Below are 114346 nucleotides of genomic sequence, written 5' to 3' on the forward strand. Positions count from 1 at the left end.
GGAACTCTAGCCTGATCCTGATCAGATCTCTAGAAGTTGTTAATTATTCTAAATTTCTACTGGCATCTACTCTACAGGAGTCTGCAATTCTGGAATTCAGGACAGGATGAAAACAAGATCGTATCACTGCTGAGCTGACTATTTTTCAAAGCTGCATTTTGAACCTCAAATGTCTTTTCTGAATAGCATAATGTGTGTTCAAGCGTCTGAGCGCTCTCTCTCTCTCTCTCTCTCACACACACACACACATACACTTTTCTGTTCATTTTTCCACTCTAACTTCCTGCTTACAATTTTTTTTACTGATTTTATTTTTTCACAAAGTCTGGTGTCTGTCACCAGATTTGGTTTGCCATATTAACAAATGTGGCATACAGCACCAGAATATTTAAAATTTTACATCAGGAAATAGTGATGTGCCCTGGTGTTTTGCTTGCACCTTACAACATCTCCTTATCCTCCTTATCCTAGCCTAGAAAAGGCTGCAAAGCAAAGACAGTAATGACTGCTTTACTTGACTGAAATATGCTAATAAGGTATTATTACCTCAGAACCTTCTGGGACAGGGGAGGTTGGTTTAGTTTTCAAACCTTTGTTACTTGTACACTATTTGCTCCTGACCAGGTCAAGGAGGACCTTTTGAGGACAGAGGTCATCGTCCAGTTGATGTCATGAAAGACTAAAAGGAGCTTGGCATTTCTGGGGAGAAACCATGGAATGCCAATGCAGCTTGCCAAATTTACAACTCTAATTTTATCAGCCAACCAATCCTCAGCAATCTTCTGCATTAAGAAAACTAGATTTTTGTTAAGAGTGAAAGCAAGTCCAGCACCCTACACAAGCAACTATACAGGCAAGTGTATTTATTTGGTTATATATTTATCACCTCAATTATGAAATTTTTTGAATATTTTATCTCTAAATACCTGTTGTTTTCAGAACTAAAATTATGAATTTTTAACCTTTCTGATTAATCACTATCTTTGTTATGTAACTATAAATCTAAACTAGTCAACTGATTTTGTGAGCATATTTTGAAAGTTGATCTCTAAAAATACTGAATACAGAAATTTAGTAAGAAAACACAATTTTAACACACATGCATAGCTGAATTAGCTTCACTAACAAACAGGCATGCACTGTCTTGTTTTAGGCAGGTGGGCAGGTTTATCTTGCTATGTCACTTATTTTTTTGAAATCACATGTATGTCACCAGCTCACTCATTTTTTGTTTATTCTTAATCTAGTCTATTATGTCTATATTTCTTGAATAGTTATATTGTTTTAAATTGATGCATACTGCTCTGAAATGTTTTTGCAAAAAATGGCATAGAAATATTTAAATAAAAAATAAATCGCATTCCACCATTATTCCAAGGAGCTCAAGGTGACATACAGGGATCCAATTTATCCTCACAAAAACCCTATAAAATAGGTTAGACTGGTAATTATTGGATCAAGGTCACCAAAATGAACTTTACAAATGAGTGAGGATTTGAGCCACTGAAGCCTTATTACAAAATAGTAGACCTACAAGTTTGCACTAGAATAGCCGCGTGTATTGTAGTTTAGAAGCCTAGATCGTGGTCCATAGATTAAACATCCTATTTCTTTCCCATCACACCCTAACTGTGCCCCTTTCCTAGAACTGTATCTGATAACATAGTATGTTTCTGAAGGGTGTGGTGTCCTCAGTCTACTTATAAAAAATTAACAATACCAAGAATTACAACAGAACCCGCCCCAACCACATATTTGCTAGGGATGATGGGAAAATTTGTTTGGTCCACTTTTTGCAGTAGACAAACCCAATTCAACACTCCTGATCTTGCAGTAAGATTCTTGCTTAAGAATTAGAATGCAATACCAACTGAGATTACACATTTATTTATGATGCTGCAGGATGAAATGGAAAACTCTTTCTCAGCTATACTACTTAAGGCAACAGCTGTGGAGTGCTTATTGTGATGCTCCCACACAAAGAGAATATTCCTTAGACCCAGAAATTAGGATGTCAAGGAAAGGGATTCAAATCCAGCCTTCTCTCTGAAAGCCTTTTTCATGTCTCTTATGTGTACTGATGTTCTATTGTCTTATCTTAGGCCATGCACTATGATGACACTGCTTCAGGGCTCTGTTTTCTATAGATTGCCCCTATTGTGACATGGCATTACCTCACCTCTGGATACCAGCCACTGCCTAGAGAAACTCTATAAAGTAACACATGCTACTTGACTTGGATCAAATGTTGGTGCCACATGTTTCCTTTGGTCTGGCCCTCCATGTAAGACATTACTCTTCTAAAATAAGAGAATAAGATCCAGAAGCTCCTTTAGGGAGACAAAATATTAGACGAAAGTACGTAATATTGGGAATCAGATAAGTAGCACAATTACTGTTTGCAATTAAAGAGATACATCATTGCTTACTGGCCCAACCTATTATTTATTTTTAGTTAAATAATGTTTTAAAAACCCAGTAAGCTAATTGTTTTTATCTGCCTAATCAGACGTATGAGTTTCACTGATTACAATACGAGACCAAAACTACACCTACTGCATGCTTCAGAGACAACATTGTTACTTAGTATTTTCTTATGGTTGAGCTTAAAATTATCAAAGTCAGGTACTTACGAGAACCCAGACCAGCTAAACAGCCCACCTGTCCTTTCTCTTCCACCTTTCCCACTTGCTGAGAGCCAATGTTGCCATTTTGATGCATATTTGGTCTTGCCCTCATCAAAGGGCCATGAACATGCATACTTGAGGTGCATATCCCGCTTATCCCTACGAACTATGTCTCCTCCAACCCCTAGATTACAGTGACCATCTTAGGCGAATATGCCCCAAAGCCCTCAAAACTTGTCACCAGCCCTGTATCTCCCTCCCTTGGTAACACATTTTATGGTTGCCATATGTCCTCTTTTTCCAGGACATGTCCTCTTTTTCATGGGTATGTAAAATGAGAGTTGTCATAGCGATCCATAGTTAAAAGCAGAAGTCTGCAAATGTGTCCTCATTCTTGCTCTAGTTATTCACAGCAACTAGCACAAAGCTAGAAGACACCCCACCCTCTTACAAGCTTGGTTGATCAAGGGAATGCAGTGGATGTAGTGTAACTTGATTTAAGTAAGGTTTTGACAAACACCTCCACAATATTATTGCAGGAAAGCTGGTAAAATGTGAGCTGGATGACATAACTGTTAGGTGGATTTGTAGCTGGTTGACTGACCCAACCCAAAGAGCGTTCCTCATCGTCCTGGAAAAAAGTGACAAGTGGGGTGCCCTGGTTCTGTCCTGGGCTTGGAGTTGTTCAACATCCTTATAAACTACCTGGATGAAGAAATTGAGGGGGATGCTCATCAAATTTGCAGATAACACCAAAGTGTTAGCTAATGCCACAGAATACAAAATCAGTATTCAAGATGACCTTAACAGATTGTAGGACTAACAAATTAAACCCACGCCTCCAGGCTACACCAGGACTGAACCCATGCCAGAACAAATTGAATGACCAGTTGAGATTCCTATATTGAGGGAGCTGGACTAGATGACCCTCAAGTCCCTTCTGACTTTACAATTCTATGATTCTATGTGTAATAGCCTATGGGAAAGGCTCCTGAGAACATATGGTAATTTAGAATAGTCATAACATCACTACATTATGTGCCTGGCAAAGATTTATAAATTTTCTTAGCTCTCTATGCTATTCTGAGTTAGCCTTTTTTCCATGCTGTCTCTTATTAATTTCCAATGTCATTTTGTTCTTGCCTTATGTGTAGGCGTAAAAGCAACTGGAGTTTAAGAAGCCCACTAAACACACCAAATCTGCATTTCACATTCCTATTATGGGAGATCTTAAAAAAATTCTTGAAAGAGGAGAATATATTCCCTTGAGATCTGCTCCTGTGTTTGAAAGCAATTTTGTTCAGGTAACTAATTTTTTTAGAATACTACTGTTTAGACTGGCAACTGAGCAGAGCATGAACGCCTACAAATGCCACAGACTCATCTGTAGAAAACAGAGTCTAGTTTACCGTGCCTGCAACCCTCCAAATTCCTATTCATTAAGCTGTCTCATGAGCGTTTGAGGGGAAATGTGTACACAAATTCAAACACCGGTGGTAGGTGTGCACTGAAGCCAGAGTGAAGTGGTAATGTGTATACAGGCTAAAACTTAGTACCTACAGATACAGATAGACTTCCATGAGCGCAAGGGAACTTTCCTTCCCTCCCCTCTCCCTGTGCACCCCCCCCCCAAATCCGCTCTGGCAGTTCCTCAACTCTCCAGAACATATTTGGGGATACTAGAGGAGTATATGGGTGGAGGAGAGGGAGGGGAAATTCCAATGGATAAATTCCAAAGTGTCTGGATCAATTTCAGTTAAGTTTCAAGGCTAACTGCCCTGGTTGCCTGAAAAGATTACCCCTGGGGCTTGTTTTGGCTTAGAAACTCAGATCTAGTTTTACAGGAATTGTAGAGCTGCACAAAAAAGTGGGTGTGCGGAGACAAGAGCTCCATCAACAGGTGATTTTTCTTATTTTTTATTTACCCAACCTTTCTTTGAAAGCCTCCCCCTAAGATGGCTAACAACACAGGTTTTTTAAAAAATGTAGAACTGCTTAGAATAATAATAATAAAATAATAATAATCCAAAGCAATAGTAACTAAATTATCTCTACCCAGCCTAAGAGCCCTCTCAAATAGCCCCCTGAAGGTATCCACCAGCCATCCAAAGGAGAACAATAATGGAACCAGTAGGAGCTTGATAAAAACTTTCCACAGCTTAGGCACCATGATCAGAAAGAGCCTCTCTCAACTGACAACCTGGCATACTTCAAACACGTATACCCCAGGCCAACTTGAGTGTTCAGGTAGGTTCATACGGGGGGAAGCAGTCTGCTCTATGAATCTGCTCTACGCAGATGGTGTTATATAAATAAAAAATAAGAACCAAATACCAAGCAGGCAATACACCCGATCCCAGACTGGATTTTTCTTTACCAGTGTCAAGTCCATTTGACACCAGTTCAGGACCTGCACATCTAGAACTGGTGTCATCAGTATATTGATGACACTTTACTTTAAATTCAGGTGCCTATTCTGTACAGTTAAGTATCAGTGCAGCTGTTGGAACCCAGTGGGATTGGGAAGAGGTTGCCAGCCCTGAAGTACGTTCAGCACTTGCCTCAAGTCTGAGTTGCACAGACATGCAACTGACTTGTACAATTATTAAAACAAAGATCCCAAGACTTGTGGAGTATTCTGCTCATAAGATTGCACTTTCATTTTTACTGCTTCACACGGAACTTAGCATTTAAGTAGTAAGGGGTTGATTCTGTGTATATAAATTTGCAAAGGAACAATGGGATTAAGTTTTTCCCCTCAACTCTGTATGTTTATTTTATAACATTTTTCCTGTGAAGAAAAGGCATGTTATCTCTGCAGACACAAAATCACACTTTTGATAACTGCAAAAACAAGCATCTGTGATAATATATTCTTGTTAGAAAAACTGCCCCAAATAATCTTACAGAAACCTCTGGAAGAGCATGACATTTTGAATGGATTAATGGAATTCATTTACAAAAAAAATTAAACATTCCATATAAAGCCTCATGCTACATAATTAAAAACAAATCATTTGGACTATAATTTAACTTAAATAGAAAACTATCCTTAGAAAGATTTTTTTCCTCCAAAAGCATTTTATTTTTATAAATCCAATTGAATTTTTTAAAAAATCTGATTGAAATTTTAAAAATCCATTTTTTATTTTTAAAATTATAGATTTTTATCCACCCTGCTTGCAGGATAGCAGTCATTGGGTTTTCCAGCATCACACTTGAAGCTACTTCCAACATTTCCACTATGTTAGTTTTGCAAGCTTTTGACTTAAGTTCTTCTCTTTTCTCACATACACATCTTTCTTGAACCTTCCTTCCCTTTCCAATATCATAATTGCAATACGATGTGTTTTCATATGCTTTTGAAATAATATTTATTTTATATGCCTAAAATAACCTCTTATCTCTTTGCAGGTGAATAGAAGGGGTGAATCAATTTACCTTCACAATCGCCCCAACTATGTGACCATGGGCATTTGTGCCTCCAGCTCAAGCCAGTCATTGCCAAATGTAATGGTGCTTGCACATGCAGCTTCTTCGTCCTCCCAGGAAGCCATTTCAGCACGCCCAGCAAGTAGAAGGCAATCAAATTCTGAAGATGAACTAGTGCTCACCAGGTGAGTTAGTACTGAGGAGGCATGAAGACTGCTGATATTGCATAAATTCAAGTTGACTGTTATAATTTGGTATGGGGAAATGGTAACAGAATCTCCCAATTTTCACAATTTCTACAGAGTATTAAAATAGTAAAGTAGCTATACATAAACCTTTTTCACCAAGAATCCACAATGCGCATCATGAATGAAATTTTCAGCAGCACAATTTGTCCAGCTGGTGGCACTCTTTTATGGCTAGGATGAAAATATGTGATGTTTGCACCCCAACTCTAATGGCAACATTGTTTAAATGCCTGAATTTCTAGTACTACACAAGGGGATGGGGTGAGAAACAATGCCATGTCCTCCATCCATAGTTATAAGACTGGCATAAGGCACTTATGCAGAGCAGAGAGAAAGATCTATCCCTTCTGAATTGAGGGTGACATCACTCAGGGCAAGGGCTTTCTCAGCTGTGCTACCCCAGGTTTGGCTATACCCTCCCCAAATATGTTTTCCTTGTGCTAACACAACCATCTTTTAGGTGCCTTGAAATCTGGTACAATGAAGGGCGGTGTATACATGTTTTAAATAAACAGAAATATAAGCAGTGCTGTTTTTTCAGCCAGAGTGTGCTGGGCCAACACTCCCCACTGCTGTTTCTTGACTTTATGTACTTCTGAGAAGCCCAAAACAAACATTTCAAGTCAAAACAGAATCTGCCCAACAAGTGCAAATCTACCTTTTTTTTAGATCTAGGACTCTATCTAGCCCTTAGCTGCTCCTAGCTGCAATTATTGAAGCTACGGGGTGGAGCCAATTCATATTTCCTTTTCTTCAATCTGTCTCCCATGTAGCAGCAGCAGGCTTTAAGCTTTCCAACCAGGCCTCTATCATTGCAGACACACACGTTTGTGCAAAGGCCCTTCCGAGCTGCCCTAGCCATCCGCCTGTATCTAAGAGAATGAGGGAGCTGGGGCTGTATTTATTTGACCTGCACCAGAACCAGAGGCAACCCACAAACCATCTAGGGAGACAGCTTGCCATAGTTTTTAGCACCTCCGCGTACAAAAACAAAAAATACTAAAACAAGTTAAAATTCACGTCAACCTTCTAAGCACTTGGGTAGGCTTGTCTAAGCAACAATGTTTTTGTAGGCGCCAAAAAGAATACAATCAAGGTGCATGCTTGATATCAGTAGGCAGGGAATTCCAAAGTGTAACTGCTGCCACACTAAACAATCTAAACACTGCGTAACAGGTATTATGTGGCACCTGTGGTAGTGCTATTTCCACTCATCAAAGAGGTCATCTGGGTACATGTGGGGTAAGGCAATCTTCTTGAACTTGACCCAGTAGCAAATCAGCAACCAGTGCAGATATCTGTGAAAAGATATTAAATGTTTACAAGGCCTCACCCGTTAGCAATCATGCTGCAGCATTCTGCACTAACTGTAGCTTCTGGATCAAGCACAAGGGAAGCCCCATATACAAGTGCATTGCTGTAATCCAATCTTGAAGTAACCAGTGAATGAACTACTGTGGCAGGGCCATAGCTGTCAAACCAGTCACAGTTGATAAAGCAAACTTCTAGCCACTGAGGCTACCTGAGCCTCCAGTGGCAGAGCTGGATTCAGAAGCATCCCCAAACTGTGAACCTGCTCCTTCATGGGGAGTGCAACCCCATCCAAGATAGGCAGTTGACCAATATCTCAGACCTGGCTACTCTCCCATAGTGCTTTTGTCTTGCCAGGATTCAAGTTCAGCTTGTTTTTCTTCATCCACTGCACCACTGCATCCAGGCAATGACCCAGGGACTTCGCAGCCTCTTCTGGTTCACATATTATAGCAAAAAGAAGCTGAGCGTCATCAGCATACTGATGGCACCTTAGCCCAAATCTCCTAACAACGGTAGATATTAAATGCCACCGGAGATAAGACTGGAGTCAGTCCTGAAGGCAGGGTTGAAACCATTGTAATGCAGTGCCCACAAATCCCATTCCCTGGAGCCAGTCCAGGAGGAAATCATGGTTGATGGTATCAAAAGCCAACAAGAGATCAAGAAGCAGGGACTATATATTTTTAAGCATTGCTACCCCATTCTTCAAATGAAAAGGATCCCAGAGCAGCTTGCTTAAGAACTGTAAAAGCAAGGTAGTCCCAGGCCATAGAATTTTATTTTGAATAAATCTTCCAGATTTCAAAGAATGCTCCGGCTTCACCACTGTAGAATGAAATACCCGCTATGTCTTACCAATGCAGGCATTATTGTGCATATTTAATTTCTTGGCCATTTTATAGTTAAATAAATTACCTATTTTGAATATTTATGAGTAACTTTTCTGCTAAAGCCTTCAACAAAAGTAACAGGTAACACAAGTAACAGGTAACACATTAAATGGTGGGATTTTCTCCCACAAATGGCAGCTTTAGTAGGTGTATGTATGGAATTCCGTATTCTTAGTTAGCCCATTGCGCAAAAAAGAGGGCTACCTTGAAAAGGTACATAATTGGACAGGTTTTTCTAGTGACATTAGCCGATCCTTCTTTGTGGACTGCACAATTAGGCCAAAGTTCTCTTTACCAGCAGTGCAGGCGGTTGGGAGATCAGGGTGGATTGAAAAAGAATGCCATGTGACTTAGTGCTGTCATATGCACATAAGTAAGTTTTTCTATGATAAAAAAAACACAGTGGATACACTGTGTGCCTTTATTTTCTGTTGCCTACATGTAACCCAAACTGACAGTGCACAGCGGCCTTCTTGAAATATGCCTCCATTTATTTCAGTCAGTTCCCTACTCTCTTGGATCCCATTTTCCTCTCACTTTATGTAGTGATTCAGTGAAGTACAGCTAGCAGGAATTCACACAATCATTTTCTTGTAGGTTCTTACCCTTGAAGTTTGTAGACGTTACTGTTCACAATGCTAAGAAAAGACGCATCAAACTGAAGCTGGTGAGTGGCCGTGCCTACTACCTAGAACTCTGTGAGCCACTACAGAAACAGCCCCAGCTCTTCCGACAGTGGGTGCGGCTCATCAGTCTACTGAAATCTAAATATAAAACTTCTTCAGTCAATACCCTATATAAAGATTTTAAGACTCAGGAGGAAAACAGAGCCACAACAAGCAAGGCACTACAAGTGAGTGCTATTTGGGTATATAGCTTAAGATTGTTGAAAAAAAGGTGGGGAGGACACATAAAATGGTAATTTTTATGTAAAGTGTAGTTTTTAAAAACCTGCATGAGCAAGCTCCTGTTGGTTTGCCCAATGCCAAGAAACCCATCCTGCACAATGGAGTCCTAGATATGTATTTTGTGTTTTCATTTTGTATTTTTATGCTGTAAACCGCCCTGTGATCTTTGGATGAAGGGTGATATATACTGGGTTTCTTTTTCACTTAATTGTTTCAGACTGCTTTGAGTGTGTGTCAGTTAATCACTGTCGTCACTTTGAACACACTTCTCCATGGCAAGCTCAAAGAATGTGAGTGGGACTAATTCTGTACTGAGCTTTTAGAATATGCTATACTCCCTCTTGTCTTTGTTGCTCCCATAGGGATACAAGCAAGCAGAAACTCCCACAAAACCACAAACCAGCGAAGAGCCAATAATAAAACCAGAAATAATCAAGAAAATGCCTTCAAAACGAGTCACCATTTCTGATATAGTAGGTCCTATTGAAGAATTTCCTAAGAGCCATAGCCAGGCCACAGTTTCTTCTGACAGCTGTATGAAAAATCCCAGTGCTGCAAACTCAGAAAAACTGAAGTATAGTCAAGAATTAATGAAGAGGACTATCTCAAGGAGTAAATCTAGGTATGTGGTCCATCATAATCATTATCTATTGTTACACGCCACCCACAATCTCTGCCAAGCGATGGCAAGATTCCAGGGGGTTCCAGGTGCTCACCCAGGGTTGCTGGAAAATTGAGGTGCGGTGGAGACTAGTGTCTTTATTTTACACATATTTACAGCTACAGCCTTCACTGGAGGGGGTACAGAACATTATGCCCCAAGAGTGTCCCTCATTGCTCCTCTGATAGATTCAGTGAGCTTAGGTACAAAGCAGCAGCCAGTCATAACCCCTGGTGTCCTCCAGCCAGCACCACTTGGAGTTCTCCTTACTACCCCATTCTTGTTCTTAGAACACTTTACCAAAAAAAACCTGTATAAAAGGACAAGTTTTTTCTGACTCATATCACACCCACGTTGACCTGGCAACCTCCCCCTCAGTTTCCTGTAGGGTCTTTTGTATTGTAGATGTTTTAATGTCAAGCTCAGCCTGTCAGCTCTGATTAAACCCCAGCACCCAAGAAACTAGAGATGGAAATCTGGCATCCAGGGATCTGGAGGAATCCCTGTTCCCCCACTAACCCATAACACAATCTTCCAGCATCTATTCCAATTTTATTTTGTGTTACATAATGTTTGTCTGCTCAGTAACACAGCCTTTCAAGCTCTTTATTATTTCCTTCTTTATAAAAATATTTATGCAACAATATAAAAACATAAAAACAGACAATAAAATCATTAAAAGGTTAAAAGCAAGTTAAAAGTAAAAAATAAAAACAAGAGACTGCTGTGGGGGATGTACCGTACTTTTAATTGCCTGCATAGGCCTGGTTGAATAGAAAAGTTTTCAGCAGGCATTTTAAAGTTAGCACAGAATACACCCGCTGAACTTCTATTGACAGGGTGTTCCACAGGACTGGACCAATGACACTAAAAGCTCAGTTTGTCATTGCTGTCAAACTAATCTAATCAACTTGAGGATTTATTTAGGAATTAATTATAACATACAAAAAGTTCAGCTTCATAGGAAGCTCCTTTTTCAGCATGTAGGATCTCAGTTTTAGACCCAAGATGGACATAGCCTTGTTTAGAGCAAGATTCCAAAACACAGACAATCAATACCAAGTGTAGCAAGTCTCAAATTATGGTGAGCTTCTGCACAAAAATATTACCAGGGTCACTGATAATTTTTGAGCAGAGAGCTTTTGACATTACAAGTCAGTTATTTCCATAGAACAGAAACCTACAATAATGTACTAGGTCATACAGACTTAATAATCTTTGTGTTCTTTAAAATATTATCTTTAATCACTGTTTGGCAGTGGGTTGAGTGGGGGAGAATCATTAACAAAAGGCACTTGATGGGCACTTGATATGTTGAGAACTGATGTGATCCAATCAATGCTATATAGGAGTTGTAAGACCCAAGTCTAACTCCCAACCTTTTCACAGATTGAATAGTCATTTTCAAAAGTGATGCTAAAATCACCTTTTAGTGTCTAATGTACCACTTCCAAATGTAGCTAATGTAGCTAATGGGGAAAAGCCATTTTAAAAGTGAATGTACTTTCTGGTGATTGTGGCTCCTTTCTTCAATTAATGGGCTCATTTCCCCCTCTGTAAAATAGAAAGATTGCTATTGGCATTTGGGACTAGATGGCTGTGCGGTTGAAGCTATTAACTGAGTCATAAAATGTCCACATGGATTTATCAAAATGGGCCATGGATCTGAAAAGCTGAAGAACTACAGATATGTGATATTTACATTCCCACATATTTTAGCAAAGGCAGCACAACTATATGTAGCTAATTGGGAGTAATTTGCCAGTTTTCACAGTTCAAAAACAAAACTAAAGGTTATGACGGCAAAAAGCAAAGCCCTCCCCTCCCACTCACTGCTTCATCTCTGGAAAAAGTCATGCTTTATTCAGTAAGCATGGAGGTGGGAAACTATTTGCTTAGATGTGTACAGCCCTGAAATAGAAACTCATTTCAATATTATTGCTTTCAATTGAAGTATCATTATTATTATCTTTACTGATTTCAGGGGACAAGATTTTTTTTCTATTACGGGGAAAAGACTGCAGACTGCAGGTATGAATGACATTTGAAATGATTTTTCCCATTCTGCCCTCATAGCTATTATAGTTATATTTTTCCATATGGGAGCCATAAACTGAAAAATTATCCCAATAAGTGGGAGGTGCCACTGGCGAATGGTCTGTCTATTCAGCTTAGTGGTATTTCAACTTTTCTGGGTTATGCAACATGGGAATTCCCCATCTTCAGAGGTGTTTTTTTGGGAGCTGCTGTCACAGCTGCGACAGGTGGTGAATAGAAAAATGACCTTTGTTATTGTGCTCTCCCAACTATAGAACACTCTCACTTGCTGCTTAGTTTAATGTCATTCTGGTGGTTGGCAAATATCTTTTTATTTTCCCAGGCATTTTTGTCTAGTTTATCTCCAGTGCCTGGTTTTTTATGCTGTTCTCTTTTCTGCTTCTTGGTTTTGTTGTTTTATTATTATGCTTTGATCTTTTTGTTTCACTGTATTTTTATATTTCATTACACGCCACCTTGGAACAGGTTTCTGAAAGGTGAGGAACAAAAATTAATAATAAATAAAAATAAAAACAAAGGTAAAAGGTAAAGGTAAAAGACCCCTGGATGGTTAAGTCCAATCAAAGGCAACTAATAAAAACAACACCTATGTTGTCTCTGTGAGTTAAACAGTCATTACCCTTTGGAATTCAGCCACACAAAAATATATTTACACGTCCAACACTCTCTGCTGTGTGTCCAGCATTAGGGCAATGACATGTGGAGACCCATAACCATTTGCAGAAGAGTTTTGTGCAGTAATACCTTCTCTGTATGCAATTTCTCCTTCATTCTCTCCTTCACTTAGACAGATTTACAGCATTCATGTAGTGCTCATACATATACACAAAGATACATCATGCACATAACCCTCTCATCTGCACTCACATGAACAATTTTTTGCTATCTTTCCCGAGATCTGGTGTGCATGTGGGTTACCTTCTGAGCTGTGAGGATGTTTACAAATATTCCATAACACCTCAGCAGCTAAGCCAGTTCAGTCAACTGAAGTCAAAACTTCCAAAATAGCTTCAGAGGTTTGAAAGACTGCATTTACTTCAGTGTTTCTTTTTCTTTTATTGATTTCATCAGGCTTCATCAGCCAAAACTACCATCTGTTTACAAATCTATGGATTCTGTGCTTTACTCTGATACCTGTGACACTGCAATCATAACAAGTGCCCTAAAACATTATACAAAGCTAGCTTTTAATTTCCTGATAGGCATATAGATATCTCAGGCATCTACTTATGTGCTGTTCTGTGCATCTATATCTGAAAGTGTGTAGCATCTATGCATGATGAAGAAATGGAATTGTGCTGACTTTGGAAGCAACTTTTAAATGGGGAATAAAGCATAAAATTCAATGTTCTAAGTCCAGTTTGTGCAATCTAGACCAGCACACATTTGGACAGTACAGTAAATACTTGGTTTATTGGAGGACTATGCATATTGCATTTCAACTCCATGCAATTAATGAGCAGAAGCTGGGCCAGCAGAGCAGGGATTGAGGTGGGCACAGGCATTCTTCCCCCACCAAAGGTTTGCGATATATATTTTCAGAAATACATATATGGCATTTGAGTACAGTGGTACCTCGCAAGACGAATGCCTCGGAAGATGAAAAACTCGCAAGACGAAAGAGTTTTTCGTTTTTTGAGTTGCTTCACAAGACGATTTTCCCTATGGGCTTGCTTCGCAAGACGAAAACATCTTGCGAGTTTGTTTCCTTTTTTCTTAAAGCCGCTTGAAGAGGTGCAGTTGCGACGGACCGTGCTTCGCAAGACGAAAAGAGTCGCGGAACGAATTAATTTCGTCTTGTGAGGCACCACTGTAGTTTATGAAGTCGATATTTATCTGTGAATCATATTTAGTATTCAGTAGATTATATATTTCATTTAATAATCTTTTACTACCTAACTCATATCAGCTTTGATCAGGCAACCTGAAGAACTCTAATTATCTGCCTACCTGTGACACTACTTGCTTCTCATCAACAAAGTATTTTACAGCCTGTCACCTCAATCTAGAGAGGGTGATTTGCCTGCAGAAATAGTCTTCTGCATGTGGATCATGTTACAGTGGTGCCCCGCAAGACGAATGCCTCGCAAGACGGAAAACCCGCTAGACGAAAGGGTTTTCCGTTTTGGAGGTGCTTCGCAAAACGAATTTCCTATGGGCTTGCTTTGCAAGACGAAAATGTCTTGCGAGTTCCTGTGGGGTTTTTTCCTCCCCCCCCCTTTTTCCCAAGCCGCTAAGCCGCTTATCAGCTGATCCGCTAAGCCGCTAAGCCGCTTCACAGCTGATCCGCTAAGCCGCTTAACAGCTGATCGCTAAGCCGCTAAGCCGCTAATCAGCTGATCCGCTAAGCCCGCTAAGCCGCTAATAGCGCTAATCCGCTAATGGGCTTGCTTCGCAAGACGAAAAAACCGCAAGACGAAGAGACTCGCGGAACGGATTCTTTTCGTCTTGCGAGGCACCACTGTATCTCCTATGCATGAAAACCTATGTGTACATACACACTTCCAAAAGGTGATCATAGAATCATCTAGTCCAACCCCTTGCAATGCAGGAATCTTAGCTAAAGCATCCATGACAGATGACCATCCAACATCTGCTTAAAAACCTCCAAGTAAGGAGACTCCACCACCTCTTGTGGGAGTTTGTTCCATTGTCAAACAGCTCTTATTGTCAGAAAGTTTTTTCTGAATGTTTAGCTGAAATCTCCTTTCTAGTAACTTGAAGCCTTTGGTTCGAGTCCTACCCTCCAGAGCAGGAGAAAACAAGCATGCTCCCTCTTCAATGTGACAGTCCTTAAGATATTTGAAGATGGCAATCATATCTCCTCTCAGTCTCTTTTTCCAAGCTAAATATACCCAGCTCCTTCAAGGGCTCCTCGTAAGGCTGTTTCCAGACCCCTGATTGTCTTGGTTTGCCCCACTCTGCACACGTTCCAGCTTGTCAACATCCTTCTTAAATTGTGGAACAATTAGCAACCCCTTCCAGTTTGGTGTCATCTGCAAATTTGATGAGCATCCACTCAATTCAGTGCTCTCAGCTTTGACAGTGTCCATTACTTGTATGTAATGGAGAGACTGAATCCAAGCTTCACTTGTGGGGAAAATTTGATGTGATATGGGTGGTGTATTTTTTGGTTTCTTTGCCATTATTCAGTGTATTGCATCCTTATGAGCACTCACTTATAACTGGAAACAAACCACACAAAAAATCAAAGAGGGTTTGAGAAAAGCTTCAGTTAAAAAGGTAACACAACCAATGGATAGAAATGAAAGTCTGAATGTCAAGCTGTTCACTGTAAGTCATCATGGCCAATATAAACTCAATTAAAAGAGCCAATGAAGAATTGTTGAATCTTATAGCATCTTGTGAATTTCTTTTTGTTCCTTCTTTCCCTGAGCATAGCAATAGCAATCTAAGCCCATAGTCCTGTACTTCAAAGCCCCCTTTCAGACACCTGGAGAACGCTGACTGTACAAAGGGGGGAGCATGCTTTGCTGCTGTAATCTACCCTCACAAATACACAATTCAGTGACTGTGCAGAACCTCTCCAAAATGTTTGAAAGACACTTACAGTATTTCATTACATGCCAATGTAAAGGTCAGAATGTGGAACAATAAACTGATGAAAGTGTGCAGCGTCATATGCCCATTTTCTTAAGCTTAACATAATAAGAGTAGTTTAAATTTCATCATGCAACAGTAACATTTTTGTGCAACATGCTCAGTGTTAAGTTAAAGAATGAGGGCATTACGGCCTTCTAGAAATCAATTCATTTATGGTTGTTGTTTTTTTATTTTTATTGTAAGCCTGTATGCATACAAACTATGCAATTAACTTAAATGGAATTTAAGTTCTACATTACGTAACCATAATTATATGTGCCTCCTGTGGAAATAAAAAGATAGTACAGGCATGTCCCCTAGTGTAAACTATATGTATGGTTCCAGATACCATGATTACTAGAAAAGCCAGGAAATTATGTATCATTTTCTCTCTTGCTCAAAATAGAGAATATATAGTCCCACTATGAGCATTCCAACAAATAATAAATCTAACCACATGTGCAAGAGTATAGAGGGGTGCAGAAAACGTTATTCAATCTCAGATTGGAAGAGGAGGGATTTTCAGTGGCAAACTGAAATGTTACCTTTGCTTGCAGAGTAAGCTATATTATACTAAAATATTGTACCAAAAATATGTGCCAAAGTCATCAGCACCAGAATTGCAATTTAGCCAGTTCACTGTCTGAAAAATAGCACCAGCATCAAAGGCAAAAAATAAGTCAAACTTGAGTTCTTGAGTCGTTACCCTGAATTCACAGTCACTTTCTGGTTACTTGAACAAAGTTTCTGGTACTGAAAGGAAAACAAAATGTTGATGTGTGTTTTGTGCATTTTTTCATAACACATCTATAAACTGTCAAAAACTGACTCTTCCCTCATTTTCTCTCTCTCTTTTCACACTGTTGCTTTTTCTGCACTCTAGCTGTTTCTAGTATAACTGCCCCACTTCTGATTAACCTTTCTTTCCCCCTTCTGTTCTAGGTAATCTTGCCATTTTTTTGTTTCGTCTTACCGCCACACCTTTTCCTCATTTATTTTCCATTTTCCACTATACTATTCCCCAAAAAGGATATTCTGCCGCCGCCACCCTGCATGCACACTCATAAACTGTGTATTTTTCAGCTGTGTTCACACCTTTTCAGTAATAAGATCTAATTTTCATGTGATGCTTCATGTAATTCACATTATTATATTCACATTACTATTTTCATATTATGTCAAGCAGCTAAGACACATGACAGCACTCTGAATCTGACAATGAGATATGACAGCTCTCTGTGTTCCGCTTCCTTCCTCTCTCTCTTTTTCTCACACACTCTATTATCTGCTTTCCTAGGCTGCATTTTCCTCATGTTCCTCCTGTTTCTTTACAGGGATCCTAAAGAATGTCAGTAAGCCAAGGTAGTTTTTTACTACTAGCATTAAAAACGGATCTCTGTACATCTGATATGAAAAGGAAGCAAACAAACTGAAGACACTGAGCAAAAGAAGAGAACAACATGTTCAGATGGGGATTAGAAATCTAGAAACTGTAGAATTGTTCCATTCTAATATAATAAAAATAAACATGGTTAAAACAGTAGTACATATTTCTTCTTTTGTTGAGTATTTCACCAAACATTAGCAACATGACTTGTCAGTGTTTTAACCATCATCTCCACTGACGGTTCAGAATTGTAATTTTCTTTTTAAAACACTTATATTACAGGAAATTTGATGTAGGTATATCAAGTTCTTTTGCTTATCAAATAAACTTTGCAATATGCTGTAGTGATGCAAATAATGTCATAATCTATACCAGTTTGCAATGCACTCAGACCATGTGAAAGAAAGGAAAAGATTGGCAACTAGTTTTGAGAACATGCAATAGTCCCTTCACACTTATGTTGTCACAAGAAGGAGAATCACATTAGAAAGGTAATGTACCTGGACACATCCCAAGTATCCACATTAGGCATTGCTGTTAGGCCTGTACAATCAGGAATCCAGAACTCAGAGAAAGCCTACACATGAAGAGGTCTACATACATAACCTTTCCCTTATTCCATGCTTCACATGTAGACACCAGTGATGAAGCCAGTAATGTTGATACTATATTTTTCTGGGTCATTAATGTGAAAATGAACTGTGAAGAACTAAAAAAAGACCACCCCAAACTGAGTAAATTGGCAGTAAAATGGCACATGCAATTCAGTGTAAAGTGTAAAGTGATACTGTACATGTTGGGGTAAAAATATTGATTTCACATCTATGCTCATGCAGTCTGAACTGGCAGTGGCTGTCCAGGAACAATACTTTGGGGTCATGGTGAATGGTTCAATAACAATGTTGACCCAATGTGCAGCAGCTGATAAAATGTCAAACTCCACGCCAGGGATGAAATTGAAAATAAGGAATTGAAAATAAAACTGCTAATATAATAAAGCTACTATACAAATCTATGGCATGGCTGCATACAGTCCTAGTCACCTCACTTCAAAAAGGATATTGTAGAGTAGGGAAGGTTCAACAAAAGGTAACCAAAATGATCAAGGGGATGGAACAATTCTATGCAGAAAGGTTACAACATCTGGGGCATTTTAGTATAAAGAAAAGGCGAGTAAGAAGTGACATGATAGACATGTATAAAATTATGCATGAATGGAGAAAGTGGATGGAGAAACATTTTTCTCCCTCCATCGTAACACTGGAACTTAGGGACATCCCATGAAGTTACATGTAGGAAGATTCAGGACAAACAAAATAACTTCACACAGTGCATATATAAACTATGGAATTTGCTGGAGGTAGCGATGGCCACCAACTTGGATGACTTTTAAAAAGGATTAGACAAATTAATGGAGGATAAGACTATCAATGGCTACTAGCCACCATGGCAATGTTTAGCCCTCACTGTCAAAGGAGTCAATATGCCTCTGTATACTAGTTGCTGGAAAACACAGAAGGAAAGAGTGTTGTTGCACTCAGGTCCTACTTGCAGGCTTCCCACAGGCATCTGGTTGGCCGTGAGAACAGGATGCTAGACTAGATGAATCACTGGCCTGATCCAGCAGGCTCTCATGTTCTTATGTAGTACTGAAGGGGGACCAGAGGTGTGGTGTCACAACCTCATACTATGTGTGATCCCCCTTCATGTAATGCCCATGTTGAAAGGGGCCAATGAGTCAACACATTTCCACTTTTGGGAGGAAGCCTGTCACTTGGATCAAGCCTGTCACTTAGTTTCTTCTATTAGAGAAGGTTAAGATCAGTTGGTGAATATTGTTCCTACATGGGTGTTTGCTTGTTAATAAAATACCTGTTCTAAACCACTTCACTGATTCTGGAACTGTGTGTTAAAGACAACACACGGTATTAGGAGTGTAACACATTATGTGAACATACTGTGGAAGACTGCAAACTGCAGAGTGATGACAGCTTTACATTTTTATGTATATAGGCAGACATAGAAAGATGTCTATCCACTTGTTATTGACTGGTTGGACACAGATGAATCCCCAGCTGGGGAACCACCAAGAGAAGAAGGCTCAGAGCCCGGGGAGTGGTGGTGGGACAATGATGAGTGGAGAAGAGGGAGAAGACTGGGAAGAGGAAGTGTTGGAAGCCAAAGGGGTAGCAAGACTTAGAGAGTGGGGCGAGCCTGTGGCAGAGAGAAGTCAAGAATCAGGGTCAGAAGCTGAAGTAGGTGAGTGGGAGGGGGGAAGTCGAGAGGCAGAGATGAATCAAGCTAGTGAAGAGTCACAGGTGTCCCCTCTCCTGCTGTGACAAGCTCCTCTCCCCCCTGACTCCCAGAACCAGGAAATGTATCAAACAGGAAGAGCAAAGACAGGCTGCACATGATCTCTGATTGCCTGCAAGAAGCCCTGGAGAGGAGGAGACATAGATGGTTGTGGGGAGGCAGACACTTTTAGTCTTGGTAACTGATTTCATGGAGTAGGACCTACAGGGCATGAGCTGCTATGTTCATCAGGCCTGAAACTCCGCCAAGTTTGTGAAGATCCTGAGCCCCAATGCAGACAATTTCTGAGTAAACATTAACAGGACAGGACTGCAAAAGTGCCAAATAAATTATTAACAATTGGACTGAATATAGGCCCATTAGAAAGAATAGACTCTCTCCACTACTTACTTCATTTGTGAAATACCATGATTGCCATTAGAGAATGCCTGGAAATTGTTTCCTCTTCCCACTTTTCTTCCTGTGGTATCTCATTCCTCCTCTGGAGGGCAACATTATCAAACACTTTGTCCTGTAGTCTATCAACTAAGTTTTTGTGCAGATATTATTCTTATTTTGTCATAATTAAGAGAATTATAAAAAATGTGAGCATTGAACATTGCCTTGTTTATTTAATGATAAATTGAAAAAGTTTGTACAGTAAGTTTTGTTGTACCTTTAACTCCAGAAGATCTATAATGGCATAAGCATTCATGAAATATGGTCCAAAGCTGACAGGCTCCAAAGAAAATCAGCAACTGACCTTAAAGTAGCCAATTGTGAACACAGGAAATTCAAAGTAACTCTCCAATATGTAACTACTGAATTAAAATTTATCATAAGTTAAATTCTATCACCTGTGTCTGGAATCATTATACTGTAATATCATTTCTCTCACTATATGTATTTATTAGCTTACCTGTGCCAAAAAAAATTGTTATCAACACAAGATTTGTGAAAAGTTTTTGTAATTATTTTACATATATTTCAGCTTCACAATAATTGTCAGTTTGCATTTTTTTCCTTTCATATTATGCTAACTTCTGTACTTCATCTTTTCATTTACATCTATTTAAACCAATATCCTTCTATATACATATCCATCCCTTCAACTTAGGATGATGCTTCATGCATCTAAAGAAGTAGACTCTAGCCTATGAAAGCTTGTGCTATGATAAATTTTCCAGTCTTTAAAGTACAATAATCCCTCATCTTACATGGGGGTTTGATTCCAAAAGTTATGCATATGTGTGTAAGTTGCATATATTCCAAATCCTCTGAGTGGCCCCATGGCTAGCAGGTGCGGAGGAGTGAGAGAGAGCATCCCCAGCACTCCCAAAGCCTGTGCACTAAACAGTGCTTTCTCTGCAGGCAAGGCCAAGAACTTAGAAGCTCTTTTGAGGTGGGTCTGGGTTACCCAGCATAAAAAAGCTTTTAAGCTCTCAGCCTTGATTGATGGGGAAGGCCCATTCATAGCACTAGCTTTTGAGAGCTCACAAGAGCTTGGATTATCCCACAAGTCCTCACAAGAACATCCCTGGCTCCCTCTTTTTTGATGGGGAGTGGGTTCTGCAGCACCCTCTGGTGTCACGTTTCAATAACGCATTACAGTAGTACCTCGGTTTACGGACAGTCCTGTTTACGAACTATTCGGTTTACAAACCCCGCAAAACTGGAAGTAGCGTTCCGGTTTGTGAACTTTACCTTGGTCTACGAGCAGAAGCTGAACGGTGGGAGGGCACCGGCGGCGGGAGGCATCATTAGGGAAAGCGCGCCTCAGTTTAAGAACGGATTTGGTTTAAGAACAGACTTCAGGAACAGATTAAGTTCGAAAACTGAGGTACCACTGTATTGACATTTTAGAAGAATGTCATATGGCTATAGGATTATCATAATCGTTTTTAAACTCATTTTTAAAATGTGTAGATGAGTCCCAGGTCAACTTGGGTTACCCTGTACAAAAAGGGGTTTTACGCTCTCAGCCTTGCTTGAGAGGCAAAGCCCACTCACAATGTTGGCTCTAGAGGGCTAGGGATGCTCACACAAGATCTCAAGGGAATTCTGATTGTACCGCAAAATCTGGTGAGAGTATCCCAAAGCCAGTGTTGTGAGCAAGCCTTGCTCGGCAAGCAAAGCAACGACTTAAAGGAGTTTTTCACACTGGGTAATCCCAAGCATACATGGTGTGGAAAAACCTTTAAACTCTCCACCTTGCTTGGGACTTGACTTACTGTACCACATGGCTCTTCACTGTTGTTTTTGCCAATTCTTACCAATAAAAAGGTAACTGAAAATGGAGCTGCGCAAATAATATTATTATAAATTTGTGGGTGCTGGACCCTTTTAATCCCCAGATCCAATATGTGTTGAAATCTAATCAAGCCTACTGAAACCCAAGGTCCAGCAGGTGTTTAAAAAATAAGCCAGGCTAGCTTCCCGATAAGGTAATTGCCTGGGCCATTAGGAGAACAAAGGATTGAGGGCTCAGTGTGAGACAGCAAATGTGTGGGCCCCTCTCCCTCAACAAATAAAGCCAGAGTTTAGAACAGAGATGTTAGGAAGCAATAACTTCACTTAGAAGGAAAGCAGCAAGCTGGAAAGCTGAGGGGAGTATCAGAACACAATGTTTGATTTCTGTTTGAATCCAAGGCTATGACTAAGAAAGAAGCAAGACCCTTTTGGGGTGATGATGTTGTGAACCCCTCCATCGCAGGTACAGGTTGTATATATGTGTAAATAAGCCACATATTATAAATACAAGTCTCCACTGTGCCTCATTTCCAAAAGGAAACAGAAACCCCCATTGAATGCCTAGAACTCCAGTACAGTAATTTGTACTGCTCTGAAATTGAGATGGTGTGCAATAATATGCTTCAGTGGGGCAACGGGTATGCTCAGAACCATATGTTCTGCTGCCTTCATAGCTGTTCCTACTTTCAAAGAGAGAAACTGATTATAAAGCTGAAGAGGGACTTGTTTATTGAACAATGGGACCGGCAACAGTAGCATCAAACAAATATTCAGCTGAGCTCATGGTTCATCCATTTGAATATTGTTACTGATTATGGCCTTGTACAACACCATACTGCATCTTAAAAGGAATTCCACATTAACAGTAAAATTATGTCCACACATCCTAAAGTGTGACATCGTGGCCCAGGGGTTTTGTTTTTTTTACAATTCCACATTCCTATTTATTTATTTGCACATATAAACTTTTGAGTTACATATCTGAAGGATCTTAAAAACCAAATGTTTTCCTTAATTGTGTTTTCCCCCTAGAGGAGGAAACTTTCCAGCCTGATAGTAGAAATTGCTTTAAAATGTAATATAAAACATGCAACTGACACCTGATCTGCTTTTACTAAATACCCTAAGACATCACAGAGTAACATAAATATTCAACAGGTTAGTATCCAAAAATAGCAGCACTAAAAATAGCAATATAAAAGTCACTTTGGATTGCTGAACTATTAACTGGTTGTAAGATAAGACACTTACTATTTGGGTACTTATTTTGCTACCTATCTGTTTCATTTTTATATAATTTTTAATCTAACAAGTTTCCAAATATTTCAGCTCTGCATTGTTTACCCTTTCTATTCAACCTATGATTCTCAAAGAACACCACTACCTGTTAAATATGCAAAGCAAGAGTGCATACTTGGCATCTCTTAAGTTATGTCTTAATTATCTAAGAACTTGCACTGCAGTCTTGCTTAAGAACATAAAAATGCCTTCCTACATTAAAGTCACCTAGTCCAAAGTTATTTGCAAGAATTCCAGCACTCAATACACATTAGGTGGTGTACTAGAATTTTGCCAGTGCTTCTGCTGTGCACAATAATTTACTTTCTAACCACCCCCAGGGTATACTCCAATATGAAATTAGAAATTGCATCAGATCAATCTCATTGTTTTATTGTATTATTTCCAGAAAAAGTCTAAAGTTCAAATATTTCAGTTCAGGTTACTTTTTCTATTGCTTTATTTCAAGAAAGAAATAGAGGTTACTTACCAATAGTTATGTTTTGAGTGTTATCTCCAAGTATTAATAGGTGAGCATTTCACATGGGGATGTTACTTCTGGAAATAAGAATGTAGCTTAGTTTTAAAAGAAATCTGGACTGATGCCTGATGCAATTCCCTGAGAGGAGGTACACCTCAAAGGGACAGCACTCAGGAAGAGGCAGATGTTATTACAGTGGTACCTCGGGTTACATACGCTTCAGGTTACAGACTCAGCTAACCCAGAAATAGTACCTCGGGTTAAGAACTTTGTTTCAGGATGAGAACAGAAATCGTGCTCCGGTGGCGCGGCAGCAGCGGGAGGCCCCATTAGCTAAAGTGGTGCTTCAGGTTAAGAACAGTTTCAGGTTAAGAATGGACCTCCAGAACGAATTAAGTTCTTAACCTGAGGTACCACTGTATTAACTTTGGATCTTTTCATAACAGGCACGATCACTCTGCTTCCCGGCTTAAGCATTCGGAAGGAATACAGGGCCAATTCAGCTCCAAGGGGGTGCAGAATAGTCCTTATAATCAATTTATTTGGGAATATTTACAGGGGACCTTATTTCCAAGTGTAATCAAATGTGCAGCCAAACAGCCCATTCTTCAGGGGGAATCTACTGGTTCCCACTTTCCTTTTAGTTGATTCACAATCCCCTCTTCACTTTCCTGCTGTGTTTTTGTATTGTAAACTACCCTGTGATATTAAAATATACATTTCAGGTGACAAAGGCCAGGTGTATCTGCTTGCCGCCCCCAGCCGACACTCTTATGTTAGTGGGGTGGGTTTATGCAACATAAAGTGAGAAGGAAGTGTTAAGGGCAAATTTTGTTCATGGGCTAGTGAGATGATGGCACAAATGTATTTTAACTGCTGTTTGGCTCTGGTGCATGCTTATTATTGTGAAAGAAATTCTCAAAGGAAAAGCACCAAGACTTTGGAACTCCCTATCGGTATCAGACAGGCACCTTTATTATACTTTTTGATACCTGCTTAAAATATTTTTGTTTAGGCAGGCCTATTCAGACATGTAGAACTTATATGTGTTTTAGTCTGTTTTTAGCATATTGGGGGGGCGGTTCCCCTTGAATAGTCTGAGGGTAGTTTCCCCCCCAAAGATCTTTATTGAAACTTAACATATATACATAATAACCAAAATTCCCAATGATTCCCTCACATAAAATATAGTATCTAAATTACAACAGCTACATAATTATACGCTTAATTATAAAACCCACCACCCACCCTCTACTTCCCTCCACAGCAATTCGACTTCTTTATATTTCTTTCTACCTTTTTTTCTTTGCCTTCTATAATAAATTATTTCTGTTAAATTCTGATTTTTCCTTCTTTCTTTATTGGTTTTGTTATTGCTTACATTTTTTATTCTAAGCCTATTGGCATATCATTTTTAGAATAACATTTTGACATATAATCTTTGAAATACTTCCACCCCATTCTTAAATTTTGATTTGATTGATATCTTAAAATTTTTAGCATATTGTTGATTTTAATTAGCTTTTGAAATGTTTTTAATCATATTTTATTGATAAATGAAACGTTTTATTTAGGGAAGTTTTTAATATTTAATGCTGTATTGTTTTTAACACTTGATTGGGAGCCGCCCAGAGTGGCTGGGGAAGCTCAGCCAGATGGGCGGGGTATAAATAATAAATTATTATTATTATTATTATTATTATTATTATTATTTTGGAGTTGCTTTGTGTAAATTGTTTTATGTACTACCGTCAAGCGGGTTTTGTTAAATAAAAAGGCCAACATGTGGTCTTAGGCTTTTTACAAATGAGCTAACACCTTTTGTTAATTATAAGTTACCTTGCATTTACATTTAACTTAATTAATGAACTAAAGGGCTGCTTATTATTCACAAAATGGTTTATAATCATCTGAACGCGGCCCGCCACGTAAACGCGTGAGAGAAACTTAACCCAGGGTTGAGAAACTTCACCTGCTCCATTTCTACCTACAGAGAGGTTGTTATAAGCGGAGCGGGCAGGGGCAGCGCCAACCCCGCCTTCCTTCCCCTCAAGAGTTCTCACGACCACCCGCCTCACACGGTCAAAGGCATTTTCGACGGTTCTGGCAAACTGCGGTTGGAGGTGATCAGGAGACGCGGAGCTGGGGGGAGGAATTCGCGCGAGGTAGCTGCGCGTGAGGGAGCGCGACAAAAAACTCGCTCGCGCTCAGCTACCGTGACGTCTGGAGAACACTCGGCAGCAGAGGGCAGGCGCACGTTTCAGGAGCTCGCCCCTACCCTCGCGAGGAGGGGCTTGAGGATGGGGCGGGAGAGGGAGAGAGAGAGGCGAGGTGGGGGGGGGAGGAGAGAGAGAGAGAGAAACTGGTGCGCACATGCGCGCAGCGTGGGAAGTCGGTTTCGTTGCTGGGGATCTGGCACAGGAGGCGGGGCGGCGGCGGCGGCTGAAGTTGTGGTGCTCGGCTCTGCCTTCCTCCCTGGGCGGCTGCGCGCGGGGTGAATTGGGAGGGCTGTGTCTCGCTGCCTGTCTCCGGCCCGCGTCTGTTATTCTGAAGGGCCTCAAGTGAAGAAGCGGTGCTGCCGGGCGCGCTCCTCCTCCCTCTCCCGATTTAGGCTGAGCCCCGTCCGGTGCTGCTTTCAGTAGGAACGCGAAGGTGAGACGCCCTTTTTCTGACTTAGCCCTGAAGCCGCTCAACAGGTCTCCGAGAGAGAGAGAGGCGGGCGGGCGGGGGGAGGCGCGTTGGAAGTTGGCCCCCAAAGTTAGTGGCCCAGCCCTTCTCCCGTGTGTGCGTTTGGGCTCTTGTGGGAGCCGAGACCCCTTTCCTGAGGCGCCTGGTTGCGGGGAGTGTGCCGGGGAGAAGGTGGCGCTGCTCCTCTTACATGTTGTCTTCCTCAGCCTCTTCCTCCTTCCCCCTCCCCTGTCCGTGTGTGTGTGTGAACTTTTGTCTCCGTGTCTGGCTGGTTACTTCTCGAGACCTTTCCCACCCCCGCCTTTCCTCTGTGCTTTCTCTTCCTGCCAGTTTATATCTCCTGTCTCTGTGTACGTGCCTGAAGTAGAAACTGAAAAGGCAGTCTTGTTTGTTGACATTTATTCTCTCCCCCCTCCCCCTTTTACGCTCTTTTGCGTTAATCCTCAGGTATTTGCAGTTTGTGTGTAACCCGCGTCTGGGGCTGCTTCCTCAAAGGACCCCTTTTGCCATCCCTGTCTCTTGGGTTTCCTTTAGGTGCAGCTATTTCCATTGTTGGCTCACACACGTTCTATTTCAGTGTGTCCTGTGCTTAATCCGGCCCCCTTTTCGCAACCTGCTGGAAGTCCCATGTTTGGGGAGTTGGCCTTGTAAAGCCATTAGTCTCTGCCGGCATGGAGGGCGTTTGCAGGAAGGATTACCTTGTGTACCGGCAACACGCTATCTATTCCGAATTACGTGCTGGGTGGGTTAATGTTGCGATACCATTTGGAACCTCTGATCGGGAAAGTGGGGTTTTTGAAGTATTTTGCAGATAATGCTGTCTTGTCTCTGTGAATGTATCTCGGGACTGTAATAAGTATTAAAACACCAAGCTCTGAGTCTGCACCCCACCCGTCACAATTTCTTTGTTTTGGTCAATCTTGAAAGAAAGTTGGAACTGTATATAGGACATATGGCAATGTATATTAGCATATTGCCCAGCAAGAGTAGAAAAGAGAAGAGATGTTTTTGCTTTTGCTGAACAGTAAGTGATATATTTTGTGTTTTTTCAGCCAATATTTCAGAAAACTTTTGTAGGATTTTAGAAAAGGGGGAAAATATCTGAAATATGCCATCTCTGTGGTGCTGTATTGATTGCCCCAGTTGGGATGACAACATATGTTGACAATTCAATTTGAAAATGCTAAGTTGAATTAAGTAGTTGAACCTTAGTATAAAAGGAACACGGAAAGAGTTCCACAAATTTTGGAGCCGGTGAGCTTCAGATTTCTCACTTCCTGTTCTACAGAGGAAGTTGTATTCTCAAATGTAAATGCAGGTGAGGATTATATGAGATCACTTTCTTTTTAATTGAAAATAAAAAACCACTTAAAGGCTATAGTATATTCTTAAATAATATGCAGGGTCTGGTTATCAAATGCAAAATAAATAATCTTGTTCAAATACTGTAGTTTGAACTGAAGAAAGCAACAGTAGTGTTGCCCCTAGAAACATTTTCTGCAGTAAACACTGTTAAAAAAGGCTTGCTAGTCAACGTGTTTGTTTGTTTTTAAAAAGATTGCAAACCATTTGTTGAATTTATTTCCTGCCCTTCATCATAAATGATCTGAGTGGGTAACAATGTAAACAACAATAAAGCATAAAAATCCAGTTAAGCATAAATAATACTGTAATCACTTGCACTTAAACAAGAACACTGATAACTGTTTCACTATGCAGGCTGTAGATGTGCATACTCAGAAGGCTTGTGGAAGAGAAAGGTTTTCAACAGGCACTGATCACTTAAGAGTTCTTATTTGAAGCAGGTGACCTGAAAACATGATTCTATCATTGCTAACATATTGCTCGGTTAATGTCACTTAAAGTTACGGGGCAGAGTTCAGCCACAAGCCAACCAAAGGGGAACAGCAGTAGCTTAATGTTAGGGCATGTGTGTTCCATGTAAAGGTCCTAGATTTAGCCGCTGGTGCCTCCAAATAGGGCTGAAACTCTGATGAGTTGTTGCCAGCAAGATAGACCAATAGACTAGCACAATATAAGGCTATTTCCTATATTCCGCTGGTCAAAGTTAAGCACTTCTAAGTTGCATTGTTTGCAGTGGGACAGACATCAGCACATAAATCTAATTGATGTCAGTGACTTAAAATGCTTAATAGGTCATATACATACATGGTTTGTGTTGTATTAGAGTGGTGGTTTTATTGGTGTGTTATTTATATTGTATTTTTAATGTTTATTCGCATTAAGTAGCAATGAGTGGAAAGGCAGCTGTTAAATATTAAAGATACATAAATGCAAAACAGTTGTTTTGCTTATGTCTTTCTGAATTGCTGTTAGACTTCTCTAGGCTGGGTAATAGGATGGTGTAGGTGTGGTTAGCTTGCTTTTAATGGTAAATAAAGATTGTTCATGCTCAAAATATAAGACCTATGGTAGGAATCAACCTTGGAAGAAACTGTTAATTCTGGGGGGAAATAAGTGGTTTTCCTTTTAATCTTTTCCCATAGTGGTGAGATAACTTTTTTGAGGCTAGAAGATGAATTCTAAATTTGGTTTCTTGGTTAGCAACAGTAGAATTAAGTGAGACCTTTAGAGTTAATGAGCTAAGACGTGATCAGCTAGGCTTTTTTCTCCTGCTGGGTGGTCGATAAGTCATTCTTGAGCTAGTAGTATTAAGGATCTGCTTTGGCCATTGAATCAACCTATTCTATCCTGTCATTTAAAGCTTAAAAGGGCACCAGCTAGCAGCAAGTCAATCTGGTTCAAATTTCTAGTATGCTCCATCCTGTGGGCCCAGTGTGTTACAATATTTATAAAAGATTAAAATTAAAACCTACCTATCTTCTGGCTTAGCCCTAGCCAGCCAAAGTGGGCCCAAACAGAAACTTGGCATCATTTTTTGTTTATTTTCAATTAACCTTTGATCGTGTCACAATTTAATTTTTATATTCTTATTCTATTTATATTCCTTTCAGTGGCTGTAGGTATAGATTATCACTAATATGGCATATTTGTATTGCCTGTCCCTCAGAATCTGCTTTCTTTATGCAAATATTTGGGGAAGGTGTACTTCATTGTGTGACTATCTAAACAGGAGGTGGGCATTGGCTAAAGGGATTTTTATTAAGGTGTGTAATTAATCTATCACCATTGTCTCAAAAATTCATACTATAGAAGTATGAATTTAAGCTTCCCTTTAAGACTTTAAAGGCAACAAGAAGAAAGGCAGAATTGTGTTCAATATTTTTTTCATCAAAGTTCACAACAAATTGAATCTACAGGTCAGCCCTGGATGTAAAATAGTTCAAAAAATGTTTGAAATGAAAAACAAGTCTTGGATAATTAAAGAAGCACAGATCATATAGGAAATAAACTTCATCATGAATTTAAGAGTTGGAGCCTTGCAAACGTAATAGTATGCTTAGAAACCAATTCATGTAGATGTGCTATAACAGTTTTAAATAAATTAATGTGAACTTAATACCACTTGCTAGTTATTACAAATACAACATCTGTTTCTGATTATTTTTACTGTGAATCATTGCCTGAATATGCTTAAATTTCTGGATTAGAGCAATTTTATAGTGACTATTAAGTATCTTACCTGGGTGAAACTTCAGAGAGGTAAGCAGATGCTTTTGAAATATGTGGCTTTCCTTTTGATTGCTGAACTTTGTAAACACTAAGAACACACTCCAGCTGAAACTAAGTACTTTGTCCCATTAATTTCAACAGGAGAATTAAATGTGTGCTTAAATCTCTCCCACTAAAATCAGTGAGACTTAAAAGTACTTAACTTTGCTTGGATTGCACACAAGTGAGTTTAAGCTGAGCCACTTATTCCATGTTTTAACACCATTATTACTTTTTTGTATGTATCCATTCCACAGACAACAGTGTAATACTGATAGCAATAGCAGTTATAGTCTGAAATGAATCTACAAGACATGGTGAAATAGTGATGGATTAATTCCTCAGTTTGATTTGGAATTGAAAACTGGCAATATCACTATAATAAATATAAGCACTTATAAGCAAAAAAAGGCTTCTAATACGTCAGTAAAACTATCTGATTATAGAATGAGAAGTAAGGAGCTGGAACAGAGCATTGGTTCAGTCTGAAGCATGCTGCTGTGCCAAGGAAAATATTCCAAACTTGAAGAGGAACAATCACTTACTTTGCTCATTAAAGCCATTGTGATGGTTCATTTAGTACACAAGATGCAATTAGATCTAACAGTTTTATCCAGTGTTCATACCCACCACCATTTATTTGTCAATGGAAGTCATTCTCATCCAGTAAAACACATGTGATGAGATACAACTTTATTGCTGTAAAGGTAAAGGAACTCCTGACCATTAGGTCCAGTCGTGACCGACTCTGGGGTTGCGGCGCTCATCTCCCTTTATTGGCTGAGGGAGCAGGCGTACAGCTTCTGGGTCATGTGGCCAGCATGACTAAGCCACTTCTGGCAAACCAGAGCAGCACACGAAAATGCCGTTTACCTTCCCGCCAGAGCGGTACCTATTTATCTACTTGCACGTTGACGTGCTTTCGAACTGCTAGGTTGGCAGGAGCAGGGACCGAGCAACGGGAGCTCACCCCGTTGTGGGGATTTGAACCGCCGACCTTCTGATTGGCAAGTCCTAGGCTCTGTGGTTTAACCCACAGCGCCACCCGTGTCCCTTTATTGCTGTAGCGGACAGCAATTCCATGTGTCTTGGTCGAGGCGAAACTTAGCCATCTTCTCTCAGTGTCCTGCTAACTGTTCCTTAGGCATGTATATCTCTGTTGTATATACTGCAGTAGTTCAGTCTCAACCACCTGGTTGAAATACGAGTGTGATTCTGAACCTGGTGCATGCTCAGTGTGTTGGATGTCCCTGACTGATAGCTGCTGCATTTGAAACATCTGTTACTACCTGTGTCTGCTTGATCACCTCCCCTTTTTAGGTTTGCTGTATTGCTAGTGAATGCGTTATCAAAATTCAAAGAAAGGGGCAACTTGCAGATCTTGTTGCTGTCTTGCCACCAACTCTAAGCACCAAAACAGCAATGGCAATGCATTTAGTAGCGAGACAGCAAGCACACCGAGAGCAGATAGATGGTGACCTCTCACCAAAAGATTAATATTTTATGGTTCCAAATCTGTCATCTGGCAACTTAACACTGACCAGGGAATACTTGCATCACAAAATTCAAAGAAAGGGGCAACTTACAGATCTTGCTGCTGTCTTACCACCAACTCTAAGCACCCATTCCCAGTTACCAATTGAAGTAAATTAGTAAAGGTAAAAGGTAAAGGACACCTGGACGGTTAAGTCCAGTCAAAGGCGACTATGGGGTGCAGCACTGATCTCAGGCCGAGGGAGCCCGTGTTTCTCCACAGACAGCTTTCCGGGTCATGTAGCCAACATGACTAAACCACTACTGGCACACGGAGGACTCTGACAAGTGCAGTGCAGTTGTCCAGCAGCCTCAGCAGAAACAATGAAAAGTGAAAACAATAATTTTAATAATTTTATTATTTATACCCTGCCCATCTGGCTGGATATCCCCAGCCACTCTGGGCAGTTTGCAGCATATAAAAACATAGTAAAAAATGAAGCATTAAAAACTTGCTGAAATGTTAGCTTTCGGGTCCTATTTGAGGTGCTTACCTTTGAAGCCCTGTGTGGACTGGAATCAATAGAGATTGCCCCTCCATTTATGAATCTCCATATTAATTGACATCCTCTGATAAGACCTTCATTTAACACCAGTACATTAGTTCTCAACAACTAGGAACAGAACCTTTCTTACTAGTTCCTCCCTTATTGGAGAAGCTGTAAGATCAATTTTCCCCCTCTTACTTTGTTATATAATGGAGAGCTGGTCTTTAGTAATAATGTTTGCTACTGACAACTGAATTTCTTGATTATTTATAAAACATATTGTAGGAGCCACATTGAACCTTAAATCTGGAATACAAATATTTTAAATAAATCTTGCTGGTCAAACTCTGTACTTAACTGAGTGGTGTCAGGCTGGTTAAACATTTTGTAGGGAAGTAAACTTAGTGTACATTATTTGCTAGTTTAAGTTACTGCCTATCAGTTTAATTAGTTGTTGATGTATGAGAGTACTTAACTGGACTCTGGTATATTGACTTGTTAAAGGTTATCTTGTGAATTTCTTACCATGCTGTGGTTCTTCAGTTAGCTGAGCACTCACAAGGCAGGCAGACCTTGTTGCCTCACCCCTCTACCCTGTGGCAGGAGACATCCCATCAGTTTTTAGCAGATATTCATGACAAGCCCAACTTTTGGGGACCTGAGGTGTAGTGAAGAATTTGCAGGAAGCCTACAAATACTGTAATTCAAATTTGGAAGGGAACTGCAATTCCAATTTTGAATGAAGGGTTATGAGCATGACTCTGACACAGATTCTGAATCCAATCAACATTTTGAAATGTATTTTATAAAGCCCCACATTGCACCGTCAATCAATTTGCAGTTTGGATCCCTCTGCATTTCTGAACGTGCAGGTAACAGCAGTTAACAGGAGTGCCTTTTATCAATTTTAACTGGAATTCCAGCTGTTTGCATTCCTAAAGTTAGATCTGGACATGGTCATTCATTTCCAGGCCAGCTCCGGTTCGTTTGGATATACTGCACTTCGTGAGACTGCCTTTGAGGACAGACTTCAAACTACATTTGATCCAGAATGCTGTGCCAGGCTTGTTGTCTGGGGCTAGCAGGACTGATAATGCAATGTCAGTTATGTACCAACTTCTCTGGACATAACTTTTGCCAACCTCAATTCAAAATGCCCACTTTGGTCTTCAGAAACGTAAGCTGCCTGTGTTGGGCTGAGGTTCAGAGGAATTATTCTCCTCCAGCCTGAACCTGCTGAAGAACTTGGCTCTGCTTTCTAAGTCCTTGTGGTTTTCCACTGATGGTTTGTTTATTTGGGGATGAAGAGACAGGACTTTTTATTGCAATGTCCAAATTATGAAAGCGTCTTCCTAGGCAGGTTTCTGGCTCCTTCACTGCCTGCTTTTAAAGTGCACATTTAAGCCAGTTTTATTTCAGTGGGCATATTTTAATTAGGTCCTTTTAAGATTTATGTTGCTGATATTTTGCTATTTGCTATACGCTTTATTGGATTTCAGTTTAATTTGATTTTAAATTGTATTGGCTGCTTTGAATTTATATTGCACAGAATAGGGTGTCATTTTTAACAAATGTATTTCATATTCATGGGCAAAGAAAGCATTCTACAATGGAACATAGGGGCAGGGATGGGCAGAATTCATGCTTTCAGGAACTACAGTGGTACCTCTGGTTACAAACTTAATTCGTTCCAGAGGTCCGTTCTTAACATGAAGTACCACTTTAGCTAATGGGGCCTCCCGCTGCTGCTGCACCACCACCGTGTGATTTCTGTTCTCATCCTGAAGCAAAGTTCTTAACCCGAGGTACTATTTCTGGGTTAGCGGAGTCTGTAACCTGAAGCATCCGTAACCTGAATCGTATGTAACCCTAGGTACCACTGTACTTTGATTGTAGACACCTGGAGCAGTATCCAACTAATGGGTCCTCTCTGTGCAAGGACTCTCATGTGCAACAGAACTTTTCCCCCTGTTTTCCTACTGCACCTTCCTCAAATTTGCTCCACAGTGTGTGGGGAACCCCTAGAACACATGGGGCACACAGAGGAAGGAGAAAGGGAAGTTTTGCTGCACAAGTGGAAATCCTTGTGCTAACAGGCCATCTTTCTTAGCACTACTTTGAATACAATTCAAGTTGGCTACAAAACATTTAGAAATTTACCAATAGGTCCTGCTTTATCAGATGTATTCTGTGGGAGGCTCATGTGTCTGCTTGCTACATTGAATCTGAAGGATAATATTTTAGCTTGACACAGTTCTTCTGTTATATGTATTGGGTGCAACCAATTCAATCTCTGTGTTGCCCTGAGGATTTTCTCAAAATGCAAGGTACATCTTTAGTGGCAGATCATGCATTTTTTTTCAGCCTGCATGATTGGTTCTTCGTATGAGTTAAAGAGGGGACCTGCAATTGTCAATCAGATGGTACACTGCTTTGAAGCTGGGTCTTTTCACATACTGGAAACAGTGTCACCTTGGAGTGAACAAGAAAGATCCTGTACCTCAGCCTTACATCATCCCTCATCATTAGCCATGCTGACTTGGACTGATGGGAATTAGAGCCCTCCAAGTTGGGGAAAACAGCAATGCATTGCTATATGTTGCTTTCCAATTCAATCAAAGCATTCATGCCACAAGTAAACGCTGTCGTCATGCAGGATACCCTCTAAACCTGTGCAGCAATTAACTACAGTCAGTTTGTGCTATTGGGTGTCATGGCTTCTATCTCACATCCAGTGCCACATGAGGCTCCCTGTGTGGCTTCCCAAGTTGTGGCTTATACAGGCACCCAAAGCAAGCTCCTTGGGAACATTGTGGCTGGTTTTGTTGTTCACATGATAGTAACTTGGATGACCATCTGTCAGGGGTGCTTTAGTTGAGATTCCTACATTACAGGACTAGAGGTTGGACTAGATGACCTTTGGGGTCCCTTCCAGCTCTATGATTCTAAGTTAGACTTGGTTCAGTGGACATACTTTTCCAGTTAATATATCCTAGGTCTTGTTACGTCTTACTGGACTGAGGAGCCTAATGTAAGAACACTGCATGTAGGGTCTCTAGGATCTTATTTATTAGGGTAAATTCTAAGACATGAGGATTCAACAGCAGACATTCACTTATTTTATGCTATCTAAATTTAAAGAAAAAGTTATGAAGAACTATTAACAGGCTAAAACTAGTACACCCCATGAGGTGTGCATTATATGTTCCACTAATCTACTTCAACAAAATTTTAACTTTCACTTAGGTCACATGTGAATTCTAAGCTTGATTTTGGGTTGGGGGGTTGTGTGTGTGTGAAAGAGAGAAAGGGGGATGGGTGAGGGACAGAGATGTTTTATAGGAATACTGTCAAAGAGAGAAATGTTTCCTGGGGATACTTCATAAAATTTATTAAAACTTTGGTGCTGATCAGTTTGACTGGTATTATATCTATTCATTATACTACTGATATCATTAAACAATGAATTTTTAGAAAAAATATAACAGAAAATGTTAGGTGTAATTTTCATTACAGAAAAGTTTCCAATGCTGAAAATATGTCATTTGAGTATGTTGCAGTTGCCATTAGACCAAGAAAACCTCACCCTTTTCAAGTTCCCGAGTAGGGCAAGGACTCATTCTGATGTTGTGCTAGGCCCATGGGAATGAGTTTCCTTCCTTCTGCTCAACTCAGAGCTAGTGAGCAGTTTGTCTTTGCCATGCTGGCCTCAGAAGGACTTGTTCCCTCTTGGGCCAGATCTTCTCTTTGATGTTACATTGAACTTTAGAGTTGCCTAGTACTTCTTCCAGCTCATTGTGGGAACAAGGCCCGCCTTTCCTTCCCAACTCTGAACTGGGTAATGCAAGTGGGGCCTCATCCTTTCAGCCATGCTGGACTGCAGAGTTCAAGCATAACTTCAAAGACATCTATCCCTTCTCCGCTTGGGAGTGTCAAGTCTTTGGTGAGTTCAGGTTTTGGCTGACCTTGCTGAAATCCTTAACTGATAGGTTCATATACCTTTTCGTAGTTAAGGTAATACATATATGATTCTGGAAAGATCACAAAGAGAAACACAGAACTGCTTATTTTTCTGAAGTCAGGTAGACTTCACTGAATCTCCTACTGCTTAACAAATGCCTCTAATTGCCTTTACTGGCTATGCTAAGACATAAAACTCCCACTGAACTAAACGATAGACTTAAAAAGTAAGAAAAAGCTGTGTTTTTATTTCTCAGTTTAACCTTCTCTTCAGCTGATAATGCAGCATTCCTAAAACCACACTTAGAAGTCTTATCTTAATTCCAGCCAAATGGTAAACATAAATGACATAGCTATGTATCATTCTGGTAGGTAAGTCAAAACTGGCTTCCCATGTGCAGTTGAAGCAACGATGGCACTGGAAACTCCCATGTTATAAAGAGAATTCTGCTTCATCTAGTGCACTGAAAAATGTGGTATGTCATGAGAGAAATAGTTGTCTCTGAAGCTTGCGAAATCTGATGTCATTGTGCTCTCAAAGTTCTAGTAAGTGTAAAGTGAATGGAATGAAACTAAAGTGATGACTAACAATAACCACTCCTGCCTGAAACGGGAGTAGCCGAATCCTACTGTTCCAAGCTGACATCATCAACTGATTGATGGTCTCTTTCTTGCAAAACCCTAAAATATTCAGGAATGTCCCAGGTTATAAATTGCTTTTTGATCCTCTTAACAATTGTATTAGTCTCTTGAGTTGAAAAGTGGTTCATAATTCCTATTTCATTTATCCTAAGAATAGTCCTTTGAATTATTATTTTTTATAATACTTTATTAATTTTCCATTTTATATCATTTAAATATAATCTTATTTTTTCACACTATTATTTGCTCATATGAGCTAATCAACTTCCCTCCTTCCCACCTCATGGTTACCATAATTCCTTTCTATGTCATAGCATTTGTTTACATTTCATCCATTACTATTGCCCCATTTTTAATTTTTTTGTTGTTGTTTAGTCGTGTCCAACTCTTAAGGTATAAATTGAAAATTTTACAAGTCTTCTTAAGTCAGTCCTGCTAGTGTTGTTAATTGGTTGCAGTTGTCCTTCAAATATTGTATAAATTTACCCCAGTCTTTTTGGAAAGTTTGATCACATTGGTTTCGGATTTTCCTGGTCAGCTTCGCCAGCTCTGCATATTCCATCATCTTCGTCTGCCACTCTTCAATCGTTGGTAATTCCTGTTGCTTCCATTTTGGGTCTAGCAAAGTCCTCGCTGCCGTTGTTGCATATCTAAACAGTTTATGGTCTTTCTTTGGAATTTCTTCAGCTACTATACCCAATAAGAATGCTTCTGGGTTTTTGACAAATATACTTTTGTACATTTTCTTTAACTCATTATTTATCATTTCCCAGTAAGCCTTTACTACATGTCCACCACATATGATAGAAATTCCCTTTCTTTTCTTTACATTTCCAACATTTCTTCTCTTTTGTCTTATATATTTTAGCAAGTTTAGTTGGTGTTAAATACCACCTATACATCATTTTCATAATATTTACTTTTAATGCGCTACAGGCAGTAAATTTTATTCCTTCATTCCATAACCTTTCCCATGCCTCTAACAAATGGTTCTGTGAATTAAGCCATTACTTCCATTTTACAGATTACAAACTGAGGAGGCTGTGGTCTCAAGGTCCATCAGGTGCTCCAATAGCTCAGATTTAATGCAGTTCTGGGCTGTGATAGCCATGAGGCATTTGAGAATTATATAGGAAAATCTTACATATGATTGTAGTTTCAGTGTATAATTTAACCTTCAACGGGGTGGGGAACCTTTATAAAATAAAATGCCTTAAACCTGGCCCAACAGCATATAGTTGCCCCAACGCCCATGCAGTTGTTTCAACAAAATCTGGCTGCTGCATTTTGCACTAACTGCAACTTCTAGTCAAGAATTGACACACATAAGAGTGCATTGCAATAATCCTGTCTTGAGGTTGCACTGCATATATCACTGTAGCCATTTGTGGCATATCAGCCAAAGCTTGTAGAAAGCACTCCTAGCCACTGAAGACACTTGGCCTTCAGCATCAGCAATCGAGAAGTACTCTTAGCCTAACAGCCTGCTTCTTCAGATGTAGTTCAACTCCATCCTGAACATGTAGTTGATCAGACCTAGGAACTATTCACACATAGGACTTCGATCTTACCAGGAGTGAGGTTTTTTTTATTCACCACTCCAGCCCACCTCTTAAGTCCAGGTACTGGCCAAGGACTTGTGCAGTAATACCTGATTCAGGTGTTACAGAGAAATAGAGATGTGTGTCATCAGCATACTCATGACTCTGTGTCTGTGACCCAAATCACCTAATGACTGCACCCAGCTGCTTCATATAGAAGTTAAATAGCATTTGGGAAAGGGGCACTGCAGCATCCTACAACACAATTGCAAAGGAGCTGAAAGGCCGTCATCCAGTGCTTACTGTCTGGAAATGATCACAGAAGTAGTGGAACCTCCTACACTGTGCCCCCAACTTGCAGAGACAATCTAGGAGGATTCCATGGTTCATGCTATTGAAAGCTGCAGCAAAAGTCAAGCAAGAGTAAGAGTAGCACTCGCTCATAGCAAGTGTGGTAGGAATATTCAAGGACAATCAAAGAAACATTTAAACATTTCAGTGCAGTATAGTTAGTATTAAAAAATTTTTTTTTAAAAAAATCTGTGATCAGAAACAGTATCCATGCCTCTCTTCAAGAGCATGGGCTATTATTCTACAGTTCTCCACGATATATTGTGAACAGGGATTTTCAACTCTGACAATTATGAAAGATCAGAAAAGAGAAAGGCTTCTTTGTGGTGTGGAGATGAGAGTGTTTATCTCACGTTAGACCCAATATAAATGAGATTACCCAGCAAAAGCAAGCTCCCACTTCTCACTGAGTTTGTATAATACTTAAGGTACATATGTGAGAGGCTTGTTTATAATTATATTTTGAGAATGATTCATGTTCTTATGTAGCTGCGTTCTTTTATACTTTCTGGATGTCTCATGGTCATATTATAAAGTAGTTGTGTTCTATGTGTTTTAGCACTGCTAGGAGTTGTTTCTTTTTGTTTTCCAATGTATTTCTTACCAGTAAAAAATTCTATGTGGTACAAACAAATTTTTATTCCGAAGGGGGAGGTTCCAGAGAAGCAAATTGCCAGGAGCTAAGGAACAGTTAACCATTATGTTGAACTGTTGTGGAAGAAGGTTTGGATCTGAAGTGTCTCTTGCATTTGTTCATAGAGAAGTTGTCAATTCTCCCCCATCCCTGGTGTCCCATACTGTAACCACTCTTGGTAGCCCTTTGATCATCAAGTGGATTTTTGGAGGACGTGAAAGGCTGTACCAAGAAATGTGGTATGAAAAGCCACTGCGTTCATGAATCACGGTGTGTTGTTCTTTGGAACAGTGTTTAAAATTCGCCATGTGCATTTTGTACCTGACTATCGGCACTTGCAACCGAGTGAAGATGCCTAGGTTCCAGGATGGTGCCTGACGTCTCCACCCTCTGGAGGTGCATGCCTGGGGATGCTTGGATCTTGACTGTTTTCACACACTAGCAACACATCCTGTAGAATTCTATTCATTACATTTTATCTGCACAATCAGAATGACTTTCAGGAACCAAAAAGTCATATTGAAAAATACCACTTTTGAACCGACTTGCCCCAAAATGGCAACTAGGCATTCCATTTTGGCAACTGTAACTCTGGTTTGGCACCTAGCCTATATATCTGAGTTTCTAACACTGCTTTGGAGCCCATCAAAATGGTTTTCACAATATTTATAAGTGAGACCTATAACACTTAATTGCATTTTATAAGAGGAGGTATTGAAACTGTCATTTTACCTGTGCCAGGAAAGTGATGTCTGATCCTCCAGGTTGTATTATTGATTGGTTGGAGAAACTAGAATTACTTTGTAGGTGGGTAGATGCTTTTTTCCCCTTTGTGAATAAGCTTCACAGGAAATGAATAGTGGGGATATCTGTTCATGGTGGTTGGAAGACCAGTAAATCAGCTGAACTGTTAAGCAGTCCACTCTTCAAGGTTTTCTAAAGTGCACACAGCATTAGTATAAGCAAACCTGATAGTTTACACTTTTAAATTAAATCTACAATTATTATTATTTTTGCCTATCACATAAAGTGAATTTTCACCTGAGTCAGTATTAAGTGGTCTCAGATAACTGACGTAAATGGAGCAGATAGTTTACGTGCTGTTCTTTAGAGGTTTTGACATCATTACTTCTACTTACTAGGAAGCTTTAGCCATCTGCCAACTGAGCTTGATACAGCTAGTAGGAAGATGTAGTACAGCTTTGCATATGAGTAATCATCTAATTTTCTGTTTAACAGGCTTAGGATGCTAATCACTGTTACCTGACTTCAGTAGAAAAGAATCTGAGAAGACAGAGGAATGGCTGGTTGCGATTTCATGATTTAAGTTTTTTCTTTGCACAAGTTGCAGGCTAGCTGGCAGAGCTGTTGCTATGGAAACAAACAGTCAGCTCCTGAGAGTGCCAATGGAATGCTAATCTGGTATAAATGAGGAGTTCCAGCTGCTGCCCAAAGGTGGGAGACATGAGAGAGGAAATGAAGGGAATTAAACCATGTTCCATTATTTCAGTATATATCTACTCAATATTGATTGGCATCTTTTTCAGGATCTATCTACTCAATGTTGGCATCTTTTTATATGAGCTTCAAAGACTGCAGTAGCTGGAAATAAAATGCTTCCATTATAGATACAAAAATTAAAGTCTTCCGTTAGTGTGGTCATTTCCCACTATCTACATATTTTAGATGTTTACTAGAAATTATGAAGTGACTTTGAACTCAATGTTGTTCTTAGCTAGTGCAATAATCAGGCTATGAAGACTGGTGCACTGGTGTTATTAATCAACATTCTTCAGTCACAGATTTAAGTCCTGCTAAATTGGTGAGACTGACAACAAGCAAGGAGTTGATTTGGGACTCTTAGTGTTGTTCTCCAACTCTTTCCAACAAATTCTAAATTTGATTAAAAATAATGCTCTCTTTCCTTTTACAGAAACTGTATTGTGGTATTGTTTAATTAAATTAAATTAATTAACTGCACATCTATAATGATCTTTGAACTTGTTTGTATTTGAAGACATCTTGCTCTGCTGTACAGTTGAAATCAATATTCTCAGATTCGATGTGCAAGAAAATCTTTAAAACAATTCTGAGTAGTACTTATATTTATATACCAACCTTCATGGAGACCACAGGGTGACATAATAATAATAAAAAAAATTTTTATTTATACCCTGGCCAGAGCCGGGCTCAGGGCGGCTAACACCAGTAAAATTACAATAAAAACATAATGGGGGGGGGGGAGAAACCAATTTATTAAAATATGGGTTAAAATACAACTTAAAATGCAGCCTCATTTTAATAGTAGCCCATAGATAAACCATAAGGGGAGGGAAACATAAGGGTCAGACTGAGTCCAAGGCCAGGCGGAACAGCTCTGTCTTGCAGGCCCTGCGGAAAGATGTCAAGTCCTGTAGGGCCCTAGTCTCTTGTGACAGAGCGTTCCACCAGATCGGGGCCAGTACTGAAAAGGCCCTGACCCTTACAACATGAAACACCTTGGTCTTGCCTTAGTAATGGACTGGATGAGAGCCAACAAACAATCTCAATCCAGATACGAATGAGGCTCTGTTAGTGGGCAGTTCTCTAGACAGGATGGATGGAAGGTTCCCTGCTCTTGATGGGGTTTCGCTCCCTCTGCAGCAGTGGGTATGTAGCTTGGGGATGCTCCTGCATTCTTTGCTGTCACTTGAATCTCAGGTGGCCTCAGTAGTGCAGAGTGCCTACCATCAGCTTCAGCTGGTGGCCTAGCTGTGCCTCTATCTGGAAAGGGATAACCTAATTTCTGTCGTCTGTGCTCTGGTAAGCCTTTGTAGATGGTTTAGAAACTTCAGCTGGTGCAGAATTTGGTGGCCAGGCTGCTCACTGGTGCAAGAGGCTTTCAGCATATTACACCAATCCTGGCCCAACTACACTGACTGCTAATTAGTTTCCAGGGCCAGTCCAAAGTGCTGGTTTTGATCTATAAAGCCTTAAACAGCTCAGGTCTGCAATACCTCAAGGGCCACCTCTCCCCAAATGAAGCAACCCAGACCGTGCAATCATCATCAGAGGTTCTTCATGTCCCTCCTCCACTAGAGATCCAGAGGGTGGCAACATGAGAACAGGCCTTTTCTGCACTGGCTCCCTGGTTGTGGAATGCTTGCCTTAGGGATGCTTGCCTAGCACCTTCGTTACATATCTTTAGGTGCCAGGCAAAACCTTTCTCTATAACTAGGCCTTTTGCCTGATGAAAATTCTGTGGCCTTTTAGATGTGTTTGTGAAATGAGGGAGTTTGGTTTGATTTGATTAGATTAGATAATTTCTGTTCTTTCGTATTTTTATTTCATGAACTGCCCTGTGAATTTTGGATGAAGGGTGGTTTGTGTCTGTGTGTGTGTGTGTGTGTGTGTGAGAGAGAGAGAGAGAGAGAGAGAGAGAGAGAGAGTAATCCTGGGCCATTAGCTGTACTGATGATTACTGGAGACCAACATTGTCTGGAAAGTCACAGGTTGCCTAACTCTGGCATAACACAAATGGAGTTTTTATAACTTTTAAATAATTTAAATTTAATTTAAATATATCCTTATGTTTTTCATTTTTTTATTCTAATGAACCAATGTGATTTATAAATAGACCATTTTACTTAAAATCTTTATTTTTCTGGCTTTTTTCATAGCAAAATCATGAAATATCTCCCAGTTTCTCTTGTACATTCATACTCTATAGACCAAATAGCTTGGTGACTTACTTCTGCTTGCTTACCCTTTATGAGCTAGACATTTACTTACACATATTTGAGCTTGTAAAACCTAGTAGCTGGAATGACTTCTCCTGTTCCTGAGGCCAGTGTCCCTGACCGTTAGTGTGTTTTTCTCGCCCACCAACTTCCTCTCTCCTGTCAATCCACAAGGAATCTTGCTTAAAGAATGCGCTTGCAAATCAATATAGTCCTGGTTATTTATGACTCTTCAGACTTTGTAGTATTACACTTTTAATCATTCAGCTTGTAGTATAAAGTTAAACATAGCATGTTTTCTTTATTGCTAATTACTAAGACCAAGGCCAATGTACTCCTCCAGATTCTATCATTTATTTTAAGTAGACGGGAGTAAAGGGAATTAAACAGTGTAAACAGAAACTTGTTTTACTAAGTTTGAAACTTTGTCATGGTCAGTCTTTCCTTAACAGCCATCATGTGCTAATTAAATGATGATCACTCAGACCATTCAGCAATAAAGTTTAAAAAAATGTACACCTCCTGTATGTCACATAATTTGAAGCCTGTGTCCTTTGTTTTTTGCATAAACCACAATATTCAAAATGAGATATGCCAACTGTGGATTGTGAACTAAAGTGGGAAGGAGTCCTCCCAGTTTGAAGCCAGTGCAGAATAATCATTTTCTAAACTATAAGCTTTGAAGATGGGCATAATGAAACCAAAAGCATTTTTAGTCATTGTTTTAACTGAACTGTTATTCTTCTGAGTAACAAAGGCAAATGAGAGAGGTCAGAAACTGATAATGGTGGTCCACAAAAGTACCGGTTTGCAACAGAGGCACAGTTAACCTGAAGCTAGGTAACAGAACAATCTAAGGGACTAGCCAGGAACAGCAGAATAGGACAGGGTGGCAGATCCACAACTGCCCTTCTACCAGCCTTGGTAAAAGGTGTGGAGGAGAGGGCAGTTGTTCCTGACATTTTTTACTGTATTAGCTCTGTTAGTCATTGCCACCAGTGGGAACATTGCTGGTGGTAGCATGCACTTTTCCAAACTTTCATTGTACATGGCAGGCTTCCTTTATTGTGGTGGAGTTAGTAGCTCCCACCAGCAGGCAGATCAGGGGTTAGGATTGCTGTCTTAGTTGAGGGAAGACTGTGAGCCTTGAAAACTCATAGGAGGGAAATAAGGAAGCTGTCAGTGATTCCTAAAGCAAGGACTTTTACTGATGGGAAAATCTATGTGATAAAATTAGAGTAACAAACTTCCTGTAAATTAAATCTTCAGAATCTCCACATGCGGTCAGAATGCCTTAAAATCAAATCCTTCTGGACAGCAGTCCTACAAGAAATATGCAAAATAACTAAACAGGTATTAGAACACACTCCAGAACTGGCCGTAGTGAACATCTTCCAAGATAATAATGCCACTCACATTATAAAGAGCTCATAACCCACCTTCTCTCAGCAGCCAGAAACGTCATAGCCAGACACTGGAGAGACCTGTCAGAAGTAAGCATAGACCAATGGTATCAAATAGTATGGAAAAAAGCCTTATTAGAAAAACTAACCAATAAACTGAAACTGACACGGGGACAAATAGAAGAAGACGCCTTCACCCTGGTATGGTTCCCCTTTATCACATACATAACCCAACAAGACAACAAGAATCCGCTGACAGCATACAAACCATTTTGGCTAACCTGATCCAAAAATACACACACACCACTCACAAACAAAAACAAATCTCACTACAGCCAACCAAAGACAACCTACCACACCCTAGACCCCACCCCCAACCTCTCACCGCCAAGGAAATAAACAAGCAAATAGTAAGAGAACCCATACAAGTGATGCTGACACAAAACCCCATACAAACACTAAGTAGAACAAACACCATTCACAAACACCATTCCCCCCCTTTCCCCCTCTTTTCTTCCTAACCTCACGCTCTGTGCAACACTCACGTCTCACAACAAATGAAAGTGATCTGAAATAAAATACAACTTGAAAAAAGACAGTGCACATATTTTGGTAAACAAATCTTTAATAATTTTTTTTTTAAAAAAGAACAACTTATTACTAAATCATATTATATATTATCCAAGTACTCATTCACCTGTGTGCATTGCACATACAGCCTTGGGAACTTTTAGGTTACCTGCTGGTTTTGAGGGTCCTTCCCTTCCTCTGCCAGTGTAGTTATCTGCATTTGTACATGTAGCAGTGTACAATTTCCCCCACAATGTGAGCAATTGGCTTTTTACCTTGGAGGGAGAATGTGGAAATCTCTGTACCCAAGTATTTCTGCTAAATTTACTGATAGCAACTGAATGTAACTGTAACATTAGCTGAAGTTAATTTTACTGTGTTGTTTTTATATTTTCCCAGATTTTCTTGTTGGAAATTTATTTTCATCTTGATCTGGTGGCGCATATGAAGAATTGGTTCATGCTATAATGGATTTTAAGTGGTACCTTCAAGAAAATAGGCCTTATAATAGAGTTTATGTCTGACAAGTGGTACGACTTACTGCATACAACAATGACAACCTCTCATATGAATGGGCATATAACAGAAGATTCTGACAGTGAAACAAAAAATGTGGATCTTGTACCGCTTGAGGAGCCTCAGAGGCACAGAGAGATGGCTGTTGATTGCCCTGGTGACCTGGGAACCAGGATGATGCCACTGCGGAGGAGTGCTCAACTTGAGCGAATTAGACAACAACAAGAGGACCTAAGACGAAGGAGGGAAGAAGATGGAAAGAAACAGGAACTGGACCTTAATTCTTCTATGCGGTTGAAGAAGCTAGCTCAAATTCCTCCCAAAACTGGAATAGACAACCCTATGTTTGACACAGGCGAAGGAGTTATTCTAGAGAGCCCACATTGTGCTGTGAAAATCCTAGGTATGTATAACTTGGAATGAAACTTTTTAATGAAACTCCTGCTGGTGCCAAATGCTGCAGCTACACAGTTGATGGGGATAGACTATCACCAGCACCTAACTCTGGTGCTCAGAAATTTTTCACTGGCTGCCCATATGCTACCAAGCCAGGTTCAAGGCGCTTGTATTAATTTACAAGGCCCATAACAATTTGTGTCCAGGATACCTCAAGGATCTCCTAATCACTTATATCCCTAAATTGAACACAGGTCTTCAGGGAAGTCACTGTTAGTGGTTCCCCAAGGATCATATACATAGCCCATAACCACCAGGAACCGTGTGTTTAGAACTGTGGGCCCAATTTTGTGGAACTTCCTTCTGGTTGACGTCAGACAGGCCCCCTCCCTACTGAACTTGCAGCATCTAATGAAGACTCCCCCCCCCCCAGCAGGCATTTAATTTGAAGTTTGATGTTAATGGTTTTAATTGATTTTTACTTTTTGTATTGTATCATTGTAAACTACTTAGAGACAATTGTAGTATAGCAGTATAAATTGTTTAAATAAATAAAATTTAGGAACCATGTGCTCTGCAGGATAACATTGGATAACATGGAGAGTGCTTTAAAATGCTGCTTTTATATTTGTTTTAAGTTCAGAAAGCATTTCAGAAACTTACTAGGCAAAGCACATGCCGTGCATGAATATGAGATGCATACTAATGAGAGTGAACAACAGAGAGGCTCTAAGCAAAATGTTTGTATTGCAAATAAATTAATGCAAATCTAACATACTGAGATGTTAAGGAGAAATACATGGTAAGCCAAACAGTCATGCCTGGGGAGACACCAGGCAAAGGGCAACAATAATATTTGCTATGCCTGGCAGGACTGGAAGTTAACAGTTAAAAATTAGTGTCGCTATACATGAACAAGCAACAAAGCTACTGCCTGGGCACATAACAACAGCAATCCTATTATAGCTTTGCCAAAGTATGTATAACTGAAATAATCACACATTTACCCTCTGTTTATTCCACCTCCATTTTTTCCATTCCTGAAGCCCTTAGTGTGAGGACTTGTCAAGAAACATGTACATGGATAGTGCTGGATAAATTAATAACTAAATGATAGTGCAGAATTTATGAAAGCAAATATCTATTCCCCTAGGTTTGGACTATATTCCTATATACATTCCTACTGATGGACATATTATTTGGGTAAAATGATGACCTAATTTAATTGTTGGGGTAAATTAAGTGTAAAGCAGTAAGATATATAAAGGTGGTTAAAGGTAATTTTCTAGCTGCTATAATGTTAGACTGAAAGTTTTCTTTATATTATGGGAGTTGGTAAATCACACCAAACTGGTTTGTGCAAATTCTTGTCTACTTCATTTTTCTGTCTCTTCAACACCTAAGTCTCTAGTTGCAGTGACCTCTGGAGGCAAAGCAGTGGCTATAACGATAGCATGTCAAGTCAGACATCATGCCACACAAGTTATGATTTGCAATCCACCTCAAACCATAATCATATATACACTAATAAGAATTGACATTCAAAAGAACCAGGTTTGTTATGTAGCTAAAACAGCACCATCCAAACAAGAGGAGATAGAAGCAGGGTTGATAGATTCCCACATATGACAGAAATCTGGTAACACTTTACAACTAAACCTTAAGGGAGGAACCCACACAATGCTGACTGGTTTGCAGGATGGGCACAGAAAAGGGGGTAAATGAAGTGGATTAAGGCTTGAGCAGGAGCACTCTACACGGAAACATTTTCTTGTAGTTCGTACCCGTAACTTCTGATTTGCGGTTTGCTAGCCAGTTGCTAACCATCCTTTGTCAATTCAGACATCACATGAAACCATGATTAAATGTCAGTAAATATGGCTGGGTAGATCGTCTTAACTGTTTTGTAGTAAGGAACTTGGGTAAAATTGCCGCTGGACTTAAAAGAAAATGTTTCTGGAATTATAAGTGGTTTTTTAATGAAAGTAGCTACATCCAGCATAGGTAATCACAACAATATAGACATGCACTTTCACTTTCATCTGCAACAAATGATTTGTTAGCTACAATATAATAGTGTTTCAACTCTTTCAACTTAGTTACTGTTACTTTGCATCAGTTTTATAAATTGGTGACCTGTGTTGCCTTTAAAGGCATTGGTTGTATTTTAACTTATATTAAATATGACTTAGAGCAGGGGTCAGCCAACTTTTTCAGCAGGGAGCTAGTCCACTGTCCCTCAGACCTTGTGGGGGGACCATATTTTTTTGGGGGGGGAATGATGCAAAGAGCACCATGAGCCCTGATGGCTGCTTACCTGTGTCTTGCGAGCGGCAGGGGCTGGGGGCGGCGGGGCGATGAGCAGTGCACGAAAGGGCTCTGGAGAGGGGCTGCTTAAAATGGTGGCCGCTTGAGTGCTGCTGCTGCTGCTGCTGGCACCAACAAAGCCCAGCCTCCTTCCTCCTCTAGGCAGGGCAGGGAGAAGCCAGAAGGAGGGAGGGAGAAGCTGCCACAGCTGTGTGAAGGAGAGGGAGGGAGAGGGAAAGAACACATGCTGGCGATCCACGCAGCAATTCCCGGACCATCCGTGGGCCAAATCCAGAAGACAATTGGGCCTGATCCGTCCTGCAGGCCTTAGTTTGCCTACCCATGACTTAGAGCAAGCAGTCTGATCCTGTTGCTGTGGTGATGAGGAGAGATTTAATTTGAGAAAATGCTACAGTTGTGACTTGATTTTTGCAGACCAGTAACCAGTCTTAGATACAGTATATGTAGGGGGTCCAGTATTCGTTCACTTAATTCTTTATTTCATTAAAAGATTCTGCTTTCTGTAGCCAAAGTCCTAACCAATGCCCAGGCACTGTTCCCCCAAGCTTCATTTTTCATAGCATTCCGCATGGAAATGCTACAGAATTGTTATGTGTATTTGACTGCATTCTGCCTTATGGTTTTTACTCATGAGAGTGTTCTGCTAAATTCCTGTCAGTTACAGTGTCATGCAGGGAGGATTAATATATGTGAAAGCCCATCACAGCAGGTGTGGAATGGCTTAATCTCTGCTGAGAGAGAACCCATTCAAGGATGGCTTTCACTATTTGGAAAAGCTCTGCCAGATGGGACTTCATGGAGACATTGGCAACTGTCACCAAAATACAGCCTGAGTAGCATTCACAGCCTAGGCATTGGTTAGGACCTACTAGTCGGCAAAGCTCTTGTTCCATGTGTAATCCTTCTTGATACCATTTACATGTTGGTTCTGTAGGGTGGCAAGCCACTGAGGCTGGCTTGAGCATGCTTACAGATTAGTCCCATCAGTTCATTCTGATGGGTTTGTGGGGAGAAAGTCCCAAAGGTCTAGAATTCTTTTGGTTGCATCCAAATCTTTGACATTAACTTGCTAAAGCAACCTTCAGAATAGAGATTTCCTTCAGCAGGGATGGAAAGGGTTAAAGAACATCTGCAGGGATTATGGTTTTTCACCTGTTTTAATATTTTTTGACTCTGTCTTTCTTCAGTCTCCAGTAAAATAAGACTGACATTTTATGCATTAGTGCATAAATACTAGAATAAATACTTGCTAATTTGAGGAACTTGTAGGGGAAATACCCACATTTATGTGAAATTTTGCAGATCACATGTAAGTGAGGTCTCAAGTCTTCAGCCTGCAAAGTAGTGCTTACGAGTAGCTGAATATTGACATCTTTAAATTTCAAAGGGTAGAAGAAAATAAGCACTAAAGAACTGCACTGTGTATTTATAGCATGGATTTTTCTGTAAGCGTGGCATATTTTCTGCTTTCTAGATTCAACATTTGACACTTTTGCTGAACTTCAAAACAAAATTCTAGCTTGCTCTGAAAGCTGTCAGACTTTGTTTAAATGTGTGGCTGTACAAAGAATTCTATATATTTTATTTTATTTTATTTATTTGGAAAGGAGCAGCATACAACTGCTATTGTACCCCAGGAATGTGGCAGTTTGCTAACATTGTTCCTTCCCTCACTAGTTTGTCATATGAGTACTTTTCCTCAAAAATCATAAATGAATAAATCAAACACTTCACCCGTTGATATACCGTATTTTTCCATCTATAAGACTCCCCCATGTATAAGACACCCCCTATTTTGGGGGACTCAGTTTTAAGAAAATGAGGGGAGATGGCACAAAGTTGTTGAGCTTTTTCCCCCACGCAGCTGCGGGCAGGAAACACTCCCTAGATTGTTTCCCTCACGCTGTGGCATCGGGCGAAGTTGCGCTCCCGCCAGCCAGCCGGTTGGCTGGAACACAACTTCCCCTGATGTTGCTGCATGCAGGAAATGATCTAGGGAGTGTTTCCTGCTTGCAGCGGCATCAGGGGAAGCCAGCCAGCCAGTTGGCTGGAGCCCAACTTCCCCTGATGCCGCTACGTGCAGGAAACGATCTAGGGAGTGTTTCCCGCGCACAGTGGCATCGCGGGAAGTTGCACTCCAGCCAACTGGCGAGCAGGTGTGCCGCTTCCCCCCCCCCCATGCCACTGTCTGTGTATTGGGCGACGCCAGTTTTTAGACACGATTTTTGAGTCAAAAAACCTCGTCTAATACACAGAAAAAATACGGTATTACTGTTCTGTATGTTAAGCATAAGTGATTCAGCATTTTTAATAACACATACTCACACAGGACTATTGTTTCTGTTTGCATTTGTATTTTTCTTCAGGATGCAAGTTGGCTATAGTTTGAATTTTGTTTTTCAAGGAAGAAAGAAAAAAAAAAACCCTGCAGCTATTCCCTCCTCTTCCTCATTTCTTTTTTTACTTTAAATATAGCTGCTTTTAGATTTTGTCATATTTAAATCATGCATGCATTGTCTTGAGCTGTAAAGTTCCAAAGAAAATAGTCCTTTTACCTGTTAATTACTAGTGATGTTCCCAAATAAGAATTTGCTTCAGAGAGCAGGGCATATATTATTGCCTGTCCTATTCTTCAGAGATGCCTAGTTCAACATTTATTTAATATGACCCAGCACAATTTCCTCTCCCTCCTTCAAATCTGCTTTCCAGTCATGCTGAAAAAGAATCCTCCCCTTAGTTGCACTTCTGTTTATTCTCTGGTATTAATTTGAGCGATATGCACATTGGATGTCTACCCTATTGCTGCTGAAATCAGAAAATATAGAGTTATCGCATAAGGTAATAGTAACAGTTCCAAAGTATTGAGAAGAAATCTTGCTTTATTGTGAGTAAACCATGTTCTCTTCAAGTTTGGGAGAGGAAGGGTGGACAGCTTTTTCCTTCTGCCAGAAGCTCTTTGTACTTCTTGAGATGCTACTCTGCTTCAGACCTTTGTCCACTGTCAGCATGAGAGAAGAGCTAAAAAGCTCCTCTACATATACAGAATACCATTTGTACTACTTTTTCTGCCAGCCTATGTTTTCTTTTAATTGTGAAAAGCTGCGGGGAGTAAATATTAATGTATGACTCATCGCTTTAGCTAGAAAATGGGAGTTATTGTGATGTATCTATATTTTTAAGACCAACATACGAAATATAGAATTAAACTTGTAATGCCTATGTTGTTGTTGGTGAAGCCGAGATAGAATAGGTTTGCCTTTACTGTACGAGAACAGTGGGATATTTTTGCTCTTTTACCTTTTCAACATTCACTCTTACTGTAGTCCTTCTTTAGCCTCTTAAGGTGTTCATATTTTGTGAGAAGAGGTGGTGCTTGAGGGAAATTCTCCCCCCCACCACACACTTTCTCTCTGTGTGTGTGTGTGTGAGTGTGTATGTGTGTGTGTGTTGTGGGGGGGCAGCCTTCATGCTCTGTTCTGGGTTCTTTGAGCTGCCAGAGTTCATATCGGGAAGAGAGAGAATACAGGAGCACAAGAAGGTGTTATAAGAGCCTTGTTTTTGTTGGGAGGAGGTGGTTATGCAGAAAAGGCAAAATGCTAAGCAGGCTAATGTACCCATCACATGTGTATTAATAATTTCTGACGGTGGGGTGGGGAGAGAGAAATGTTTCTGCAGAGTTAAAATTACACTGTAGTTATGGGTACAAATTGCCTATCAATTCGTATTAACATATTAAACTGGCTTGCGTGTCACCTTAAACCATAGGTTAGCTCAAAAGACTCTGCTTCACTCCTCCCCTGCTCCTTTCTTTAGTGTGCTAGGAAACAAACAAACCAGAGGCTTCTCTTTCCACAATATGTGAACCTGTGCTCATGGTTTCTTTTTCTCCCAACAAACTACAATGGTAAACTCATTGACTTTAAATCAGAGTTTATCCTATGGTTTAAAGTGACATATGAACCAGGTCATTCACTTCCAATAGAGTATGTCTTTTGGCGACTTTTTATGTTGACTTTCATTAAATGTTTCTGATAAAATATGCATGCCACCTGTGTCTAGACATTACTTACTTTGAAACCCTTCTATAAAATGATAGCAAATCTTTACTACTTTTCAAAGTACAAAATGAGATAAAAATCATTTATGTTCCAATGAGAGTTCACAACTCGATAATTCATTTTCTGTTCTCTTTTCCTTTCATATTTCAGGCTGTGTGTGTGTGTGTGTGTTGTGGAATGATAGAGCTATCTCTGCCTTATCCTCTACTCCACCTCCCCCACAATTAAACTATTTGGCTTTAAGCCATAAGAAAGTTGTGACTTTTATATCCATAGAACTGACAACAGTGCATAATTTATCTTCCTTTGTGTAATCATCTGAGTATATAGCACAGTGGTGTTATGAACCCTTCCTGTTCAGGAAAAACAGTCTCATGAGTGTGAGCAGTTCTGAATTAAGTTGTGTGGGACACCCAGAAGAAGTGGCATGAAGTTCCAGGGAGGAATAGGATCCTAAAGCAAGTGCTGCTACTACCAAACAAGACCTACATAGACTGTTCCTTGATCGTGGACCCTTAGTGATCTACATTGGATTAATGTGGGTGACTGCCCTTGTAATGCCCTGACGTCCAATATGACTTGAGAAGGGAGTTCAGAAAGAGTTGCTTCTTTGTATGTGGCTTCTTTTCTTCTTAATGCCAGTGTTGGATTTACTACACAAGCACACAATAGCAGACTGCATACACATAGCTGCATGCAAGGCTATCCTCCCATCCATCCTTCTGTGCAAGTTTATTAGGGTCAAGTTTTGCCACCTGAGAAGGCAGTATAGGTTTAGAAGGATGCAGGTTCAGAAACTCTGACACTCATAATGGTAACAATGACCTTATTTGCACATATAAACTCCTGTTAATGTGAACTCCCGTTGCTCTCACCCAGCTTCTGCCAACGTAGCAGTTCAAAAGCATACCAGTGCAAGTAGATAAATAGGTACCGCTGAGGCAGGCAGGCAAACGGTGTTTCTGTGCACTCTGGCACTTGTCGTGGTCCTCTGTGCACCATTAGCGGTTTAGTCATGCCGGCCACATGACCTGGAAAGCTGTCTGTGGACAAACGCCAGCTCCCTTGGCCTGAAGTGAGATGAACACCGCACCCCATAGTCACCTTTGAATGGACTTAACCATCCAGGGATCCTTTACCTTTACCTTGCACATCACAGCAAACCACAGTGAGTTGTCTACCATGAACACACTGAACTCTCCTGTTTTGCTCTTCCCTGGTATTACATGAGAGAAATAAATCACAATTCCTGACTGAGCATTGTATCTGAAATAGGGTTTTGTTTGCACTCCAAACAAGCCACAATGTGAAGCCAAAGTTTCACTGTGGTTTAGTGCAGAGGTGAGGAACCTCTAGCCCATGGGTCATTCTTTTTTTTTTTTTTTTTATAATATATTTATTGAAGTTTTCAAATAAAGCATATATTAGATAAGCACCACTTATCATTGTCCATTTAACATCTCTCAATTGTTACATGGGACTCCCCCACACCTCCCGCATACACTTACATCATTATTAAATTAATTTCAAACAAATTATCATTTAACTCATCTTAATTAATAATCTTAATTTGGTTTGACATATAATTCAGCCTTAAATCTAATTTAATGGTAGACAATTGTCTGCACTGGCATCCAATTCAGCACTCAGCCAAATTACAATATTTTTGTAAATAAATCTTAAATTTCCTCCAGTCTTCTTCCATCCTTTCTTCTCCCTGGTCTCGAATTCTGCCGGTCATCTCGGCTAATTGCATATAGTCCATCAGTTGCATCTGCCATTCTTCCACAGTGGGTAGCTCCTGAGTTTTCCAATTCTTGGCAATTAATATTCTTGCTGCTGTTGTTGCGTACAAAAAGAATGTTCTGTCCTTTTTTAACACACTCTGGCCGACAATACCCAGGAGAAAGGCCTCTGATTTCTTAGTAAAGGTGTATTTAAACACCTTTTTTAATTCATTATATATCTTCTCCCAAAAGGCCTTCACTCTAGGGCAGGTCCACCAGAGGTGAAAAAATGTTCCTTCATTTTCCTTACATTTCCAACATTTGCTATCAGACGAATGGTATATTTTAGCCAGTTTAACAGGGGTCATGTACCATCTATACATCATTTTCATCACATTTTCCTTCAACGCATTACATGCAGTGAAGTTCAGCCCAGAGGTCCACAACCTTTCCCAATCTTCAAACATAATATTATACCCAATATCCTGCGCCCATTTTATCATTGTTGATTTTACCATTTCGTCATGTGTGTTCCATTTCAGCAGCAAGTTATACATTCTTGAAAGTACCTTAGTCTTAGGTTCTAACAGTTCAGTTTCTAACTTTGACTTTTCCACTTGGAATCCTAGCTTTTTGTCATTTTTAAACACTTCTTTAATCTGAGCATAGTGTAACCAGTCTCGCACTTTGTCTCTCATCTTTTCTAAACTCTGCAATTTCCAGTTGTCACCATCCTTTTCTATTATCTCCCAATATTTTGGCCAGTTGGCCTCCATATTGGCTCTTTTCCGAGCCTTAGCCTCCAGGGGTGACAGCCACCTCGGAGTTTTATTCTCCAGTAAGTCTTTATATTTTGTCCAGACATTAAAAACTGATTTTCTGACAATATGGTTCTTGAAGGCCTTATTTATCTTAGCTTTATCATACCATAAATATGCATGCCATCCAAACGCATTATTAAAACCTTCCAAATCCAAGACATCCGTATCTTCAAGAAGTAACCAATCTTTTAACCAGCAGAAAGCTGCAGCTTCATAATACAACTTTAAATCTGGCAGGGCAAAGCCCCCTCTTTCTTTCGCATCTGTTAATATTTTAAATTTGATTCTGGGCTTTTTGCCCTGCCAGACAAATTTAGAAATATCTTTCTGCCACTTCCGGAAGCACTCTGTCTTGTCTACAATCTGCAGTGTCTGAAACAAAAATAACATTTTTGGCAATACATTCATCTTGATGGCAGCTATTCGGCCTAACAAAGAAAGTTTTAGTCTTGACCAACTATCCAAGTCTCTCTTAATCTCTGACCAACATTTTTCATAATTATCTTTAAATAAACTCAGATTTTTTGCTGTTATGTTTACCCCTAGGTATTTAACTTTTTTAACCACATTTAGTTCTGTCTCTTTCTGAAGCTGTTCCAACTCAATATCTGTCACGTTTTTCCCCAAAACTTTAGTTTTTTGCTTATTTAACTTAAATCCTGCCACTCGACCAAAGTTTTGAATCAGTTGTAGTACTCTTTTCAAACTAGACTCCGGCTCCTGTAATGTCAGAACTAGGTCATCTGCAAAAGCTTTAAGTTTATATTGTTTCGCTCCGACCTGAATCCCTTCCACCAACCGGTCCCCCCTAATCATATTCAGGAGCACTTCCAGAACCGAAATAAACAGTAATGGGGAAATCGGGCAGCCTTGTCGTGTACCTTTTTCAATTTTAAACTCTTCTGTAACCACATTGTTAACTATCAGTTTAGCCTTTTGTTCTGAATATATTGCCTCAATCCCGTTCTCAAACCCCCGTCCCACTCCCATTTCTTTTAAATTCCCCTTCATAAATTTCCAAGATATGTTGTCAAAGGCTTTCTCCGCGTCTATAAAAATTAAAACTGCTTTAGTGTTTATGTTTGTTTGTAAAAGTTCCAATATGTCTATGATGTTCCTTGTGTTAGTAAACATATGTCTGCCCGGGAGAAAGCCTGCCTGGTCTTTATGGATTATCTCACTTAAAACTTTCTTAAATCTTCGTGCCAAAACATCTGCAAATATTTTGTAATCCACATTTAAAAGGGAGATGGGACGGTAATTCTTGAGTTGTGTCTTTTCAGTTTCTGACTTTGGAATCAATGTGATAAATGCTTCTTTCCACGATTCAGGCGCCTTCTTCCCCTCCATTATTTCATTACTGACCTCCAACAAAGGTTGTATCAAATAATCCTTCAATATCTTATAGTAGTTAGAGGTCAGTCCATCTGGCCCTGGTGATTTGCCCTGTTTCAGACTCAGGATGGCCTGTTCAATCTCTTGTCGTGTTATTTTGCCATTTAAAATTGTTCTATTTTCTTCTGACAGCTTTGCTAATCCATTTCTCTCCAAAAATTGTGTAATCTCTATTTCATCTTGTGGCCCTTGAGTATATAACTTTTTAAAATACCTCTGGAAGCACTTTCTAATCTCTCCCGGGTTCTGAATGTTCCTTCCTTCAACCTCTAAGTTTGTTACTGTATTTAATCTTTGTCTCCTTTTCAACTGCCAAGCTAGCAGTTTCCCACATTTATTTGCCGATTCAAAAGTTTTTTGTTTTTGTTAAAGATAATTATGAAAAATGTTGGTCAGAGATTAAGAGAGACTTGGATAGTTGGTCAAGACTAAAACTTTCTTTGTTAGGCCGAATAGCTGCCATCAAGATGAATGTATTGCCAAAAATGTTATTTTTGTTTCAGACACTGCAGATTGTAGACAAGACAGAGTGCTTCCGGAAGTGGCAGAAAGATATTTCTAAATTTGTCTGGCAGGGCAAAAAGCCCAGAATCAAATTTAAAATATTAACAGATGCGAAAGAAAGAGGGGGCTTTGCCCTGCCAGATTTAAAGTTGTATTATGAAGCTGCAGCTTTCTGCTGGTTAAAAGATTGGTTACTTCTTGAAGATACGGATGTCTTGGATCTGGAAGGTTTTAATAATGCGTTTGGATGGCATGCATATTTATGGTATGATAAAGCTAAGATAAATAAGGCCTTCAAGAACCATATTGTCAGAAAATCAGTTTTTAATGTCTGGACAAAATATAAAGACTTACTGGAGAATAAAACTCCGAGGTGGCTGTCACCCCTGGAGGCTAAGGCTCGGAAAAGAGCCAATATGGAGGCCAACTGGCCAAAATATTGGGAGATAATAGAAAAGGATGGTGACAACTGGAAATTGCAGAGTTTAGAAAAGATGAGAGATAAAGTGCGAGACTGGTTACACTATGCTCAGATTAAAGAAGTGTTTAAAAATGACAAAAAGCTAGGATTCCAAGTGGAAAAGTCAAAGTTAGAAACTGAACTGTTAGAACCTAAGACTAAGGTACTTTCAAGAATGTATAACTTGCTGCTGAAATGGAACACACATGACGAAATGGTAAAATCAACAATGATAAAATGGGCGCAGGATATTGGGTATAATATTATGTTTGAAGATTGGGAAAGGTTGTGGACCTCTGGGCTGAACTTCACTGCATGTAATGCGTTGAAGGAAAATGTGATGAAAATGATGTATAGATGGTACATGACCCCTGTTAAACTGGCTAAAATATACCATTCGTCTGATAGCAAATGTTGGAAATGTAAGGAAAATGAAGGAACATTTTTTCACCTCTGGTGGACCTGCCCCAGAGTGAAGGCCTTTTGGGAGAAGATATATAATGAATTAAAAAAGGTGTTTAAATACACCTTTACTAAGAAATCAGAGGCCTTTCTCCTGGGTATTGTCGGCCAGAGTGTGTTAAAAGAGGACAGAACATTCTTTTTGTACGCAACAACAGCAGCAAGAATATTAATTGCCAAGAATTGGAAAACTCAGGAGCTACCCACTGTGGAAGAATGGCAGATGCAACTGATGGACTATATGCAATTAGCCGAGATGACCGGCAGAATTCGAGACCAGGGAGAAGAAAGGATGGAAGAAGACTGGAGGAAATTTAAGATTTATTTACAAAAATATTGTAATTTGGCTGAGTGCTGAATTGGATGCCAGTGCAGACAATTGTCTACCATTAAATTAGATTTAAGGCTGAATTATATGTCAAACCAAATTAAGATTATTAATTAAGATGAAATGATAATTTGTTTGAAATTAATTTAATAATGATGTAAGTGTATGCGGGAGGTGTGGGGGAGTCCCATGTAACAATTGAGAGATGTTAAATGGACAATGATAAGTGTTTATCTAATATATGCTTTATTTGAAAACTTTAATAAATATATTATAAAAAAAAAAAAAAAAAAAAAAAAAACAAAAGTTTTTTGTTTCATTGTTTTAATCTTCCATTCTATTTCCTGATTTATCAGCTTGGAATATTGCGCCTGATAAAGTTTAATTTCTCTCAGAATCGGTTGGGACTTCGGGTTAGATCTTAACTTCTTCTCCAGCTCTTTGATACTTTCCAGAATTTTATCTTTCTTTTCATTTTGCAGTCTTTTCTTTAAGGAATTCTGTTGAATCAAGAACCCTCTCATCACAGCTTTACTTGCATCCCAGATAGTTCTTTTTTCCACCGTAGTGTTCAAATTAATCTCAAAATAGTCCTTTAAGGTTTTTTGGGCCTTCTTTACAATTCTTTGGTCTCTAAACAGGCCATCATTCATCTTCCATCTAAAGGAGCCGATTGGGATCAATGTCATATCCATTCTCAAGGCGTTATGGTCGGAGCATGTTTTGGGGCAGATTTCCACCTTCCTCACCTTAGGTGCCAGACTTCTAGTTATCCATATTTGGTCGATTCGTGTCCAAGTCAGTTGAGCTTCAGAAAAGAATGTTCCTTCTCTTCCCAGGGGGTTTCTAACTCTCCAGATGTCAACCCAGTCCATATTGTCAGTCATTTCAAAAAAGGTCTTAGGTAGTCTTCCCTCTTTAGTAATGTTCTGGTTCTGTGACTTATCCATATTTGTTGATACGACCCCGTTCATGTCCCCCATCATGATGACGTTGTTGTAATCCAGATAATCCAGCATGGTCTCGTGCAACTTCTTATAAAAATCCGATTTTCCTTCATTTGGAGCATAAATTCCTAATATCAAAATTTTTTCTCCTTGATACTGTACTTCTATTGCGAGGATTCTTCCACTTTCATCTTTAAAGAGAAATTTTGGTGAAAGGCTCTCTTTTGCATAGATCACTACACCTCTCTTTTTAACTGTATCCGATGATATAAATTCTTGACCAAGCCTTTTATTTATTAACACCTTTCTATGGAGCCTAATCACATGTGTTTCTTGTAAGCATATAATGTCCAATTGTTCCTTTTTTAAAATATGAAAAATTTTAGACCTTTTTTCGGGACTGTTACAGCCATTTATGTTCCAGCTCAAAAGCTGCAGAGACATCCTGGATAGGTCTGGTTATTCTTTCTGGGGTGGTACCTTGTTCTCCGGTCCTTGAGGATCCGAGGGGGCGGGCTCCCCTGGAAGTTCTGGCGCTGGCAATCCAAGTCCTTTGTGGAGGTCTTCTCCGTGTGCTCCCAAAAACTTGTCTCTATCTTCCACTGTTTTGATTTTGATCTTTCTCCCTCTGTAGGTAAAGGATAATCCTTGTGGAAACTCCCACCTGAAGGTAATTGCGTTGCTTCTCAACAGTCTTGCCAATTCCGTGTAGTTAGATCTAAGGTCCAGCAACTGCTTAGGAATGTCCTTGTAGATTTCAATTCTCTTGCCCAAAATGTCTAGTGACTTTTCGTAGTGCAGGCCCAAAATCTTGTCCCTTTCCTCCTTTGATCTCAGTGTTATCAAACAATCTCTGGGCTTCTCTGTCCTTCTGACTCTGCCAAGCCTGAAAGCAGATACAATTTTAAAGTCTTTTTCCTCTAACTTCCAAAACTTGGCAAATTCCTTAGTTAGAAATTCAATAAAATTATCTTCTTCCACCTCTGGTATTGACCGTATCCTCAAGTTGGTCTCCCTGTTTCGCAGTTCTGTCATCAAAAAGTAAATCTGATGTTCTCCAACTTGTTTGCTGAGTGGTCTTACTTCTTTCTCAAGTTCTTCCAATCTTTGACTAGTATCTTCAGCCAGTTTACGATTTTCACCTACAGCCTCCTTTAATTCTCCAATAGACTGGGCATTCTGTGCAACTTGTCCAGTCAGCTTATTCAAGCTTTCTGTGTTCTGTTCAATTTTAGCTGTATGCAAATCAGCCTTCTTGTCCAGAGCCTCCAGTTTCTCCAAAATTTTCTCCAAGACAGAGCTACTTGTCCCTGAAGCCATATCTCCCAGGTGCGGCTCCTCTGTCTCACCCTCCCCTGCCTGTATTAGGGAGGCCGCCTCTATGTCTGGAGGCAAAGTGGAAGGCAAGGCCGGCACAGAAGATCTACGCTGTGAGGCTGCAGATAAAGTTAGAGTTGTTTGTTTAGTCCTTCCTCTTCTCCTTGCGCCACTCATTCCAAAGTTATCTGTAATCCAAGGTCAATCCAAGTTGTTCCCATGAGAAAGCAGAGTCCCAGATACAATAGTCAAACAGAGGCCGGGAAAGGGAAAGTAAAACAAAGTCACTGCTGTAAGTCCAAAATCCTCTAGAGGGAGCTTAATACGTCTTCAGGGAAAAGATCAAATCCAAGTTAGACTTATAAATTTAAATCCATGTCTATCGCCTCCACAATGTATTATTTTTAGCAGAGTAAAACTTAAAACAAAACAGTGTTTCTTACAGTGCCTTGACTGCAACAGTTTCAAAGTATCCAGTTCCAACTCAGAATGTTTCAAAACCTGAATTCAATGTATCCAAAGTTGCAAACTGGTGCTCATCCAGGCAGCTCCAGCACCAGAGATTCTTATTTATTTTATAATCCACTGGTGCCACAGAAGAAGGATATCAATGCACCCCGAATATGACCAGCAAAAGTCAATAGCTCAAAGTCTTTCACTCAGAAAACTGCTTTAACAGGGTGCCAGCATTTAGTTAACGCATAACTTTTTGTCTCCACTCCTCCTGCTCTTTGCTTAAAGTTCAGTATAGCGGGAGATGGGCTTCCTGCTTATCCTCACTCCGTTTTCAGCCAGATTTCAACTTTTTAAAAAAGTTTTAAAAGTTTCATAAAGTTCTCAAAAAGTTTCAGAAAGTTGACAAAAGTTTCAGGAAGTTTTCAATGTCCAAATTTACTCACGGGTTGTAGTTTCCAAAGTTCAGAAAAGTTGCAGGAAGAAAGGACAGCGCTGACCGGCAACAGCAACGCGGCTTCACTTCGCTGTTTGCGCAACGACCCACAGCGCCGCTACCCCCTCCGCGATCCGGAGCCCCTTACGGGGTCCCTTCAGCGTTTTGGGGGCTGCTTCTGGCGCCCGCCGGGTCCCGAGACCACAGGCTTCTGCCACCTGTGGTTTTCCTGAATGGGTCTCCGCTTCGCCGTAGCGGACGACCCGTTTACAGCGGAGCTCCCTTCTCCTTACTCGGAGAAGGCAGCCATTACCGGTCGCGCCGCCTCCGGAAGTCTTGCCCATGGGTCATTCTTGGCCCCCAGGAGGTCCAGTTTGGCCAGTGAGGCTATTTTTCCAAAATCATGTCCACCTGTCAGTCTGCTGATATCATGCATGTCATCTGATGCCCAGAAGAGCAGGGTTCAATTTTGCCTTTGCTGTGCACCTGTTTCCAGACAAAGCAGCAAAATTTAATCCCCTGCACATCAGCTGATGACTGAGGGTTAAATCTTGCTCAGTTGGGATCTCTAGTATTTCCCCTGCTGTATAGCAAAGCAAGCAGCCACGGGTTTTTTGCAAGTTGTCTGATTTTTGTAAGCCTTTTCATTAGGAGCCAACTCATGTGTGATGTGGAATTGCAGTCATTAAGTACATTTACATTTAAAACACATCTGAACTTTACTGTGATGTATGAACAGGGCCATTGTGTAATCAACCATTGATCTTACCATACTAATGTTGGAATTTATTGGACACTAATTATGACTTGAAGCAATATGCTAAAAAGCATAGAAAAGATACATTGTTGAATAATAATTTTATACCACTGTTAACTGAGGCTTATCAAGCCTAATATTTATAATAGCAAAAATAATTTGAAAAGGGCAGTTTTAATTTTTTTTTCCTGCAAAGCCTTGCTCTTCTATTTGTGCCTTTCATCTTATATCATAACCAGTTCTTCAGAATGAGGCTTTTCTTTTTTTGTTTCTTTTACCTTATATATTCAGGCTAAGTAATGTATTTCAATTTTCTTTTTAGAAGTTGAGGAGCTTCTATCATCTCTGAAACATGTTCAGCACACCCTGGTAGATCCCCAAAGCCAAGAGGAAATAGCTCTAATTTTACAGCTGGTTCAAAACACCGACTTTCAAAATGCATTTAAAATACATAATGCGGTTACCGTGCATATGAACAAAACCAGTCCACCATACCCACTTATCTCCAATGCGCAAGAGCTTGCACAAGAGGTATGTATAGTGTACATTTGCATCTAATAATGAAACTAGTAGTAGCTTATTTCAAATTGCCAGTCATAGTTATGTCATTAAAATGGGGTGGGGAACCAGCATATAGCCTGTATTACTCTCTGTTTTCTTTGTCCAGAAGAAAATAACTTCAGACTCTGAGAAGGTAGAAGTTTTATCAGTAGAAATGTAAGATGGCAGACAACAGTTCAGTATCCTAATTGATTTAAAAGATATCTCTGTTCTTCTGCAAGCTTCCTTGTTTAGGCTTCGTACTTCGGATACAATTCAATACCCAGGACCCAAAGGATCATCTGACTAGTTATGCATGCCGAAATGGACACTGAGCTTATTACTGTTGTGTCTTAAACAGCAGTCTACCATATCTCATTTCAAATAGCCTAAGGAGTCTCCCAAAAGCACATTTTGGTATGGAGTGGTAGTCTGGTCAGAGAAATAGTTTAAAGTTTCACTGTAAACCCCCAAACCCTTGTATGTTCTTAAAATAGCTCATAAGATCCTGGCCAAAAACTAAATAACATCAGCATGGTATGCTATTCAGCATTGAATTGCTTTTACTAAATTAATAGCCTCTAAAAAAGAAAGTGTATTGCAGATAAAGCAGCTTACTATAACAAACCAGTGTTTTGGTTATCACCTAAATAGGTGCTTGAAGCAAGCCTTTACCTTTTCTGTTTCTACCACTTCTGGCAATTTGTTCTATTTTTCTAACACATTTAAATTACTAAATGAAGCAAAAGTTAACATGGACTTGGCAGTAAATGTCCACTTTTCTTGTTACTACCAGGCTGATAGTAGCAGACACTGCACATGTAATTTTTACAAATGTGAAGCAGTTGCATGCAGGCACAGATCTGAGTTCATTCAGTACCTCAACAAATCAGCTAGTGAGTCTTGTTAACTTAAATTCTGTAGAATGAATTGGATTTTGTTTCTGCTAATGTTCAGAAGACTGACAGCTACTGCTACTTTGGACTAGCCAGTTATATAAAGTACTTTAACAGCCTATATGTTTATTTTGCTACTTTGAATGTTTACATTGCTTCTTGCCATCTGGAATTCCTGGGATGTTTGAGATGTGGATGGCTTTATTAATACTATTTTTTAAAATAATAACAATAATATTTAGAATATATAATAGGTGTAAAGTATTCAAAGCATTTCAGGCTAAAATATATTTTGCTTGTTGAGATTCTATTTTTTCATACACACATACTGTGCATTCTGTTATATCTGAATAGCTTACAATATTGAGCAAACATTTATTAGGATGCCTTGTCTTATAACAAAAAGAAAACAATATTAGTTTTTATCTAATGAAAATATGGCTGCAGTTTTAAGAACAGTCTATTTTGAACAGCTACTTTGCAAGGTCCCTATGAGAACTGGAAGCCTGGGTCAATAACAATAAATAACTATCCTAAGTTTTTTCATGTTCAATACCACAAGAAAATAGGACCAGCTGCTTAATTTGAGGTCTATGTCTGTATCAGAAGAGTCCTCATTTTTTAGTTTTCCTTTTAAAAAGGGCCATAAGAAAGTATTTTCAATAGCTTGGATAAGTGCATGGATGCTGTGCATATGCCCTACTGGGAGGCATTCCTTGTACTTTCTGACTAATATTCAAAATAGAGTATGTTGTTTGCTTTATTGCTTAAATGTGAGTACTGTGTAGGATAATTCTCAATCCAACTATTTCCTCACTGTTGTTACGGGCAAAAAGGTAGTTTTAATAACAAGGCAAGGAAAATATGATTTATCTATTTTTCTGAAACTTTAATTTAATTAGGAGGCTGAGCAAAGCATGCAGGCTTAAGGAATTTATGTGGAGATTAACTCCCTAAAATAATGTGGCGCACTCTGTCTCTGTTATAAAAATAGCTGTTGAACATCAAATTTAATTACATTGATTTTAAAGCCAGTTAAACGCGGCAAAATTGAGGGATAGGATTAGGGGGAAATAGTCTGAGTGTTCAGCCTCAAAGATCAGCTGATGCAAGATTCAAGAAAGTAGTTTCCGGCATGGAATGCTCTGTAGCACATTGGCAAGATATTACAATTCTAGACCCCATAGCATAATAATAGTGTGGACCTTCTAAGTGACAGTTTGTTTAGCATTTCTACGGAAGAAATGTTTGTTTATAAAAGCACTTCTGTACTGCTTTTCACATGATGTACCAAAGCGGTGTACAGCATGTTTAAAACAATTATATGTAGAAAAGTAGTCATATAATAAATGCAGGAAATGGAGAGTAAACAATCCAGCACTCAACAATCTACAAATACCTGGGTGAACAAAAAAGTTGTTAATTGCTCGCAGAAACACATTACTGAGGGGAAACTATTTAACAGCGCAGGCACCGCTGTAGTGAGAGCCCTTTCCTGGTTGATGCTAGATAGATCAGAGCAGGCCATGGAAGGGACTCTCTGAAGATCTTAGTTGACTGGTTCCCAGATTCTTTAGGCTCTTATGTAAATAGCAGAACTTTAAGCTTGGCTTGGAAGCAAATTGACCATCAGTGCAGTTCATTCAGGAGAGGTGTTACGTGCATGCAGTAGGATGTGCTAGTAAGCAACCTACCCATGGTATTCTACACTAGTTGCAGCTTCCAAACCAAGTCTCAGGGCAGCCCCACATGGACAGCTTGTTACAGCACTCTAATCTTGAGTTTACCAGCATGACTGTGACTAAACTGTAATCATCCAGAAGGGATTGTAGTTGGCATACCAGCCAGAGCTAGTAAAGGATGCTCTTTGCCACTGCACTTACATGGACCTCCAGTAACAATGATGGTTCTCAGAGAAACCCCAAACTGCATGCTTGTTCTTTCAGGGAAAGTGCAACCCCGCCCAGAATAAAAAATACACCTGATCCCTGGATCTCTGAACCATGCACTCACATGGCCTCTGTGTTGTACATCCTAACTGCCCAATTGACTCAGCATCTTTTAAGCAAGACTCCTTACAGATCTGAATGTCAGTCTGTAAAGCAATTGACTTTTCCAGGGTATGGGAGTTAATATTGTAGTGCCAAACTTCCCCCAATATTCACACAGATTTTTTTGCTGTTCCACCTCGGTTTCTGGTCCCCCCCTTTTTTTTAACTGTTAACAAGGTATTGATGGTGGATCAAAGCTAGTGCCACACTGGTTTTGAAGGAAACATCATTCACTTTGAAGTACAGAAATGAGTGTGATCTGTATATTCTGCAGACATCCTTTCTCTTTGAAATTATTTTGCCTGTCTCATAGCCTCAATCGTGAATATTTTTTCAATGAAAATGTTATGAATACTGAGGATCTGATTCAACCAACTAGTGCCACTAACAGAAGCCCACTCAAGGACTTCTGCCAGCACAACAGGGCCTTTCCCCTCTCTTCCCCATGTGTGCCCCCCAAATTGGTTCAGGGGGATCAGGAGAACCCTCAAAACAGCATGCTTAGATGGAGAGGGGAGATTGCTCCATCTCTGCAAGCAGAAATGATGGAGCAATCTCCTTAGTGCTATGTTGAATCCCTCTTGTGCATTCTATCTCATGCATCTCTGTCAAAATAGAAATTTGTGTAGCCATTCCTTTATTATTATTATTTTAATCTGATATAAAGTGTTATATAGAAAATTCAGCATCAGCTCATAGAAAAACAAACTTGGGAGATCAGACAAAGCTTTGGGTGGAGTTACACACTATCAGGAAGCACAAGGTTGGAATCTCATATTTGTAGAATTAGATGTATCCATGGGTGGAGAGATGTTCAGTGGAGATGTTGCAGGAGGGGATGTTCAGCTCTGCTCTGTCAGCCCTGCCCTCTCACCAGTATTCACTCTGCAAGCCTATTTTCAGACTGGCCTAGCTAGAGGAAAAATAATTGTGGTTGAAAGAAAGGGTTAAACACTCTCACTCGCTCTTGCTCTTAAAAGTGTCTGTGTGTATGTTGTTTAGTCTATGAAAATGGTTTGGGAACCAGTGTTTATGTAACATGAAGTTCTGCCCTTTTTAATTCTGGAAAGGTATTCTTACTGTGCAACTTATTTCGGGTGTTTGTGTGTGTTATGGGGTAGGATAGTAGACATCATCGTATTTTTGGTGTTCACCTGTGTTTCAGGTACAGAGTGTTTTGAAGCCAAGCCATCAGAAAGACGGATTGGAACTTAATTCTTTATTGAATGCCCCTCATATTCAGGTAGGAATAAACTGTTTATTTGCAAATGAAAAAACATTTCCATTGTTTTCTTAATGTCTATGTATTGTAAATTTCAGACATTTCTTCATGCCTAATATAGTAAAGTTCCATGGTCATGATTCAAAGAAATAATAGTTGCATACTGCAAAAACACACCTAAACAGTAGCTTTTCTTTTTGACTAAAAACTTCAAAATTCAAGCTACATAGGTTCTCTGCTATGTGTGTATCCTGCTATTTTGAAGTTTTGCCAGTAAGACACAGGTATGAGTCAAATATCTCATGAGGAATGTGCAGCTGCCTCAAGTGCTACACCTTCACAGGACAACTGCAATTAAAATTAAAATTAAAACGAAAACAAATGGGCAACGGCTATTTTCTGTTGTATTAATAGTCACAGCCTGCATTTATGAAAGCACAATCCTTTGTTCATTCAACCATAATTCTTGGTTATAGCTCTGTTATGTAGTTACCCATCCACGCTGAAAGCAAGAGAAAACATGTATGATATGACTGCCTTGGACCATAGCCTGCACGTTGAATCTTTATCTGCTTGGATTTTTTAAAGTGTCCCACTTATAATAAATTACCTCTAATGTGTGAATATCACTTTCTATAAATGGCACTGTTTGTTTTACACTAGGCACTGCTGTTGGCTCATGATAAAGTTGCTGAGCAGGAAATGCAACCAGAGCCAGTGACGGATGAAAAGATTTATGAGAATGTAGGTCTGTATGGAGGAGAGACAGTTAAAATAGTTCGCATTGAAAAGGCTAGAGATATTCCATTGGTGAGTATACTAAGGCAAGAGAGCCAATAAAAAGATGAATACCATAGTACTTTTGTATTACTTGGTCTGATCTCTGTGGCACATTCTCTCTCTAAAAAAATGCTGACACACTCAGATATAAGAAAGGACAGGTGCAAATACCTTTTCTTAGGGTGATCCCAGACATGCCTCCTTCATGAAATTGTACAGTTGACCCACATGGCACTGTGATCCGTTTGTACTCCTCCCATATTTTTCTAGTCTGCATCCATCTTTTTTCTTACCTTGGACGGTCTTATGAGGAGCATCACAATATTTTTGCAAATGTGGATGGGAAAATGCGCAGTTGGTGAACAGTAAGAGGAGTTACCCTGAAGAGGATGAATGAGGTTTAGGGGTACCCTTCCTTTCTTTATTATTTGCCCTACATTCCTGATTCAGAGCTGTTTTTTCCTCCATTTCCTTGATCTAAAACAGCTGGAACACTGGCTCTCAACTAATTAATTGCTTCCTGGAACTAAATGTCCTTAGCCCCCACACTTCAATTAGGTTTTTAATGAGGGAAAATTCAGCTGTGCTGTTGCTTTTATAAAACAGTTACACATATTTTCAGGGGTTCCTTAGTGCTCCCCTTGAAAACAGCAGTTCTTAATTGGAGTAAAAGCAGTATCCTTACATTGTGGGTTTTTAAAGGTTTTTTATTGTGTTCATGTGTGAGGATAGCAATGACAGTATATAGAAACAAAAATCTCAAACTAAAAAAGAAATACAAGATATAATCTTGCATGATATAATCTCTCTCACACATATATATCTTATCTAAATCTTACATTATGGTCCTCAGTGTATTCTAATCTATTCATAGTCGATTAAGAAATCACTCCAGCCACACCCTTCTCACCACTTCTGGAAATGTCTCATATTCTCCATTGTCCATTGTTATTGAATAAAGTCTCAGCACACAGCTCTAACAACCTGTGGCTGTGCTCTACATAAAGGTACCAAATCAGACTGGATAACTGTTAATAAAGTGAATCACAGGATCTGGCTGCTCCTGGTAGCCTCTTAGGTGAAATAATATCTACTCTAAAGACAACTTGCAGTTGCACCTCTTTTTTTTTATGAGTACAGGTACAGGGTGGGAGGCTTTCCTCAGAATCTTCTCTCTTCCTTATATTATCCTAGAAAAAACAATGGGAAGGTTTGCCCCTCCCTCCCCATAAACAGTAAGGGAGGAAGCTGAGGAGAGGAGAGGAGAGACCTGCCTTCCCTCCTCCATATAGAGCAATGTCCCATGACAGTCACCATCATCTGCAGTTCTTTTTTGAAAAATGAAAAGATGTTGCTGCCAGCCTTCCCTTTTCCTGCCATCTTGGATTAGGAATAAAGGAGTTCAAGTTTCTAGGCAGATTTTTCCTTAACCTGCTTACCTCCCTTCCCAATTTACAAAGCACTGCTTAGAGCTCACTCTTTATATGTGTATCTGTATGTACATGCACAGTCAGCCCATGGCACAATTTTTTCAGTTTTCCATGGTGAAATAGCACAACTAAGTGTTGTTGTTTTTTAAATGACTTAATGCACTCAGGAGCAGCTTTGAACAGCAGTGGTAACAGGTCTAACTCCAGCTTTTGACACTTTTGACAAGGAGAGGACGCTGTAGCTGGCAAAGAGATTGGGTTGTCAAAGGTTTATTGATGTACATGCACATACCACCCCAAGCCACAAGTCATATCTTCCTCATACACACTACTAAAATGTCTGAGAAGCAGCAGCTTCAAAAATGTTGAGAGAATGAGTGTGCGTCAATAATAAGAGGTGGGAAAATGAGAGGGAGCAATACTGCCCACATAGCTATTTCATTCCTGCACTTTAAGGTGAGATGGACGCTTTAAGAATCAGGAGACCTCTTGGAGAATAGACAAGCAATTGCAGTTCCACTTGTAATCTATAGTGCAAGAGCCTTAATTTGTAGCACTCCTGATTTTGTGGAAGGGAACATGAAATTGATGGCTCATGTTCTCAGGCTATGCTGAAAATTTAATTATATCCTATTGTTGGAAGACCTAGGTGGTGGTTTTCATTTTTGCTTGTTTGTAGAATGACGTTTTTATTGGAAAATTGAACTTAATTGCCTGTTCCTGTATTCCATAATGTACCTCTCAAATCTGATCAGTGACTGAAGCTACAGTATTTCGAATTTAAGATACAGATTTGGTAGTGCTACTGTGTTTCTTCATACACTAGTATTTTCCTGACTGCTTTATGCATTTCAGAATTTCCATGTGGTAATTTATAATAAAGATCAATAAGCAAGCATGCCTAGGCTCCACCTTTTGGTAGTTCCACTAGGACCTGATCATGGCTCAACCCTCATCACCACCTAAACAAGGTTTCTGGTGTTGTGGATCAGAAAGAATAATAAAATGTCACTTCATGGGGATGAAATGATCCCCCTCCAACGCTGTGGGTAACTGTCCTTGACTACGGCTATATAGCAACAAAAGGAAAGGGCAGGTTTTAACTCATTGAGCCACAAATATTGATGCTAATGTAACACATTCTGTAATTAAAAAAGATTGGATACAACATAATACCCAAGGCAAAGTCCTTAGCACAGATTTGATTTAACAGCACCATTACTACATGAGGTGCTGCAGGTAAGGCTAAGACCCTCCCTGTCTTGTTCCTTTAATTGCAATCATTAAATGTTTTTAATAGTGATTGCATGATCATTTCACATTCTCTTCTTCAAATGTCAATGTGGCTAACAAATCCAGAATAACAGTAATAAATCTATTAAATGCCATATCATCTAGAAGCACAACAAGATAGCAATATAAGAGCATCATAAAAACAGTGTAAATCAATAATTAAAATTCATTAAGAAGAGAAGCTTTCAAAACCCCAACTAAAAATGGGAAGAATATGTTTTGAGGAGCTGGATACTGTGCCTCCCTGCAAAACAAGAAAAGCTTATTCAGGCTCATTTTGTTGTTTTTGTCTTCTCTTAGACTTTTCTCTGATGTGCTAACTATAGAATTACAGTATTCCTTAGAATCTGTAGAGAACTTGTATTTTCAGAAATGTTATTTATTGTTGGTTATATTTCTGCTCTGCCCATCATCAGGAATTCAGGGTAGTATTCAGCATACATTGTCTTATGAAGTGAGTTAGACTAGAGTTATAGACTGACCCAAGACTGATCTGGGATTTGAACCTGTGTCTTCCCAATTCTACTTTATCCACCACACCACAATTATAGAAAATTTCTGACACTTTTAAATTATCACTTTTAATTATGCAGGGTGCTACAGTACGCAATGAAATGGATTCAGTCATCATTAGTCGAATAGTGAAGGGAGGTGCTGCAGAGAAGAGTGGGCTATTGCATGAAGGTGATGAAGTTCTGGAAATTAACGGAATTGAAATTCGTGGAAAGGATGTTAATGAGGTTTTTGATTTACTGGTATGTTGAGCATTGCTTTCATGGTATTCTGCTACTTACTATGATCCGACTTGTCCATTTAAATTTGTTAAATTCCAGTTCAGACTTTGATATGTTTTGCCAGCAGCTATGCTTAAAATGTTTGACCCCTGCATACCTTGCAGACAGCCTATGTCTTGTTACAGTTTCAAAGGTCAGAGGAGGACAGCCTTCTGAAATTGCCTTCAGCACAAATGGTAGCAGCTTGCAGGGTTGTTAATACTTGCTCATCAGTTCTGAAATGCTTCTTTCCCAGAGGTGTAGCAGAGTGCAGTCCTAGGAGTGAGACATTTTATATAAGCAGGGCTTTATAAAAGTATTTAGGATTATATTACTTGAATGCTATGTATAATTGTATGAGACTTTTATGTCTAGAATGTGGATTGTTCTGCACCACCTGTTCCTGAATATGCCAGAACATATTCGGAAATGTTCCAAGTTTGTATTAGGACATACTAGGAAATGATCAAAGTCCAACTCTTCTTTTAACCTGGCACTCCAGAAGGTTCCATGTACTTTTTGTCCAGTCAGCTTTGAATTGAATAATTCCCATGGACTGGCTTCAGCTACAAAGCTGCATCATCCTGGCTTTGGGTGTCATTTTCATTTCCTTAGTAAATTCCAGTTATGCTGCCCTAGGAGCACCATCTGACTTTATTCTAACATTACCTAGCCTGGCACATTACTTATGGGTGTAGTGTCTGGGCTAGCCATGCCTGTTGACATTAAGAGGTGAGACTTGAGACATAAAGCACAAGAATTGCCTTCCTGGGTTATACCAGAGTCCACTTAATCAAGCATTCTTTGTCTCAATGGTGACCTGAAGCATGTGAAGCCATTTATCTCCTTGTTTGGGGACCAGGCTGTTTTCTGAAAAGTGGAGGCAATTTGTCACATAAATATGCTAGACTAGAGCACTTCCAAATAGAGGTAGGGAAACTAAGATTAGAGTTCAGGGAGAAGAAAGACCTGTAAGAGCAGCAGCTTGAAATTCCTCCCCTCCCCTTCACCCAACCCATTGTTGCTCCCCATGCGTGAGTGTCTGACTTCAAGGCTGTTTTTAAGTTGTCAGTTACTAATGAATGTGCTTTTCCTCACAGGCGGACATGCACGGCACGCTGACATTTGTCCTGATTCCCAGTCAGCAGAGTAAGCCACCACCCACAAAAGAGACAGTGGTATGTTCTTGTGGCATATTTCCAGTGTATAACTTACCTTAATTGCAGGTGTTCAGTCGGTTTTATATTCTCTTTTTGTTGCTATTGAAGTCTCGTGTGTCTCCTTTACTGAATAGTAGACTACATTTAATTTAGCCATGATTTAAGAAGAGATTTTGAAAATGTTGGTTGCAGCAATTGTAAGTTGTCCCATAACATAGGGTTGCCATACGTCCAGACAGTGCTTCCAGCTTCAGTTTTCCAGCTAGGTCTGGGAAATTCCAGATGTATGGCAACCCTACCATAACATCACTTTTTGACACTATTGAAAATACATGACACAGGCAATCCATTTGTTATGTGAAGTAAGGAGAATAATAAAACTATTCTTATCCTTGGCCTTGCCAAGCAGTACCTTTTCCTGAGTAGGCATTTTGAGGAGGAGGAAAAAATGGGTTTTGGGACACTTACAATCCTTTGAGTGACTGGAAATATTAGAGGGATGTCTTTGGAGAGCAAGATTTCCTGCTTAAGAGGCAGGAGAAAAGTAGATAAGGATTGGATGATGGAGCAAAAGGCTTTCTGGGTGATTAGACGTGAGCTGTTAAACACAACAGATGTTTCTAGCATGTCATGTGCTGCTAATACAAGCTATCTTCATCTGATTTTTAACTCTCCCTGTACTATTTCCCAGATCTTCCCTGCAGTCCCAATTCCACAGGAGGCTTTGGGGAGGGCACAGTGGCCAGTAGAGAAGGGGAAGGAAGCCCTGTTGTGCAAATGACCTTTTTCATGCACATAATTTTTTAGTACAATCCGTTACTTGTTTATCCCATTTCAGGTTCTACATTACCATCTGTTACAAACCATCTTCATTTTCATCACAAAACTGCATCAGCTTTAAGCAGGGAACCTTTCAGTTTAGAAATGTCTTGAGTGTTTACTTATGTCTTAGTGAAGAAATAAGGTTTTCATACTAGATTCTGAGAGCAGAAACCACATTTGTTGTATTGATTTTTTTCCTTAAGCTCCTTAGATATTTGCTATTAAGTGTCTTGTTTCTGTAGTGAGTTGTATATGCAAAATGGTAGATAGTGCCTTGATCTGGGGTGTGCTTTCCATTAAGATTCATTTGCCTGCGCCTACCCCACTTTCTTCTGTGTCACCAGGATATTCCTCTTATAGTTATGCATCAAAGTGCCCTTTCATTGAGCTCAGAGTGACATTTCCCACCCCGCCCTATGTAAGCAGAATGACTTCTCGTTAAAAAATGAAAGTGGTGGAGGCGGGGGGAAGCAGGAACAAACATCAAGTCATCAATGTTTTCATAACGCAAGTGTCAAATTTATTTTAAAATTGGTAGTTTGTTACAAGAAAGTTTGTTCTAGCTGTCTGACATCTCTGTGTTACTTGGTTGATTGTGCTTGGAAAAAACACCATGATAATAATGAGTGCACAGAAATATCTGGAGCACACTTTTCCTAGCCATCTCCCACGTGCATGTACATGTGCCGCAGCTTTGTAATGCTGCACTTTCCCTGACAATTTGGATGGAGAAACTGGTTGGAGCTTGCTTGGGACAAGTTGCTTGGGATAGTTAAGCAGGAGAGCAGGCAGACCCAGCTTGAGTTCACACACAATCCATAATGGCTGGGCAGAAGCAAACTTTCCTTTGGAGGTCATCAGAGAATAGAAAATTAGTGCTCTCCTGTCCCTCTGATTTAAATTTGAGTCTGCCTTTTCAAGTCTAAGCTGTAGAGGGGAAGCCCTCTTGCCACTTCCAAGTTACTTACTGCCCAGTTAATTGTTCCTAATTTTTAATTGCCTTCTATACCAGTAGTTTATATTTTTATTTATGCTTCAGCTCTTCATTCTGTATTTGAAGTGAAAGTGGGATCTCTTATATACAAAAGGAACATATTGTCAGAGATTAATACTTGCAATTCCAGTCCATATTTATGTGTATACCTCTATATTTTCTAGATCCATGTGAAAGCTCACTTTGACTATGATCCATCTGATGACCCCTATGTCCCATGCAGAGAGCTAGGCTTATCCTTTCAAAAGGGAGATATACTCCATGTCATCAGCCAAGAAGATCCAAACTGGTGGCAGGCCTATCGAGATGGAGATGAGGAAAATCAGCCTTTGGCAGGCCTCATTCCAGGTATTTAATCATGGAGTATTTGTGTGTATTGAATATGTTTTTTTACAAAGAAGTTTCAGATACCATTGTCGTTGAACTACTGGGATGTTGCTTTGAATTGTTGTTGCATAGTCTCCTCCTTTGGTGAGTTGAGACTGCTGATGTGACCAAATTCCCAACAGGAGTCCTAATGTTGTAGATGTCTTTTAACTTTGGCATTTAAAAACAAAAACAAAATGAAAAAACTGATGCAGAGGTATGAGAAGAATTCTTATTGTGGGATTATCTTCCTCAAAGCGCTTATAGGGATCAAAATCTCAGTCCATTTTGAAATGTGATCACTCTTGAAACAGTGGTGTACTCTGAAATGGCAATAATTTCTCATTACTAATTATTAAATGTATTCTATCATTAAGGGAAAAGTTTTCAGCAACAAAGAGAAGCTATGAAGCAAACTATAGAGGAAGACAAAGAACCAGAAAAATCAGGTAGATGAAACTCTTCATGAAATACCTGATAACTAATAATCTTAAAAGAAACGCAGTCCTTGAACTGTGCCTCCTCTTTTTCAGTTCAAATACTTCAGTGATAGTGAGCATTTATCCACAGCTTTCATAACATGTTTAAGGAGAGCTGAACTGACCAAGCAACTTTTGCTGAGATACTGTCATTATATCCAACTCTTTGGGTGAAACTTAATGTACTCAGTGTTAGACTCACTGTAATCAGCAGGCAATTGATTCTGAGTGTGATTTAGCCATCTATTGCACTTTGACTCAGGTAGAACCTAGAAGTGGTACCATGTGTTTTGTCCTCCTTGATTACATATATGGATGTATTGTACTCAGGTGGGGGGTGTTTATTTTTAAAAATTAAAAAGATAAACCAAGGGAATGGACAGTTTTGCCTGTGTGGTCCCATTGACGGAAGACAGAAGTAGCAGTTCCTTAATACTGATATACAGACCAAGTAGGGAGTACAAACCTCTATGAACTTTTCTTCTACTTGTTCTTGCTAGTATAGCCCGTTCTTTAAAAAATTGATATCACATTTCCAATATGACAACTATCCTCTGTTTTGATATTCCAAGTGCCTCCTTAAGACACTTCTTTCACCATGGCTTATTCACTTTACTTACTTTTTCTTCCTCCCGAACATGTCATAGCTGTTCCTTGAGATCAGGGTGGCCACATTTTGTTGGTCCAACTCCCATCACCCCCAGCTAGCATGGCCAGTGATCAGGTATGATGGGAGTTGTAGACCAGCAACATCTGAAGTAACACACATTCTCCTTTCCTCCTTTAGATCGTAAGTCTGTGTGAGCAGGGTCTGCCTTGTGTTTAATTTGTGTACAACAGCTATCAATTTAACATGCTTTATAAAATAAATAATTGCAGCTGGAATCTTAGTTACATATTTGGACAACTTTGACTCTCTATTTTTTAACTTCTAGGGAAACTTTGGTGTGCGAAGAAAAATAAAAAGAAAAGGAAAAAGGTTCTGTATAATGCCAATAAAAATGATGGTAAGAAGGGATTTCAACTATCTTCCAGTATTTTTTCTGGTTAGTGCAACTGATTTATTTTTCAGCTTGTGTTAAAATTATTGCGCATAAATATTCACCCATAGTTATTTCTATATTATCTGGACAATATGTTTTCTAATATTTCTTTCCTGATTATAATAGTGAATTTTCTATGGGTTTTTATGTTTTAGAAGTAAACTGCTGGTCTGTGGCTGTAATAAACATTGATTTTAGAAGTGATAAGCCTTGGACACTGATCCTTTGGCATTCAATTAATGTGAAGAAATGATAACAAAAAAACTATTACACAACAATAAAAGGCTGTTCTGAGGTATTCAACTCAGTTTTACTTAGAGTAGACCCACTGAAATTAATGAACATGGCAGTTAGGTACATTAATTTCAGCAGGCCTACTCTTGAGTAAAATATAGTTGAATATCACCCCATGTTCATTTCTTCCTAATCAAAAAATGCCATACTTATTTTGGCCTTGTTTTCTCAAGATTATGACAACGAGGAGATCTTGACTTATGAGGAAATGTCACTTTATCACCAACCAGCGAATAGGAAACGACCCATTGTCCTGATCGGTCCACAAAACTGTGGCCAAAATGAACTTCGGCAAAGGTTAATGAATCACGAAGCTGACAGATTTGCTTCTGCAGTTCCTCGTAAGTTGAAAGGGAAAGGCTGGGGCATGTAACTGTCTTGTGTTCTGTTGTCAAACCCTTGCTGCCTGGCCTTACATCATTTTTGCAAGTTCAGTTCAGTACCACACTATATACCTTAGTATGGAGGGAAGTTGCTTTAGTAAATTCTTCCCCAATACAAATGTAGGGAGTTAACCGTAAAAAATGTCCTTTGACCCAGTGATGCAGATATGTAATTTTTAATGGTATTGTAACTCTTCCCCCGCGGGTGGCGCTGTGGGTAAAACCTCAGCGCCTAGGACTTGCCGATCGCATGGTCAGCGGTTCGAATCCCCGCGGCGGGGTGCGCTCCCATCGTTTGGTCCCAGCGCCTGCCAACCTAGCAGTTCGAAAGCACCCCCGGGTGCAAGTAGATAAATAGGAACCGCTTACCAGCGGGAAGGTAAACGGCGTTCCGTGTGCTGCGCTGGCTCGCCAGATGCAGCTTGTCACGCTGGCCACGTGACCCGGAAGTGTCTGCGGACAGCGCTGGCTCCCGGCCTATAGAGTGAGATGAGCGCACAACCCTAGAGTCTGTCAAGACTGGCCTGTACGGGCAGGGGTACCTTTACCTTTACCTTTAACTCTTCCCCCTACATCATTAGATGATTATGTGTATTAAGTTAACTAAAAGTGTAGTAAGGCAGCCCTGCTCCATTTTGCGCCCTTCTACTTATTCTGCTGAGTGGGGCCCTAGACGTCTGCCACAAAGTCCCTATTATGATTGTACCACTACTTTGATTCCATTCATAAGAACAAGGCAGGTTATTGAAGTAACTTAGTTAAATTCTCATTTACAGGAAGGTGATTTTGCTACCTTGCATTCTCCTGTATTTTCAGTTGCATCTGACCTCCCCTGCTTCATGTTTTTGTTCGAAGTACATTTGCATGACTGGACATGTGTTATGCACAGTTGGACATGTGCCAGAGACTGCTGTATTATGGAACTATTTTTTTAGCCCAGTTAAGAGTTTGCGATTCTTTCTGGCTGAAAGACTCTAAAGGTCAACATTGTTAATTTTGCACTTATACATTCTGCTGAAAAGGGTTTCTTTCCAAGTAGCTGTTTTTTATACCTTGCAAACTGACATAACAAAAATGCCTTCAAAACAGTTAAAAGACACAGAAGTCTTAAATTAGATTTGTTTACTGGTCTTTTCAGATACAACACGAAATAGGAGGGACAATGAAGTGGCTGGCAGAGATTACCATTTTGTATCACGGCAAGTATTTGAGGCCGACATAGCAGCAGGAAAGTTTATTGAGCATGGTGAATTTGAGAAGAATCTGTATGGTACCAGCATAGACTCTGTCCGGCAAGTGATCAATTCTGGAAAGATATGTCTTTTAAATATCCATACACAGGTAATAGAAGTTCTTTTGGACATTGAAATCCTAGGTTCTATGTTGCAGTAGTTCAGTTAGAATGTGTTGTTGATGAAGGCCTTATTTTAATTGGTTTTGATACAAATGTGAGATCTGTCTATGTATACACTAAATTTTCTCCTAGATCAGATGTATGCAACTTCCCTAATATGCTTCTATGCAGGCAATAAATTTGTACATTAGTTGCCCACTCTACATATTCAGTGGTTATATGTACTGAGCAGTTTTCGTAAGACTAATTCCTAAATAAATGACTCTTCAGTTTTCTCTTTGGAGAACTCCCCATTGTAACTTTCCTTACCCCAGTAGACATGTGAAAGGAAGATATGCATCTTTAAACATGCAGTGGACATGCAGTAATGTTTCTTTCAGTCTCCCATTCACATTTCATGTTTACCATAGCAATCACCAGTGTAACTCATACACCATACACAGTGAGAAGCAGCTATAATCAAAGGTTCTTCATGCTTCATCCACTTTCACTGTGGTCATGTTAGACTTTCTTCAGAATCCTCATCTTGTTAGGTCATTTAAAGGCATCTGTGGACCACATGTTGCTAAGTCTTGAATTATGCTATCTGTGTTTTCAAGACTAAATATGAAGAAATAGCAAATTACTCTATAAAAATACAATAATACTGTAAATAGCAGAATTATTGTAACCACACTTAGCAAGGGTGTAGAATATTAATATTCTTCACCACGTAAAGAGCAATAAGAATGCGGACTGTCCAAATTCAAAAAATTTAGAGTCATTAGAATATAAAACGTCAGTTCCTCACAGTTCCTGTACACATAATCATTTTAGAATTGCAGAGATGCATACATCTTCATTATGTAGGTTTACATCATTTTTCTGTTGTCTTCTCCATTTTGCTGCTGTCAGAAGAACTGTCATCTGGATAAGTAGCATGGTCTACTATTAGGAAAATTGGACTCGGCTACCCTGTATCAGTTGCAGTTTTCAGCTCTAGTTTCAATGTAACTATCTCTTTGCTAGCTTGTGTAGTTCATGAAGTTTAAGTTCCTTTTTTTGGTTATTTGTGCAGCCCCAACTGAACGATTTTTGAGATCACATGTTGTAACTTGTTAAGCTAGTTTCCCCAGGAGCAAACTGGCTTTTCTAGGTAGAAGCCTTGCACATTCATTAGTGTAGAGAGTCACCATTTATGTATAATGTTGCATGCATAAATTGTATTGACAATAGATAATTGGTATGAATTATAGTTTTGCTTTGTTTTATGAAAATATTAATAGTACAGATTTATATTTCCCAACAGTCACTGAAGAGCCTTCGCAATTCAGACTTGAAGCCATATATTATCTTCATTGCACCACCTTCACAAGAGCGGCTTCGTGCATTACTGGCCAAAGAGGGCAAAAATCCAAAGGTAATATTCACATGTAGTGTTTGTAACAGTGCATTCGGCCCTTGGTGCTCTGATACACATTTTCTTCAAATATGCTAACTGTGTAGCACGCAGCAGTCACAAAATTCAGTATGAGAAGACACAGGCAGGATTGCAGACCTAACTTTATGCCACAGAATTCAATGTTGGTGGGTTCTGCTGCTCCTGTTCAGGGTTATGACATCCTCCTACAGCTTGTGTCCAAATACACATCAGTAATATGTGATGAGGCTTACTGAATTGGGACACTTTTAAGTAAATATACATATGAGGGGTGAGGAAGCTGACACCACGTCACCCTTTCAAGCAAGGAAGCTGCCACATTCCTCTTGAGAGTCCCCAAAACCTCTAGCATGTTGAGCATGGATGGAGAAAATAGAGGTCTTGTTGCATGAGCTGAAATTTTTCCACTCACATGTGTGCATTGGTTACAAATTCTACTGACAAAATTCTACTTTACTTGGTATTCCCTTTATTATAGACAGAATGTGTGGCAGATGTTGAGTTCCTGCTGAATTTTTTCTTTTTGGATTCTCTGTTTTGATGTGTTCCTCCTAATTTCTGCCACCAGGTGGTGCTGGCCAGCTGTTTTTGATAGTGTTTTCAGTTTGTCAATGTATTACAGTGGTAGCTTGGTTTAAGAACAGCTTAGTTCAGGGGTCAGCAAACTTTTTCAGCAGGGGGCCAGTCCACTGTCCCTCAGACCTTGTGGGGGGCTGGACTATATTTTTTGGGGGGAGGGAAATGAACGAATTCCTATGCCCCACAAATAACCCAGAGATACATTTTAAATAAAAACACACATTCTACTCATGTAAAAACACCAGGCAGGCCCCACAAGTAACCCAGAGATGCATTTTAAATAAAAGGATACATTCTATTCATGTAAAAACACACTGATTCCTGGACCGTCTGCAGGCCAAATTTAGAAGGCGATTGGGCTGGATCCAGCCCCCGGGCCTTAGTTTGCCTACCTATGGCTTAGTTTATGAACAACTTGGATTAAGAATGCTGCAAACCTGGAAGTAGGTGTTTTGGTTTGTGAACTTTGCCTTGGAATAAGAACATGTTTCGCTTCCTGTTGAGTGTGTTCCATTTGTAAACTGTGTCCCCCACTGCTATGGGAAAGCACACCTTGGTTTAAGAATGTTTTGGTTTAAGAACAGATTTCTGGAATGGATTAAGTTCGTAAACCAAAGTACCACTGTACAGTGGTACCTTGGTTTACAACCATAATCCATTCCAGAGGTCCGGTTGTAACCCAAGATGTGCTTTCGCCAATGGGGCCTCCCCCCAAAAAATTGGTTGTAATCCAAAAAAAAGGGACACGCACTTCCGGGTTTCACATGGTTGTAATCCAAAGTGGTTGTAATGCAAAGCGGCTGCAAACCAAGGTACCACTGTACTTAGAACAGGACAAAAAGCAGAAGCCATCTAAGCTGGCTGACATGACTGTTGGTGATCACTAAAGTGCATTTATCTTAAATTTTGCATTCAGTTCCCTGTTTAAAATAGAATCTTCCAGGTTTCACAGCACATCAGCTATTTAAGCTTGGCCAAGGGGTAGGGGGTAGATTTGTCCTTTAGGGGTTCAGCCCCCAGATCAGATATCCTGTTTGACAGGTGATCAGGGTTGCATGTGTATACCTGGTATTGGGAACCCAAGACAGGACAGGGGTTATATTGGTGTATCATCTATTCTGCTGCCTAAAAGTCTCCCTCCCTAAGCTCTTGGAGGTAATCTTGGACATAGTGTTGAGGACCTTGAGGCAGCTTGTACTGGGAATCCTCAGTGTTTATGCCAAAGTTGCTTCATCTGAAGAAGCTCAGAATGTTATGGCCTCCATGCCAACCATGGCCCTTTCTGAAACTATAACCGGGCTAACATGGTGGCAGGAAACACACTGGACTGTTTCTATGTTGTGGGAGCCAGTTGTGATTCTGTCATGGACAGATCATCATCTGATCTATTTTGACTTATAACCTCCATAGGAGGGAAGGATCAAATTAGAAGGTCTGCTCCCAAACCCTAATGGATCCAGATGGTTTTATGAGGTGATTAGGGGATTTTCCTGCAGGTTTAGTCAACAGTCTTGTTTAGGTCCTGATCTTTGCTTGGAATGAGGAGATGACGATGGTTATCAGCAAAAGGGAGTTCTGCAAATTCCTATGATCCCTGGGACATTATCCCAGGGATTATAAGATTGTGCCCTAGTGATAGATGCGGCTTGACTTTCAGACCTGCCAGTACTTTGTTTCGTCCTAATCAATCTAATGCTGCTTTTTCACAAGACTCTGACATTTTTGTGTAATATATCCATAAATATCATAATATACTTTCGTTTAAATTTCAGCCTGATGAACTTCGAGAAATTATAGAGAAAACCCGAGAGATGGAGCAAAATAATGGCCATTACTTTGACACAGCTATTGTGAATTCTGATATTGACAAAGCATACCAAGAATTACTTCGCTTAATTAACAAACTTGATACAGAACCTCAGTGGGTTCCATCCTCCTGGCTACGGTGAAACAGTTACAAGGAAGAAAAGGACCTTGCCAATAGAAGAATGCTCACCCTGTATATTAGATGATGGATTAACCTCTAGTCCTCTGTGTGCACGGATTAACTGTGTGCTTTAAAAAAATAATACTCATACAGTCTGACACCATTCTACTGTGATTTTGAATGTCTGATCTTTCACTACCTTTTTACCAGGCATTGACATTTTGAACAAGCCACTACATTTTTAATCATTTGAAAACACTTTCAAGCGGCTGCTTTAAATTTACCTTTTCTGACTAGAGTTTTTTCTCAAGGTAAATATATGTATACAGTCCCTGATCACTATAAAAACTGATTGTTATTTAACGTTTTTAAGTTAATTATGTTGCGGACATGATGGTAGTTTGCAAAAACACCTTTACAGAATATTGGATAAAGGAATATACCTACAAGGGGAATGAAGGAATTAATCTACAAGTACTCTCAAATGTATAAAGGGGCTACTTTGATTTGAAGTTGCCTTCTTGGGCTTCAAATTGTTGTTGAAACATTCCATTATCTAATCGCACTGCAATTTTTGAAGATGTGTACATTGTAAATATTTCAAACTTTTTTGTCTTTAGTTAGTTTGTAAATCAGATTCACAGCTAATTAAATAACAGTAAGTCCTATGGAAGGTTATATATATATATATATATCTGCTGATATTTTAGATGTGGTATTTTATGAATTTTTTCCTCTTTGCTATATCAATTGATTGAGAGCCACGGTTAACACATGGGACTATAGAAGAGTTTAGATGGGAAGCTATATTTTTATGAAAATAGAAATTCTTATATGGATTTTTTTAAAGAATACTTTGCTTCCTTAAAATGTAAATTTGTCTTTTATAACCAAGGAAACAGACTTTGGGATGATGAATATTAGAATATTTTCTTGTATTTTTATACCTAGGCACAAGGTGTCTCATGGCTGTTGATCATGTAGGTAGTTATAAAGTGGAGTTTATAATATTAAGTAACCCAGTTATCATCCTGGATTTAATTGATACTGTTGTAAAACAAAACTAGTGGAAGAATGTGAACGTTACTAAATTAGGAACCTGATGTGTTCTGTTTCTAGAACCAGCATATCCTTATATGCAATTGAAAATACCCATAAAGGTTCAAATATTACAGCTATTGCATTTATGAAACTTCTCTAATTGTAGCTGCCTTTGAAACTGATTAGCTTTGTTGCTTTGTGGCACCCTTAATGTGAATATGAATAGTTTTCTTTGTTCTCAATCATAGCTTTTATTTTTATATACTGTCATACACTGGAACTACTTCAACATGTAGTTGAATATAACCCAATAGTTAAGAATTAGTCTTTCCATGTTCTTTCATATTTTTCTCTGAAGGATTAAACAGAAAATCCAAGCAGGATTGAAACTTTTTTGTGTTCATAGTTGAACATACACTATACATTGACATATGGAGAATTGGGGGGAGGGGGGTAATACTATTTAAGAACTGAAATTCCTCTCTTAGTATTATGATCCACTCCCCCACCATGGGAGAAAAGAGAAATCTGGAATCAACCAACAGCTCCCCTCCTCTGCAGAGTATATGCATATGATCTTTAAGCGTAGCACATTTATCAAGAGATTGTAAAATCGCTCAACAATGTGCCTCTATCCAATGAAGCCTTTGGGTAGGAAATAGAAGTGATATGGAATAATCTATGTATCACTGTCAACCTGCAAAATAGTGATTTATCTCAAATTGTCAACTTTGCTTAGAATACAAAGCAGAAAAATGAATGTTGTGTTTCGTCCTTGCTTTGCTTTGATGTGATAGTAGACAACAAAATTCATGAACTCTGGGCTAGTGCAGATATAAGGCTTCCCACCCTTTAAGCATGCATAGGGGATCAGGAATGGGCTATGGGATTATTCAGTCCTTTCTCCTTCCTTTTTCTCGCACACATCCCCTTCCCTCCCTTGTCTTAACTATGCTTTGCTATGTCTACACTACTGTTAAACCATGGTGAAGCTTGATCACTGGCATTCAGAATCAGTATTTGAAGTGGTTTACAAATCCTATCTTACAAGACTTAAGAAATGTACAGGATTGTGCAGAGATGAAGGTTCATGGTTAAGGATGGTAGAATCCGCACACAAAGAGAAGGCTAGGGAGAGCGCACACAGTGCCATGGCCTGCTCCCACTTCTTTAACTATGGTTAAGGAATGGAAAGTGTTTTATCTGCATTGTATAGTCTGTGCATTACCCAGATGTATGTATTTTTCATCATAAGGGTTATGGTGCTGATGTCCATGAGGTCTAAATTTAATTACTTTTACAGCCATGTGAAATATTTCTATCAGTATGTTAGGTTTAAATGTTAAGAAAATGCTGATGTAATCCATGATGCATTCTAGGACAGTATATGAAATACTGGTTTTGGCATACTATACTGGTTAAGAGTGATGTATTAACAGTAAAATCCCCTTTGTTTCTCCTATCCCCCTTCTGAATTTCTAAGATGATTAAGAAATTAATTGGACATAGTCTTCTAAATGCAGAAATTACTATATATATTAAATGTGCCTGCCACCTGCGGTCCTTTGAGATAAGAGTGGTGGCCTAAAAATCCACACTAAGCTCTGGCTATAGAAATGCAACTGTGGCAAACAATAATTAAGAGGGCTTTCAGAAATCATCCAATATAACTAAATTGATATCTGTCAATTACTCTACTACTGACATTTGGAAAAGGATGTTCCACAATATTGTAATTACAGAAAAATGGGCATATCTGTTTGGATGAGGGAAGAAAATTCTAAACTTCTTTCAGAGGATACAATATTGTGTATTATAATGAGCTTTGCAACAAGTGCTGTTCTATTCTAGGCTAGTTAAATAGGGGAAAATATTTGATTAACCAAGTGAAAGATATGCCTTGTAAACAAACCATGACTGTAATGATATTTCTTTAAAAATGGAAAGAGAAAGGGTGAAGGGATAACAAAATAGCTTTTTAAGGTAATACAGTATATCTCTACACAACGCCCAGGTTGAAGCTTGACATCTACTTGCACTCTATTTTGAGCTATTATAAACTGCACATTAATGTAAACATGTAAAATAATATTCCTAGCCTTCAAGTATACTGTTGTAAATGTAACCGTGAGGTAATATATTTCACTTCCTAGTGGCTTAGTACTACAGGCTACTGTGCCAGGAAATAAATATAGAGGGTTGTATAAAACAGCTGCAGCTTGTGTGCAGACTGTAATGTTATGGAAAGCAGTACCAAGATTGCTCCAAGTTGCATCCATGCTGCTGTTCTGGCTGCCGGTGGTATGGTGATACAGCCTACAGCCACTATATGCTAACAAAAGGCAGGGAAACAAAAGCCAGCTCATCTTTGTACTATCCTGAAGCCTTATTGGCATTCAGCTTCATCAGTGCAATCTTGTGCATCTAATGTTTTGTATTGAGCTGTCAAGCAGATACTGCCCTTGTAGCTCAGTCAGTGCAGTCACTTATTTGTAGAGTTGGATGGTGTGTTCCAAAGCCTACTTGGGCATCGTACCTAAGACCCTTTGTGTGCTCCATCTTGGCAGAATATGCTCCCCAGAAGTGCATAGGCACCGCTTCACACACAGTAACTTTTGTTGCAGAGAGTTGGCTGTGTCATTTGGTAGCTAAAGGCAACTGCATAACCGGCATGGCCTATGGAAATGTGTGGGTTCCCAGAGCTTGCAGCCTCCTCTTTAAAAAAAATAATCCATCTCTGTTCCTACCAGGTTTTTACTCCCCCAATTACACTGAGCTGAGCTCTTGGTTAAGCTCTGTCCTCACTAACGATAAGGTGTATAATCAATGTATTCTTAGCTGCAGCTTGGGGATGGTGAAGTGAGTTTAACCACATGCGAGTTCAGAGAACACAGTTGGCACAAGACTAAAAAAAGACCATGGAGGAGCAAAGTGGTTCTAGGAGCCAGTGTGGTCCCAAAACACCAGAGTGGTCCTGAGATTATTAAAAACAACCCTGCTTTATAAAAGTTCCAGCATATCTTTAACATGGCTTAAAACTTCAGCACAAGTTTGTAACATCATGATGGAAAATAAGGTACTTGACTGAAAAATGAAACTTGAATAAGCATATGTTTAATTGTGGAGGTTTTTCTCTGTCCTTTGGAAAGGAATTAGCATATCTTGCATCATTATTTGCTTACCAAAAATAAAGGTCACTTATTACTTATATTGCACACAGAGTGTATTCTTTAAATAAACCAGCACCTTATGTGAACATGGTGCAATGAGGGAAGGGGAGAGGAGAACTTGTATGCGTCTTTTTTTGGAATTCACAACTCATTTTAAATGCCTTATTATATTATTTAGAATCGCCCCTCCCACTTCTGGATGTAGTACTGTTTTTGTTGCATGCAGAGCAGGATTAATGAATCTCCAGACCACCAGAAGTTCCAAGGTGGAACGCAAGGCCATTTCTCCCAACCCATGCCTAGTGTCTTATCAAGCTGATGGGGGGATTTCAGTCCTGCTGGGTGCTGTTTTGCTATGTTTGAAGGTGAAGAGAAGTATGGTGTACAAGGTAAATTGAAAGTATAAGTCCAGTGCCTCATTCTTGCTTCAGTAAACCAATACTAATGTTGCCTTACGCTTCTAAAATTGTAGACTTACCAGTTTGACCATTATTACAAGCTTATTTCAAGAGTGGAACTGTTCTAAATTCCGTTAGGTCACCATTAGTTGCTGCTTTAAGTGCTGTGATAGTGATTTCCTTAACTGTTCACTAAGTGGATCAATTCTTTGCTGGCGTGGAACTTCATGAGTAGTCATGACTGTCTCAAATCATTAGATGCTTCCAGACACTTGCTAGAATCAAGTTAAAAGTTTGGTTTCATCTTTTGGGAATCCCTATCCAGGCATCCTTCAGCTGCTGCACTATCTCAAGGAGCTAAACCACAACTACTCCCAAGAACTTCCCACATTCTTAATTCAGTAAGACTATGAATGCTAAATGCATGCAGCACAGGACACAACCATAGCTGTGTTAGGTAGGCAGCGCTGAGGAAACTATAAACCCCTATGGAGTAGAGAGAGGCTGGTGCCACCTATGGCAGCCCATATAAACACACCAGTTGCATAGGGAAATGGGTGCTCCTTTTCTGATAACAGCCCAAGGACAAAAACACTATGTTCAACTCCTATTCCATTAAGAACAATAGCCTTGTACTGTATAGGATTACTTACCATATGGATGTTAGGATTCCTGCTCCATGTTTGCAGTCATGGGATTGTTGTCTATCACATGACAGTGTATGTAGGACGATCCTAACATTGGCATGATATTATAACATGTTTTTCAGCTTGCTTGTTAGGGCCAGCTTTCTGTCAAATTGCAGGACAAGTAAGCATGCACTGAATAAGGGAGATTTTGACAAGAGGATGCCTTTTCCAGCTGCTTCAGAGTTCAAGTAACTATAGAATAGTTGTTCAGATGCAAAAGAGAAATCCTGTTCACTCAACTAGTTCCCACCTACCTATTTTGAAGATTTAATAGATGTTTTACAAAAATGACACAAGTTTAGACACAGGTTCCTTTACTGATTTTACAACACAGATGAGTTGGCAAATACAACATGAAATGGAAACCATTCGTTCTTTTAGAAACAAAAAGATACAATGAGATCACACAGATTTTTTTAAAATTGCGTTTTGGAGAAAAAAGCCCGTTCATTTAATAAGTTATTACAGTTGCTGTCACTTGTGAACACAAAGCAGGTCAGAACAAGGAACTTTGCTCACAAGAATTTGGCAGTATGTGGAAAAAATGAAGTTAAGTACAGCTGAGAGAACAGCAGAAGCAGAAGTGGCAATACTTCTCTGCCAACTAAATTAAATGGAGATATGTAGAACTGGAAATGTTTCTGCTTCATGCATGTGTTCAATGGACAAACCAGCTATTTTCCACAACAGAAAAAAAATCCTGGAATAAATCCAGACTGGATAGCACAGGCTAATACACCAAATGAAGAGCCACAAAAGCATCACAATGTGTCCAGAACTGTATCTCAAACTCACTGTTCTGAGTCCTGCATTGTAACAGATGTCCACAGTTATTCAAAGAGAAGATCCTCATCCTTTTCCTCCGCAAGCAAATTAGCAGGCTCGCGCAGCTGTCCAGCTGCCCTCTGCAACTCTTGCAGTTTTTCGTTCTTTTCTTTCAGTATCTTCTTCTTCTCCTGGATCTTCTTTAATCTACAGAGAAAAATAGTGCAAATTATTGTAAAGCTGGTGTGCAGATAGCAGGTCATTCCTACATTCCACACCCCACCCCGAAATGTGACACAGCCATTATTGGGATTTTATTTCCAATTTCACAAAGTTTGGGGGAAAGCTAGGGCTTCTCATTCCCTGCAATGGCTTGGTGCACTGAGTGCTTTCCCACGCACCAGAAGGAGAAGGAACTCAACTGTGTTGTTATGTGTGGGTGTCGCATTCCCAGTGTGCCACCCCTTAGATGATAAATTGTTCCATTTGACACACTGCATTTGAAGGCTTTGGTAAACATAAGTTAATATACATTTGTATTCCATTCCAATGAGAAATAGTTGACAGTTACAGGCAGGTAGCCGTGTTGGTCTGCTGTAGTCGAAACAAACAAAAAAAAATACCTTCCAGTAGCACCTTAGAGACTAACTAAGTTTGTTATTGGTATGAGCTTTCTTGTGCATGCACACTTCTTCAGATAAGTGTGCATGCACATGAAAGCTCATACCAATAACATACTTAGTTGGTCTCTAAGGTGCTACTGGAAGGAATTTTTTTTTATTTTGTTTCAAATAGTTGACAGTAATGGGCCATCAATTCTGTGGAACTTAGCTGAAAATTTAAGGACAAAATGTACCAACATTTGGAGATGGAGGTGTACTTTCCATTGTAGCTTTGAAACTTGTTTGCAGCCCTAATCACCTGCTTTCTTTTGGCACAATTATTTAAAAATTGAATTTCTTCCTAGAAAAAGTGAGGTTATTGCTTAGAGCAGGGGTAAGAAAAGGAACTAACTACCTGGTGTCCTCCAGATCTTTTGGAGCACAACTTCCATTAGTCCCAGCCAACCTGCCTGTGGGTTGATGGGAGATGTAGTCTAAAATATCTGGAGGACATCAGGTTAGCAAGGACTGTTGGGGGGTGGATCAGTATGAACTAGGTTGCACACTCGTACACAGTGGAATCCAAGAAGGGGGAGGCCATTTTTGCTAACTCCTCCTCACTGCAGGTTCCCACCCCAATAGACTCCACAGAGTTGTGAGACCTTGCAAAAAGAGGATGAAAACTGGTGGTGGAGCTGCAGGAAAAACATTGAGTGAGCAAAAATTCCCTCCTTTTTGGTTAACAGAGGCATTTGTGGGCTCAAAAGACTCCATCCCAGGGCATTTTCAGATTCATAATTTCCTATTTTTGGATTGCCAAGTCACTCACCTGTAAAACTCCTCTCGCTCTCGCTCATCCAACTCAGTTATGATATAAGAGAGTGTACGTTCAATCCTGGGAATAATCACTATAAAAAGAAATTGCCATTAGTAAGTATGATTCTATAAGTACAAGGAGGGCAGCCATGCAAAAATTAGTTATCCTGGTGATTGCCATCTATGTTTTTGAACATACATAGATATGTGTATAGTCTGATCTCCTGCCAAGGGATGCCCAGGTTGTCAACCCTTGAGTTAGATGCATAGTTTGTTGTATGGCACAGTAATTTAATCACTATACAGGATGGCCAGAGTGTGACAGAGCAAAAGGAAAAATACTTCACAGTGATGTGGTGTTCCAGGGGCCACAAACATAGTGGTGGTGGTGGGGAAAGGGTCATCTTAGGGAGATGGTTCTTCTAGATTCTGACCTCTTCCAAGGTAGTACTATGAAATGGGGCCTTGGAAAAGCCATCCATCAGCACAGCTCTGAATCACATCATGGTATTAGGATGCATATTAGGAAGCTTCATTTACTACCCAATTTATGGTGGGCAGTATTTTTGGTTATGCTCTCCATTTGGACCTGATTCAGATGAGACCCTAAGCCAAATGGACTGAGGAGGAGCAAAGCAGCTGCAATCTGAGAGCCCACATATTGCTCGCCCTGTTATGCAAACCAGCTCATTCACCATAGTTAGAGCACACTGATGTTTTGGACTACAACTCCCATCCATCCCCAACAGTTGTAGTCCAAAACATCTGGAAGGTATCAGGCTGGACAAGACTAACTTAAGGATTATCTCCTTGGACTCACCATGCTCAATAGCATTCACACGCCTATTGGTTATCTTGATGGCTTCATCTAGTGTAACAAACGAAGTCTATAGAAAGGGAAAAGAATGAGCAGAAAATTAGATATTTGTGCAAAAAAGCATGATGCACTAGCTCTTTGTACCTCAGCCCTGAGCAGAGACATGTCAGCAAATATATGGGACTTTTATTGCTAAGAAAGATAAATTGATCTGGCATCATGCAGGCTTGTCACTCACTTGGTATTTCACATGCAAGTTTCCCTAAATAGAGTCTTTATTGACAGCTCAGTCTTCCAAACTTACTAGCAGTTTGTTTTTTGCACCAGTCCAGTATTAGGGGATGGCAAAATAGAAGCAGGCTGCCCACACTCCCAGTGCTGATTTACCCACATTCTAGTGTTAATTTGCAAGGTGGAAAGCGGGGTGTGTTGCTAATTCTTGCACAGGAAACGATAGCCAATATACTGTTAGTGGCGAAGGGGTTATTGTACAATGTGTACATCCACATTGTGAGCATCACAAAGTGAGCACACAAAGTTCTACCAGGCTGATAATTCAGATTCAGCAACTCAACAAAAAGACCCAGCTGTGTGCTCCTTTCAAAGAAGTTGAGAGAATAGCACAAACTTAGTGCAACAAGGTGGGATTCTGTGCAAATGTCAGCTCATCAGTGTTTTGGAAGCCAAGTCCAAAGGCTGCAATCTAATTTCCCCTTAAACGAAAGCCATATAGCTACACCTACCCCAAAACCACTCCCTGGCACCACCATGCACCCCCGACTTCAGGTCAGAGGACAATATGCAGTTCCTCTTGTCCTCAAAGTATATCTTAGAAACAACTACAGATGATCAATTAGAAAAGGAAGCAGATACTTTAAAAAGACCTCACAAAGAATTATTATATATACAGCCATACCAGAGGCCCTTTTAATAGTTTTCTTTCTCCTCCTACCTGCAGAGAGGCCAATTCCACAAGGAGTTCTACTGCTTTGGCATAGTTCCTTTTCAGTTTGGCCAGCTGCTCCCCACCTCTGGCTAAACCAGTCAGCTCATAACCTGAAAGAATTCATCCAGAACATTTAGCAGCCTCATTAGCAACAAAAAATCAGCCACCAAACAGAAAACTAAACCATCAGAATATTTACTCTAGGGTGGAGGATGGTTCCAAGCATGAGACAGCTGCAAAGCCACTCATCTCAGCTGCCACTTCTAATATGGAAAATGCAAATAGTTGTAAAGAGATATATCCAATGGTGTGAGGACACTTGCAGAATGGGTTTCCACCGGTGTGATAGAATTTCCCCTTCCTCTCCAATCCCGGTACCCTCAAAGTCTGATCCAGAGGGTTGGAGAACCCTCCAGAACAAATTTAGGAGTGGGGTGGAGGTAGGACTGCAAAAGGAAGGGGAAGTTCCATCACACAAGTGATATCGCCCAAAGAATACAATCTTGACCCTACTAAAGTAAATAGCATGAGTTTCCATAACTTCCCAAAGCTCAGGATTGCATTTTAAAAGGCACCATGTAGTATTTCTCGTGTTAACCTCTTCTACAGTACATAAAAGCAACCCATGATTTTTTTTTAAATTGAGGGCTAGTGCCAGAGTGCTAGCGGAAATCGGTGCAAGGGCTCCTGCTAGTGTAAAGGGGCTCCTCCCCCCAAAAAAAATCTGCCATGGAAGGCAGTGAGAACCCTCAGAGCAGCACACAGGGGCAGAGAGGGGGGTCGTTTCATCAGGCAAGCAGAAATACTTGCACTTGACAGAATGATCAGAATAGTGCAATGTCAAATTCTCCCCTAAACATTTACAGAGTTGTAAATAGTCCACATAACCATTGCTATTATATTATACTACAGGCCAGTTACAGAAGACGCAGTTTTCAAGGGTCTCAAACATGGCATATTAAAGCTAAGATCACATCAAAACCTCTTGAGATAAGGAAAAGAAAAATCACTTCTTACTGTCTCCTCCTTCTTGGTAATGTTCAAAAACTGGCAGGGTCACACCTGTAAAAGATACACAGCAGGTTGTGCAATTAATGAATTCCACTTCCTAATTTCTATTCTGGCTGCCATCTTGTTCTCATAACGCTCATGACCACACCCTTTGGGACCGAAAGCCAATTTGATTTTGGTTTATAGGGAGCACTTAAGTCACAGTTTCCAAGTTCAGATGTAATGAGAAATGATGCCTTAAATGAACCAGAACACACCCTTTGAAGCTCAGTTTATAAAATGAGCCACATTTTAATAAAAACCCTGACAGACTGAAGTGGGCCCAGAGCAGGGCCAGCAGTTGTGTGAAAAGTCAGGAAACCATCCTATGAGCAACAGCTGAAAGAGCTGGGTATATGTAGGCTTAAGAAGAAGTACTTAAGGCGAGACATGACAGGCTTCAAATATATGAAGGGCTGTCACAGAATATAGAACAGTTATTATCTATTGCTCCAAATTCAGAACAAACAAGTGAAAATGGCAGAGAAGCAGATTTTGGATAAACTTTAGAAGCTTCCCCGTTTCAACAGTATCACAGACAATCTTGGGAAACGGTGGGCTCTCCAGTGCTGGAGGCATTTAAAGAGTGGCTGGATAGCAATTTATCAGATTCTGCATTGAACAGGAATTGGACTTCGATAACCTTCAAAGTCCACTCCAACTATTTGATTCTACTATAAGCCGCACTAAACAATGCGGTAGTTTCTCAGTGACTTAAATAATTAAATAAATAGAATTAAAAATAATTATATCATGCGTAGCATAAAGATACACACCTGCTACATTGTCTTTCTTAGCTCTGATCTTGACCTGAGCTTTGTTCACATTCTGAATCACAGTTGTACTGCAGAAACAAATACGTATCAGTACGTATTCAACGGATTTGAGGAAGCAATTGCCAGTATATTTTCTTAGTTTTCATGAAGTATGTTTAATGCGAACACAGCAGCATACATAGAAATGTAAAACCTGGTCCTAGCACCTGCTGCACAATTCCATGTACCAGTATGTTTTCTTAGAGCAAATCTCACTTGTGAGGCTTAATCCCAGGACAGTGTATACATAACACAACATAATGGTATCCTATAAAGCAGAAAAGTACTAGAGGTTCTGTTTTTTCCCAAATACAGTACTAAGGTGAATTAAAGGTTCCAGCTCTTGAACCAATAAAAATGCACTGTCATTTTTCTTATTCATAAATGTGGTAACAGAAATGTTTTCTACCTGTGAAATGGGATGTTGCATTTTAAAATATTCCTACAATTTACTCCTAAAACGTTTCTGAAATCATGATTAGTGAACTGCCATTTTTATAACGTTAAAAGCAGTGACCACAGCAAACCATGCTGATCAGTCTTCAAAACATGCTCTGATGCGCTGTGGGCAATGCAGTGGTAATTTGTTTTAAAGAGTAATCGATGACTGCTACTGGAACACAAAGTCACAGAAACTCAAGGAGTCATTTGTCAACTAGAAGAAGCTAAAATATGAAGGTAGGTAGTAATATTTAGAACACTGTGGAGTCTATCACAACTTTAGTGTTATTCCCTGCCCTCATATTTTTCTTCTGCTCGTTTATCTTTGCAGACATCCTGGAAATATATTTAATTTCCTATGGGGTTTGCGTTCTACCTTTTCCTCTTATAGGATCTGCTGCAGAATTTTCATTTACCTCCCAATCACCCCCATAAACAGAAAGGAATAGTTCACCTCTTGAGAGAGGCCAAATGTCTCACACAGGAGTCCCCTCAACTACACCCATTTGTGAGCTTTACCTGAAGTCTCCAGCTGTGAACTTTGCCTCAGCAAGAGAAAAGGCTGCTTCTCTCATCACCTCACCCATCAACATCTTTGTCTGCAAACACAACCCAAAAAAAGGACATTTTCTGAAACCAATATACAGGTTACAATTGAGAGTTAAGTCAGGAATGGGCCTGTTTTGTTCTCATTTTAAAAAGAGAAAAACTCGTTCCTGCTATTATAATGGTTCGTACATTGGAAATTCAGTACATTAAAACACCCTACCTCAATAATTTTTTTAAGAATCTGCCGGAATCTCATAGTCAGAGCATCAGATTTCTTCTTCAAGAGGTTGCGACCTGTCTGGGCTCCTTTCAAACGGGCCTTCATGATGGTCTGGGCCCTGTCAAATTCAAAAAAGTGATAAATACTTTTGATCTTGTCACTGGAGATGATCTGGGAAAAAGAGAAGAGTGTTCCTGAAAAGGCACATTCCTAAAAACAAGAGGAAATATTCTTTGGCTCACAGAACTTGAACATACACTTACAACACGTCTGACAGTCCAATCCTATGCTTGTTTACTTTGTAATAATACCTACTGTGCACTGAAGGGTACATCATAAAAGACGTTTAAAGAATCTCTCAAGGCAAATCTTTAAAAATGTAGTATAAACACCAACAACTGGGAAACACTGACCTATGAGCGTCCAATTGGAGAGCAGCCTTTACCAAAGGTGTCATGGACTTTGAAGATGCTCGTACTCAGGACGAAAGGGAAAAACGAGCTAAGAGGAAGGCACGCTTGGCAAACCCTCACTACGATCAACTCCTGCCCGGAAACCTATGTCCCCACTGTGGAGGGATATGTGGATCCAGAACTGACCTCCACAGTCATTTATTGTCTCACTGTTAAGACTGTGTTCATGGAAGACAATCTTACTTGGCTATGAGTGACAGAAGAAGAAGAAGAAGAAGAAGAAGAAGAAGAAGAAGAAGGAGGAGGAGGAGGAGGAGGAGGAGGAGGAGGAGGAGGAGGAGGAGGAGAAATAAGCTTATAACCTTTAGGCTGAAATTCTAAACACGCTTGCATCCCCATACCAAATAAGCAAAGATGACAAACTCCAGTTTTATGGGGAGGCTGCAACAGAAGTGCTGCCAAGAGAACTTTAGAATTGGTTCACTCTGCCAAAAGAAGCTTAGCAACCTTTGTGTCTGAATTTTCACTTTTAGAAATATCGCAACCCTATTATAAGCTAAGTTCCTTACTGGAAACTCAAGAATTTGTTTTACATTGTGAGCTGTCTCTTCTACCATTCAACGCAAACCAAATCACATCACATACCACTTTTCTCAATATGAAGTTTCAGGTAACGTATGAACAGCAGCATGGACAGAGGCAATCCTATGACAAATGGTGAATATTTGAAAACTGGCACATAATGAGACAACCACTGCAGGCCCTTGCCTCACTTTTATAATCGTAGCAAGAAGCAATAACATTGGCTTCACCTAATGGCTAGACACAACTTGCTTTCTAAAAGGTAAAGGTAAAGAGATCCCTGACCATTAGGTCCAGTCGTGACCGACTCTGGGGTTGCGGCGCTCATCTCGCTTTATTGGCCGAGGGAGCCGGGGTACAGCTTCTGGGTCATGTGGCCAGCATGACTAAGCCACTCCTGCGAACCAGAGCAGCGCATGGAAATACCGTTTACCTTCCTGCTGGAGCGGTACCTATTTATCTACTTGCACTTTGATGTGCTTTCGAACTGCTAGGTTGGCAGGAGCAGGGATCGAGCAATGGGAGCTCACCCCGTCGCGGGGATTCAAACCGCAGACCTTGTGATCAGCAAGTCCTAGGCTCTGTGGTTTAACCCACAGCACCACCCGCGTCCCTCAACTTGCTTTCTACATGCTTGCAATTTTCTCAAAGAATGGTAACAAGCAGATGCCACACAGTAAACAATGGTCTGTGCTCACTCTATGGATTTGCCTGAATTCAATGGTTTTTGCCTGTTCAGTAATTGCTGTGTCCACCCATGATTCCCATGATCTCCAAGGAAAAGTAATTGGAAACATAACAACAAACTAATTTTGGGCAGTACTAGAAATATTGAATAAGGAGATTTCATGGCAATTCCTTAGAGAGTTTATAATATGTCTCCCAGGAACTGCCTAAGCTGGAAATCAACTTGAGGAAGAGAACTGGAACTTCTTTAAATGAAGGGAAGGTCTGGTGTCCGTATTCCTGCACTGACTGGCTTGCACCACTGCCTCTCTATCTCAGACTAACTCATTTACTAGTTGGAACAAGATTCAGCAAAACTGTGTGTGGATACTAAACATGGCTCTGTTTACTATCAAGAATGCCATGCCAGATTCAGCAAACATACTGGAAATATGGCTGATCTATGTAAGAAGCAAGAATCATACTCATAATAAAAACTCTGCATATGATTGCACTGCAAGGGTGAAATTTAATGCATACCTGCCTAGAGAAAATTCCACTGAAATCAGTGGGGCTTCCAGGTTAACACAACAGTATGGCAATGTGCGAAAACGAGAAACTGCCAAGCTAGGCACTAGAAGTACAATTAATTGTATGGCACTTAAAAGAAACAGAAGACTTACAGCCTTCAAAATAAGTGCTCATGAGGAAACTCAGTTCTCCCTCTCAAAATTCAGTTTGAAAGCTGAACACAGTTGTTTGTTATTAAGAAGTTTCTATTTTGAAATTACTAAGGTTGCAATCTTGTGTACTAGAATAAGCTTTCTACTTTTGAGCATCATTTTGAGGCTTCACTTTCCTCTTTTTCCCCCTTATTTTAGTACTGCCCCTTCCTACCATCCTCTGACTAGTAAAAAGTGTCTCTAATACAAACATATTATTAATAATAGGAGACATTTCAAGCATTGCATAGTCAGATAAAATGACAACCTTGTTCCATAATTGTCAAAGACATCTGACCATATGACAAAGCATTTGCCATTTTGACCTGGAAACAACTCACATTTCACTTCCCCATTTTTTAAGCCTACAAGCTTGACTTGTCTGAATGGAGGGGGGGGGGGAGACTCTTACATGACAGGTAACACCACCTTTTTATTCCAACGCATTCCTCCCACAACCCCTTGTAAATTTAACCAACGCCAATCAATACATTGGTGATAGTTATGGGATTCGAAACAGAATTTGACGAGCATCAAATTCTGCACCCCAAAGCGCTCTCCAAATTCAACGCGAATTGAAGCAATCCAAAATAACTACCATTCTATTGGGCTCTTAAGGCCGCTGAAAACGGATCGCACCCTTCCTTTGCGAATTACAAGGGTGAGAAAATGCACCCCCGTGACGGCGGCTAAAGGGTGTTTGTGGCTGATCCGTGGCAGCTTGAATTTGAGAGCTCAACACCCCCCAGCGCACAGTGTGTCCGGCTGTGGGGCCGCAGGGAAGGAACTGACCGGCCCCCCTCCACCGCCCAAGGGAGGCCCGAAAGGACCAAGAAGCGCCACTCACATCCGCGAAGGGAAAACCTCGATCCTGTCTTTGCCTGACATCTTGCCCGGGGTGGTCGGCGGAGATTGCTCGGGAGACGCCGCTGGCTCCTTCGCTTCCTTCTCTCAGCTGGGCTCCCGCTCCTGTCACGTGACTCCTCTTGGTTACCAAGGGCACCGCGGCCTCCAGTTCCGCTTCCAAACACGAAGCCCCGCCCTCCACGCTGCACGTCACCGAGGAGTCACCTCCTCCTCCTCGGCTCGTCTGAGCGCCGCGTCAAAAGGCATAGAGCCAGAATGCTAGACAGGAGAGCTTTGGCAAAAACTCTATGGTTCAAAGCCCTGACTGCCGAGATAAGTGCAACTGCGGAGGACTCGCCGACTGTACGTCGCAGAGAAACGGATCCAGCAGAAGTGGAAATCCGCCACATGCTGTAATTCCCCATTGTGGCGCTACTCCATCCCTTGGATTTTTAATGATACAATCCATTTATCCTTTGCCTTTGTTGTTGCACGTTAGGCTCACACAGGCGGTCCAAATTCCTTATTTATTTATTTGGTATCCTGGGGCAGAAGAGAGAGAGCTAGAGCTGTGCGGAGACCTCCACGAGCTGAGCTTCACCGTGGCTGCACAGTGTGCCACTGCACATCAGCCACTGCGATATCAGCAGTAACAGGAGTTGCTGCACTTTCACAACCGGATCTTATTTCGTGCGCAAAATTTCGATTCCCCCCTCCCCCGCTTTCAGTATTTTTTTTTAAAGGCACTGGACACAAGCCAAGATCCATTAAAACAAAAGTACAGCTTAAAACCATTAAAGCAACAGTATAAAAGCAAAGATTCGGAGGATTCAAATAAAATAGCATCCAATATTATGAGTCAGCAGGGAGAGCTTGAGTAAAAAGAGATGCATTTGCTTTATTTTAAGCTTTGAAATATTTAAATGCGCAGTACCCTTGCATGCGATTTCTTTTTTTGGCGGCGGGGGGTTGGGGGTTGGAAAGGCAAACGAACCTCAGCTCCACCTCTAACTATGGTAAATGTACAATTCTGACTGCAACCTGAGAAATCCTTGCATTCTGCCTCGTCTTCCCAATACAAATAGCCGTTGTGACCATTCTACCCTTTTCTATCTCTATGCAGAGAAGTAATTCCGCTGCGGGCGGGAGGCGCTAATAAGGTTTGGCAGTCGTGTCGCGCGAGCCTTTCCTTCCCGCCCTCCCGTCTATCAGGACAACCAAAGACTTATGGGAGCAGCTGGGTAGAAATGCTTCCGGCTACTTTCCCCGAAAATGCTTCCGGAAGAGGCGGGATGGCGGCTGCGCATTTTGACGCGGGGTACACGCTGTGACCAGAGGCGGATACGAGCAGTCGGCCGAGACCCCAGCCCGGAGCGCAGAGAGCGCGGCCTGTGGAAGAGACAGGTGAGCAAGCGGCAGGAGGGCCGGCCGCTCCGGGGCGGCCTACGAGCAGGGGGGCGCCGCTCTGCGGCGAGCGAGGGGGTAGGTGTCCTCCGCCATGCGGGATACTCGCGGGGCGCGCCCGGCAGGCCGAGACGGAGTCTCCCCATCCCGTTCCTCGGCTGCCGCGCGAGGGGACCGCGGGGCCTCTTCCGACGTGAGGCATTGGCTTCCCGGCCGCGCTTCTCTTGGGACACAGGCCTCCCTCGGTGAGGTGCGGGTTATGTCACAAAAGGACACCCGTCCCCTCCTCACACGGCCGCGACGCCTCTCCTTAAGTTGCGCTTTGTCACACAGCCCCCACGTTTGGTGTTTCGGGGGGAGAACTAGTCAATAACCGTCCGGGGGGAAACTGGACGGAGAAAAACGAGAGGGTTTCATAGCGATGTAGTTGTTGCGGCGACCATAATGTCGGCCCAGAACACAGAAAGTGACAAGGAGGTTTCTAAGCAGCGTTCTGCAAACATGCGTGTCTGGTATGTTTTCCTTTTTCTCTGCCAGTTGCAGGAAAATGGGAAATTTTTCCGGTACCAGAACAGTCTAAATAGATGTTACTTTTCGCCGTATTATGATTAGGTTTGGGCTGTTACAAATGAATAAATTGTCTCTCCATATAATTTTGCAGGATGCCTGGACTAAGTTGTAGGTTTTACCAGCATAAATTTCCAGAAGTTGAAGATGTGGTCATGGTCAACGTCCGCTCCATTGCAGAAATGGGAGCCTATGTTAGCCTACTGGAATATAACAATATTGAGGGCATGATTCTGCTCAGTGAGTTGTCCAGAAGACGTATCCGTTCTATAAACAAACTCATTCGAATTGGAAGAAATGAATGTGTTGTTGTCATAAGGGTGGATAAAGAGAAAGGTAAGTTAAAATTCTAGAGTGTTATTTCAAATTCTGAGTATGCAGTCTTATTCATTCTGTCATAGCTTACCTGTAGCTGGCTTCTATATAGAAAAGTAAAGTGGGTTTCTAAAACTTTTCTTCTTGAAACAAGAAGTGTTTTCTACTGCCTTAAGTAGATAGAAGTGGCATTTTTATGAGTTTAGAAGTTGTGTTGAATCCTCACTGTTTTGAGATATTTCTTTTTGTATTAATTAGGTTATATTGACTTGTCAAAAAGAAGAGTCTCTCCAGAAGAGGCAATAAAATGTGAAGACAAATTCACCAAATCAAAAACAGTAAGCTACCATATTATTGGTTATTCTAGTACTTTGCAGAATGGAGTGGGTGTAAATTCTACTGGTAACTGTGTACATGATATTCTTATGTTTGAAAAAATGTACCTTGAGTTATTTTGCTTCATGATGCAGGTGGGGAACCTGTGGCCCTCCAGATGTTGGAGTGCAGCTCTCAGCATCCCTAGTCAATGACCATGCAGATGAGGAGTTAGGAATCTGTCATCTGGAGCAAGGGTAGCCAGAGTATATCCTCCAGATGTTGCTGAACTCCCATCAGCCGCAGCTAGTATTGCCAGTGGTGATGGGAGTTGTAGTCAGCTATACTGTGTGGGCACCATGTTGCCAACCCTGATCCGCAGGGCCACAGGTTCCCCACCCCTGCAATGACAGTTTATGCAGTAGTGTTAATAATTGTTTAGAGTGTTTAGGACTTGCAAGAACTTTTCTAAGCCTGATTTAAATGAACAAGAGCATTGAGAAGAAATGTGATATATATTGTTCTGTATTACTGAAAATGCCTCTGGATTTAACTGCATGAAAGTGATTTTGTGTTAACTTTTGTCTGTTTCGTCTTAGTTATTTATAAAAATTATATATCATTGTATCATAAAAATATACCACAGCAGGTTACAATATAAAAATATAAAACCTGACAGTGACATCAGAAAATGTTAAAAACAAGTTAAAAGCAAAAAGAAATTGAAAACCAACATCCATAGACCATTGTGTGGGGGGTGTACTCTTAATTGTCTGCATAGGCCTGGAGGAATAGTTAAGTTTTCAGCAGGCATTTAGAAGTTGGCCAGAAGGTGTCTGTTGAATCTCCATTGGTAAGACATTCCACCGGACTGACGCTAAGGGCTCAGTTTTTCATTCATGTCAGGCACCAGGCAAAAGCATTTCTCTATAACCAGGCTGTTGGTTGATTAATCATTCCATGGGCTTTTAAATGTGTTTGTGGGAGGGGAGTTATTGACTTGCTTTATTATTATGCTTTTTGTGTTCTCATTTTGTATTTTTATGTTGTGAACTGCCCTGTGAAATTCAGATGAAGAGCGGTATACAAAATTAATAAATAATAATAATCTAGAACAGGTAACTTGCCAATTTCCTGAATATGGGTGTCACCCACCCAAAGAGCATCCACCTTCCCAGGATTTAAACAGAGTTGATTGACTCTCATCCAGTCCACCACTGCATCCAGACACCAGTCCAGAACTTTCACAGCCTCTCCTGATTCAGATGTTAATGGACAAATAGAACTGCATGTCATCAACATACTGGTGACACCTCAATCCAGAATTTGATATATAAAGAAATAGAAGGGAGAGCCATAAACTTGATGTGTTAATTTGCATGAACAACACTGATTTGTTGGACACATTTGTTTTTATATTGCATACAAATGCAAGTTGCAGTTCAATGTGCAATATACAGCATGACTATAAAAGTAAGAGAGTACTGGCTCCATTTCAGAATTTCATGAAGAATATTAAAGACGCTGGCAAAATTTCAGTGTAGTGTGATATGATGCAGCTTTATAGTTGTTAGGTGGGTGTGATAGCATGTTCTTCTGTGCAACCTTTTCTTACTATTGAATGGTTTCTGCACTAAGATGAGCATTTGTAAGTGGTTTTGCACTTGAGTCTCAGTTGGATCTCCCACATCTGCAGTTTGCATTGCCCAAAAAGTTTTAAATTGATCCTTGTGGGACAGTGCCAGTAGCAAGGATGGAGGATCCTAATCCAAATTGGGATGGAACAAAGGGCAAAAGAGCCTCTACCTCTCTTTCGCTCTCTCACACACCAGGGGGCCAAAGCAGATTGGTCTTCCAGCACCTGCAATTTGCTGCTTTCCCCACTTCTTCCTTTAGGCAGCACAAGAGGAGGGACAGGGCCAAAGAGGAGAGGACTAGATGGGAAGCCTCAGAGGATCCCTTCTAGGCTAGAGGTTTTGTGCCCCTGGGGCACACTTGTTTTACTGTATTGTACTGTTTTGTACTGCAATAAAATTAAAATACACAGATTCTTATTTAAACATTTTTAGGAAAAGAAATCTTTAGTGGTCTCATTCACATTTCACAGTAAGCCAAACTATGACTTACTGGGACCACACAAACATTCCAGAAAGGAGCTTGCACCCTCCTTGCTGCTCCTTGATATTTTTAGCATAGTGCAGCACTTATACCAGCATCTGACTTAGCTGAGATAACTATTAGATGGATTTGTAACTGGTTGACTGACCAAACCCACAGAGTGATCAATAATGATTCATCATTGTCAAAAAAAGGTGACTGGTGGGGAGCTGTAGAGTTCTTTCCTGAGCCCATTGTTGTTCAACATCTTTATAAATGACTTGAATGAGGGTATTGAGGGGATGCTCATCAAATTTGCTGGTAACACGAAACTGGGAGGGGTAGCCAATGTCACAGAGGACCGAATCAGGATCCAATATGACTGTAGTAGATTGGAGAACTGGGCCAAAACCAACAAAACACATTTCAATAGGGACAAATGTAAGCTTCTTCACTTAGGTAGGAAGAACCAGCTGCACTAATATAAGATGGGAGACACCTGGCTTGCCGGTAGTCCAGGTGAAAAGGATTTGGGGATCGTAGTAGACCACAAGCTTAGCATGAGTCAACAGTGTGATGCAGCTAAAAGAAACTAACACTGTCCTAGGCTGTATCAACAGAGGTAAAATGTCCAGATCAAGGGAAGTAATAGTACTTTGTCCAAGCTGGAACATGTGCAGAGGAGGGCAACCAAGATGACCAAGGGTCCTGAAACCAAGCCTTATGAGGAATGGTTGAGGACGTTGGGTATGTTTAGATTGGAAAAGAGGAGATTATACAGCCATCTTCAGATATCTAAAAGGCTGTCACATGAAAAATGGAGCAAGCTTCTTTACTCCTGCTCCAGAGGGTAGGACACAAACCAATGGATTCAAGTTACAAGAAAGGAGATTCTGACTAAACATCAGGAAGATCTTTGTGACAGTAAGACATGCTTGACAGTAGAATATGTTCCCTATTGGACTCTACTTCTGTGGAGGTTTTTAAGCAATGGTTTGATATTCACCTGTCATGTATTCTTTAATTGAGATTCCTACATTGTAAAGGATTGGACTAGATGACCCTCGGGATACTTTCCAACTCTACAATACTATGATTCCTCTTAGCTGCTATGTAGAGCTAAAATAACGGGGGCTGAGAAAAGTGGCTTGTGTTTTCCTTACCAGGGGCCAGCATCTTTGTGTTAAGCCATGGTTTGACTTGGTGCTAGGTGTGAAGGCGGCCAGTGTTTTTTTCATAAAGCGTATCTTAATGTGCAAAATGCACAAGCAGTTATCACCCTTTTGTATTTTTTCATATGAATTATTCTCCGCATTGGAAGTAATTGTATGCATTTTTGAACATTTTCCTTGTATGTAGGTTTACAGCATCCTTCGCCATGTTGCTGAGGTTTTGGAATACACAAAGGATGAGCAGCTGGAGAGCCTGTTCCAGAGAACTGCTTGGGTGTTTGATGACAAGTATAAAAGGCCTGGATATGGTGCATATGATGCTTTCAAGCATGCAGTGTCGTAAGTACACTACTTTTCCAGTTTGTATTACCCCTGATGACAAACGTTTCAGTGGGTTTAGTTTGTTATAAAATGTCATATGCAATGAACCTTCTTTGCCTGACTGATCACCAAATGTCAGTTCAGATACAGCTACTTTTGGTAATGTTTAGATTTTAATAAGGTTTAAGGGAAAATAAGAGGGACTCGGGTGGCGCTGTGGGTTAAACCACAGAGCCTAGGGTTTGCCGCTCAGAAGGTCGATGGTTCGAATCCCTGCGACGGGGTGAGCTCCCGTTGCTCGGTCCCTGCTCCTGCCAACCTAGCAGTTTGAAAGCACGTCAAAGTGCAAGTAGATAAATAGGTACCGCTCTGGCGGGAAGGTAAACGGCGTTTCTGTGCGTTGCTCTGGTTCGCCAAAAGCGGCTTAGTCATGCTGGCCACATGACCCGGAAGCTGTACGCCGGCTCCCTCGGCCAATAAAGCGAGATGAGCGCCACAACCCCAGAGTCGGTCACGACTGGACCTAATGGTCAGGAGTCCCTTTACCTTTAAGGGAAAATAAATATTAAAGACTACAGAATAGCCTGCAGGACTATTTTTCTGCATTCATTTCTTGTTCATGCTTATTGCTATTGATGGAATTTATCTTCATATTAAAACATGTTCCTGAGAAGGCTTTGCAAGAATCCTTCATTTCACTGGTCTATTTGAAATGGATTTGTTTTGTATCAAATTCATGTGGTCACATGAGCCACTACCTGCAAACTGAATTATGGCAGTTGAGATACCATAGAGCACTACAAACTTAACAGCCATAGCAAAATGTGCAGATGAAGTTAAGACTAATGATGCACAAGGTCTGCTTCTATGAGATTAGTATGTTTAAATAGCAAGTAGTTTACTCAGGAATAGGTTTGTGTTAGATTTTAACTGCTTAGATAAGTGATGTCAAGCTGTTATCATATGTATGGAATTATATTTGGAAACATGTATAAAATTCAAAGTGTCTGTTATGGTACAAGGAGGTTTTTTTTGTAAAAATTCTGTTTTTATGGTATCTAACTCCCCGTTAGCCTTAATAAAATGTATACAGGGCATAGTAACAATTGTTGAAGATGAAATTGACATAGCTGCAGTGCTTTTTTCTGGGGGGGACACAAGGGTACGCATACCCCTAGACATTTTGTGAATCTTAAGTTTGACATCATTGAGGGGCAGTATTTCAATGAGTAGGAAAATGAGAGTACCCCTAAACGCTATTTTAGAAAAAAAAGCACTGCGTAGCTCAGATGTATTTAATATGTTCTGGTAATGCTCTGAAATAAAGAACATACTACTTTTCTATAATAAATTAAATATAAAATAAAACTACAGTATACTACATCAAAGTCAGAGAACAAACATTACAAGATAGTTGTTTCACTGAAAAATGGACTAATGTACTAGAATAATAAGTGCATGTACACAGTGATACCCTTAAGAATATTATAAAATACAATTTTTAAAGGATGTAACAGTTTAAATTTATGTCAATAAATCAATTGTTATAAAGTAGTAATTTGGGGTTTTTAATAATTTTTTTCTCTTGAGAGAATGTAGACATACTTTTTGTTTACAATATTTAAAGTTATATTAAAAAGTTACATTTTGTAATACTGCTTGGACAGTATTGTACTATAAATTGTGTTTACAAACAAATGATGGCTTGAATGATTTAGGCCAGTACCTATTTCTTAACCATAGGCAAGAGAAAGACTGGAGAACATGTTCACGCAAATCCCTCCTGCTTTCCATTATCAGTGTTAAGAAATGCCTCAGTGTTGGTCCTTTCTCTCCTGTTAAAATGCATTTTAAGGAATGCTGGCAGGCTTACATTTATGGGTCTTTTACTAGGGATCCTGCAATCCTTGATGGATTGGATCTGACAGAAGATGAGAAGCGTGTGCTAATTGATAATATCAATAGGCGCCTCACACCACAAGCAGTCAAAATTCGAGCAGGTAAGTAAGTCCCCAGAACAGAACTTATTAAAGAAACAAGGCTTGTTAATTTAGACTGAGCTCCTCATTGCAATCTTATGGAAGAATATCCTACATGGATGAATGAAAATATGCTTGGTGAGTTTACTTTGACAACAAGTTTTCTGCACATATGTTGTACAAAATGTTGTGAATGAGATCACACAAATAAGCTGTTTGACTGGATTCCTGTAAAACTACCTGAAGCTTGTCATTCATTGCCTTTAGAGTTTATAGTTGTGAGTTACTTGAGCAATCTAACTAGTCATTTAACTTTTCATGTTTTTAACTTAGGACTTCCCTAAAGCTTCTTGAAGGAATATGACAGTCTCAGACCTAATTATGCTATTATGCAAGATCAGGCTCGACCACAGCAATACTAGTTGCATATTATGAATCACTGGGGAGTGGTTGCAGGATTGTTGAGGCTAATCCTGACATGTCTGCTAGCTCATAAACTAGTTTTACGCAGAAATTCTGTCTGAAAAATAAAACAAGTTAAAATGGGAAGCACAAGGGCTTTTTTGCATCCCTTTTATGACCATGTTGAACAGTGCAGGAACTAGGACAGCCCTGTGGCACCCAGTTTGACATGAAGTCATTCTCATTAGGCTTGGATGTTCAGCCAGCTGTGGAACCATCTAACTGAAGTATTGTCATGCCCATAGTTTGCCATCTTGTTAACAAGATTGCTTTGCAAGAGTCTGTATGGACTGTGTGCACAGTGTTCTATTGATCTATCAGACAAGCCATGTCTTAGCTACGAAGTTTCAGTGCACTTGTTCTGATTAGAGATAAATTTATGAGAGGGTTATTAAAATACAGAGGGCTGAGTAATAATACAATAAATGACAGGTTTTCATCTCTGCCATCTTTCTTGGATAATATTTTATATGTGTTTTAACGTAATCTGTCATTATGACCCATTTAGATATTGAAGTTGCCTGTTATGGCTATGAGGGTATTGATGCAGTGAAAGAAGCTCTCAGAGCTGGCCTGTGCTGTTCCACAGAAAGCATGCCTATCAAAGTAAGTGACAGCCAAGATGTGTGTTCTGGAAAACTATGAATATGAGAAATTTGCAGCGTCCTGCATCAGTTTGGGACATTGGATGATACCTGCTTGTGGTTTTAACACACACATCCATGATAGACCTCATGTAAATTGTGTGTGTGATGGAGAAGGGTAGTGAGGTGAGAGAAATCCTCTCAGAGTAGTCCACTTGAGAGGATATCTAGTTATGACTTTGGGAATGTCCCCATTTTACTGGGGGTATTATGTTACAGACAACTCCTGATTTGTGCAGGGGTTGTACTCCGGATCATCACTCGCAACAGCAGGGCGCATGTAAGCTCGCCCTGTTATCCCCTCTTCCATGTCTGACATCAGCTCGCATGTACCTTGAACACATGCAAAATAGCTGTTGCCTGTATTTATTTCACATCGTTGCATTTTTAATATGAACTGTTTTCCATTACTGGGGCGAAAATCGTTGCAAGAGAAAACAAGACACAGTTATGTCCTCTTTTGCTCATTACTCATTACTGTAATATCAAAGTAGCATTTTCCACACATCCTGGAAATCCTGTTTTTCTCTGTGGTGGTTCAATATTTTTTCCAGACATGTAGGCTTGTTTTTGCACACCTCTTGTAGATTAATCTGATAGCTCCTCCTCGATATGTGATGACCACAACAACACTGGAGAGGACTGAAGGCCTTTCTGTCCTTAGCCAAGCCATGGCTGTTATCAAAGAAAAGATTGAAGAGAAAAGGGGAGTCTTCAATGTGCAGATGGAAGTAAGTATACTGCAGTCTCTTCTCCAAACCAGTGCTGGTTGCTAACCTGAAGACCACCTTCCTGCTCCTTCAAATTTTAGGGATTGTGGGCCCCAACTTTGGAGAAAAAAAGATACTCCCATCCAATCCACTATCTTGTGTTTATTTCCCTTGTCACTTTTCACAAAAAAAGCCTCCAAATGGCTTATAGACTTTAAGAAATAAAACTAAAATACAACATTTGAACTAGAATAATGATTCAAAACAAAATGCACATTTTAAAACCAGAATAGCAATACATTAAAAGCGACCAAACACTAATTATAGCTTAACAACAAATACTCCACAGTAGTTTAGGAATTGGTGAATTCAAGATTAGATTACTGCAGTGCACTCTGTGTGGCTTCCCTTGCCCTTGAACCAGTTTGTGCAGAATGCTGCAGCATAGTTATGGACAGGAGTGAGACCCTTTCAGCGTATAGCACCCCAGAGATCTGCACCAGTTGCCATATCAGGCCAAGGTCAAGGTGTGTTGTGGTAGTTTGAGCTTCCAAAAAATTTAGGTAAAGGTAAAGGGACCCCTGACCATTAGGTCCAGTCGTGACCGACTCTGGGGTTGCGGCGCTCATCTCGTTTTACTGGCCGAGGGAGCCGGCCGGCGTACAGCTTCCAGGTCATGTGGCCAGCATGACTAAGCCGCTTCTGGCGAACCAGAGCAGTGCACAGAAACGCCATTTACCTTCCCGCCGGAGCGGTACCTATTTATCTACTTGCACTTTGACGTGCTTTCAAACTGCTAGGTTGGCAGGAGCAGGGACCAAGCAACGGGAGCTAACCCCGTCACGGGGATTCAAACCGCCGACCTTCTGATCGGCAAGTCCTAGGCTCGGTAGTTTAATCCACAGCGCCACCCGCGTCCCTCCAAAAAATTTACTTGTCCGTTATTTTTAGTACTTGGACCATACTGTTAAGTACTTGGACCATACGGTTAATATCCTTATACCATATCTGAACACCATCTTTTTGTGCACCCTGTACTTTGGTGCTGAGGGGAGGTGTCCTTCTTTAGGGACTCTTATTTAACCTTGGTCGGCCATACATTAGTCAGAACACTACAGCATCCTTCTCTCCCATCGTTCCACTTTCCTTCCCTTGACCTGAAAAGTGGCTTAAATGGATCTGTAAGGACTGGGGAATAGTTTGCAAAGAAAGGTTATGTGAAGGTAAAGTCACTGGCTCTGCAGCTGACAGGTTTTTTCAGGTTGCTCATTTTGTCCAGCAGGGGGTATGGTGCGCTTTCTTCACCGCAGTTGCCTTTGTTCCTAACTTTAGCATAGCAGCAGAAGCTGACATCTTAATAGAAAATATGCTAAAGGACTATTAAACACTAGCCGTATTTTCAGCACACAATTGATACTGATCCTTCCATTTATTAGAAATGTCACTTCTTATCTCAGATAGAAAGATACAGTGGTACCTCGGGTTAAGAACTTAATTTGTTCTGGAGGTCCGTTCTTAACCTGAAACTGTTCTTAACCTGAAGCACCACTTTAGTTAATGAGGTCTCCCACCGCCACGCGATTTCTGTTCTCATCCTGGAGCAAAGTTCTTAACCCGAGGTATTATTTCTGGGTTAGCAGAGTCTGTAACCTGAAGCGTCTGTAAGCTGAGGCACCACTGTACTGGAAACTGTATATGTAGAATGCCTATGAGTAAATTCTGCTTGCCTTCTGCAAACATTGAAACCACACAACTGGCTGCTATTGGGAATTCAGCCCAAACGCTTATTCCAGGGGAAACTATACTCTCAGAGCACAATGCTCCATCGCAGGTATGATTTGGATTTAAAGTAGAGCACTTTTATGTCTTGTGAGAGAAATCCACTTAAGTTGTTGGGTAGTATCTCATATACTATCTCCAGGTTTAACCTGCTCAGCAAGTATAAAACATGAGTATTATTATTTATTCTTATAAACTGTCTCAAAGCAAATTGACAGAATAAAATACAACACAAAAAAGCTATTTAGTAGCGGCAACAGTTGGAAAAGGTACTGCAGGGAACTGGGTGGTGGTCTTAAGACTACAATCGCAAACCAGGCAGCATGCTGCAAACTGAGCTGTAGTGAAACCACCTTGAGGACTCAGGCCTGCACATAAATGTTTGAGATGGAGCTTCGACAGCATCATTTACAGGACATTATTACAAACTACTGCTGTTCATTGGTCTTGCAGCCTTTTGGCAATGTATCTAGCAGATTGATACATCATTGTTTTTAACATTTGGGCAAGTAAGCTGCATTCACTCTAGTTGTGTGAAGCCTTTTTGATGCAAGCACATCTGTTTAACTGGTTTATGGGTCACACTGAAAGATAACTTAAATGTTGATCATATTTGTGATGTTTCAGCCCAAGGTGGTTACTGACACTGATGAGACTGAGCTTGCAAGACAGCTGGAAAGATTGGAGCGTGAGAATGCTGAAGTGGATGGAGATGATGATGCCGAGGAGATGGAAGCAAAAACTGAAGACTAAATTGCATGGGATTAAAGAAAAGGGTTGCAGTTATACAAACAAACACCAGCCAGTGACAACACCTTTGAGTAATAAGGTGTCTGATATTGAAAACTTCACAAGAAAAGACTTTAATATTTTCGAATTTTAATGAGACCAAATTTTGAAGAGACAAGAAACCATCTGCTATCTGCTTCAAAAGTGCTGCTTAACTTCCTCAAAGGGAAGATGCTTCTCTCTGAAGATGTAATTCCCTTCCCCACAATAAACCAGGCATTGTCTAAAGGTTGTATTTACTATCTTCATATCTAACAAATCAAGATGGGCAACCACTCAGTATGTCTGGTAGTGAGGTTTCTGGAAATTAAACCAGTATTCCTCCGCAGACTGTACTCATGCAAATATCCAATAAATTTCTTGGATATTTATCTAGGTTTTTCTTCTTCCTCTTGTCACATTCTTAAGAGAGTTTTAATGCACATGGGACAAAGGTCTTGCTGCTAAAGGCGATAGAAATCAAGTCAATTTAACTGCCAGTCCAGTCAGCTTCTGAATTGGGGAAGGGAGATGCAGAGGGCACCATCTTGTCCTTTGCCTGATGCAACAAAATGTCTTGGGCTAGCTCACAACCGCCCCAGGAAAACATCAGTGATGTGATTCCTGCATTGCAGGTGGTTGAACTACGTGACCCAACTCTACATGTCCAAGCTTCTATGTTCATTGTGCATCAGAAAATCCAGATATTCTGTTTACGGCTGTTGGGTTTAAGTGTTGCTACAGAAAGAAGGTATCTTAACTTACCAAATTTGAATGAGGTGGTAGGAATCCTGCCATCATTTTAAATTAATCATTTGATGTTTAAGTTAAGGTATAAGGCCAATTTCTCATGGAGGGGTTCCCTTATTTCATGAGAGGGGAAATGTAGATAGTGAACATTTAGATTCAACTGTATTATAGATTCAATATTATAGGAACAATTTAGGAAGCATTGAGAAGTGCACACATGCTGCAGTACACCTAAAAATTCTACAGAGATTACGATCACATGTTTCATTTTCACAGCAGCTTTTGGTGGAACAGAAATCCTGAGAACCTTCACGTGTAATTGTGTATTTCCCAGTAATCCCAGCTGGGAGGAATGCCACTGGGGAAAATAGCCTTTTCTGCTCCTAGGGTAGAAAACGAAAATGGTTGTATTCCAGTGTTGATGACCATTAAGACCTGTAGCTGATAAATTTAATGCTTAGGCCTATGGCACACAATACAAATACGGCTGCAAACTTTTCCCCACCAAAGGAAATCTTGAGGACCTCAGAAAAGTTCTGACAGAAATCTCAGACAGGTGACTTCTCACTTCTCCCTCTCTTGATGTGGGTGGTCTACAGGACAAAGAGCAAACACCTGGTTCTGATTAGATCCTGCAGCTATGTCTGTTTTCATGAGCCTGACATCACTGTCTGTGTTGAGTCTTACACACATACAGGCTTCTACCTGTCTTCTATGACATGAGGTTATGTTTACTACTAAATCTGGAGCTGCTTGTGATGACAAGTTAAGCAATGCTGAAAATCAGATCTCTGCTTTGAACTCTTACCTACACTCAAATATTCAGCCTCCACCTTGTTTGTGTGTGGAATGCTATAATATACATGGTAATGTGTGTGTTTTATATTGGTTACTTGAAACTCCAGGTGGCATACAGTAAGTCAATATAAAAAGATTAAAATGCACAATGGTACAGTAAAGTTCAATACTAAGATCTGAACGCAGCACAAAACAATATGAAAGCTAGAACTACCTCATTAAAAAACATCACACAGCACAGACTAGAAATAATTAGTATATATCAATCTTTAATTGTATTAAAGATTCTAAATGGTATTTTCCCGCTGTCTTATCAATTGACCCTTGGCTGTAACAACAGCCTCCTATAGCTAGGGAGGTCAGAGCTCTTAGGCATAACCTTAAGAGGGTTTCTAGACTCCTTGCACCACCACAACACCCCTTCTGAGTCCCTGGCATACAAAACAAACCTATCTAGTCACTTTAATTGTGAAGATTTGTTCCTTACAGAAAACATTCAGGACTTCAAACCTCCCCCCCCCCAATGATTGTTTTGCTGTACAGTGGTACCTCAGGTTAAGTACTTAATTCGTTCTGGAGGTCCGTACTGAATCTGAAACTGTACTTAACCTGAAGCACCACTTTAGCTAATGGGGCTTCCTGCTGCTGCCGCACCGCTGGAGCACGATTTCTGTTCTCATCCTGAAGCAAAGTGCTTAACCTAAAGCACTATTTCTGGGTTAGCAGAGTGTAACCTGAAGCGTATGTAACCCGAGGTACCACTGTATTGAGAGCAGGAATACAAGCTTATTTTTATTTATTTATTTATTTATTTATTTCATTTCATTTCATTTCATAAACTTTATATACTGCTTGATTTTAGAAAAGAAACCCAAAGTAGTAGGTTTTTTTATTTTAAAAAATCTGGACCTTGGTGCCCTTTAAGTTTAACGTGTGGTAAAAGATTTTGAACCCTATTTCTCTTCTAGGAAAAGTAATGTTGGCTTTCCACGTTTGTTGAATGTACATTTTGCTGAATTGCTTTTTCAGAAGTACGCTAGAAAGGATCTGTGAGGAAACACATTCATTTCTGAGTTACCCTTTTCCCTGATACACACGCCCTTATGACTTCCCACTATCCAGTACAGTATTTGCATTTTTTAAGTCCTTGCCGCTCAGTGATAACTTCTAGGGCCTTATCATCCATTAGAGTTTGCTTTATTTATTTTATCTGATAAACTTCTTAGTCACCTTTCAGGCTACAAATATCTTCCCAAAGTGATACACAATGCACAATAAAAACATTTTAAAGTTAACAAGAAAATCAAAATATAAATAGAGCAGTAAAACCATTTCATTTCAAGAAAGATTAAACTATACAAACCCTAATCCACAATCACTTACCTGACTGCACATCACAGCCATAGTTAAACTGGTTTCATGTGAATTAAGAGCATGCCGGTGCTGAGGCAGTGGGCACTTTGTTCCAACCCCTACCAGGAAACAAGCTATAGACTAACTTGTTACATCAAACCCTGTGGTTTGTTTCTTTCCAAACAATTTATGAGTGGTAACCAAGGTTTGTCATTGGCTTATTTAGAAAGAAACATACCACAAGGCTGTTTTCAGACAGCATGACACGCTAGACCATCACTTGTTTCCTGGCTATGTAACAATCAGCAGGGTAGAAGCAAAGCAGCCACAATTTCAGTACGTGCCAGCACACTGCTCATTTGCATTGAAAACCATAGGATGATATCCACAAAGTAATTCTTTTAGCGCAATGGAACTTCTCCCTCTCCTTTCTCCCTGTGCATAATAACAAAATAGCAAAATCGGAAACCTATCATCTTAGTTATAAAAGAGCTTGAAATAAAAATAAATAAAACTACCCCTACTACCAGCATACAAGCAGGACTGCTGTAGCTGAACCCAGGGCTCAGGCAGGTTCACATGGTGGGTAGGTGGGCCTGGAAGGGAACAGGCAGCCAGTGCAGCTGACTGGAATAATATACAGATCATTCCAGCCCTAAGGTCAGTGTTTGAAAGGTGTCTCTAGGAATACAGAAGTTGGCCACCCCTGGCCAAGAGAATAAGCAAGTTGTTGGGTTGACTTCTTATACCAGATCATTCTATCAGTGTTCTCTAAAGGGAAAAACAAATGCCTTCTTATTTGTCTCCTACCCAGTCCACAATCTTCTGTGTGCCCATAGCCTGGATACTATGTGGGACGATGATGTGGTGACTAATGTTTTCTATCCTGTGACTCACGCTGTTAGAGTTCAGATTGTTATCTCAAGCGGGACAACAGCAAGTATTTCAGAAGTATTACAAGCATGGCATGAATTTTGCCCTTACTGAATTCTTATCTCTATGATCCTTCTTTAAGTCATATGTTTTGACCAACAAAGCCTGCTTTCTGCCAGACAGTGATCTAGGAGACTGGTAAGCCTCACAATAGCACGGAAGAACGTTGCTAGCCTTGAGCCTAAAGGTTTCTAAAGCAGGAAGGCTAACTTAAAGCAACATCTGGAGGCCCACACGTTAGCCACTTTTCTTAAGACTTTCTCCCTTCTCTATGGATCCATAAGGCTCCAATGCACATATTGAGTGATGGATTGTTTATATGTGCTGTTTTCCCATAACAAGCTGTCCTGAGCAACTTACAGCAAACAAAATTAAAATAGAGAACAATTAATATACAAAATACAGAACATGTCAGTAAATTCAAAACAACAAAAAATACTGAACTTTATACAATTTAGGACTTCCTCGTTCATGTCAATGTCAGAAGCAGTGCCGTAAACCTGGAAATGTTCCCTGGTCTGAGGTTATGAGAAAAGTCCCTGTGCAAACAGAAGCCCTCTGTGCATTTTGGGAGCCCATGTGTGTACATTGGATCTACTGGATTGGAACTGAGGGGCATGAGCTAGCAGCTCCAATATGTCCTTGGACTTCCATGCACACTGCCCAGGCTTGCACCCCAGGGCACTGCTAATGCAGAATTTGCCTCCGGAGAAACACTCCATTGTCTCCTGAGACGGACAGATGCCAACAACAACATTTGTGTACTTTCTCCTCAGGTGACTTCTGTATGCTAGAACTTCCCTTCATAGAAACCCATGCACATTATAGGCTTTAGATTCTACTCTTATCTACAAATCCAAACAATGACCAATGTATATATAAGAGATTAGGCAAGCACAATAATGTGTTTTTGCATTTTCAGCCATTTTTATTACAGGAGCTGACCCTATGTCAAACTATAAACCTGCTTTTTGTTTCAGTGTTGTTGGTTTAAAAACGAGTTTATGACTTAGTAGGAGACTGGAATGTGTTTGTGTGTACTTGATGGGACTAATGTAGCTTAAGAACCCTAACATACATGTTGATTTGGTGCACACATGTGCTGGGTAAGGGTCAAAATATTTGTATT

The 114346-nt window shown here is 40.1% G+C and overlaps 4 protein-coding genes and 1 long non-coding RNA gene across 19 annotated transcripts; 3 read left to right on the top strand and 2 right to left on the bottom strand.

Moving 5' to 3' along the window:
* Nucleotides 1-575: 575 nt before the first annotated feature.
* Nucleotides 576-17279, top strand: GARIN2 (golgi associated RAB2 interactor family member 2). Of its 6 annotated transcripts, none has more exons than XM_083605715.1 (8): nt 576-853; nt 3782-3931; nt 6042-6244; nt 9109-9178; nt 9782-10041; nt 12065-12111; nt 16625-16683; nt 17076-17279. In XM_083605715.1, the coding sequence occupies exons 2-7, from the start codon at nt 3848-3850 to the stop codon at nt 16681-16683; spliced, it is 723 nt and encodes a 240-aa protein (XP_083461841.1). In that variant the 5' UTR covers nt 576-853; nt 3782-3847; the 3' UTR covers nt 17076-17279. The 6 variants fall into 6 exon arrangements, with proteins under 6 accessions (XP_083461841.1, XP_083461842.1, XP_083461837.1 ...); XM_083605711.1 differs by having other exon boundaries at nt 585-853; nt 9109-9364; XM_083605712.1 differs by lacking the exon at nt 576-853 and adding an exon at nt 2122-2284 and having other exon boundaries at nt 9109-9364.
* LOC310759101 lies at nt 6039-25680 on the bottom strand. Of its 2 annotated transcripts, none has more exons than XR_014546212.1 (3): nt 25402-25680; nt 23439-23506; nt 6039-7605 (listed from the first exon to the last, which is right to left on the bottom strand). It is a non-coding gene; the product is annotated as an uncharacterized lncRNA (long non-coding RNA). The 2 variants fall into 2 exon arrangements; XR_014546213.1 differs by having other exon boundaries at nt 25421-25676.
* Nucleotides 25681-25762: 82 nt separating this feature from the next.
* PALS1 (protein associated with LIN7 1, MAGUK p55 family member) lies at nt 25763-85551 on the top strand. Of its 7 annotated transcripts, none has more exons than XM_083604661.1 (16): nt 25803-26081; nt 39641-39706; nt 40139-40354; nt 44991-45510; nt 61819-62027; nt 66149-66226; nt 66869-67015; nt 70302-70463; nt 71582-71659; nt 73622-73805; nt 74201-74272; nt 75238-75348; nt 75813-75980; nt 77161-77363; nt 78665-78775; nt 81148-85551. In XM_083604661.1, exons 4-16 carry the CDS (start codon nt 45108-45110, stop codon nt 81322-81324), a joined length of 2103 nt encoding a protein of 700 aa, XP_083460787.1. In that variant the 5' UTR covers nt 25803-26081; nt 39641-39706; nt 40139-40354; nt 44991-45107; the 3' UTR covers nt 81325-85551. The 7 variants fall into 7 exon arrangements, with proteins under 7 accessions (XP_083460792.1, XP_083460791.1, XP_083460787.1 ...); XM_083604664.1 differs by having other exon boundaries at nt 40245-40354; XM_083604662.1 differs by lacking the exon at nt 39641-39706.
* A 1346-nt stretch (nt 85552-86897) lies between these two features.
* On the bottom strand, nt 86898-97105 carry ATP6V1D (ATPase H+ transporting V1 subunit D). The gene is made up of 9 exons (XM_083605769.1): nt 96852-97105; nt 93622-93739; nt 93372-93451; nt 92373-92440; nt 91564-91608; nt 90553-90656; nt 89604-89670; nt 88797-88875; nt 86898-87572 (listed from the first exon to the last, which is right to left on the bottom strand). Exons 1-9 carry the CDS (start codon nt 96890-96892, stop codon nt 87431-87433), a joined length of 744 nt encoding a protein of 247 aa, XP_083461895.1. The 5' UTR covers nt 96893-97105; the 3' UTR covers nt 86898-87430.
* Nucleotides 97106-98105: 1000 nt separating this feature from the next.
* EIF2S1 (eukaryotic translation initiation factor 2 subunit alpha) lies at nt 98106-109775 on the top strand. Of its 3 annotated transcripts, none has more exons than XR_014545876.1 (8): nt 98106-98254; nt 98916-99157; nt 99395-99474; nt 102908-103059; nt 104935-105041; nt 105991-106088; nt 106714-107399; nt 107788-109775. XR_014545876.1 is itself a non-coding variant. In XM_083605693.1 (8 exons), exons 2-8 carry the CDS (start codon nt 98917-98919, stop codon nt 109366-109368), a joined length of 948 nt encoding a protein of 315 aa, XP_083461819.1. In that variant the 5' UTR covers nt 98106-98254; nt 98916; the 3' UTR covers nt 109369-109775. The 3 variants fall into 3 exon arrangements, 2 of the variants coding, with proteins under 2 accessions (XP_083461819.1, XP_083461818.1); XM_083605693.1 differs by having other exon boundaries at nt 106714-106857; nt 109243-109775; XM_083605692.1 differs by lacking the exon at nt 98106-98254 and adding an exon at nt 98614-98766 and having other exon boundaries at nt 106714-106857; nt 109243-109775.
* The last annotated feature ends 4571 nt before the right edge of the window (nt 109776-114346 follow it).

Source organism: Podarcis filfolensis (assembly GCF_964270895.1).
Source record: "Podarcis filfolensis genome assembly, chromosome: 1".
In the NCBI taxonomy this organism is placed as follows: Eukaryota; Metazoa; Chordata; class Lepidosauria; order Squamata; family Lacertidae; genus Podarcis; species Podarcis filfolensis.

Excerpts from the sequence above, each read along its gene's own strand:
- GARIN2 (XM_083605711.1), top strand. The coding sequence starts at position 3,848 with ATGGGAGATCTTAAAAAAATTCTTGAAAGAGGAGAATATATTCCCTTG. Across the intron at positions 3,932-6,041 it reads TTGAAAGCAATTTTGTTCAG|GTGAATAGAAGGGGTGAATC; the intron begins GTAACTAATTTT and ends ATCTCTTTGCAG. Across the intron at positions 6,245-9,108 it reads GATGAACTAGTGCTCACCAG|GTTCTTACCCTTGAAGTTTG; the intron begins GTGAGTTAGTAC and ends ATTTTCTTGTAG.
- PALS1 (XM_083604665.1), top strand. The coding sequence starts at position 45,108 with ATGTCTGACAAGTGGTACGACTTACTGCATACAACAATGACAACCTCT. Across the intron at positions 62,028-66,148 it reads CGCAAGAGCTTGCACAAGAG|GTACAGAGTGTTTTGAAGCC; the intron begins GTATGTATAGTG and ends CCTGTGTTTCAG. Across the intron at positions 75,981-77,160 it reads ATTTGCTTCTGCAGTTCCTC|ATACAACACGAAATAGGAGG; the intron begins GTAAGTTGAAAG and ends TGGTCTTTTCAG.
- ATP6V1D (XM_083605769.1), bottom strand. The coding sequence starts at position 96,892 with ATGTCAGGCAAAGACAGGATCGAGGTTTTCCCTTCGCGGAT. Across the intron at positions 90,657-91,563 it reads TTACCAAGAAGGAGGAGACA|GTTATGAGCTGACTGGTTTA; the intron begins GTAAGAAGTGAT and ends GAATTCTTTCAG. Across the intron at positions 89,671-90,552 it reads TGGAATTGGCCTCTCTGCAG|ACTTCGTTTGTTACACTAGA; the intron begins GTAGGAGGAGAA and ends CCCTTTCTATAG.
- EIF2S1 (XM_083605692.1), top strand. The coding sequence starts at position 98,699 with ATGTCGGCCCAGAACACAGAAAGTGACAAGGAGGTTTCTAAGCAGCGT. Across the intron at positions 99,158-99,394 it reads AAGGGTGGATAAAGAGAAAG|GTTATATTGACTTGTCAAAA; the intron begins GTAAGTTAAAAT and ends TGTATTAATTAG. Across the intron at positions 99,475-102,907 it reads AATTCACCAAATCAAAAACA|GTTTACAGCATCCTTCGCCA; the intron begins GTAAGCTACCAT and ends CCTTGTATGTAG.